Raw genomic sequence first — 144179 nt, 5'->3', positions numbered from 1 at the left:
TGCACCAGCATCAACATTTCCCCTAAGCACATTTTCCCAAAGGAAAACACGCCCAGACACTGGTCTGGATGTAACACCCTTGTGTTTTCCAGCTTATGATCCCATTTCTCACTTTCTTGCTTCAGTGTTTCTTCACACAAATAACTCAAACTTAGAGCCTCAACAAATGCTAAGCAGTGAGAACATTCTATGGCTGTGGCTGAACAATATACTTTACACCAGTTTTTGACCCAAAAGCAAACTGAGAACTGTGGATTCAACAGTACAGCCGAATGCTATGATCACATTGAGAAACATAGCAAACAATAAGAATAAATGCTACACAAACAATGTTTGTAACAATACACTTTTGGAAATGTTGTTGAGGAATACATTTAGTGCTGGTAGCAGCATTTTTTTCTTCTGAAAAATGAACTTCACAATTCTACTTGCTGTTAATGAAAATAGACACTTTTCAACAGAATGTGCATTTTTAACATCGAATTAGTAGCTACCAGGACCTCCTTACCTACCTACTCACATGTCAAGGAAAGGAACAGTAATGCTATCCTTCTGCTTCTTCATTCTAAATGAAAATATTATGAACCTCTTGTCCTGCCTCTTCTAAATGTCATAATATCACTAATGCAATGTCAAATTGGTTATGTCTTTCTGAATTTAACTGATGATGCTGGTGTTGCATAGGTATTGTGACTAAACTTGGTGAGAGACCATAAAAGAAAGAAAGGGAACTTTACTTCATTCAAAACTAATTTCACTGAGTCACTGTCCTTCTCTCATAGATTTGACTCATTTACTCTTTTACAATCATTCTTTCATATCCATGTATTCACAAGCCCTAAGTAGTCTGGCCATGATGAAAAAGGACAGTAGTTGCCAAAACCTCATAATGTCTTCCAGGACCTTCTTACACTGGAGATTATGGTCTAATGTTTGGACGTGCCTTTTATACCCTTGGCTTAATGATTGTCAACCTTAAGACTGATAATCACTGTGAAGCACTATCTTCATATTGTCCTATACTGTCTGAATCACACTGATGATTTACTCACTGTGTTTTGTCTCCTTATCTGGGTGGCTTATAGTTTTAATTCTTTATCTTCCTGCCATATTTTCCTTAGGTGAGAAGTCCAGCAAGAATATACTTAAAGATCCTACGAAGAGGACAACAAAGACACAAGGGCTAACTGCACGTTACTACAGCTCAGGAGTAGCACATGACTTGGAGGAAGTCAGGACCAGAACGATCTTCCCACTGCACTTCCTGATTTGGCAGTAATTAGAAATAGCAATCTTTATGCTGATGTGGTTCCCAAGCACTAGGGCCAGATGTGCTGAACACTTGTAGTTCTGAGACCACCTACCACTGAAACAGTAGATGTATCATTGGCTGAACGTGGCAAAGGCACCTATTTGACAAGATGGACTTCCTGTATAACAAGTGGCTATACCACATTCCCTAAAGCCCTAAATAGCATAATGATCTAAAAAGCTACTATTAAGTTTTCTTGCAGATTGTCTCACTTGTGTGTGATTGTGCAAGTCTATGAATGCTTATGAGTGGGTGTGAAAAAACCCAGATCTGAATAGCAAGAACTGGAATGAACTGAGAAAAAAACCATCTAAGTGACAATACAAATACTTCTCTGGTCCCATATATGGTTAAAAATCAACCCTGAAGACACTAGACTCCATTTCCTCTCACAATCCACGCATTCTAGCAGATTTTGTGAAGAAGAGGAAGAACCCTGCTGCCCACAATCGGTCAAAGTCAACTATTTTACTTAGGTCTCTTCCTACTTGCACCACAAAGAAAAGAACTGCACATTTCAAAACAGGGGAGTCATCAAAAGTTTTACAGATACATAAGCAGGAGAGTAGCTAAGAAAAATACAGAAGGCAGAAAAGAAAAAATACACATTTCTGTAAGAATCATTGAACCCCACACAGTGTTGGTGCAGAAGGAAGCACTCAGATATCAGAAGCTGCAAAGCAAAGGTTTCACTTGCAGGAAGTTATTGTCCGTTCTATTATCACGCCAAAAGCAACAGAAAGCTACACCAAAGATCAGCTGAGGATGTCCTTTATAGACAGGAACTATAAAAAAAAATAAATGCCCAGAAATCATTGATTTGTAGGAAGGCAGTAATGGTTAGAGGTTTGATATAGACCTCCTTCTATAGAAAGACAAAAGGCTTTTAAACTGAAGAAGGGACAGGTGATATAAAAAACATGAGTAGTCCAGTTTTTAAGTTGTAAAAAATTCCAAGTGACCACATCAGAAGAATGAAAATGAAACAGTTTTCAAAAAAAAACATCTCCTCTGATCTCAAGGAAGTTAATCTGATTATCTCTGGGTCCTGCTTATCGCTCCTCTGAGCAGTCTCTGTCACAAAGAGCTGCACCCTCCCAGGCTGCACTGACTGTTTTCCTGCCAGACCTGGAACCTTCTCCCCAGAGCAGCACCCATGCCCTGCTGTCCTTTCCAAGAGCTCTCCTTTTCCACCTACTTCATGTAGGGACACAGCACGTAACTGAGAACACGCACACCAAACTAATACCATCTGTCACATTTGGGAATTTAATTTGTGTATGCATTGACCTGAGACAAGTTCTGTAGGCAAGAATTGAACTACATGCAATCTCTGGCTGAGCTGAGCGGAACAGACATAAATTTGCTTCCTCTAAGCCACTTTCTTCAGATCTCCTAGTAAATACAAGAACACATTTTCTCCAGACCTTATATTCTGCAATAGGGTGAATTATTTTTGGCTCAAGCAAGCCACATAGGCTTACATGGAAGCACTTGGGGCCAGATCTCCCCATCCATCCCCTTTTACATAGATGAAGTTATGCCATAATTACACTAAAAATATCAGTATTTTCTACATTGATCACATGCTGTACTGATCATGTAATGGGCACACATCCAATGCTGCACTAATGGTGTCCCTATATGATGGCTTGACAGCCAGTGTTGTCACATAGCCAAATCTGCACCCATCACTTGAACTGCAGGTTGTAAGATGGCTGTTATGTCACCCATCAGTTGTGTGATGGGGATGGGAGGAGTAGAGAGAGCAAGGTTACTGAGGAATGAGGTGACAAGCAATACACTACCAGCACAACATATTCTGCCTAGAGACTACTGCTTCTTGCCTTCTGAGGGGCTCCTGAGGAGACTGGTGGGAGTAAGATAGATTAATTGTTCTAGTATGACAAATTTGGTCTGCATGATGGAAGCTTCTTACATTGCCCTACGGTAAGAATGAATGTGCTCTAATTCAGTTTGAATTCCCTATACTGTATTCAGTCACAACTGCTCCCCATCAAGTAATGAATTCAGTAGAGGCAGAAAAGTGAGGAAAGAGCACAGTTGCACCAAATCACAGAAAATCCTGAAAAGAAAGTGAAAAAAAAACTCCTTCAGATTCAGAAGTCAAACTCATAGCCCTGGGCAAAAAAAACCCTGTTATTAATTTCCTGTGCCTAAGGAGTGAATGATGCTAACTTTTCTGGGGAGTTCAGATAAGGAAGCCAGTTCTTTTTTGGAAGTTGTAGCTGGGGGTACACCTAACTAGTTCTTAAATGAGAGGATCAAACCATTGGCATGTTCTATTCCAGCTTGTCTGCAGACAGAATTGTCCTCTCTTGTACAGGACCATACCAAGTTTTCATAGTGTAGAACTGAAATACAAAGGGATCACAACCATTATGTCTGATTTCTGCATTGAGATGTCTTTAGCAAACAATCTGGGTGTTTTCACCTCAATCAAAGCTTTGTCAACAACTGTAGGCATTGGGAACTTCTTCCACTCTTAAAAAAAAAAGTTAGGAGTAGTAAAATAAAAAAGGTGGATGACAAGAATCATGCAGGAAAACTCCACAGAGAGGATCACATCAAAATAGAACTTCAGTAGAGAAGCAAGGCCCTTCAAAAACGTTGGTGAAGTAATGGTTCCATCAAATGGTCTGCAAGTCCAGAGTACTGAGGAAATTGCTGACAGTGTTGATTTCGTGCTTTAAAATAGAGATATGGAAATATGCCAATAATGTAGAGGCAAACAGGAACTGCAGCTTGAAATGAGAAAGAATCTTAGTCTTTGTTTCCTCCTAGAGACTCTACAGAGACAACTGTCCATGACACCACTTCATTCCAATAACAATTTTTATTTTGCCTATTGATGACTTGCGCAGGAGAACACAGGTTATAGGCCTCCTCAGATCATTCTATATAGAAGGTCAGCAAGCCATCACATCTGTAAGTCAGAGGAAAAAATGAGGTCTGGACCTATAACCGGTGGATTTAGAAGTACATTTTTCATATTTGTCATTCTCAGTATTTTAAAATGCCGTAAGACACTTTGAGGAGTCTCATTAACTATGTAACAGAGAGGTTTTATCAGCTCTCCTCAAATATTTCTATTTAAAAGTCTTTTAATCTCTATGACCTGATAATCACCACAAAAATTAGACTGAGACCTGGATATCTAAAGCCATTCCTGTTCCAATAACAACCCTATAAACACTCAGAAGGCGGAGACAGACACGAGTTGCTAGTTTGCCAAAACATTTCCAGTACCAGCTACCAGAGAGAAAGCTTCTTCCTCAAACAAAGCTTTTAACATGACAGCCAGATGGTGATACAGAGGCACCCGGCACCTTGCAGCAGGACTAAAGATGGCTGATATTGATAGCTGGAAAAACAGTACAAGAGGTATTTCTTTACTATGGATTGCAACCATTTATGATTAGTCAATAACTAGGAGAGAAGTAAAAAGACTCTTCCATTAACAACAGAACTAGGGAGAGCTGAGAAATTCAAGAAAGGAGCACAGTGCCTCTCTGGGAGGGAAATCAACATTTTCATAGCATTCTACCAGAGACATCTCTGAAAAGTCGATAAATAAGCATCACTGGAACATGCAAGACTTTTAGTCTTTTCTTCTTTCTTTGAATAGGAATAAAAACAAACACAGGAGAGGAAGTGTTTTGCTAGTGTACCTGTTCAAATGGGCATAACTTTATTAATTATTTAAGAACTCAGAAAATTAGTAAGAGATATATCAGTTTTCATCCTGAAATGTTATGTGTCGATTATTTAAGTAACTGCAATTTTGTGTAATAATCTTTCTGACTACTAACGAGCTGTGAATATGGAGCCACAACACTGTACAGCAAACCAAGTGCCTCTTCTTCGAGATACACATAATTCTATTGTATTATTGTCAGGCGACAAATGTGACAGCTATATCGATATTATGGCCAGAAGTGGTATGAATGTCCCAACATCCAAGACTGCTTTTCTATTGTTACACTTTATATTGATCAAGAACCCAAGGAAAGTCCAAGACACTGTACTTCTGGCAATGAAAAAAACTACAGACTCATTCAGCAATTTCTTAAAATTCCAGCAAATTGTCAGTACAGAAATCAGGAAGGTGGCTTGGCTACCCAGTTCTCATTAATCTGCCCTCTGGCACGTGTCAGTGCTCTGAGAGAATTTTGCATTATGCTTTAATAAAATCATTCAAGAAATATTGAATGTGTAAGTAATTTTTCACTGAAGGACATTCATGTGGCAGTCCTTAGACATGGATTAATTTTTTACTTGAATATTTAATAAATAATATCTGGCTTCAACAATGCAAGAGTAATATTTTGTCATCACTCAGACTCATGTTATTAGATCTGTTTGATCTTTAGAGGACAGTAAACAACACATACGGTCTCATTTATTAATTTAAATGAACCAACTCTTCTAAGTTACTATGCCTATGTTCATTCATCTACATTTTCCAAAGTATTAATGAACAAGAAAGAGAGTTAAATTATATACAAAAAGAAGCTAGCTCCCTCGATTGAAACTCCAAAGAATATATTCAAGATAATGTTATTTTTTTTATTTCCACAGGTATTTCTTTATCAAATAGTTTTATCACCATCCCAAAACAGTAAAATGACACTAAGATAGAGGAGATAGGAAGAGGACTATGTCCCCAGCAGCTCCATGTGTGTGTGTTTGCTGCTTTTAGCCCAGCTTTGCACTTTTCCAAGTCTAATATAACATCTATTTTTGTCTTTTTTCCATATCATTAACTGGGAATTCTAATGTTATTGTTTAGCAATGTTCCACTCCCATGATTTTCCTTATTAGAACCATTGCCTTCTGCAGTATTATTGGTGTGATTCTAATTATCTTGCAATGCACTCAAATTAGAGAACATCTAGTTTCTTTTCTAAAAAAAAAGAAAAAAAATGAAAGAAAGAAAGAAAGTAAAATTAGATCTTATAACTTTAAGGATTGATAAAGTCTCAGTATAAAATCTCACTCTCTGTTCATTTTCAAAATAAATTATATTTGATGTGGAGAAAGGAGAAATGTGAAGTCACAGAAATCCAAGTGACTACAGCACACACAAATGATGAAATGCCAGTTAAAAAGCTCTGAAAAATTCCAATGTTTCAGAAAGGTCATCTATTTTGTTTCTGCTAGTGCATGGGCAGTTTGCCTGACTTCTGTAGTAGAGAAAAAGCAGGTCATATTTTACACTGTGAGAACCATCTGACGAAAGAAATAACCATTTAGCACATCTGCCAAGAAGAAACACCATAAGGAAATATTTCCATGAGCTATTTCATATACGTTTCTGCAATTATATTTTCTTTAACAGGTGCACTGCAGGACAGAAGTGTTCTGTCAATTCACTGTAGATTAAAAACAATAAATCAAGCACACGCAAAAATCTCCTCTGTTTGCTTTGTAGATTGTAAAGAAATATGTAGCTACATCTGAGTCTTTGCTGCCTCTCAACCATGTTTTGTTATTCTTCATAAATGAAACTGTGAATATATTTTGTGCTTACTCAACAGAGGCATGAGAGGTTAGACCAAGACTGTCAGAAAGTTTATTGTGCAAAACTGTGTAATTTTAACTTCAAAACAGCTAAATGAAACACTACATACCTGACTCATCCTGATGGCCCTGCAGGCCCTTGGGTAGAGGTATCCTAGAATTTATGACAGTGGAAACTCCTGTCTTCTCCATATACTTTATGATGAAATCTTTGAAGAATTAGTTTAGAGACAAATTTCTAGATCTTTCTTCTTTTTCCTTTTTAAGGGGGGGGAGGAAATAATAATAATAATAATAATTATTATTGTTATTGTTGTTGTTATTGTTGTTGTATTTTATTTCTATTATTTTATTTTATTTTTAATATATGATCTGAAAACTGAAGCAGCTTCCATTCCTCTATACAGTAAAAAGAAGTTTCATTAGATGTTCACTTCCCAATTTCTTTTTTCCCTTTACTGGTAGTAATCACTCTGTCCTATCCAGTTCTGACAGCTCTGAGCAAGCAGCACTTGAAAAAAAAATAAAAAATTGAAGGATTCAAAAACCTGGAAGGATTTGTTTGACAATGAGAAATTTGAACTAAGTAACATTTAATCAACCACTCAGGACAACTTTGTTTCAGAAATAAGGGGAATTTAAAAACAAGAGTTAATCAGACAGTGGTCACACTTGTAGCTTCACAAAGCACACACAGTTTATGTAGATGGACCTCCTTGAAGTTCATCATATGCTGTCTTGCTTTCCATTGTACAAATTGCACTATCAGGCACAGGTTTCTCCCTATCCACACCTCCTATTATATCCAGCATGTCTGCCTCAGCTCCATCATACCAGCTTTTCTCCTTGATTCAGGGAATACTTACCTTACCTGAACTTTCTTGAGAACCATGGCCAAATGTTCTTTTATATACAACCTGATGAGGTGCCCTGAAAACTCTGCAGAAAAGGAGCTCTGAAAAATTTACACATTCCCGTGCTTTTAGATGTCTTGAAAAATTTCCATCTATACATCTTGTAATTGTTGATTTGGCATAAAATTTAACTTTAGGTGTATGTGTGACTTTTAAATATTAATGCTCTCCTGCTCTCACACAGAGAGTACTAAAAGCCCCAGAGAGTAACTCCTTTCAGTATGACTCTAGTTAACAGTAGCCAGAAGATGCACTTCATCTTTCTTTGGTCAACTGATGTCCTATTGAACATGTATTCATTGTGCAGCCCTGTGAACCACACAGAGGTCTGAAAATTACAGCTTAATGGGGGTGATACAGGCATTGTTTGCAAATAAGATGTGCTGCTGGACCTTGTAAGGGGATGTGAAGGCTGAACACACAAGGGCGTGTGAAGGACGAAGGCTGCCTTGCCTGTAGTTACCATGAGATGGTGGAGTTCAGGATCCTGAAAGGAGAGAATGTAAAAGAAGTAAGATCTCTGGACTAACAGGTAGTATGCAGAAGGTAAAATCTCTGGACTAACAGGTAGTATGCAGAAGGTGGAAACAGGGATAGGTGACCTGCGAGGAATATAGAGACACCGGCCTGAGCATGCAGAGATAGTTAGAAAAGCCAAGTCCATCAGATGCTGAACCTGGAGAAGTCTTTTAAAAGTGTATAAGTAGCAATAAATGCAGCAAATAAGTCGTAGTAAATAAGTTTTTGGTCCAAAACTGTCCAATGTCTTCATTAATGATCTGGATGATGGGGTAGAGTGCACCCTCAGTCCGTTTGCTGATGACACAAAACTGGGAGAAGTGGCTGATAAGCCAGAGGATCGTGCAGCTATTTAGAGAGACCTCAGGAGGTCAGAGAAATGGGCCAACAGGAATCTGATGGAGTTCAGCAGAGGAATTTTTCAAGTCCTACACTTGGAGACGAAAAACCCCATGCACCAGTACAGGTCACCCAGCTGGAAAACAGCTTTGTAGAAAATTATCTGATGTTCCTGTTGTACAGCCAGTTAACCATGAGACAGCAATGTGCCCTTGAAACAAAGAATGACAGTATGCCCCGATCTGCATTAAATCTAGTTTTCCACAGTCTCCTACATTTTAAGATATATCTGTTATTGCTTAACAAAACTTTTACCAGGTAGAACAGTTCACTACATACATTTTCAAGAAGAGAGGTAATACAAAAAAAATCAGAAAACAGATCAGTCAGAAGAAAAGAAAGGTAACCAGACATTACCTAATCCTTCCTTTGTTTCATATCAAGGTCCTTTCTATATTATTACATTGTGCAATTTCTAATTTTTTGAACTACATTACTGTTTAAAAAAAAGTTTACATTATTAACACTGGAAATGGAAAACTTTAGTAATAAAAAGAGAATGTCAATGACTTTGAGGACAATTAGCTTGAAAAGGTCAGAAATATTCCGGCATTACTACACTATTGTATGTACTTAAGAGAGCCTTTGTTTACAATCCAGACTGCTTGAATCAATATTGCTACTTTCTGACTTTTCTTCAACTCACTCACTAAACATTTCTAGTCTACTTCACAAGAAAACTGAACACTTTTGTAAAACAAACAGAGAAGATGCATCAGTATATGTAAGTAATGACATTTATAGTACTGCTTGTCTTTCTACACTTCATTAAATTTTCACATTTATATTTTCTCAGATAGAAGAGGATCAATTCAGGTATGGACAAAACAAACTGGCCTCTCTTTTGCAGCTACTACAGATGCTTTACAAAGTCTGAAAACAAAGCTGTTGCAGTCTAAATAACAGATGAAAGTGACATTTGCTGAGAGGACAGCTATTTATTATGTTATGGATGCAAAAATCAGGGGGATTAAAAGACAAAAGGGTAATATGATAAGGCTCAATCTCAAAAATGGCACATTAACAGACATCCAAGAAAAACTAAAATCAGAAAACTGAAAAGCTTTTTTATCACATCAGTCCGACGCATGAAGCATTCCCACCCTCAAGCTTAGGGTTGAAAAAGGGTCTGTCCACAAAACTGAAAAACGCTGCTGGGATTGTTCGATATACACAGGCTGCAGAACTGTATTGAATCACCGTTTTATCTCCCATCCAGTCATAAGGTAGCTAATCTTATGTATTATCTTTGATTACAAGATTCTTTACATAGAAAAAGAAAATTATATTTATTTTTACTGAAAGGTACTTATCTGTAAAGGTTTATCTTCATTTCACATCAGAAACAACCTTGCAAGCATCTTTGCTTCATTTTTGCATGTATCTTAATTGGAATATGCAACCAAAAAATCCCTACTATTATCCTAAACAATGCAGTTGAAAAGACACCCAGAAAAAGAACTTAAATGAAAACCTGGCTTCACTCATCATATTTCTGTTGATACTAATAAAGCCACAATTTCACCCATTCATACATGAGAAGATATAATACCTGCATATAGCAGTGCCCAGGAATATCTTGTCTGTTATATGAGATAATATGAGATCTCGTGGACGAAATATGGGATTTTCAGGTATAAATTAAAAGTTCTTCAGAATGTAACTAGACTGCTTTCATTCAACATTTATAGGTGTCTCTGATATCATCAAGTGAAAGATACCAAGAAACATAGAGCATAATAATGTTTACACAGTGTATATGCTTGTTGATTATTTATGTATTGTGTGTGATACTGTTGTGATATATGCTAATAAAAAAAATTATTACATTTTAAACCAGTGAGGATGACCAAGGGACAGAAAATTCAGTAGATTCTATTTAAAAAGTTCTTTCTTCAAAATCTGTGGATTATTTTAGAATTTCAGGGAGTTTTTCTATTTATAATTTATTTCTTCCAGAGAAAGTAAGTCTGGGCATTCTTACCATATCACTAGTACTCTGCTGTTACCATTACACTGACTTGATGTATTTGAACTGTGAAAAAAGGAATTATGCTAAACTGAGTTTAAACTGAAATATACAAATAATTGCTGTATCAGCAGCAGTTTACAAAATTAACATCAGGGACCCTACCTTACAGTTGTTTATTTTTAAATATATTCATTTATTATACTCTCTAAGGCCAGTGCTCATGCCAAGCATTTTTACATAGAAATATAATCTATACCTTTGATTTAGTTTAGAAAGTAAATATAATCTGTTTAAAATTAGTAGGGTGGCATGGGGTTTTTTTTGGTTTTTGGTTGGGTTTTGACATGAACAATGCAAATGGATTACTTTTCTGAAAAGAACAGTCTCAGAAACCATAATTATGTAACAGTGCTAGCTAGAATCAAGCACAGGCAGAACCTATGGAATTTTTATAACACATAAATACATGTTGAGCTACGGAGCTACTATAGTCCATGTTTTTATTCCTCTCAAACTTCAAATCACAGATCTGTGCATCCCTAGTAATGCTGCATAGGGCCCTAGTAATGCTGAAATTGTGTTCTGACCTAGATTTACAGATCATTTTCACAGAGACTCTGAAAATAGACCTACAGAATGACACACATATCCTCCTCTCTTTCATCTGAAAGCTATACACACAGATTTACTCCATGGCACTCTAATATCCAAGACCTAGGATTATTACAGAATGTGTAAGTCAGTTGTAACAAATTACATTATGGTTCTCAGAGGCAGACAAGTTAATCATCAACAGCTTTGTATTAATATCAGGGTATTAATAAACAAGAAAGAATAAAACTCCAAAACAATAGGCCCCTGCTATTGCTGAGGATAAAGCAAATTCCAGTATAATTTGTATGACTAAAATCACACTTAGGGATCTGTGCAAATTCTTAGGTCACTAGTGCAGAATGCTTTCTTTGCTTCTGCAGCCTCTCTCTTCCAGTATCTTTCCTATATAGGTGGTTCAGTCACGTCTGACCAAGCTGCAGAGACAGCAGAACAGACCCAGATAAAATAAGCATCGCTGTGTTTCAGCATGTGCAAGGGCTAGTTGTACATCTCCCTGACTAGCCATACACATTTCTTGCTTTACATCACTAAATGTATCAGGAAGTGGGTTTATTTAATTCACCTACTTGCAAATGTAATCATGGCATACCTTCTATATATTTCAGAATAAATGCAAAAAACATACAGTCTCCAGAAAGGGAGAAAAGTGAGCATTCATCACTGGCATCAATGCAGTTCATGATTTTGTTTCTCACCAAATGACTGCCCAGTCAGAGGCAGCACAGCACGTATTTTTTCATAACTTGCTGTTGTTTACATTCTGCATTATTAAAAAAATTTAAAAGAAAAAAAGTATCCTGTCAAACATTGTCCACTTTTAGGGCCATATTTCCTCTGAAATTCACAATAGAGACTGGAGGCTGAACAAGACAATGTGGTAATATAGTTTCAAGTCATTTTCATAAATGCTTTATCATTCACGTTCTGAGTTGCATAACAGAAAGAAAATAAATTTATGCATTAAGTATTTAACCTTCACAGCATCTGTGTCAAAATTAGAGGTAAATGTAAATTTGCCTTACTTAGTGCAATGTGTTACACCAAGCCTCTCCACATGTATGTTTTCTCTGCTTAGATTCCATCAGATGTTTCACCAGTATCTTTCATGACTAATGTGTCCAATATGATCAAGTAAGTAAATATGGGAATCCTGAATGGTTTTGTCCACTGCTTTGCTTGCATTCTCTGTTTCATAAACACTAATACCAACAACCCAACCTGAAGTGTCAGACACCATCACACACTAGTCCCGCCCAGTGACTACACTCACCTTCTGAGGATTCTCCAGCCTTAGCAGTCATGGTTTCAGTCTTCTATGTTTTGTAGCTGTGGGTTAATAGAAAAAAAATACTATTCTTCTGCAAGTATTGAACACATTTTAAAATAAAAAGCACAAAAGTATTACCATATATACAGCTGTGTTTATTTTTTCCATAAATTTCCACATACATGTACTTATTAAGTATACTCACTAAATTTAAGATCTTGATATTTATTTTGTCTAACTTGCAAAACTTTATAATAATAACTTACTCTATTATCACATCCCATTTTCTTTAAATGCTTACTGACCGCTGTTTCTTTGATCTTTCCAGTACTTCCTTTTCTTGCATCCAACCTTTTCTATAAAATAAACAGGTTTCCCTTAGTCCACCTACCTCTTCCTACATTTTCACACTACTTTGTGAAAATATTCTGCACTGTTCCAAAACTGAAAAAGTTGCAAATAAGTTATACAGAATGATATCTCTGCCAGCTCAGGTCACCACATCTCAAGACTATTTTCCTTTAGGATAAGAGTAAGCTTTCCAGATGAACAGAGGCTATTTTTCCTAGAAAAACATACTACACTTGTTTTCCCTCATGCTGCCTCTTCCTTTACAATGGGAATTTTAAACAAGGAGTCACATTTCATTAACGTTATTGCTCCTTCTTTACTTTACATTGAATGCTGTACTAAAAATACAGTCATACAGAAAAAGCTCCAAATCAGGCTCTAATCTTTTTCTGTATGTAAAAATCTCATGTATTTTACATACATATTCTGTATGTAAAAATCCCATGATGCACAACTCTTAGAAAGCAATAATGTGAACATGTAATTAGCAACTGTATGACAATACAGAGATTCAAAGGAGAAGAAACATTCATGAAGGTATCCATGTCTGAGAACATGATTTCAGAATCAGAACAATGTTTGCTTTTGAACAAATGTTTTCATAGTAGAGTGGGAGATGGCATAATGTGGCACACAGTGTGACTAGTAGAATAGAAGCAAGTACATAGATCTTTTTTTCCTCTCCTCCTTTACATCAATCAATAACACTTTGCTTTCAGCATCATTCCCATCTGCTGTAGGTGTTCCTGCAGGACCTGAATGTTTCAAATACACATTGTTCCTTTACAGCAGCAGCACGGACTTGTAGCCTTTATATTCAGTCATTTTGACAGCCTACAAAAATCTCTTTCTGAAATGCAAATGAAGTCAGGGAAGTGGTAATTTGTAAAATTTTATAATTCAATGAGAATTTAGAAATATTTACAAAAGACCTATCTCCCGCTGCAGGTCTTTGACCCTGGCAAACTTCAAAGGTTGGTGAAAACAGTAAGGCATTAAAGTTTTGAGGAAAAATACCCAACATACTACAAAAATCTAACAATGGAAAATGCTAGGCAATTTAAAGAGAGGGTTCACTATCAGCACTCCTAATAATTATTCCACATTTCTTATTTTGTTTCTTTCATAACTAAAAAGTTCAATGTTCATTTTTACTTTCTGCCTAATGAGGTCTATTCTTCCCTTGCAGACAAAAAAAAATTGAAAGTCCTTTAGAAATCTTATCTAAATATGTACATTTTCAACTTCTTGCATACATACTAGTTTACAGTACAGGTAAAAAGAACTCAGGCTTTTCAATGTAATGTAGTAAACAAGTAAGTAAATAAGGTCATTGTCACTGTCCAACAAAATTATCTCTATTCTGAAACTGTTAATTTATACTTAGCAATAAAGTTTGACATTTCTTTGAATGAGCTAAAATCCTTTCAAGGCATTGATCTATTTTTGCTGCATGTGTATACAGTTTCCCAAATCCTGAAGGCAAGCTTCTAGGTGTTCTTACAATGGTAAAAAAAAACTTTAAAGACCCTATACTCAATTAACTCTATGAACAAACATGGGTATCACACAAAACATTTCCTTTTCCCTTCAGGAATCATCACCAATGTCATTATCACCATTTATTAATAGTTGATCCTCTAGTTATCCATTGAAAATAGCAATTACCCTGATTCCTATTACAGGAAAAAAACAAGTATATTTGAAGTTTTTCAAATTAAATCCCACGTGGCATGTTTAAATGAAAATTACTTAAACACTAAAATGCATGCTAAAGAGCTCTCTATTTCATTTTACATGATCTGTTTAAGTTTTAGCTGAAAGCATACAGGAAGAAGATAGTTAGTGCTGGAACATTTACTCTGACTAAAAAAGCAAGATGAGTGCATATGTTAATACCATTGAAGACGAAAAATTTGTGAAGTGGAAGGAAAGCAACAGCTCCATGAGTCTATGTAGGCACTCTAGCTTTAGATAATGATTCAAGAACTTAGGATTTCTGGCTCAGGGAAGCAAAAAAAATATGCAACAAAGAATGTCAGAACTGCTTAAATCTCTTCTCTCAGATACATTATGTTCAGTACACAAGGAAATTTAGGGCAATACCCTTGTGGTCAGGAGTATCAGTAAGCATTAAAAACACTGCACAACCAAAGCAAGCTCATCAGCTGCATCATTCAGCTAAACTCAGAAACAACCTAATGTAGAACTATCTACAGTTACTGTGTGATCAAGCTACACAAATTATAAAACCAATCTGGCTATATACAATTTCTTTGTTTGGCTGATGCCTTTCTATGACCAAGGATACAGACTATAATCCTTACTACCTGACTAGTTTTCAGGACTATACTGGGGACGGTATTATGCAAATCTTCATCAATGACAATTTCTTCTAGGCTGGCTGCCACCAAAAGGAGCTTTAAAAGAAAGATAAATCTCCTAAGTTACTTTTTTTGAAACACAAAGGCTTATAAGGTGCTGCTATGCTTACAGAGCAGCAAGAAGCCACCACTAACATTTGTTCTTAACAAATGTCCTACAATGATTCAGCAACTTTTCCAGCCTACTTTTGAAAGATCTTTTAGATTGTTAAAGTCTTTCTTATACCTGTACAGGCAGACCTCTTTGTGTGTCTCCTGGTTAAAGAGGATACTCTTTTTACTTTAAAATATCTGATAAGATTCCTTCCCCGCAAGTATTCTCCAGGATGAAAAATCCCAGTTCATTCAGCATGGCAGATTTTTCACTCCTTTAATCTTCTTCTCGGCCCTTCTCTGGACTCACTTCACATCCACATTTTTCTTGCACTGGTAAGGCCAGAACTGAACACAGCACTCCAGATGTGTCCTCAACAGTGTTGAGTAGAGGGGAATAACCACTTTTCTTGACCTGCTGGGATGCTTTTCCTGATGCAGCCTAGGACAAGGCTGACATTTGTTGCTGACTTATTCAGCTCATTGTCCACCAGGAACCCCGACTCTTTTTCTGCCAAGCTCTTTTTCAGCTGGTTGGTCCCCAGTCCCGCTCCAGTGCATGGGGTTGTTCCTCCCCAGGTGCAGAACTTGGTACCTCCCTCCATTGAACTCCATCAGATTCCTCTCAGCCCATTTCTCTGGCCTGCGGAAGTCCCTTTGAACAGCAGGGTGTGTCAGCTCCCCCTTTCAATTTTGTGTCACTTGTAAAATTGAGCTGCACTCTGCCCCCATCAGCCAAGTCATCAATGAAGATGCTGAACTGTCCTAGGCTCTTGGATACACCACCAGTGACTGGACTCTAGATGGACTTCATGCTGCTGACAAAAACCCTTTGAATTCAGCATATCAGCTAATTTTCACTCCACCCCACTATCTACTTCTCTAGTCATAGCTTACTTCATAAATTTGTCTCAAGGATGCATTTCAGAGTCTGTCAAAAGCCTTACTAAGATCAAGACAAAAAAAGTTCACAGCTTTCCTCTCATTTGCTGAGCCAGTCAACTTCCCAGGATGTCTGGTTGGTTGAGCAAGACTTACCTATCATAAATGCATGCCAACTACTCCAAATCATCTTCTACCTTTAACATGTTTAGAAATTGTTTCCCCGATTAGCAGCTCTATGACTTCCCAGAGACTGATGCAAGGTTGGTCAGTTTGTAGCTCCCAAAATCCTCGTTCTTGCCTTTCTTGAAAATAAGGGTGACATTTGATTTCTTCTAGCTGTTAGGAATCTCCTCCAAACACAATGACTGTTCAAAAACAATTAAGAGTGACCTTACAGTGACATCAGCCAATTCTATCAGCACTTCCTGAGTCAGGTGTGATCATGGACTTGCATACTCCCAGTTTATTTAAATCTTCCCTAAACTAACCCTCCTCCATGAAGGGTAAGTCTTCCTTGTCCCTGCCGTTTTCCACTGGTCTCAGAGACAGGTGAGAGATACAAGTCTCACAAGTCTCTCATTTCCATTTTAAATTCAAGAAGGTATGACTGAGTTCATCCTGTCAAAGATGACTGAATACATCAGTACTCACAGCAGCTCTCTGAATTAACCTTGAATGGGGACTTTGCTAATCCTGTTTTATGTCAGATTAATCTGAATGATGAATACAATGATCAAAAACTGCAACACAGTCTCTGTGAAACTTCTGGAACACGTTCACTGCAATAGCATTTGAGTGGATGAGAATAAAGTTGGAAAATTGATTAGCACCTTCATGGCTTCTGGACTGAGGTTATGATCAGGAATTAAACTCTCCATGTTTAATAGTGCAGAGAGCATTATCATGCTCAAATTATGTTACCTCAGTGGGCTCCTCACTTATGCTATGGAGAGTAGTATCTTTTAAGAAGAATCTTGTCCTTGTCAGGAAAGTAATATTGCAGTGCTTTGCAGGAGAGCTGTATGGATTAAATAGAAATTAAATAAGTATTTAAAAACTTGGGAAAAAATAAAGGGTGTGACAGAAATTAAACCCTTCTGTGGCAAAGTGGAAAATAGACTTTGTCCAGGGGAAAAAAATCACGGAAATATCCCTTCTATGGGATTTTCTGTTTGGTAGCAAAAATTTTTTTTTCTGATAATTGATTATTCTCAGAATAATCACAACATAATTCAAATAGTGAGCATCCAAACAATTAGAAACAGGGATAATGGAGCATGCTGAAAAGAGTTATCTTACAAGGGACCTACCATCAAGGCATAACAGGTCAAAAATGACAAGTAGCAAACAAAAAGAAAATATTTTATCTATCACACCTTATCCTTGAAAGAGTCACAGGAGAATTAAGTATAAACATAAAGATTCTACTCAATTCAAAATAGAACATTCATTAAATATCCTTAAGTTCTCCCTTAGAATTTCATTTTTACAGAGATAGTTGTCACGAGTAAACAGACTTGAGAAACTTTCCATTTTTGAAAGAGCACATTGACTTAGGATCTTTTCACAGGACACAATGCTGCTTGTTAAGTTTATCTGCAAAGATCTCGTTTTTCTTTCAAGGACAAACAAAGCAAACAGTACCTCCCCCATGGCTATGGTATGTTAATTAACCTATCATTTCTAGAATATAATAGCTTGTCAGCAGAAAAAGCTAAAATTGTGAACTGACTTCAATAAAGTTCCCCATTCCAGATGATAAGTTTCTTTAATTAGCATTTAAGCACTACTAGGTAGCCTTATTTGAATGGTCCAAACAGCTTTTATTAGGCTTGGTAGCCATTAGGGTATAAAAAGAAAAAATATCTTATATTAATCTTTGTCTTCAAGACATATTCTCAAAAGAGCAACTAGCAAGCTCTTAAATGCAGTCAACAGTAATTTTTTTTCAAGTGCATCTACAATTAGGACTTCAGTGTTGTGTAGGTGCGTTTAATGTAGGGTTACACTGAATGAAAGTGTAATCAGGCTATGACAACTTTCACTTTACTATGGTTAAACTGCTGCTGTTACCCTACCTGGTATATAAAAACTGTCTGAAGTATGTCTGACTGAATAATCCACCAGAATACAGGCAGCAGACCATTGAGAAATGGACATACATGATGATCAGGACTCTCCTACAGTTTTACCATCCTCCAGCACTTATGGATTAAAGCACTATTAAAGCAAAACTGAATTAATTTATAATTACCCAGCAATAATGATTATGTTTTCTTTTTGGCTGAGCATCTGTCAAGAAATGTTTTCATCCTCACTGAACATTAGTCAAACACCTGTTTCTCTGAGCTATGATACTGTGGGGAATCATTCTCCAACAGGGGTTTAATATGTGCTGAAATGGGAATGCATATCTGTGCCTTTAATTAACAAGGAAAAATGTAATAATACAAAAATCAGCTAACACCTCTTGGAAGTTGAAACATAAACATAAGTTCTCTTTCAAACTAAAATGAGTTGAACCACTTAAAGCCATTAAAAAATAAGGATCAAGACCAGTTACAAGGACTTTTTAGCTGCAAGAGAGTGCACTATCTTCAGGGTTCAGAATTCTTCCTCCTCTTTGACATGTTTCGTTTCTATAAAATCAGGATCCAAACATGCAAGAGTAGTTTAAATGCTTTTTGTTTTTACCTGGCACATGCAATTCGGTCTAGATTTCAAATTCTCATTCCTAATATATGAATGTTACCTTGAAAAAATAAACTATCACAGTTAATAAATGATGACACAGTATGAACTCAAACATGAGTTTCTTATGTTTCACTGATTTTAAGGTTGGTAGGTTGGAAGCTGAGAGTTAGTCCTGCCACTAACTAATCTAATCTAATCAGGGCAATTGTAAACAGAGATTACCACCAGATGACAGTTTTATTCATAACACTTAGGACAATTAGAGTTGTTCACAATATATGCTCAAATTAGGCATATTTCCCAGCCATTACAGCCTTATCAGTGTCAACTTCTAGAGACCAACATTGTTCCTGAAAACAAAAAAAATAAAGAGAGAATCATAGTATGCATAAATGATAATGCAGTTGAATAAATGATACTGGGAAAACAGTGAATCAGTCTGTATATAAGACAGACTGTTAGAACTCTAGTGAAGAAATTAGCAAGCTGCAATATACAGTTACAACCATACCTACAGGGACAGTTCAGCATACATAGAGGTTATACATACTTCACATCATAAATCACAATTTATTTTAGACATTTTATTCACTAAAATTGACAGCTTTCTTCATTCACAATTACTCTCAGTCACCCAAGTGCTATGCACTTTGTGCTTAAAGGTAAGGATGGTTAAGGGATTGATGCCTCTGTCTCCCTCTTGTTCTTGTATCCCCTTTCTTCACTTGAGTCTGCTTAACATTAGATTTTTATTGTAGACATCTTAAAAATACACGCAAAAGTCTAAGGCTCTCATTAAACATACTGCTAGATTTCAACCACCATTTCAGATACCATATTGTCTAAGTGCAGTCTCCACCAAGAGACTTTAATTCTACCATCATGTATGCACAAGCTATTGATATAATCACATGGAAAACAAATTTCTGGGATTTCTTCTGTAACCACAAGAATATATGGAACAGTGCTGGATGTGAGAGTTTTATTGTAGAACAAAGCAAACTGCTAGCTGAGTTGCATTTAGTACATCTTCCCTAAACCTGGGTAAAGATTAAATTAATTTTGACCTTCAAGCAATTAAAGAGATAACTCTTTGAGTTTCACTAATTTGCATAGTTTAATTCTGCTGAGCCAGAGAAGGACTTCTGTAACTTCTCTCAGTGATGTGACTACATTGCAGTAATAGCTATAGCAAGTGCGCAGCTGGTACTAACCCAGACAGGATTTTGCAGCACTGCAAGTACTCCGAGTTAAACTGTGTATCTAGTTCAATATCGTGAGACCTGCAGTTCAGGTCCCCCTACGACCTCATGATAACATTATTTTTAATTTCATTAAGAAGGAAAACCAACATTGCCTTTAAGAAAATAATTAAGCAGGCTCCAGTTCTGGTAAGATTAAAATATAAAGCTATAGGGATCTTGGAACCAAAAGGATTGGGGCTAAATAGTAACAAAGATCCATCATTTACACTGCTATCTGCACATTCGCCACTGTTTGTAAATACCTGTAATAAGGGAATAAACCTAAATTGAGTGACCTAAGTTTTCCCATAAAAGCACTCAGTCTCGAACAACGTTCTCTCAAAATACAGAGTATAAAAATAACATAGATAGAATGATATACATACCCATTCTAGAACACGGAGAAATAATCTTAAGTCAGTGATGGCTAAAAACGAAAAATGTCACTATGAATTTGGGAACTATGTGTTTGGGTAAAAGCATTGCTAGTTATTCCATCTCTTAAACATGACTGTGCAGGAAAGAACTGACAGAGGAGCGATCTGTTTTTCTTGCCTTAAACCCTCAAAAAGAGCTATAACAGCCCTAGAGTGTAGTGGTTGATAACTAAAACACCCATGACACTGCATACCAAGGAGTAGAATAAATATGTAAGACAACTACTGAGAGAAGTGCAACTCTCTTAATACTAAACCCTTAATAATGAGAAAATACATACCCCTAAAGTATCTTTTTTTCTTCCTGATGTGTTGCTGTAATGTGCATTCCACTAGGGATGGGCATGCATTTCTGCACCTAAAGTCAGAAAATCGAGACCCTTCAGTTCCTAAGTACACATCAGCCATTTATGCACAGTGTAAAGGAAACATTCTCCTCCTATTTCTTTTTCATTATGGACTTCATAAGGTGTACAGAAATATGAAGCAAAGAGGAAAGTTAGAAAAAAAGGAATACATTGGGGAACAGCATGTTACAAAGGTAAATCTGTTAGATAGAGGCAATTAACTTTTCTCTTTCTTGACCTATTTATTCAGTTGTCATTTTATTCCGAACAATAAATGAAGTAAGAAATCAGTCCTTTTTCAGTATTGATGGAAGGAATGACTAACTAGAAAACATACCCAGAACAATGCTTGTTCAAAATACTTCAGATAAGGACTTCAGAGAAGTCTATGCTATTTTCTTGTACTTGCCAGTGATTAAAGCTGGTGAAAATTTTTGGACATGCTGGAATTATACTGAGCATTCTTGTCTTTGACCATTCACAGCACTGCACTCCACTCGTATCTAGTTTGAAATTTTCTGGTGCAAACTAGAAGATTTGTCAGACTCTTAAAAGAGACAAAATTTGATCAACTTTATTCAAAATCAAGTCAAGATTACAGCCATTGTGACACCTGAGCACTGTATATTTATCAGTATTTTTAGGAGCTTTGGTTAGGGTTTAATTGAAACTCTGTAATGATGAAACACAGAGCATATGCACATATGTCTCAGGGGGTTCTGATACCAAAACTTCCAAAAATCTGTTCTAGCTACTGCAGTCTTAAAAAACATACATATCACAAAAAGATGAAGAAAGACAACACATGCATGAAGAGTACTAAAAAGAAAAAATTTTAGAAATTTTATTAGAATATAAGACAAAGGATACTGCTTTTTAAAGGACGGAAGACTCTAATTGCTTTCATGAAGTAAATCCTGGGAGTGCTCCAAAGCTTGCAAGGAAAACTACAGCCATTATCATCAGAAGATGCAATTAAACAAACAAACTCCTCCCCCCCCCTTTATTTCCATATCCTTTTTTTTTTTTTTAGATATTTTTCCTGGTGTTCAAATTAACCTTTTCTTGAATGCAGCCTGCATAGGTCAGGAATGCATACCAAAGTAACCTTACTAGACACTGTTGAAAAAGGTTACAGTGTGAAACTAATACTTTGTCATCAGTCAAAAAATCACCATTTTTTCCCAGAAAATGGGCAGATAATTTGAACTACCCTGTGAACTAAGTCTGTCTTATTTATGAAGAAATTGCCGGTATAAAGTCCTTTACCTAACTTCATCCTCAGGCGAACATGGATACCAATCTTTGAAAAAAAAGGCTTGTTTCCCTTCATTGCAGATAAGTAGCTAAATGATACTACTGCTGAAAATAAGGATCACTCATCTAGGGAACTTCCTCTTGTGAGTCCTGGAAAAATATTTTCTGCAATTGCAAGCATGCTAGAGATACTTAACTTCAATATTGACAAGATAGTCTGATGATGCACGCATGCACCCATTCCAGAGCACCAACATGTACACAGAAGGAAAAAGCATTTTGGAATTTAGAACAGTCTTGTCTGCTTGTGTAGCACACTGTTGTTATGTTGTCATAAACAAAGAGAATCTTGACATATGTTAGGAATTCTGAGATCATCAGCATAAAACTCCTCAAATAAATACTAATAATGAGAAAACATGGGCACTGTTCCAATGCACACTACTTTGAAAACTAAATGTTCTCCAGACAAAATTTGAAGACTCCAGATCAAATATTTTTCACTGAAATCAATATGAGCATTTTTGTCCAATAGCATGTTCTTTTCTTAATTTAAGTGATTTGGATGGGACCCAACTACCCTTTGAACCTGTCTCCAGTAGTAAAATGTAGTTCACATACTTTATTATTCAGTCACTGAGTGTGTGCCATAATAAACAAGTGAGAGACTTCAAACTAAAATAAGGAAACGTTGTTAGTCATAGCTACTGTTCTTTAATAAAAACACCTCAGTTAAATGGACAATGATGTCACAAATCATTTGCTAGCCATACGGCTACGCAGTAAACAGTGATCACTTTGCACATCCTGTGACATCAAAATGATTAATTAATATGATATATCAGTGTATTGCCTTATGCATGAACAGCTGTTCCTACACTTCCAGATGGATATAGTTAAAGTTCTATCATTCATGTTATATACCACCCACTAGTGGTTATCTGAAAACCTTCAAAATGCAAAAACATTAAATACTATAACAGAATATCAATGTAATTTCGTATTAAGATTAAAAATGTCTTGAGACAAATTTTTATATAGTTGTTCTGAGAGGCAGCATTGAAGAGTCTGTCCAGTTCCGCAGATGCTAATTAAGGCCAATTTGTCACAGATAAGCAGCAACTTACATGAGCTGTTAAACCAACAGGAGAAAACCAGGGGAAAAACAAATTATAATCCTGTGTATTTCTACTCTGGCATTCAGAGTAATCCTCTATGCAGTTCTACTTTTAGGAACTTAATGAGCTTTGTATTTTTTATCATGCTTGTGTTAGGCCTAAATGATCTAATGTTTTTGGAAAAGTTTTACCACTGGAAACCTTTTTGTCTATTGTTTCAGGACTAAAAGTCTGAACAAAAATGAAATTTACTTTTTTTTTGCCTCTGAGAACTTAAAATTCAAAAATGTGACATACAGAAGACAAAATTTAATGAAAAAATCAGATGGGATAACTTCTTTGCATTTCATTTTCTGTTTTCATTTTTTGTGCATATGCAGGGTTTTTTTGAGATCTACATCAACAGAGTAGAAGACCACGGTACATAAGCAGAGACAGGGAGGAAATCAGTTGGAAAATAAGAAATGAAGTTGGCACCAGTGGTAGAGAACTTGCTGGAGAAGATATTGCATAAATGAAGAGATTAATGGACATTGTTGTGCCTTGTTCTAGCAACACGCTTAGAAAACTCATTTACAACTCCTTTCAATCAGCCAAAACTATTGCCTTGTATGCCTGCACTGCACGATAATTTTCAAAACAAAGCAAAGCTGGATAAAAGAGACCTAGGCAAAAGAGTGGCAACGTTGGCAGAAGAAAATTGTATCACATGAAATTAGCCCTACCTAGTTCTTGTGGACTCCAGACACCTACTATCAGGAGGGGTCACCACTCTTTCTCAGCAATAAGAAATAGAAATATTTGCAGAGGCTTAAAGCTTACTTTCAGCATCAAATTGTCGTCTACAGACAACAGCAGTGAGCTACTTGCTACAGAAGAAAAGTTAAAACCTACCTTGTAGGATTTGTATGCCAGCAAAGCAAATTACAGGTATCCTAGAAATAAAATATCAGACTCAAATCAGTAAAGAATGGCATTATTTCCTTTTTTTCAACGTTTCAACCTTCAAGTGTATGACTTTACCAAAAGGAAGCCCCTCAAGCAAAACTTTGAAGAGGAAGTAACATCAGCACTGCACTGAGAAAATCCAAACTGTTATACTACAGAGGTAGAATAGCAGAGCACCTGTATTAACATGATGCATCTTATTAGAAAGAAAAAGAATGTTCTGGAACCAATGTCCATCCAGCATGAATTCATGACAAAATAATGTATGTCTGTTAAACGAACCCTGAAGGGGCAGCCCAAGAAGAGAACAACAACAAGACCTCCAGTAATCGCATTGGCAGATAAACTCCTTCATATCAAGCCAACCATTGCCTTGGTCGCATCCTCATCTTCTAGAGGTTTCTCCAGACTCTTCAACAGATTTTATACCTTCATATTACATACATAACTGTCTATGGCGCACGCATCTGACCTTGAGAGCATATTCCTACAATTTTCTTGAGAATGAAAATCAGCATGAGTAAGCTCTAGACAGTTCAGCAAAAGGTGAGAAAAGCCCATTATTCCAACGGTCCTTACATTTACTCTTTTACATTCAATTTTAGAAGCACAGAAATAAAGGATATACATTCATGCTTACTGCAAAAATTCTCATTGACTAATATATACCAAACCAATCAGCATGATTATGAATCTGTTTGAATCCACAATGGAATAGGTTTAGCATACATATGGTCAGTTATTAAATTCCAAGAGAAGGAATGAGAGCAAAAAAAGTACACAACATAATTTCTTAAATCATTGTGCTGTTTCAGAACCAAACATATAAATATGCTATCAATGGCAAAGGTCATCAGCATGTAGGAAGGAACTAAGATAACTTCCTGTATCTGTATTCCTGTATATTTGGATTTGCTGGGGTTTTTTTAAGAATTTCTTTTCATGTACACATGAAGGCAAATAAGCAATACATATAACAAAATATAAATGTAAAACAAATAAAAGCAAACTCAAAAAAATTCATATTGAATTTAACAGTTTAGAGTAAATGTTTAACACATTTTATGACTACAATGATTATTTATATTACTGTACTGTCTAGGGATGCTACTGAATGACAAGAATCCTAGTAGGACAAGAGTGTTCAAAACACAAAAAAGCATTAGAGAATCATAAATCTTACAGTCTAAACAGTGGACAAAAGGAATGAGCAATACACTCAGAAACATACAAACATCAGCTAATATGAATCAGTGTAATAAAGAGTAGCTCATAACACATTAGTAGCTCTAAAGAAATACATTTTGAGCAGGTAGATGCATTGTAACTATAATTTTGTAACGTTAATAAAACATTTTTCTCTTTTGTATATAAACAGAAGAAACAAGTAAGCAAACAAATCCATCAATCCTAAATCTATTACATGAAGGTTCACTAGTGCTAGCCTCTGTATAACCTCTACTGACATAGAGGTTAAAAAAATGGTAAAATCAGCCCAACAAGATTTTTCTATCTTTGCTGAATAACTGAATATTAGTCATAAGCAACAATCATTTTAAGAAATACTCATGCAAAACGAACTCCATCCCACAAGTCTGAACTTATTGTGTATAACAACTTTATTCTCAAGTGAAAACAAAATTGTATAGATGTTACAAACTGACCATATATTTAGAATTATAAACTTGTCACAGTTCATTCTCCAGCAATAAGCTGAAGCAGTGAAGCAAACTACTCTCACCAACTAGTTAATTGCTTTCCAGCATCTCAGTTAGACATAACACAGGCCCAGTTCCTTCCCATTCACAAAGAACAAAGTAGGATGTCCTGGTTATTGATTTCCTTCCATTCTTCCAGGTTGCTACTGTTTGGAAAGGTATCAACAAACATACTTGGGCTTCTTTAACAGACGGATCTTTTGTAGACAGCCGAATCGGGCAGAAATCTTTACATTCAGTGGCTTCTCACAGCTGAGCTGTAATATCCTTGTGGCACTGTTTGCAGTGCAGTAATTGAGAATAATGTAGCTGTATTATTAAAAAAAAAACCCAAAAAAAAAAAAAAAAAAAAAAAAAAAAAAAAAAAAAACAAAAAAAAAACAACAAAAAAAAACCAAACAAAAAAAACCCTACCAAACTTGCCAGAGAGCAAGAATACTAAAACTAAACTAAAATAAAGGATTCTAAGGTTGAAGAGAAGAAAATTATCTGTATAGTCCTGTAAAAAGACAGCATTCACATTGTGTCTCTTGCAAACTAAGCTGCAGGCATAAGTGTATAATAAGCAGTAGGCAAAAATGAACAGGGAATTCTATAGGAATACATCTTTCATCTAGTCAAGATACTTGTCATGCTATGAGCTGTAAACCTAAATACATAAGGAATTTCTATGCCTTGTAAGCCCCCCTAAACACTTCTCAGGCACATCAGATTACTCTTTTTTTTTTACTCTTTGAATCCTTGACTATACCAATTAGTGACAAAACAAAAAAATACAATTCATAAAAAAAATAATCAGCCAGTAATACAATTTCACATGTTATTATGAAAAACCAAATACAGACATTTGTCCCTTGGACTCTCAGTCAAGTAATGACCACTAGGCAAGGAAATCAAAATATGCAAAGCAGAAAGGTTTGACAAAGGTTCCTACAACCATGGTAGGACAGGATCAGATGCAAGTAGGCAGTAAGGCTATTGGAAGAGTAAAAAAATTCCATAGTCTTCCAGAAGCATAGATCTATCTGATTCTATTAAAATGGTGCGACTGAAGGGTGTTTTTAAGGCAGTTAGAGGAAAAAGGGTAAGGTCTGTTATACTTCTTGAAGAAAATGCAGGACAGTTGAGACTTTATCTCACCATGCTCCAGGAAAACCTTCATAAATATATCAAAATGAAAGCAAAATCTCAAGTCTTTATGAAGTGAGAAAATAATGCAAAACTGAAAGTAAAACCAGTACATGTGTGTGCCAGCAGTTATAAAACATGTATAGTCCAGTGGAGACAGCTCCTTCCCTCAACAGCATCTCTTAAGGAGTCAGCCTAAGAGTGTTAATTTTGAGCAACAGTAAAGACATTTTTGTGCAAAAGTTGTCATGACTTTGCATTAATCCAAACTTGCTTGATTTGCAGTGGCAATAGGATTCTGCTGACAAGATAAGTCAAAGGAAACAAGCACACAAAATAGAGGAACTCCACCAAACAGTAAACATGGTACCAAAAGGGGTTAAGACCACCAAACACATCAGTGGATGGGATTCTTGAGTAATGTTGAAGATTTCTGTCTTACATACTTAGATTCAGGAATAATCTTGTACACAGTGATGCATTCAAACAGACTAGCAACTTTCTTTTGCAGATCTCGGAATTTTTTACTATCCTCTTATTTGTATCATGCAGTGCCACATTTCATGCTTTTTAGAAATGAACAGGATACTATGAAGTCTAACCTGTATACAGTTGATATTCATACGTAACTTACTTTGCTTCAGTCTTGCTCCAGATATGCTTGCAGGTGCATATAGAGGACCTTAAAAAAAGTCTGTAGCCTACAATAATAATTCTAGTGGCACCTTAGGTAAATGGAATTTTTGTGAGTTTAAAATGCAATTTTAGTTCAATACAATAAGAAAGCCAAGCAGCCTTTTGTGCCCTTTGACAACCTGCTTCCAAGCCACCAAAATAAGAATAAAACTGTAATATACGTAGTAACAACCAACTATCAGAATATGACCAGCATGACTTTTATATATGTGACTGGGACTGGTATTAGGCAAAATCAAAATGAAGGTTGCAAATTCTAAGTATTTCTGGCAAAGAGCAGAATGATTTCGCTGGCAGAGGTCCTTAACCCAGTACTGAAATGTTTATTTGTGTCTTCTTATTAGATTATTTCCTCCCCATCTCCCAGACTAAGCAAATTATTTTTACCTGCATTCCTCAGACACATTAGAGATTGCATTGTGAAGAAACTAATGACGAGAAAAAAACAAGCTCAATTCACTGTTTGGAAAAAATTTCAAATAGTGCTACTCCACTTGCATGAAAGAAAATCTCCATCCCCCTATCAACAATTTTTCATGAAAATGTTCTATTTATTTTCTATTGTGTTCCTAGCTCAGAAGACAAGATTCTTATTTTATAATTGCATACCAAAGAAACATAAAACCCGTTATGGAGGAAACTTTTACATTGTGAGTATCTCTCTGTAAGAAAGTTATCACCAGTTCTCCTTTCTGAAAAATTGGTATAGGAGAGAAGTCTTTATGGTTTCCTTAAAACTCAATGGTTTCCTTAAAACTTCCTTAAAATTCAGTGATAGAAGGGATAAACAAAAGACTTATCTGAAGATAAACATTTAAAAATATTTTAAAGTTTTGAAATAAAACATAATCCTTCATAAACAAATCCATAATACTCAACAGTTCACATGGGCAGGATGTTGGTAGAGAAGGCTTGTAAATCCCACGCATTTGACCACAGGCCAAATCAAGGACAGAGCTCAGGTTGGTGGTAGCAGCAAACTGCAGATGATGACCCCAGGTGACCACTGTCACAGAAGACTAGTTAACTGAACTACCCAGAATAAATTTCTTGACTGGTAAGCAGCATGAGAGCTTCCAGAGACTACATTTACCTGGCAAGTAAGTTTTTACAGAGAATGTGACAGCGATAATGTAAAATAGCAAAGAACAAAACAGTGCTGTTCATATCGTTTTTATGTACACAACATGCACACACACATACAAATGTTTCTTAAAGAGGAAAGTTTAATTAAACAGTAGTTAAGAGAGTATGAAAGCTCTTTGTTTTATGGATGTCTGAGAAGGTGGTTTGGTATGAGGCAAAAATTACATGACTGGACTGTTGCACAGCTACAAGGCGAACAGAAGAAACATGATGTACACTTGCTTCCTTGCAAGCATTCCAGCTAGTATCTCAATGAGTTCACAACCTTCAAAAGATTCAGCTTTCTTTCAGGAATTAAAGACAACATTTTTATTTCCTGTTATTTTACTTTTCTGTGAGCTACAATAAAAAATCTGGGGTTCTCTCTTCCACTTACCCATGGATGTTACCTGGACTCCATTGTAACCAAGAATAAAGTCTCAAATATTCATTTTGTTTACTATAAAAAAAATTCAGTTTTAGCGTACCAATGTCCCAGGATTCCAAGACATAATTAACTGGTAGTCTTAACTGAAAGAAATCTCTAGAAACAGATGCATCTAGCAAGTAGCGTATTGCTAGATTTCTTCCTCCAAGAAGTACTGAATTATACGCACTAGAGGATCATAAGACCCAGGGGAATAAGATCATAGCATCTACATTAGTACATTTCTGAATTATTAACAGTAACTCTATAATTTTGTATCATTTCATGATCATTTTCTCAAAGATGATGACCTAATTATTCATTAGGTACTCAGAATATGTAAGGAGGCACGTGTACCTTGCCAGTACTTTGTCAGATATAGTCTGCAGAGGAACTGCCACACTGTATAGGTACATATTTTATAACATCAGCGTTTTCAGTTCTCTCGTTGCCATCCATCTCAGAAGATCTGCTCTTGCCTTTGGGCTCATCCTAGATGTTCTGTTATTTATCTTCTCTAGTAGTATTTTCAACTGAGTTACCTGACTCTGGAGGAATTTTCATATGTTCATTTATTTATGAATCTTATTTGTGAATCACACTCTAAAAATGAGCAAGAAATTATGAGCTCTGAAGTCATAAGTAAAGAGCTTAAAAAATAAAACATTTTCAAAATCTATAAATATCAAACAGATAACGTAGTATTTGTGGAGAAACAATTAAATTAGTTTTCCCAAAGATAAAACGAATTGATTTAATTGTTGAGGAAGCAATATGCATCAGTTTGGATTATTTTTTTTCAAATTGAAAAAGAAAGCAGCAATAGCTTAATCTGTACAATTTAAAATAAAATTAAAAAAAAATTATAATTCACCCTACCTTTGTACCTCTGAAATATCATGTTTGCCTAAGTTAGTGGAAAATTTATCAGAATCACTTAGACAGGAAAATAACATCAAGCCGCTTCTAGTTCCAAGATACAGAAACACCAGTTAACCCTAGGCATCTTTCATCACAAAAATTCATCATCTTTAGCATTTCTTGGTCACTCCTACTCATTTGCCATTATGCTTCAATTAGTCTTTAAATCTTATGTGGTATCTATGCTCATTTTCACTGATATGTCTATTTAATACTACGATCAATGTATCTTTTTTCCAACAGAAGTTTTCAGCTTAGATTTTGTTACTCTTTTTCAAGACACAAACCAGTTTTCCAGTTAAGGAACACGTTACTGGAACGGATCTACAAGATCAGTCCTGCAAGTAATGTCAGAGTACCACTTTGTAATTCCTTCACATTCCAATACAGTTCCATTTCACCACTATTTCAATTGGAAGCCTGCTGCTGAATTTCACACTGCCAGAGATTTCCTTTTATTTTTCAGCCTAACATTTATTCATGGTCAAGTGCCTCCATTCATTATGTTTACACTATCCTTCATCTATTCATAAATATAATTAAATATACTTTTGCTTTGTTAAGGTCAACCAACTATGCTTTTTTAATCTTTACTCACGTGGCATTTTCTCAGTCCCTGAACAGTAAACATTTTCTGCACTTCCAGTAATCCAGACTGAATTGCACTAGAGCCTATATAAAACGTTATTAATGTTCTTCTTATTTGGAAACAATCTCTTGTTATCTTGCATATTTCATATATATATATATATATATTTGTTTATGTATATATATATATACAACCGCCAAATCTACAAATTTGTTTGTAAAATTATTTTGTGATTTCTCTTTTCTTAATAGACAGCTGACTAGCAAAAGATTTCAAAACACTAAGAATTACTAACAACCTCATGACATGCATAAAAATTCATCCTTGTGTATATTTTTCTCAAACCTACTATTTGGGGGTAAATTGTTAAATTTTTTTGAAGTAGTCCAGATTGACAGGTTCTATAAATGGGATAACCTGAAGTATTTTACTTCAAAGTAACTACACTCAATGCCAAAAAGATAAGAGGCCACCTATAATACTCTAAAACCTGAATTAATTTCAGACGAGAAACACAGAAGGTAAAAAAATAGTGCTAGAGAGTAAATGTAAGAAATTTAGTCACTGAAGTCATTCTGCTGTTACCTACTGTCCACAAAACTGAGCAGCACTGTGCCACTACACAACTGTTGTACTACACAGTGTTTTAAAATTCAATGAAACTCCAGCTACTTTTTCCCTTTTTTGTGGGTTTTGTGGGTTGTTGTTTTTGGTTTTTTTTCTCAATCCAAAGCAATGTCCAGAAACATTGTCACTATTAAAGAATCTGTTCATGGCATTGTTTACAAAAGTTCCTAACAGACAGTGACTACTTTATTGTCGAATTTATCCTTTATTTTATTAATGATGAGAAGTAATCAACGGAATGCTAAAAAAAAAAAAACCCAAACTTGTAAAGAAATCTAGTCTGAAATCTGAATCTTGTTTGAAGCAAGTTCAGTGGTCACGGTAACATCAGATGAAAGTTGACTCTTGCCCATTGTGAAATAGGCATGGCTCTTCTAAAAAGGTCACAAACTTTTCAAATATAGGCACCATGTTTTAAATTTTGCACATACAAAATATGTTCATGTCACTCATATTACACAATGTGGCAGTGTTATAAGTCTGAACATTATTGTAAATTAATGGCAGAGAGAAGAGCCTAAAGCTCACGTAAGACTAATGACTGGGATAAATCCTGAAAAGAGACAAAAAGTATAAAACAACAGTTTTCCTGTTATATGTGGGTTTGTGTGTGCATGTGTGAGAGTGCATATAACAAAAACGTTTAAGAGTAAGTTCAGATAATAGCCCATCCATTTGTTCTCAGCTTCTTATCCAGTTTCATTGCAAAGGCTTTGATTTTAACTCCATGTTAAAATGCAAATTCAAATCCCATATAAACCATTAGTTATGTGTTGTTGGCTGGTTCGAACCAATCAAAATTGAGAATTACTGCTGAATGTCTTCCTTTTAATCTACTTGTCAGCCTCTGGATATGTAGGATACTTGACTGTCTCAATTTTCTCCTTAACTTTATAGGATGGGTACAGGCCTGTTCTTCCTAATTTCCTATTGATGCCTTTTGAATAACCATCCCAGTGATTTCCAGCTACTCCAATTATATCTCCAGGTTCCATGGGAATTTCATCAGCAGTTCGTGGATGATGAGCATAAATAGCAATCTGGTTATGAGCATTCTGTCCCCCAAAGTAGTAGATATCATCCAAAGAATGGAAATATGCTGAAGCATCTGGATGCAACGTCTGCATAATTTCATAGGCAACTCGACAAACCTTAGAAATAAAAATAGAAGAGAAGCCATTAACATTGCGTGTGCCTGCAATATACCACAGAAGTCAGCAATCAATGTATGGTAAGTTTCCCAGGAGATCAAGTTTCGGAATGCCCAAGTTAAAAAAAAAAAAACAAACAAAAACTTATCAACCAACCAAAAAAACCCAACAAACAAACAAACAAACCTCAAACCACCGACCCCCAAACTGGATATTTACTGACAAGATGCATGAAATTGCTTTTTAATTAATCCTCTGGTGATCAGATTTGGTAAAGAAATAAACAAATTGATAAATAATTAGAACAGTCAACTCTTCAGTAAAAATTGAAAACATCTATATGAACACTAGCAATCCTGTTTTTAAAAATAAATGTTCTCTAGCCAATCAAATGTAAGCACAAATTAAGTTTTTTTTCTACTACTACTAAAAACTGTATTTACTTCCCTTTGAACCTTTAGAACTTACATTTTCTAAGTTTATCCTGCAATAATGAGGCTTTATGTTTACTTTTCTAAAGGAAGTTCCAATTTTCATAATCAAGCAATTCCAGAAGTCCAAGGCTTTAAAATGCTGTTATAATATTAGAACAGTGATAGAATTATGACTATTGGCAACTTAGACGACACGTAAACGAAACTGAATTTCAGCAAGACGATGTTGGTGAGAAGAGAGATGTATTTTTACTTGTCATTATATTCCATTTTATGAAGGGAATTTTCTCCAAACTGAACACAGGTTCCCATATCAGAATTGTGTTGTACTTCTCAGAGTTGCCAGGAACACAAAAGGCTGCTGCTATATTAAACGAAGCTCTTTTCAACAATTGGCTAGAAAGCTCTTCTCTGTCAAGTGTCTGACTTGGCCACTGCAAGCTTTCAGATTTCTGATCTGCACTATTGTAACTTTCCCCGATTTTGCATAAGTTTGATAAAGGTTAATGAACTAACAATACAGCGGATTTCTTCAATATGAAAAAGCATTTGAGCTTTTTCATAATTTTTAGTCTATGTTAATATAGTAAAGCTTGATTTTACTTTTCTACCTTTGAAAATACAGTGAATAGAACTTTGATCAGTCAAACCAGACATATTTGTACATTCCTAGCTTCTTTGAGAGAGGTATTTACTCTAAAAATGTGATAGATTTCCTTTTAACCCTCTCTATCTGAACTTTAACTTTTGAGAAGTAGCTTTCAGAAGATCAGGTTGAAGTTATTTATTTGAAGTACCTGCTACACACCATAACGTAGAAACCAATTTGATTATCCATACATTTGTAAAAGTTTATTTTTTTATAGCTTCTCTGACTGCTTTTGATGCTTTGTTCTCTGCATGTGTGCCTACTCCAGGAAGAGGATACACACACATATTACTAAAGATTTTACATCTTTTCAATAGAAAATGCTTTTTAGCAAGTGAATCCTGCATGAGTTTATTCATGTCTTGGTCTGAAATAGCCTATATTAATAACCTTCTAAATATGCTATAAAAGGTCTTCTTACAGGGTGTGGCAAACTAAATAAAGTGTATCTATAAGGATGATTGAAGGATAAGAGGCTTTTCTATACTTTTTTTTGGTTTTGCTGTCTTCTTGCTATGGCAATGTTATTACGAATTCTGCTTGTCAAGATCAACATATCACTGTATTGACCATAAATTAGTATTAATATTATGCTTGTTACTTATTTGTAATTACAGTGCAGCAGACAATTTACATTTGAGGCTGTGGAAAAATGATTTCTTTTTAAGTGAATTTTAGCTTTTGAGCTTTGTGTCCACTTCCATCTAACAGTACAATCACATGTGATTGTGTCACCTAAGAGAATATATGAGAACAGCACGTCAAAAACATTCAGTCTGATTTCAATCATATGTTGCCATATTTGAATCAGGTGGATCAGCATACCACTCACAAAATACTGCTTGGTGACTTTTTGCTGTGCTTTTAATCTTAAAACAGCTTTTTATAAAAGCTTTTCATGATATATGAAATTCATGTACAATATAATGCAATAAAGAACCAAATACCAACAATGACAATTATATGATTCAGTTTCCTACTGGACTCCAATTTCCTTCATCACATCACTCAAGAAAGGAAGCTTGTAGCATATAATTATGTGCAAAAAGAAGTCTCTACAGATTACAGAGGTCAGAATTCACACTTATTATGCTACCACTGGATTGCTAGAAATGGAATAGACTGAAGAGAAACTAAATGTCAGTGCTCTTCATCTTTTCCACTCCCACCATCAACTAAGGCAACAGCAGATATGTTTGAACTGTAGTAGAATGCAAGGATGTGTAGAAATGGATGGAAACAAGCTCTATATGTCCTTCATGAAAAATTAAGGTGTTAAACATGTTTACAATTATTTTTATCTATTTCAAATGCCTTACCAAGCGGCATAGAAATGGATGGATACAAGTTATACATTAACTTTATGCAAAACAAGAAACTCAAACATGTTTAGTATTTTTTCTTGCTTATTTCAAATGTCTTAATTAAGGCAGTAACTTCAATTAAAGAGAAGTAACCAATGCTTACAGTCCTCTAAATGTTCACATAAAATACCAAGCCTTTGATTCTTGCCTAAAATTTTCATGAGAGATCACTGAGAACAAGATAACAGGAGCATGAAGAAGACTAAGATTTAGAACTGGTACATATAATCTACATTGTATTTGCATTGCAGTTTACCTGGGACGAAAACGTACAGACCAGGAAGTCTGCCTGAGACAAAAAGTGAATATCCAAAATAACACCTCTAAGGGAGTTTTCAGTGTATCGGTTATGAAGTCCTGCTGACCAGGATATGGAGTTATCACTGATAAATTCATAATTTGGATACCTGTGAAAATACAACACACTGTTAACAGCAAAGTCTTGTTCTATTTATTTTAATTTTTTTAAGAAGCACTATTTCTGCTGCAAGTTAAGGTTGATAGTTTGTGTTAAGTGAGTCTCTGCCTTATAGGAAGTGAGTTAAAATTTTGCTGAACCCTGTAGAATGTTACTGCTGCCTCCAATCATGCCCTCTATCTACAAAAGAAAAGAAATTAAAAGATGCTGTAAGTCTGTCTGATATATAACACTGTAGAGGAAGTGAAAAAATATCAGGAATTATATGTCACATTCTGGTAATGATGCTGATATGCTGATTTTAGATTAAATATAGTCAGATCACTTAGTTTTCTCTACTGCTAAATAGGATATGGGATTCTGACTTTACTATACTACATTTACTACCACACTGTTTGTTAGATACTGATTATGACACTGCGCAAAAAACCTCAGTCATCTGTAAAAGGGACATAAAGCAGTACTACTTTAAGTCAAAATATTTTATTTGAAATATAAAGTCTTGTTTTATATTATTTTAAAAATAAAAGATTTTATCATGTAACAATAACTACTTAAAAATATTAAAAAGTAATGGTCTTTCTCAAAATATTTATGCCCCTGTACTGGGGAACTGAATCTGAAAGAAACTGTGAAAACGAGAATGAATTAATTAAATTTTCAATCAGCCCCTATCACATTTTTAGAGACATAACAAAGGTGGTAATTACATTGATGTCACACATTAATTATATTTAAATCATGAAGTGCAACTCAAATGGCTAACCAGCCAACTGCAAAATTTCAGCTGCAGGGCTAATTATAAAACAAATACATATATATATATAATTATATATATAAATATAACAACTTTTTTTCAAATTTACAACTTCACAGCAAATATAAATCAATACATTACATAAGAGAGTAAGGCAGCTAATATTACATTTGTAAGAATTAAACATTCTGATACTGTTTAATAAAGAAAAATAAAAATATAGAGCTGCCTGTAATGCTGGAGCAACAATAAACTAAACCCATAACTAGATGTTTCAAAGTTTGACAGCTCTGTGATAAACATTGCTCAAAACAAGGTTTAAACTCATAAGGTCTTGTAAAGTTAATGAAGTTAACGTACTTGTATACAACAATGCAGCATATGCATACACTCTGGACACACATCAGACATGATTATGACAATCTCTTGTTAGAATATGCCCAATTTATTCCATTGTAATGTTTAAAATATGGACAAACTGTTTTCAGAAGTGAAATGGACAAGTAGAGGTTGGCTTTTGTGATTACCAAATCAGAAAATAATTTGATTTGCTCAAGAGCAAATCAAAAAACTGTATGCAAATCTCCCACATTTGATGTGGAATGTATGGTAAACTTCACATTAATAGCAGGACAACTTTAAAGGCTGTGTCTGATCACGTATGTCAGGGAAAGTTCCTATTACATTAAAAACAAGACAAAACAAAACAAAAAAGGAAGAGAAGCTGGAAATAGTATTCATTTACAATAAGACCTCTTCTAAGAAAATACAGGAGCATATGAAACAATATGAACTCTTCCACAATTTTAATTTTCCTTCTCATCCTTTCATGCCTAACATTTTTTGTTAATATTTAACCATCTCCCAAAATACAATAGATGGTACCATAATATTTCCAATATGTTCTATTCCAGTTTCCATTGTGTTGATCATACTCATATTTTTTAAAAACGAAAAAGTACAGACCAAATGGAAATATGTCCTACTCTACTCTGAAAACCAGCTGAGAAACAGAGATAAGCATCAATCCTATTTCAGTGAAAGAACTCTGAACAGAGCAACATGAAGAACATTTAACAGAAGGTGGCATTTCTAGGGACAGTGAACATGGTAAAGATATTTGCACTACTCCTTGCAAGTTCTTGGAATCAAGAATACCACTAAAATTAATCACTTTCTTCAGACTTCAAAAACCAGAATCCACATTCTGAGTAGAGACGAAAGATCTTTTCTTGAAGAATCTGATTCCTTACTAGCAAAAGATCAGTCAACTTTAAGGAATGAAGCACAAGAAAAAAAAAGTATCATATTGGATCTGGTTAAAAAAGTAGCCAGAATTATTTACACATCTTTTTATGCATAAATTTAAATTTTTTTCCTTCTTTCCTTTATTCTGGAAACAGTCTTTGAGATGCTTTTAAATCTAGTTTTCAATCCAGTTTGCAAAGTTGATCCAAATTCATCTAACCAATAGTTTCAGAGCCCATTTCTTCAAAACAGTGATCAAAACTTATAATTTATCCACTCACACTTTTAAGTTTTCAAACAAGCACTTTTATGTTTTCCCACACACACAGTGCTCATGCTTGGAAAAAGAGGTTTCTTTTAAAATGTTAGTAAAATAGCAGCCATATTCAGTGTGACCAAAGAATCTTCTGATCCACTATCCTGTCTCCAACATAGGCTGAAAGCAGAACATAAAGAAAAATACCAAGAAAAAGGCCAAGCGTATACTTCTCTCAAGCCGTATGTAGCCCACTGACTTTCTGCATCAAGTGAAGTTTAATTCTCCTTCCCATTCACTATAGTGCTTTAGATTCTATTTAGATCCCATTCCTGCAACAATGGCTGCAAAGAAAGTGAAAATTCTAAAGTTCTATAGTTAGCTCATGCTTCCTTCTATTCCCTATTCCTTCTGTATTTATATTATGACGAATGTAACACAGTGTAATTTCTGTGTAAAAAACACAGAAATGTTTTTTCTATTGAAGTAGAACTTAGGCACAATCCTATTACTAGGATTCCTGAATGTGTGGCAAATGATTAATAATATGTCATATTCTTACTGACAAAATCACCTAAACACAACATTTGGTAAGATGCCTTCTAGCTTTACTCACACATTCTCTTCTCTAAAACAGGAAAGGACCAGACTGTGAATCACAGAATCATTTAAATTGGAAAAGACCTTTAAACCCAGCCAAGTCCTCCAGTAATGGATGTCCCCAAGTCCCACATCTCCAATACTTTTAAATACCTTGAGGGATAGAGGTATTCGGCTTCCTTGGGCAACCTGTTCCAAGAAAAATCCAAAGAATGGAAACCAGCATAACTCTGTTTTCTTTGTATCGGACTACATACATGCAGTATATCTCCTCCACATGTCAAAAAATAATACCCAATTCTTTGAAAGCTATCTAACAGATTCTTGAAACCTATGTACAGGCCAGGAAGGATTTTTTTTTCTTATAGGAGAAGGGGAAAACACGAAATCAGAAGGAGGTAGGGAAGAGATAGTTAAAACCCTTTTCTTCCTGCACCTACCAGCCTCAGATAAGGATACAAATCAAGCACTATGGGACTATTTCAAGCTTCAATTGGTTTTAAAAGCTGATCAACTAATTGTGTAACTACAGCTTATCACTGCAGATGCAAACCAAGGCAAGTCCCAAGCTCCTGTTCTCAGTTTGCTAGGCCTGTGGAAGTGTCCAGAAAAGGCACTGCAAATTTTCTTTCCTCTGAAAGAAGATTGTGAGCATATGTGTAAACAGATAGAGTAACAAATAATGTGTTTTCTCAGGTCTGAAGGACTTCTGAATTCTATATATCAGACATACTATGACTGGGGGCAGGGGGGGATAGCTCAACTACAGATAGTGCACAGACATTAACCTGCTATTGTGGAAGTAGATAAAAAGTGAAAAAGAAAAAAAAATACAGATGACTTTACAGGTAAACATTCTGGAAGGAAGAATGTGATTTGTTGAATTTTTGTGCTCATATACACAAGAAAGAGACCTAAATAGATTCATATACAAACTAGAAATATATTAAATATAGTTTCTTAAGAATTTATGTGCATATTCAGCTGTATTATTTTGAATACCTTAAAGAGTATTCTGTAGATACTGTAAAGTAGTATTATAGACTAGAAATATAAATACTAGACAATCAAAAATCTGCACTTGAAAACTATTAAATCAGCCAAAGAAAAAGCAATTTACACCATTCCTAAAACATCACCTATATAGGACAAATACCATGACCTCTATTTACCAGAACCCATCAGACGCTTTAACCCATAATCACTACAGCTGTTGAACTCTCAACCACACTTCTCTACTCAAGGTGTTCTACATCATCCTAATTCTGAAAATATACCACTTCTTTCGTTCTTTTGGAAATAAAACAAACAAAAACACTCTACAAACTGACAGTAGTGACTCCACTATTTTTACTACTGTAGTTGCAGTTAGCAGACATCTGACTGCAAGGGAAGTTCCTGAAAACATTTCTGTTTTCATGACTACAAACAGTTTAAAATACTTCTCTTAACAGAAACAAGATGCCTATTCATGTGAATGTTGGCTCTAATTTTTCATTATTTAAATGACAACACTGACAGCCAATCACTCTCATGTAGACAGATATAATATCTAGTACTTTACTAATATTATTGCAGTAAATAAAGAATGCAACATAAGCTACTGCAATGTGACAGCTGTTTCTATCAAAGCTTGGTAGTTCAATGTGACTTTTCTGTCAGAAGCGTAAACTAACTTGTAGTTGATTTCACAAGAAGAAGAAAAGCTTCTTTACTGCCAAAAAATGACCTTAACCTGCCTTCAGATGCCCTTAAATGCCAAAACATCAAATCCTGCCTTCTGTAAAATCACTGTAAGTTTTGAATGCCTTCTGCTCAATTGCAAGCAACAGTAGGGTGCGAACAACTTAGGAAATTATGTTTCAGTGTAAGCTTTGACCTGAAAACTCAGCAGTAACGCATAAAATATTCTCCACTACTTAGAGATTCTATGCCTTTCATTAAGAAAACAAACAAAATCAATGCTGTACTATTGAGCTGTAGCTTACCATAGTGCAGTAAGACTGTGATAAGGAATGGACCTGAGCTGCAATGCTTAACATAATTCAGTACTGTTTTACTGAACCCGTTACACTTCTACAATTAGTTTTTGTTGCTATCGAAAATTTGGGATGATATGTTTACATAGGTAGAGCATCTCATTATTATTCACAAAGAGTGCTATGAACTGAAAGGCAAACAAAAGTAAAGAAAAAATGCACAACTACGATTGTTACAGAAACAGTGAATTCTGTTATGTTACAAACTAATTAAAGTTACGTAGGACAGTACAAAGAATTAAATATTATAACCTCAATTTTGTATTACCTGTCTTTTCATTGTTTAGATTTGCACTTTAAGTGTTATTTTATAATTGTTTCTGATACTGTTCTTGCTTCTACACATACAAAAATGGAAGGATTAGGTTGCCATCATCTGGAGTTGTGTATGTTCATTTAGTTTTTATAAAACACCATAACTTTAAACAGCAGCCCTTTATAGATATGAAAGAAAAATAGAAATAGCACAGTTGAAATACAGAGACTTTCAATGCTGTAGAAAATTCCTCTAATAGAAAATAACATTTTCTGCTTACCTTGTATATTCCAAAGAAAATTTGTTACACAGTATGTTATCTTATATATTTTTCCAAGAATGTCTACCAAGGATAAAACAGTTCAAAAACTTGCCACTATTGAGTAACCTTGATTTTAAGAAGTATTCATTAATTAAAAGTACTAATTTACATGTAAATACAGGCCATATTAGGAGTAAATGAATGCAAACTGCACATCTACGTTCTAGAGAGCTAGAAGGGGACAAAGGGGATAAAAAGGGACAGAGACACTGTCAAGAATCCCAGATATAGTTAAGGACAAACTTTAAAACTATTCAACATGTAGGGTGAAAGTCTTCTAAGTTGTCAATATAGAAGTCTATCTGAAAGTCATCAGACGCTTTTCAACCTACTTACAAAAATTCCTCTGGCAGCTATTCACAGAAAGGTATTTTTTGGACAGGTGAAACTTCTTAATATATTAACCAGGTTTTACAATATTCCTAAATAGTTTATTTTTAATATGTATGTTTTTTAAAAAGTTTGGTGTGTTTAATATTTATATTTCTACCTCCCTTTTACAGCATTGCTTTGTTTTTAAATAGTCACAGGTATCTTGCTCAACCCTTCTAGATTTTTAACACTAATCTCTGAAAAGCATACTTGGGGGAAAAAAATCAAAAAGCAGCATATCTTAGAGGAAAATCAAAATCACTGGAAAATGAAATGCAATCTGAACTGAAAAAAGGATGAAAAAAATTATACTAAAACTTGGGTGTGCACAATACTCAGAAATTGTAAAGCTAACCAGAAGGAACAAACTGTAATATAAACATAATTCATCTTACTTAGACTTTGCCTCTTGCAACAAGGAAGGGTCATCTGTAGCCAAATACACTCTCTTTTTATCAACTTGCATTCTGCGAGCGAGAAGTTCAAACCGCTCTTCAACATGTACCATGTATTCTTCAATTGGATGAAATGCTGCCTCTGTTCCTACTTTGTCTGTCCTTCGAACGTGAACACTGGGAAGAGGTAGAATACAATACACACTTTAGCAAATGAAATTTTTACTCTAAGTTTCATGCCTGTGCTTTTAGAATGCATACTAATTGAATTCCTACATAAAATAAGGAAGGATTAAAAGTCATCCACGTTTATCAAGACAGTGACAGCATGAAGTTAGCTGTCAGTCTGTTCTTGAAAGCAATAAAGTAATCTTGAAAAGAAGACACAAGGTAACTGAAGGAAAAGAACGAAGGACATTGAATTACAGCATACGAGGTGTTTCTTCTGTGCAGAAGGTTATCTGTTGTAGCTAGATAATGCTTGATCAATACAGCTCAAAAGGAAACCAGAAATATTTCCATCATGGATATATCGGGACACCAACTACAATGCATGGTTTGAATGACGGTTGTTATAAATGTTTCTTTTAAACCTTCTTGAAACCTAACAAGTCTTCATATACACCTGTGGTGAAGGGGTCTACCAACTCGATGGTCAAAAGCTGACTAACATTTGGACAAGTCTACTGTGTACTCCTCAAAAAAAAAGTTTAAGGCTTGAAGGAAAATTCTGGCAAAGGAAGCAGTAGTTGCAGACTCTAGTACAGCAGCAGCAACATTTTTCATGTTACATGACAGCAAAACCTTTCTTCCACAAGCTGCTCTTTATTGCCCACAGGTGCTTTCCTTCCTTCTCCCCATATCTCCCCATACAGACCATTCCATTCCAATTACCACTGAGAAACAACACCTGTGAAAAAATCAGCAAGGAAGCAAAAGGCACATACCATGTCCATATGTGATAAAATTAGTTGTGGATTGTGGCATGCAAAATGTAGGCCTAGCCTCTTTTCCTCAAATGAAAAAGCTATAGGCACTTAAAAAGAAGACCCAGACAGTAAAGTGTCTGGGTCTTTACTTGCTGTAAGGCAATTAAATCAACAAAATTCTGTATTACCAGATGTGAAAGGACATGTTAAAAAATCTTCTATTGAGATGCCTTTTATATATCAGTCCAACTGCAGGTAGACAAGTATGCTGAAGGAGTACTTGTAATCAATTTGTATTATGCACAGTTAAAAAATAATAGCTTCATCTAGAAATCTCTACATCTCTCCCTACAAAATACTTGAGGCTCTTAGATAATCATCATAAAATAGTTTTTCCTGAACAGAAATCACTACATACACATATTAAAGCACAGAGAGTTAAAAAGAAAACTAAATACCCACCCGATCACTGGATGTTTGAAACCAAGTTTCCTTGTGGCTTCCTCTATTTCTTTTTCTAGCCAAGGCTGTGGACGAATCAAGTATTTCACAAACTGTGAAACCCACCACACTGCAGGATCCCCATGTACACGAATTAGTCTATCAGCCAAGTCTTCAGGGACAGCCAAGGGTAAATAAGGTGGCCGTGGGTGTAAGCTGTCAACAATGGGAAGTTCCACCACCTGAACATCCTTATCATTAGCCTCACCTGTTTTAAAATACATACTAGGATGAGTCAAGTAGTTTACTTTATTAATAAACTTTACCATTGGCAAACAATATCCCAAACATATCAGCTAATCTGTATCTTCAACTTCAAAAAGACTACCTAACCCTTGTTCTACTTTTTCAAAACAGCATTAAAAAAATCTAATAAGAATCATAGCTCTAGATTGGACTTATATATGAACTGTATCTAACAATGCACTTAAGTAGAACAAAATTGAAGGTCCTTGAATTAGCAGTTGGTAATTAATAAAATACAAAATGTGTTCTGCTTTACATATTCATACCTTTTAATATACAACTACACCATTACTGTGTGGTAAGGCTTACTTGGACAGACTTATTATCTAAAATGTCTAAAATTCAATTAATTGTTAAAAATTAAACAAAGAAATATTTTGAGGCATAAGAAATTGTTAAAAAAATAACTACAGCTCTGCTGTTCTCTTGAATACATTTTATTGGAGTAAATCTCGGCATTTCAGACATCATTACAACCACTGAATTAGCTATTCTGTTGATAGAAGAAAAGAAAGACAATTCCTGGCTTCAAGAATTTAAACTATGAAGATAAGCAGCAAATTAAATAGATCAAGAAAAACACAAGCACAAGCAATGTATAAGCATGTGAGGTACATCCAGGTAAGAATTTGTTATCTTTTAAATACTAACTATAGTATGGGATGGATGCTTTAGAAGGGCTTAAGAGTTACTAAACATTATTTAAGAGTTTTTACAAATTACATGAACACAAACATCTACATAATTGATAATTCAAAGCTATGTTCATATACTGAAATAAATTATAATACATGACAACATAAAACAAAACATTACATTTTTGAAGCACTGAACATTTCAGGTAATATTTCCACTGTGCTCATTTGCTCCAAAATAATGTTTTTGTTGTTTGCAGTGTTTACTGGCAAAGATGGTTAGTTCTCCCTTTAGTGCTCACCAGCTAGGAAAGAAAACTGCTTTAAATATAAGCAAATCAAACTCATATAGCTGTTGATGATGAAGTAAATCTTATGGCCAAAAAAATCAATTCAGGGCAGGAATAATTAGTTTAAGAGCTTAAGAACAGTTAAAAATCCCAAAGGTTAGAACACGTTCACATTAACTCATTTCAGCATACTTGGGACAAAGTCTTAGTAGTATGATAATTGCATGATTAAGTCATACATTGCCAGAATGCTACATTAACACCCATGAGCCTACCAACACTAGTCAAAATTCAGCAGTAACTCTCTGAGATATGGCTATTTAAATAAGAAATGTTTGTTATTCTTAGGTATATTTTCAATTAATTTCTACTAGATTTGGAAAATCTAGATTCCTATTCAATATTTCATCACTGCACTGTATATCACTGTAAGGGGAATTTTTTAGAAGAATTTCCCATAGAATATGTACTACAGGTATGGATGATCCTTTTTAATTCAAGAAACCAATTCCTATTTTTATCATCTATTATATCACACATACAGGACAAGATTTAATAAAAGTTCATAAATTTAGTAAAAATACTGAGCTTTAAGTCTTCTTACAAGATGATGGATAATATTTTATTAGTATGACTTCAGAAAGCTGCAATAAAGAAAAGCATCATGAAGCCACGGAAGTGCAAGTGCAGATGTGAACTATCAGGCAGAAGTTTAAACAAGAAATACTTAGCTTGGGAATGGTATGAAAGAATGTTAGAGGTTCCATTATTTTACCCTTTCCCCCTCAACTGACAGTGTGGGAAGGAAGAGGGTGGTAAAAGAAGCAACATCAATCTTAGCCAAGAGAAGAAAGAAGATACTCCAATTTTAAGTAAGAGAAGGAAATTCACTGCAAACCTTACAGGGGGAAAAAGCACAGATGCAATATGCATATAAAAAGGTGGATTTTTGTTAAGTACAGTATCACTGACTAGCTTTTAAACTTCATTATGTCACTGAAAAAATACACTGATGTGTAAAGACAGTCATTTGGAAAATCTTGCTAGTGATAAAGCTGATTGAGCAATCTAATCTACTATTTGACATTCTGACCCTGAGAAGACCAATTCTGACCCAATTTCAAGCCAATACATTTTTTTCATCCTATTTAAAGGATAAGAGTGTGCTTCTAAAAATTTCCACAGGCTGTCTTAAGGTTTTGAAGAAAACAAGATTGGCCAGAAATAATTAGGAAAGCTCTGAGCATATATAGCAAACTATATTAAAATATAACAAAATCACAAGACTATCAAAGAAGATTGTTAAAAAAAAAAAATCAGATTTCAGCTTTCAACTGTATGTGATAGGCTGTTTGACAGTAATGAGACTTCAACACTTGTTGCAAACCAAAATCAGAAACAACCAAAATGTATTTCATTAAGGAAAAACAAACAATCTGATTGTTCAAAATAACTACTAGGTTGAGTGTTAGCAAGCGCTGTTTGAGGTAGGAATAACTCCTTTCTGAGAAGGAACTGAAAATGTAATATGGTTATTTCACAGAGATTAAGAGTTCCTTACTTTGTAAAACTATACAATATGGAACCAAATAACAGAACTATTACTGAAAGTATGGGTAACAAATGGAAAGTCATAAAATGAAATATTCTCAACTACAAATCAAGGGATGTGTTGATATTATAATCAGACATTTTGAAATGGTTACAGAAGCCCCTCATGCTTCAGGATTACGGTTAACAGTTACTGATGACAAAATATTCATGACACACAGTAGTGTGTTGAAACAATGCATATAACATGTCTTTTTTAAAAAAAATTAAAAATCAAATGGTAAATATGGTCATGGCTATTTGCAATGATGTTCTATTTTATTAATGCTTTACATAAAATTAACATCTCCATAATCAAACACACAGATATGTGTACAATTCAGGAAAACTTTATGATAACTCTCTAAATTTTATTACCTTTATCATCATTTTGAACAATGAAGGAAGAACTTCCTGGTAGTCTTCACTTACTTTTAAAAGTATGGGAGAGCAGATGCAGTAAAAGGAAACCTTACAGCAACTTTCTCTCGGACAAAACCTGTTAAGAGTAGCTCTTTAGTAACCCTAAGAAGTAAACAACTCTCTGCAACAGCCATATAGGCAAGTGACAGCTTTCTTATCCTACTGATTACTTTTTTTTTTTTGTGCAGTGTTTGTGGAAAGATTCCTAATATTGTCCTGTTTTCAACAGACGTAGTTTAAAAAACTGTTATCCGTTTTTGGATAGCAGGATATTGTTTTAGTTGACTCGAAAACAAGCTGCAATCAAAATCAATGATAGAGGAGATAACCAAAACTCAGTCAGATCAATAGGCAAGCAGATACATTAGAAAACAATTAAGTCACGTTCCTGATTCATTGGAACTGTATCCGTTCAACTGAAGATAGTGAAGCAGAGTTAAAAATACAGAATGAACTTCTTACGCACACATTTCTTCAGTTTTTAGCTAAATACTCTCTAATTTGTAAAATATTTGAGTTTTTCAACTTCTCAGCTGTATTTTGTTAATAGATAAGGCATAAAGGTAATAATCCTTACTAATGCTTGTATCTTTTTCTCATGTTGGTAGTTCAAATCACAGCATTATCATGTCAGTTAGGTCCAATTCCCTGCTCACTGTTGGTCCAACTTTGACGTTTGAACACAGAATCGTAGAATTATTTAAGTTGGGAGATAACTCTAGAGTAGTTACACGTCATTTACATGTCAGCAATATTTTAAATTACTTATTCTGCTGTGATTTATTTTGCTTTTACAGTTGCCAAAGTTTGTCACAATAATTCTATTTATAGCTTGTTTAACTTTCATGATTCCAGGTACTTTTTTTCAGTTTGGATTAACCTAAATAATTGTCCTCCAAAGTTCTGCAACTTAATTCATTTTTGCTTCACTGAGTAACCAAAAGATTGAATGTGTTTGCAATAGTCATAAAGTACTAAAATACTGAGAACACTCACTCTTACCCCAACAACGTGTTCTGGAGGAAGATCATGGACTGTATAGAAGTTGATTTTTATTCAAATGACCCATGCCAGTTGCACCATCTAGTTCTTATTTATTACAATTTTTTGGATATGTTCACCACTAATACATCAGAATTACAGTTTCAATTTCCAGGAGTCCCATCGATTACTTTTTAAATACTGAAATGAGTTCCATGTGTTATAAAAAGCATAACTTTGCTCCTCTGCAGTATTCCAATGTGCCTTAATCACTTTATAGCCCTCAGGACTTACAGGATTTTTCATGATTTGGCATAACCTTACTATCTGTCTGGTTTTCAAATTTAATTTTTGTCCTTCACGTTTAAAGCCCATTTAGAACTTTTTGCTATTTGTATCTTTCATATCAATTTCTTTGACACCTGAAAAATGTTGGTTTGTCACAAAAGCCTTTGGAATTTTGTCATTTTAGCTAACCTTACTTCCTGCTATCTGAACACTGGCTCATACTTGCACTTGGATGGGCATTTTCGTTGGGTGTTCACTACTTTCTTACTTGAAAGGAGGCTGACATTTTGCCATGCAATCACTACTGTTAGTTAATGTTAACTGAAAACCTGTTTGATCATTTATTCTCCTATTATTTAAAAATTCACCAGCTGATTTTGAAGTATTTTTTTAAGAAGTTGTCCTTAAATGTATGCCAAGGAATACCATGCTAAGGACAGTCCTGTCTTGTAAATGAGAACTGCAATTTAATTTCTATTTCTGTCGCTAGAAACACAACTGAATAAACTCATGTACAAATGGAATCGCTTCACTGCTTTTCTGTTTCTATAATATACTTATTTAAGCTGACATAAACTTGCATAGACTAATCACAGATCTACTTAACCAAGCTCTACAACTTGAAAGACAGACTGCCAATTTGAAACCTTACCCAAATGAACAATTCCTAATTCAACCACGAGATATGTCAGAGTGCTAAGAATGCTGTTTGATTAGCATTCAGACTATACTGAATTCTCACAAGGCTCCTTGTTGTCTTGCTGGCTACTGTTACTTAATGCAAAGACAGCAGGTCCAGGGTTCATCAATGATATCTTAATGCTTTTCTTCACAAATCAGATAAGGTAAAAAATGAAAACTATACAAAGTTATGGTGTGTTATGCTACTTATGAATTGTCAACTAGTTCAGAAGAAAGAAAAAGTAGGCTTTTATCTGTTCTGTGATGCTAACTACATCTACTACAACTATCTTTTGGGGATTTCCAAACCTTAATAAAGTTACCTCACAAGAACTTTACGCTATAGTTGAATTATAAAATGGAATTGACATGAGATAAAAATCCTATTTTTTCTTCTAAAGTACTCAGTGTAAAATATCACTCATATATCTAAATGTTTTTTCTCTAGGGTTTTGCTTTGTACAATTTTTAATACAAAATTTTTGAGCTTAGTCTCTGATTACTTTCTCACTAGTGTTCCACTTACTAATTTTTTAATCATCCTTTACGTAACCAAACCTTTTAAGGTAGGCAGGTGTTGAATAAATTTGGGGTAATTCTGATTTAAAGAAACTGAAAATACAGTCCTTTTTTCCCTAGGTTTCATATGCCATATGAAGAGTGTTGTTCCATTTATCATCCCAAGAGGTTGATTCTCAATAGCTTCAGGAACGAATACACAAAACTGTTTTCTAAGATGCCAACATGCCTTTCATTACTTTTTTCAATCCAGCACTCCCAAGGCTTTTTTCCTGAATCCTTTCCTCTTCTCTCTTGCACAACTCTTGCAACTATACTCACTCTTATGTCTCTTACCACTCTCTGTACTGTTTGCCTTTCGAAAAGTGACACCTGTGATCCGTCACTGCTTCTCATTTGCAGGCCCGAATATTGACTTCCGTACACAGTCTATCCAATTTGAGGACTTCTGAGTGACCTTAACAAGACCTATTTCTTTGGTCAAATTTGGCCAAAATTTATCCAACATTCAGAACTTGCACTAAGTTAGGATTAAAAAGAAAAAGAGCAGATAGAAAGATAAAGCATGACAACAAAACTTTCGCTCTCACAAGACACTTGCCTAAAATACTTCTCTGACAAAGATACTATTTTATCAGTTCCCTCCTAAAAAGTAAAAGTGTAACAACAGTCTTTCTGCTCCTGCAGAAACCCCTAACTTCCAGAGTTCCTGAACTACCAACATGTCTTTGTAACACATGTGGCTTTCAACAGTATTTATCTTCTCATGTCATTCTGGTTCTTTAAAAATCCTACCCATAATCAAAACCACAATGTAAAGATAGACAGTGCTCTTACTGTCTTAACACATGATGAGATTTCAGTAAATGCTTTCCCTTTTGGACTTAACGGAAGCCTGAACTGAGTGTAACGATTTCTGCATTTGAAATAGCTCTGTCTCTAACAAAACTAAGGCAGTAGCACCTACTGAAGCCTTTAGAGCCTCCATTCCCTTTTTAGCAAGCTCAGGAGAGGTGTATTATAAAGACCTATATTTCTGTTTCACTCTGTTGAAAACTTCTCATAACTTATTGGAAGTTTTTTGTGGCAATTGCCACATCACTTTGAGAGAACATCAAAAAGTAAAGATTTTTCCCTTCCTCAATTGTTTAGATACGCAGCATGACAGCTGGAAAGTTTACAGATGAACTGACTGCACAAATTGACTTCATATAACAGTCAGCAGACTATTAAACTAAGAAAAAATCAAGAAGCTTACTAGTAATTTATTTTTCCTTTTATCTTTATATATTTAAACTGCTTTTGAACAGTGCCTTATTTCATCTAAAAAGCCTATATCAAAAGGGGTACCTGCCTAAGAGGAGTTTCAATTCCCTAGCTACCAGAAAATATCATACAATGTATTTGTAGAGGGAAATACACTTTTGTAAATGAAAAGGGGTTTTGCCATGTTATCCAAGTTTAGTCACTCAAGTAAACAGTAACCACAGTTGATTTAAAAGTAAGATCTTACATAAGGATAGCTGAAATTACTTAGGAAAACATAAAAAAAAGACCTTTACAGCAATATTGAAGAAAGACTGATTTTGGATTTGATTTCAAATAATTCCACTGAAGCTTATTCTCTATTTCAGTCTATTGTTAACTACTGTATACTTGAAAATTCTTCCAAATACTTGCTTTGTATATTAGGTTATCTTTTCTGGAACACAAGATAGACTACTTTTATAATAATCCTTCAACATCTTCAGGGACTTATCTCTTGCATGCATATGCTCATTGGACATACATCTGAGCCTGTAACAAGCATGTATAAGCACATCAAAAACAAGACAACATGCAGACAATATTTTATATCTCATGACCTAGAAGTTTGCAACAGGTCATGAGAATGGAGTTAATATTTGCACTTGGTTGTCCACGTGTCTATTGGAGGAGTGCTCCCAGTTTAGATAAGACATTTACTGTGTTTTTGAGCTAGTGGTTTATAACTCCCAATTTTGTGTTGTCCTAATATGAACACTTGGAAGATTCATCTTTCAATCAATTAGTAAAAGTACCTCCATATGCAAGTCTAAATGGAACAAAACTCTCAAGGTATGAGTACACAGAAAGACATTTTAGTTAGCCATAAATCAAACAGGAGACAATAAAACTGCTACGTTGTTTGAGATTCATAGCAGTGAGGCACACATCACCCTAACAATGCATCTGAAAGAAACAGGGATGCATTTTACATCATATGGTCTACCAACAAAAATCAAGAGTGTAACTTTGCAATAATGGAAAAGGAAGTTTTTCTAGTCTTCAGTCATAGGGGAAAATGTAATGGAAGTATTAATAAAAAACCCAGGATAAATCACATATAATGTTTCCTCCATAACTATTACAGTAATAAACTATTATTAATTTGCATACTACTGGAAATTTAAACCCACTACCATTTCTTACAGGAATTAAGAGTACTTGCAAACAAAATACCTATGGTGTTGAGGTTTGTCAAGTATTTATGTAATAGTAAATAGCAGAAAAAGGAACATTAACACAATGGCATTTATGAACATGCAATGCCAAAAATATGATATTATAGTAAATATTTTTCTTTGAATATTACATATTTATTGCTTCATATGAAATGTTAACAAAATAAATGTGTGTCTTCCCATATGGGTAGGAAACCAATGCAATAAAAATGCAGCTTTTCAAATTTTTTATCTTTTCACAACACTAGAAAAAAATCAGTGGGCTGATGGCCTAAAGATTGAGAAACAGAAATATAAAATGCAAGAAATACTTCTGCCTTAAAAGCCTTAGTATAGCTTTCAGCTATTTCACATGGTGGAAAAACTGTTTCAGAACCATTTGCCTACAAGCATCTTTTCTTTGTGACATTCTGAATCTATTCAAAAAATATATCTTGAGAATTAGCTGAAATTTTTAGGTAGTTTTTTTAATTCATTACTCAAATGCAAAAAGACAAAATCTTTTTAGGACTTGGTGAAGTTATACTGAAACAAATGAAATGTCCAGCCTTGCACTACAGCCTCTCTATACAGAATTAATAGTCCCTGCATTAATAGAAAGAACAACCCCCCGTAATAAACGACACATTATCAGGGTGATAACTCATAGTGCTGGAGGTGCTCTGGGATGTCTTCTACCTGGAAATGGTGCTAGCCATTTTCAAGACATAGGAAAGGTTTGGATGAAATATTTGCAAGACTGGAATTCAACTCCACAGCTGGCAGTTCAGAGTACCCCTGTTTAAAGATTACTTAAAAACAGGTAATATTACTTAACCAGTATGCTGTAATGACCAGTGTAATACATGAGAAAGTAATTTGAAACTTGAATGCAGGTTATAAGTCCCCAAAAATCTAAGAATGCTTCAGTTTGGATTGAAACTTATGCAGCCAAACAAAGAACTCAGATTAACATGTGAAACTTTGTAAAGATTGCTTGAGACCTAATATACTTCTAAGGTAATTTTACTCTCAATTTACCTCATGCTGTCTTTTTATATTCAAAAAAAAGGATTTTTTTTCATTTAAACACAAAGCACACTAATATTCTTCCCTACTGTGCATGCTGCAGTACAACTTTTCGAGTTTGTTTTTTAAATCAAATAAACTCTAAAATTAGTCCAATTTGTAGCTATTTTGCTTACAAGAAGGTTGACAGTTAAGCGAAAAACCTTTTTTACAGTTTATAATGGAAACTTTGTTTACCAATCTGTAATTTAGCATCTATGATTTAATGCTCATGAGAAAAGTTTGCCCTTAATCACTAACCTACTAGCATCAGTTTTGCTGCTACACTGGGGGCAACATCAGTCTTCTAGGAAAATAGCAAAGTCATGCTTCAAAGGTAATATTTCATATGAACAGCATAAAATCTGTGATCAAATATGTGAACAATTATTAGTACCACCGCATAGAACAAAGCCAAGAATCCTTTTCTCCCACTCCATGCTCTCCATAGATTTCTAAGTCTACAAAGAACCAGCAGTGTTTCAGCTTCTCCTTATCAAGAAATGTAGGGAAGTAAGTCCCTGCTACTTGGAAAATAATTATTTCAGTGGTCACATTTAGATTACCTTCATTCACTTCAACACACTTAAACAATTCTCACTGAACAACGTGTTTGCTAGTCTCCTTATGGTCCTGCCCATGCACTGAACTATTATCAGTCAATTGCCTTCTATACAGACATCAAATCTTAATCTAAATTAACAATGACATAAGGAGAACTCATTGTATAAAATCCCCACATATTTGCTTCTTGAACATGATTGGATAGATAGCACAATTATATACACCAAACATTAAAGAAATACATACATTCGCACTTCTGCCACCAGAAAATTTACTTAACAATAGCTGTATTTAAAGGAAAGTATTCCCCATTTTTCTCCCATCCTGCTAAAAATGCTGCTGACATGTAAAACAACCTCCAAGAACACCATTCCTTCATCAAGAATAGACTTGCTATAATTCCTCATACAATTAAATGAGAACCAATAGTACACTTAGCCTATGTAAATGGTTTAATTACAATCACCATTCAATGGGTGGGATTGATTGATTAGAGCATGAAAGAGCACACAGATGTATTTTATGAAGAAGTTATTAAAATACAAATTAATTTAGTTTAATATGGCAGATTTGGGATTGCACAAAGGAACTTCATGTCACAAATTGTAAGACAATATTAAAAGTATTGCTACAAAACAAACACACAAAAAAACCCCCAGATCCACTGAAAAAAACAAAGGCAAACATTCATCTATGTAAAAAAAACCCCAAAATAAATAAAACTAGTTTCAAGAAATGACTGCATCTCCTGTAATTCTAATTTCAGATCATGCAAGCTTTTCTGCTTCTGGACAGGTTTTCAACAGGGGTCAACAGCAGGAGCAAGTTGTTGTTAAAAAACAGACCTCATTTCCAACTGTCCAGCTACATCTTTGTCTAAAAGTAGAAATATTTCCCATATAGAAGTGGCAGGACCAGCTTTTAAAACTTGCTTCATTTTAGAATGGAATTATATTCTTTAATCTCCTATTGTGAAGCAGATTTTTGTGGCCTTGAATCAGAGCAGGTCTTCCTCAGAATCCTTTCATATTTATCAATATCCCTTATGAAGGCCAGATAACAGAACTAGACAGTTCCTGCAGCCTGTCATTGCTCTGCAAGGCAAAACCAACTTCTTGCTATTATTCAATAACCTCCACTTAGACATGAATAAGGATCACATTTTGCTCCCTTAGGCTACTGCATTGCTCTGAAAACTTAGACCTATCTCATTAAAATTCCAAGGTTCTTCTAAGAGTTACCACTTCCTAAACATATTCATATCTTTACACATACAAATGTCTTTCTACAGAGTATCCTACAAGGCACCTTGAGGACAAAAACATCTACACAGTATCAGTAGCTTGATTTCAAGATTAACACAACTGAAAAAAAGGGAAAATACAGACATTGCTGTTACAACTCTGTTCTCTCAAATCACCGTTCTCCAGTATGCTTCACAGAAATGGAATTTGCTTGAATTAAAATATAAATAATGAAAGTCCGTGTATAAAAATTATATTAAGAAATAGAAATAGAAATTGATCCATTTTTTTCTGCAGGATTTTATAAAGAAGATTGAAACGTGGGAGCAAAACATAACTCATACAATTGTATGCAAGTTAAAGGATTTTTTTAGGTCAATACTAAATATTCATCTGATTTGCATAAAAGAAAAACTACTCTCAAGGAATATCTAGTTCATGGAATGAAAGTTTTATTTATTGCAATTAATTCTGCACGACTTTTTATGCTTTGATTTTGCAATTTTTATTTAGTCCTTTTGATACTGTTGCCTGATAGGCTTTAATAAATTAAAAATTCATTTTGTGTACCCACAGCATCCTCTTTCTTGAATTATACATATAAACATATTAGTTAATTCATATTTTAAGATTATAGTTCAATTAATACTTAAAAGCTGGCACTACCAACAAATGAAGAGTTCTGCCATTTTTTTCCCCTCTGGGTATCCCTTCCTTAAAAGCATTAATTCATCAAACCATAGCTAGAGGCAGCAAAATCAATATTCAAGGGTAACTGCAGGAAACTTTGTTTCAGGTTTCCTTTTTCAAGTTATCTTTCATCTTAGTGGCTTGTAGGCCTAATGGGAAGGAGTACATACTGTTATTTAAAGCATGTAGATGGCTTCTTTATTTGCACATCCCAAGAAATGCAGATATAAGTTCTAACTGTACATTAATCTGTCCTTTCTCTTAATCTGTTTTCTTTTTCCATTTATTGTACAATTCCATTTTTTTATCTAGTTATTTTATAGTCCTCTTTCAATGTATTATCAGGGAATGCCACTGTAACATCATAAATCAGCAACTAAAAAATTAAAAGAAGAGGCCTCCTCTGTTTTAGCATGTTGCAATGACAACAGAACGTTATGACCTGACTAAATAATTATTTTAAAGACCATTAATCAAAAATTTCATTATAAATATGTCTTCACAAGTTCCCTATATTTTGGCTCTTATTACTAAGAAATCATTCATGCTTCTTATAAAAATTCCTACCTAAATTATTAATGAACAGTTTGACCATTGATATCAAAGGAAAAATTAACTACAAGATGCAATTACAGGCAAGACAGAATTTTAAAATTAAAAAGAGCATGCATACCATCATCTCTTATTAAGATTTTTTTTTTTCTCTAGAATGACTGTATGACTGAAACAAAGGAAAATGAGAAATTATGCCATGGTGTGAAATAACTCCTCTATTTACAAAAACCTGTGATAGAATTCTCAATCTTTCAATATGCTTAAACTAGAAACGCTGAACTTGATTATAGAAATGCCATGTCAAACACAAAGAACAATTCCTGCCAGACATGACACGAGCTGAGATGATCTCTAATTCTCCGCACAGATGAGAATATGCTTTACTAATCTTCTGATATCAGATTAATATCAGCTTGCTTATTTAAATTCACCCTACTTTCCAAATTCCAAAACCAAGCTTAGCTTTTATGCCTAGTTAGGAGAGGACTGAACAAACAAAATTTCAGAAATATATGTATTCTCAGCTTATATAAGCTTCTTAATTCTTTGTAGAAGATAGTAATATCTAAATTGTTTCTCTGAAGATAAATTTCAGAAACTTCCAAATTTTGTGCTGCTAATAAAACTAAAATAAAAGTGTCAAGTAGAGGCAATTTAATTAAAAAGAAGAAAGATAAATGTACAGATTTAAACAATTTTGTCATGAACCACACTTTACTGAACTATTATCTATTCAGGTCTGCAAATTACATGAAAGCAACTCTTTTAGATTATATACTTTTCTGACTTTTTGCCTGTTTCTATAATTTAGATTGAAATCTTCTTAAATTATTCACTTGTATGAATACTTTCGAAACATAATTAAAAAACAATTTTTATTAAAAATCCCTATACACAGCATAGTAAGTACACTACATAGGAGAAACACTGAAATGGAAATTTATACATGTCAATGCATTTTTATACATTTATTTTGAAAATCTAAAAAATACACCACTGACTTGAGAATTTGTGGAGGAAAAGAAAAATTAAAGGTGTGGTTTTGCAGAAAAGCTGCTGCTAACTAAAGTCAAGAATTTCAGACTTATTTTGTCCCTGTAAAGATACAGGGAATAAAATAAATAAATATATAAGTAAATAAAAATCTATATAAATTTAGGGAGACATAAAAAACATAGAGAAACCTTCAGCAAGATAGAATGTCTTTCAAATTTTCCAGCAATTAAGTATCCAGTGTAGATTCCTACTGAAGCCACATGGAAACTAGTAAAAGAGATTGATCGTCAGTATCATTCTTCCTCAATGATCATGCCATTACAGAAGATTAGAATTTAACACAGTTTATAGTGTGTGTGGTTAGTCAGTAGGCTAACTCTAGAAAGATCTTCTTTCATAGCTGAATGTCTTCTAGCTCTAGAACATCAAAACTCAGATTAGTGGCATTCGTTATTAGAAAAAAAAATGATCACATAAACATATTTCATGCATTCAGCCTTCAAACTATTCATCCTGATAGAAAAACTCATTGGAAAAAAAAAAAAACAAAACAACAAAACAAAACTGTAGGGAGCTAAAGTGAAACATTATTTGTACTTTTACCAGCAAGAGTCCATATTGCAGCAAATCATGATCTATTTTAACAGATTTTCATAAAAATATCTAGTCTTTTAAAGCCACGTGTGCATCAGTGCTCCAGAACACTGTTTTCCAGCTTATTATGCTAAAGAGTTGCTCACAAAACTGCCTGCATCTAAATTCTGGAGTCACATAGTCTGCTGAGAACCATGCCCAGATGGTAGTTTCACTTGCTAACTTTGCCAAACAAGAATAAAACTTCATCTGGAAATCTCAGTATCAGTCTTCCATCTCTAGTTGCTTTTATAAAACATTCAACCATTTCTAAGAAATATCTTTTGGAAAAAAATCTCATTCACAAAATCCACTAGAACTCTCAAAGCGAAGTTTGGTAGCATCTTGAAGCTTTGAAGAACAGATGTTATTTCAATGGGCAAATATCGTTTCAATGTGTAAACACACAAGTAAGTTTACACACAATCTGTAAATTGGATTTTCTAAATCTGAGTAACCTAATTTCAGATCTGTAAAACCTTAATAGTTACATTCTTTAAGATTCCATATGCACTGGGTATGCAGTGTACTACTGAAAAGACTGATGTTGATATGTTTTGACTATCAAGCACATGGAAAAAGATGTAATTTAAAATGAATGCTGCTTACTTTGAAAGAAACAAAGATATCTGATCCTCCAAACATCAATGCTCATCTACTTATTCTAGGCAAATTGTTCAACCTGGTATGAAAATGGATCAATTTCCTGACCTACAAATAAAATGCATTTTTAACATTGCCGCTGTTTTTACAACCCGTATTCTGCATCTGTTCAGCTTATTAAGAATTATTTCAACTATTTCATTACTTTGTTGGTGTGTGAATGACTACTAGATACTATTTTCTTTATATCTATTTTGCTTGATATTTGAAACATGCTTTATTTTGTTAAAAGTTTATCAACAACAGCCTCTATTTAATACTCTCTTCCCATAAAATTGGATTAATATCTGGCACACAACACAGTGGCAGACTGCTGAAGGATTATAATTTAAATCTGAAATACAAAACTTTTGAATTAAAAATACTCTGCCAAAGCAGAGATATCTTAATAAAGAAAATTTTTTTTCAATAAAATGCAGAAATAAGATGCTTACATATACAACTGCACTCATAGTTATTATGCTCCACGTAACACTAAAGAAATAACAAAACAATTCTGCGTGACTGAACCTGCAAAAAACAAGGAGAAATTATTTGAGTTATTAAGTCTTACCTGACCAGTGTCCAGTGGTGGAACCTGATCTGTCAGTACATGTCTCGCTCACGGGCCTAAATACAGTCTCCCAGCCACCGGTAGCATAGCGCCAATTCTGGGACTCCAAAATAAGGGTTCGCTGAGTGCCGTAAGCGATCATGAAGCAGTAAACTACATGATGAAGTTGACAACCATAGCCACAGCCTTTGTTGATATTACACACAAGTTTCTTAGCTTTGCTGCAATCCTTCGGGTTCTGTAAGGATGGATGAAAAAGTGAAGCTGAAGACAAGATACGCACAAAGGCGCACTTTTTTTCCTGAAAAACTGACAAATGTCATAAATCACACGAGCCATTCTGCTATAATACATCTCATATTAAAATGGATGAGTAAGCTGCAGCTCCATGAAAATTTTATGTGAATTTTTCACTGTGAACGTGAACAGTTATTGAACATATTTCACTATCCTAATGTAAAATAGAATACCTTCAAGATTTTAAATTACTTTCTCATTTGTGAATCTGTCAGAATAAGCCAACATTTGGACTCAGAGTTTACATTTCATCAACATGATTTTCAGTGTTGGAATGTATTTTCCTTTGGCATTTTTCCAAGTTTGTTAGTTCTGTTACAATAAGCATGGATGTCATCCAACAAAAGAAAATTTCCACCTGCCTACATGGTATAGAATAAAATAAATGCTTATTAATGGACTACTTCCCAGACTAGCTGACCACATAAACAAAGGAGCAGATAAACAAAGGAGAGAATTTTAATCTGCATGTACTCTCTATAAAATAATATACTTCACTTCCACAAACCAAGAAACCATAACACAGGAGGCAAATGCCTACATTATATGAATGTTATGTTTAAAAGTACAAACTAATAAATATTTTTATATATGTGGACAACACAACAACATAATCAACAAAAGCTTTTCTTGCTGTAAAATACAGTGCTTCGCTGTACACATTCATGCTTGCATGCCTCCAGACATACTTCTAAATTCCAAAAAGGTTTTCCATAGAATCTCTAGAATGAAAGTTAGTTTCGGATAAGATGCAAGAATACTGATATTTGAGCATCAATATAAATTCTGTTCCTCTCACATCTAACTTTAAATAAAATTTTCAGTAAATTTGCAACAAATCAAATCAAGTCTTTACAAAAAAAAAAAAAAGATCTCTGTCTGGAGAACTGAGATCCCTCCTTCAAGTGATCTTAAAGATAGTCTGAATATTCTGAGTACTAAAATATTTTAAAAAAAAATTTAAAAATTGTGAATTCAGTTGTGTAAAGGAGGGGAGAATAATTCAGATCTGGGAAATAAATTTTAAAAAAAAAACAAACCAAAACCAAACCAAACTCCAAACCCTACAACATGTGCTATAAATTCAGCATTTTATTTTTTTCTTTTTAAGGAAAATACGTCTGATTCAAAGCCTAACTAGGTATGAAAACAATAAATTAAACAAAATTTCCATTCCTTATTTTTGTTCCTCAGACCAGTACTTCTGCTATCACAGATTTAAGGGATAACTTGAGACTAAATCTATCCTTGAAACTCTAACAAATGTACTTCTCATAGTTTTTCCAGAGAGAAAGTGGGGCTTTCTAGTATTCTGTGCAGGTCCTCATAGAAAGAATTCCATGAAACAATACCTGGTCATACCATTAGCAGTAGTAGTAGTAGTATATTTTTATTATTATAATTATCATCAGTATTATCATATTTTACTTGGTTTCAGTTATTAAATTGTTCTTATCTCAACCCACGATGAGGTTTCTTTGTGGGATTTTTGTGTATGGTTTGTTGGGGTTTCCCCACCCCCACCCCCAATTCTCATCCCTGTCCCACCAGGGAAGAGGCAGAGTGAGGGAGCCTCTGCATGGTACTTCGTTGCCAGCTGGAGTAAAGCCACAACACTAATTCGAAAGGGATAATCTCTGAGAATTTTTAGAAAATATCAATAGGTAACATTTTCTACACTTGCAATTACCTTCAAATGCCTGTGTCCTCTTGAAAATTAAAGCATTTAATTGATGGCATATTTAAGTTTTGTCTTTTATAAGGAGTGCCCTTCTAACTTTATTTCAGGAAAATGTAAGAGTTATATAATAGTTATGAACAATATTACAGAAATCAAGTAGGAATCACATAATGAAACATAATTTAATAGTGTGACTGCTTATCAATGTTAATATAATGCACTTACTTGGGTTTATTATTATTATTCGAAGACTTAACTAAAAACTATATATAAATATTAGTTTGTGACAAACATGAAGCTAGTTAAGCTAATTTCTTTATGCCTGTGGGTTTTTTCAAATTGCTACACTCAAATAGCAAAAAGACAAGGCAGTATTTGGGCTTCAATTACCTATTGAGAATTTAAAAAGAAAGGGAAGCAGAGATACTTATATATATTGCAGTTTCAACTGGTATTTCCTGGAAAAGGTGGAATTATTAACCATCGATGAGGAAGAAAAATTACACTGCATCAGAACAGCTTGTGTTTTCATTAGCCAAAACTGCCATAAGCAACCCATAAAGGTACTGAGCTGATAAAGGGTAACAGCGAATTTCAAAACCAGCAAAGACTGACAGAAGATTTTTCCTCCTGGCCCAAAGTCACAGAAAAGGATTATGTTATTTTTGACTTGAATGAGCAGTGCACTCTGTTCTCAACTGTAACAACACTGCTCATGACAGACTCCAACATCCAATTAAACGGTCTACATAATCAAGAGAGGGGTGGAAGGGACCCCTAGGAATGTCAAGCCCTGTAATGTTAAAGCCATACAACTGCGTTAAAAACAAACACACACATACAAAAAAAACCAAACCCACGCAAAATCCTAAACAAACAAAAACCCCGCAACTGACCAATCACACAGAACCTACTGCAATATGTAGACGATTGGATTATCAAGCCATGCCAGAGTTTACACCTTTTATTTTTCTCAGAATTACTTCCATGAACAGTGCAACTGAAAATGGTAACATTTTCAGAATAGTAAAATGGTTAAAATTATAAATTTCTATGCAAGAGAATGTCACCTAAAATTAAAATGGATTTGTATAACTGGCAAAATGGATTTGATGGTCTTTCATCACAAATAACATGGGCATACACTGTTGCTCTTACAAAATTCAGGGTTTCCACTGTATTCTTCTCCAGGGCTTTTGGTTGGCCTACTCACAGAACGTAGGATCAGATGGGAACGATGTCAGAAGTGCCTCAATGTCTCACCACCTTCCAGTGTTTTCAAGTGTGCAGTTAGCCAGCAAAACACATGACAAACTGGCAAAAGTAAACTGTTCTCCTTAATATACATTTTACTATACAAAAAATGACTGTGGTTTTTGTAAATTTAAAACCGTTCAGAGAAGTGTACTTGATCCAACAAATCACAGCAGGATAGAGTGGAGCAGGCAAGCAGTCTGCTACAAATTACTAACTAACCTCATAAACACAGTATGATGTTCATTAAGAAAGCTGTTCTTTTTTATATTTTCAATAAGTATTTTATTCCTTGATGCTACCCAGTCTGCTGGAAGAGACAGTCCCACCCAAAATCTGTGAAAAAAAATTTTTTTTTGAGAGAATGATGTCAAGGAAGGGTGTTTCTTATCCTAGTTATCACAAATGTAGTTCACACCATCTTCTATTGCCCTTTCTTTATGATGCCACTTGTAATGGTTCTTTTTCATATCAGCTCCCCTTAAGACTTTGGTGATGAAAAAAATCCAAACAAACAGAAAACTAAACAAATGACCAGAAGTTTGCCTGAGCTGCTGGAAGAAAATGTTCTTCTTTCCCTAGTCAGAAATATTACATATTTGATTTGAGAGACAGAGATTCTTATCTGTCTCTAATGTTAATTCCTCTAGTTTGCACCTACTCTCCTACAACACACAAGCTTCAGCTGGAGTAAAACATTCCAGTATGCAGATGGACTAACCACACTACACTCCTCAATCCACTAAGTAGAAATTCTAGAGAAAACCTCATATAAATATTAGCAGTGATCACACTTCAAGTGGTTATTATCCTAATGCCATAATATCAGATACTGAATTTACTAAGTAACCTTATGAGGAAAACTCAAGACATGTTTCAAGACATTCAAAAATCAAATAATTTTTCATTTTCATGTGATAGAAACAATTCAGTCCCTTTCTAAACACGCATAAAAAGTCAGAAAGATTGGCTCTTTCTAACTCTTTTGTTTTCCTTTCATATCTATTTTGTCCAAAATGTTAACTTTAAAAATGCTTAGATTCATTCATATGCCTAAATTATCTTTTCTAATGTTACAGGGAAGGAACTCTTCCAGTGCTGCGTAATAAATTCAACAATCTAGCAAAAATGGGAAAAGATCTGCAAGATACAAATGAGCTTACAATATCAAAGTGAATTATCAGGATTCTCTATATTTGGAGTACACAGCATAAAACTTTTAAGGATGCTGAGTCTATCACAGGGAAACTGAACCACTATATGGTCTGCCTATTAAAGAAATCATCTCTTCTCCCAGAACAGTGCCCATACTGACAGATGGCTGAAATCCTTCGGCTACTGTCCTCCTTCACCATAAAAGTTGTAAAAGCCGATGGAGAATTTTCTATGACAATTTTTCTACTTTGTGTTTCAAATTAGTTTGAATATATCAACATCAACAAAACAGTATAACTATACTACAAGTTGTTTCTCATGAGTGAAGTGGAATAACTGGGAAAATATATACATATACATATACTGGGAAATATATACATATACATATACTGGGAAAATACATTTGATTTGCTTGATCAAAGGATACACGTTTACACATCTCAAGACTTACAGTTGTGAGAGATACCTTTTGCATGTATGCAAAGTGCCCAGAGCCTTTTTTTATTGTTATTGTCATCTTAGCATGAGCACTTTTATTAAGAATATGTATCAGTAATTTTAATGTAAGGGAGAAAGGATTTAATATACTTTAAGACAGAAAAATCTAAGTGACACATTAAATCACCAAAAATACAGGGAAACCTACAAACCTCAGAATAAAATCTTGTAAGCAACTTGCTTTTCTTTGCATACATACAAACCTCCAAATAAATAGCACAAATATGGCAAACTGTGACTAATATAACTGATGTGTTGTTGAGTACTTAGTAACCTTTCTCACCTGCTTATATTTTTAACCTTCAAAGCTGAACAGAAAGCTCTGATTTTTTTTTAAACAAAGGCAAAAATATTCTGCTACTGGGAGACTGCACGCTGAATCAGAAACTTCCTAAAATAAATAGAACAAAAATAAGCACAAAAGGGAAGAGACAGAAAACTGCTGCTCTCCTAATCATTTACTCACTTGATTACAGTACTACAGGTGCCCTTGTCTCTTGCACCTTCTCTTCAACTGTTTGATAATAAACATCTCTGAAAATAAGTTCTTTTGCTTAAATGTAAGTTCCTAGCTTTTTAAATGTTGCTCTAACTACAGGGAACTAGTTACATGTAGCCTCATTAAATCAAATTTATGGTAATGTTATCCAAATGAAGTAGCAGTCATTGCTATTCACAATCATTCAGCTAAATGACTTCCCAGGGAGATGTCCCAAAATAATGCAGCTGTCACTGTTCAACATGTACCAGAAAAAAGCTATACAGTCCTTTCCTACTTAACTAAAATAAAAAATTACAAATATGTTCCATATAATTCTTTTGGGCATTGAGTTGAGGGGCAAGGGTTTTTGAATTTTTAATTCGATTTTATTTTTAATACAGGTATATTATTAATAAAGGGGTATATATGTGTAATTTCAAACCATGGACTGCTTTACACTGCTGCTTATTTGCTAAACCCAAGAACTTAGTACTCTTTTGATGACTTGCACAGTCACTATAATAAAAATATCAACATTTATCAAAGCTAAAATTACATTTTTTGGAAAATATGTACTGCCCTTCCTCAACTTAAACCACAAAGACAATTACAAGGAAACACATGTCCCTTCTTTATGGTTTCTAGACCCTTTCATACGAAATAGTCACACGGAATTTCATGTGCAGCAGTAATACCTCTGCATGTTTCCAACTTCACCAGTGATGATTTATTAAAAATACAAAACAATGTAATTTCCTCTGTAATAGTAAAAAGAGGGAAATACTAATTTTTGTGTTTCTCAGTGTCAAGATGGACCCATAATGATTAAATTCATATTTTAAATGTATAAATATGAAAAAGCATGCTTTTTCCATGACCAAAATTTTATAATTGACTGCTTTTTAACAAATTTATAAATAAAACAGAAACAAAATGGCCTGTATGAAGTAAATTGATCCAAGTATGTCAGACCTATTTCCAATTCCGAATCTAATACCACAGCTTTCTGTAAACCACCTGCTCATGCTCATCAACATGTTTTCTTCTGAAGATAATGAGGATAAAGATAGCTACCTCTCTTGGAAGTGCCTGAGGATATAATAAATTTCCTGAAAGACTTAACTACTTGTTCTACTTGAAATGTTAGGATTCTCTATGTGTTGTGACTTGGCATTGGTTTCACTCTTAATATTGCTTCTACTTTTTTTTTTTAAGTGAGAAAAAATTAGCTCAATAAAGAGGAAAGTCCATTATCATAGATTATATGCATCTAAATAAATTTTAGGAGCACCTAGCTGGTCTTCCAGCTCTTCAGGCAGTAAGTAAATTTATTTCAGCTTCACTAGAAAACAATGTACACATTTACCTAATGCTTCAATTTTGAGCTTCTGCTCTCCTAAGCAACTTTTATTCTTGTTATTCATTATACATACTTGAAGGTCCTAATCTTGAACTCTATCCTGACCATTGTAAAACATACAGTAGGAAGACAATCACCCTTCAGAAATATAAATATGTCTAAATAAGACAACAAATGGATACCATGCAAGAAGAGGAAAAGGTAGAGAAAGACTATACTTATCACCATGAAAAGTAGTTACAGTATACCACTGCCAAACAGTGACATCAAAAATGAAAGAATGAGGAACAGTTCTCAGGAAAGAGTTGAAGGAATACAATAAAGTGATGACTCCTGCATAATTAACAGGGATGTTTTTTTCTCAGAAGGGTGCCTTTTTTTATTTAACAAGCAACAAATACATAGTTTGGTCACAGAAGATTCCAACAGGTGAACTGTGAAATAATGAACATCTCAGAAACAATTTCAGCTATTTACACAAGAGAAAAGATCAGGCATTAGGAGTGACCATACAATACAGGTGCACACATGCCACAAAAATAAACCAAGTACAAATAAAACAGATTACATTAAATATCTTTTTGATCACTACATAAATAGCTGCATGCATTCAGACATGAAAAAAAGTCCCAAAACCTTCAGAACAAGCTTTATTTAAATTTATACACACACACAAGCACATGTATTAAAAAGGCCTTATGCACTCAAAATATGAGCATCTATGAGAAGTCTCACACATCCGGTGAAACAGCCTAGATGATATACTATACAAGCACTTCAAATTTGCATACTCATGTTTTTAAAAATGGTTTTGTTCAGAAGTTTGATACAAGGACTTTTATATTTCTGTTTTAAACAGCGTGCAAACATATTTTTGAATTCTGACACTCTAAGGATTAAAAAAATAAACGAGACTTATCTTTTATAATAAAACAAGGAATTCAAACAGCTAAATACAGCCCATTGAAAACCACAGATCCAAAAAAATAACCACACACACAAGGAAACAAATAACCAACAACAAAAGTCCAAACCCTAAAGATTTCCTTGAAATACTATCTTCCATAAACATATAAAATATATGTTTGAAACAAATGTTATAATTTCTTTTCTATGTAATTCATTCATATAACAACATTTATTTTAAAACATTGTGTAATTACTCTATTACAAGGGCACAGCTAAGTGCTATATACATAATAATAAAAAACGTTTACAGAATCCCAGAATATGCTGAGTTGGAAGGGACCCACAAGGATCATCGAGTCCAATTCCTGGTCCTGCACAGGACCATCCCCAAGAGTCACACCATGTGCCTGAGAGTATCATCCAAACACTTCTAGAACTCTGTAATCCTTAGTGCTGTGACCACTTCCCTGGGAAGCCTGTTTCAGTGCTCAACCACCCTCTGGGTGAAGAACCTTTTTCTAATATTCAGCCTAAACATCCCCTGATGCAACTTCAGGTCATTCCCTCAGCTCCTGTCACTGGGCACCACAGAGAAGAGATCAGTGCCTGCCCCTCCTCTCCATATCATGAGAAAGTTGTAACTGCAACGAGGTCTCCCTTCAGTCTCCTCTTCTCCAGGCTCAACAGACCAAGTGACCTCAGCTGCTCCTTATACACCTTCCCCTCGAGGCCCTTCACCATCTTCATTGCCCTCCTTTGGTCACTCTCTCATAGCTTGACTGAATTACCTTGATTCAAAAGCGCTATTCTCTTACCTGTAAATAAGTTATTCTCCTCTGTACCAAATCTGTTAGATCTTTGGCCTCTTTTTCTCGCCAATCTCCTGCTCCATCTGTTTGACTGAGGTAGTACAAGTCGGTCATTATTGACCTATAAACAACAACACAAAACAATCTTAAAAAAAATGGGAAACAATCTTGGCATTACTAAATCGGAGGATTAAATTAAAGATAAACTAAAGTGATATTTCAATTGTAGCCTCAAAAACAGTTTCTTCATGCCACCTCCTACTCCACAATTCAAACAGCAGCCAAGAAAGATTGAGTGTGTCCTTCATCTAATGTATGTTCCATACCCATGTATTAAACAGGAGATGGGTTGGAAAAAAATCTTAGGCATAAGATTTGCTTGATACAAAGCATTTGGGTTTGGTATGTGCCAAAGGAAACTAAAAGGAAAGCACAGTTCCATGCTAGATACATTATCCAGTGGTGTCACATGGAAATGCAATAGTGATTGCTACGATACCTTCTATTATAATGCATTGTTACTTTTCCTCTTGCAATCATCTTACTATGCTTGTATAGAATATATTATTACAAGTGTCTTTAGCACAGGTACAACATTTCTTCTATTTCTGTTAATGAAAAGTAACTATAGGATATTATTACAAGGTTTAGTAAGCAGTATGTTCTGTAACATGGAGCTCCTTCCGATTCTGGAAGGAGACAGCAGTGTTCCACCTGCTTACAATGACTTCATGCCACTAATACTCAAATAGAAAAGAAATAAAAAAATTAAAAATTCTAAACAGACTCATGGCCATACAAGTCCATATTACAAAAATTGAATTTTGATGAACTATCAAATACTAAATCGAGGTTATGTAATACACTAGAGATTCTCTTCTTGGGGTTATAAAATTTCATTTGCCAAATAACAGAATAAAGAATATCTTGTTATGAGAAGATAAATAATATATGGCATTTTTTTGTTAAAATTAGCCAGATTATTTAAAATTACTGATTTTGTGAAAAAGAGTTCAAACAGTACCATCTAGGAAAAGATTTTTTTTTTTTCATCTCTGTGGCTTTTGGGAGGAAATACTAAACTAGAGGCATATTATTTAAAGTGTTTGTTAAAATGTTAATGGTTATTCTAAAAGTAAAAGGTAGCCCAATTCAGAACTAATAATTTCAGAGTTGGTTTCACATACTGAGAATATTTAAAATTGCTAAACACTTCTCCATAACAATGCTAAAGTTTTAACTTTGCACCACATTTCTTAATATTTTCATCTGAACTTTAGATGTTGCAATTTATTGCCTGAAATTCTTGATAAACCACAAGTTTAATCACTTGTGAGAAAGAGATGCAACAGAACAAAGGCAGAGAAATTTGGGAAGTGACAAAAAAAGAGTATGAGGATAAGAGAAGTGTATTTCATAACAATGTGTGAAGGTCCCCTTGTTGGCAGCACCTGTTAGTACTGGCAGCACAGAGGTAGTTAGCTAAGGCAAACAAGCTTAGCAAGTGAGAGAGGAGCAGACTGTGTACCCCTGTTAAGGTAACTATTTCCAGTGACACAGTATATAAGCAATAAACACTGAAATAAATCAAATTGGAACAGGCCTATCTTTATCAGCAGAGTTATCATACAGAGTTCTCCTGCTAATAACCATATTCATGGATCTGTAGCTTTTCACTCTCATACATTCTCATACACACATTCTGTCTTTACACCCACGCTTCTACACAGGGTAGCAGTGCCACTGACCTATATAGCATCTAATGTTGTTGTATTACATATTATACCCAAATTGTTCAGCAGCAGTAACCTTCAGCTTCTGCCAATCAACTGGAAGAACTTTATCTACATTCTAATCTCAAACAATATAAACTGGATTTTCTTTTGCATGGTAATTGAGCTTGAAACACCCTATTGCAGTTTTGCAAACAAATAAATCATTTAAAGTATCATCAGGTAACTAGTATTAAACCAGTAACTATTAAAGACACATAATACTCAAAGTAATGTGCAAACACAGTTTAGGGAAAATTAGAACAGAATTAATGATGGAGTAAACCTAATATAATAGATTATACACAAATAACAGATAAAGAGTCTGCTGCTCTTAAGACAGTGTTTTCCAATTTACAGAAAGCATTTAGGCTAGTAGACATATTAGAAAGGGAAACCCATGTACCTTCTTGGGAGTTTAAATATATTTTTCTTCCCAAATGGGATGCAACAATTTTGGGTGTTTAAAGACAAAATATAAATTTAAGGTCTAAACACTTAAAAAAAAAATCTTCTATCATTAAAAGCAGCTGTGCAAGCACACAGCCATATTTTAAACAATTTTCAAATGCTCTTTCACAAGTCTTAAAAAGGGTCTTTTGTGTACTTCTGATATAAGTAACCAGTATAGCCTCCTTTTACTTTATAGAAATATACTTCTATTAAATATAGACCTAAAATAACTGAAAATATAAAGCTTACCAATTAAAAAACATTCTCTCTCAGATCTTAAGTAATTTTTACTATCTCTACAGAAAAAAATATCCAAATTTTATATTATTAGCCATGGTGTCCATAGCAAAGGAAAGGCAGTAATTAAGTTTTAATAATCAGCCTTACAGATGAAATATAATTATCTTCCATCACTACTGAGCTAAAATAAATGATGAGAGAGCCGTTATACAGCCTCAGTGGCTTGAGACTTTAGGTAAAGGCAGCTTTGCTCACTACAAACCATAAAGAATATCAAATAATTTGCAGGAAATTTTTATGAATTCATGAAAGAGTTTTCAGATAGTACCCACAGTCTTTAAAAAAAATTATAAAACTCTGAAGTAAACCAGGAACTGAAAAATTAATAGGTGCTATCACACAGAAATTATTATAAAGGTAGTTCTATTTTAGGACACAGTCATAGAGACCTTTTTTCTTTGATTGTTACTACTGAGAAATGTGCATTTTTAAGTTTACATCTGCTAGGGTTTTTTGAGTGTGACCACCATGAAAGCTTATTAATGCAGATTTAGAAAAGACACAAATAGCAAAGACCAGGGTCAGGGGCCATGTAGAGAGTTAAAAGTAGATGAACCAGTGATTCATGAGCCCAGGATAGGTAAGTGCAGACAAAAGATTAGCCTGCAAAGTATTATTAGAGGCTACTGCAGGCGGTAAAATGCAGAAAACTTCAGACAGTGGCATTGCAGATATTTAGTATCACACTTGGTCTTTCATTATGCTACTAACCAACAATATCAATTAATTGTTATTGTTGTTTCACATAAAATAAATCTTGGACCTGCTCTTAAAAGCATTTTTCTCCTGCGAAGTATAATGAAGGAAAAAATCTGGCTATATATTTCATATGCATTTGATTGCCAAAATAAAGGGAGGGAGAGTGGGCATTTTTAATAATCAGTCTAGACAATTATTCCAGTCATAAGGCAAAATTACACTTAAATCTCCTAGGAATTTTACATCAACAAATAAAAACTAAAAGAAAAATCTGTGATTCAATGGAAATAATGTAAAATTTGTCCAAACATTATGCATCAAATGTTGTCCAAATACCACAAAATCCCTGCTGACAGCTGTTCCCCAGGAGGAGAAGGAATGAAACTAACTCAGTAACAGCCACCTTGTCAACAAAGGAAACAACCATGACAACTAGAGCATTAATTTGGTCTTTTTTATTAACTCTGTATCAAGTAGTCTTTCCAATGTTAAGATGAAGTTACTCTCAACAGCTCTCTTCCCTATAGCAACAAGAACACAATTATGTAATTCCCAAAGCAGAAAACTCTGTGTTGGGCAACGTTGTTTTTCAAACAGAATCGGTAGTGAAACACTTCACAAAAACATATGCAAGACTGGCACTCTCTGAGGGAAAAATCTACACAGCCCCTAGGACATAGCCAACAAACAGTGATTAAGGCATCCAATAAGAAGCAGTACCTTACTTATCTCTTTCCTTATGAAACTATCTCATCATTTGATCACTACCCACCTCTTTTATTTGCTTTCCCACATAAGGACAGCATGACAGACTGCTTTAAGTACTTATAATTAACACTAATCTTTCTAATCCAAATATTAAAATACGTATTAAAATTTCTAAGATATCTATTCATGTATATTCATGTATAAATATATAAATATATAAATAAGTAATACCAGCTTCACTTCCAGTGTTCCATTCAAGTAAGACAGCACTTTTTAAGACAGCACTGTCAATGAAAGGGCATTTGGCAACTTGTTTAATGCCTTTAAAAAAATTCAAGTGCACATATACTTAAAAAAATTAAACCAAAAGAACAAAAAAAACCCCTGCAATAACAAAAAAACCCCAAACACTAAAAACCTGTTATTCTCAGAGTGAATGAGAGCATCTCATTTGCTCATTCCAAACTTATGCTGTGTTCCTTTCAGGAACAGAGACCAGATGGACTGTGTGGAGGGAAGACGAGACCGCTCCTTCCCTGGGGAGCTCCTGTGCATTGTGAGGGCAAAGAACACTCCAGAGACAGCAGTGCATCACATGCCAAAGGATGTGCACACAAAGAACTGGGAGTTTTCTGCAACTCACATGGCAAGACTGAAAGATTAAAGGAAAAGAAGCAAACAGCTTGACCTTAAAGGTGAAAGAAAAAAATTCCTTGGGACTAGAGGCAACCAAGAAGACAAGGTAATATTATTGCTTGAAGGCAATATTGTAAGTACACCAAGAACACAGGCTGAATATTGTAGAAACATTTTTGTATCTGTTTTCTCGTATGCAATTCCTTTGAATTTCCATACTGTAAATAGATGGTCTACATTTTAGTTTAATAAAACCTAGTTTCTGGCTGTTTGGCTTTAGCTTAAATAATTTAGTTTTCTTTGAGGACCTCACCATACAGTAAGGTCTACACAGATCTACTACTAAGACTCAGGAGACTCCAGGATATTCTGCTTTTGATAACCACTGTGACAGTCAAAAGAAAACATGTATTCAACACAAAAATTGTCAAATTAAAAAAAAAAAAAGTGGATGCGATTGCTTGTATCATATACAAACTTCTTCCAGTACCACAGTGGTTTCACACTTCCACACTGGGATTCATCTCATAACTTTTAAAATTCAATGCAAAGGAGCTATGCATTTCTAGAATGGGTTTCACCTCATCCTTAAGTACAGAGAGATGTGAACATAAGGTTATCAGAAATACAGATACTTGCAAATTGGGCTTATTGAATTAATAGTCATTGGTGTAGAAAGGAAAAGGACTCATCCTGGGAGGCAGGGACATAAAAACCTTCTGGCATCAAACACACATTATTCAAGGTTTCACTGTGATGACTGCCTCATCCTAGCTTTATAAACAGGGCAAAAATGTGTACACAAGTGATTTTATTACCATGATGAACATCAGAAAGTCTGGCATTAGACTACTTGCTCCAGTTTTTGGCAGAGATAGTTTAAAAAGTACGTAAGAATCAATGACCTGTAGTCCAAGAAACACAAACAGAAATAACTTCTATGAAGAACAAATATTTCTGAGGGGAGATAACTGTAGAAAAAACTGTCCAAGGAAGTGGCAGATTCTCTGTCAGTTCAGTGTTCACCTGAAGATCTCAAGTCTTTAAGAAAATTCTACTTCAGCCAAGCACTACTTTTATTTCAGTCAAACATACATAGCTGCACTTGAGTGAGAAATAATTGGATGAAATTTGATCACATCTTTTATATGAATAATAACTCTCAACAATTGAATAGTCCCTTCTCACTTTCAACTCAATCAAACTGTGACAAACTGGATTTTGGGATTGTGGAATATTAAATTACAAAACTTAATGGACTATATTATTTGCCCCCATTGATAATCATAAATAGAAATAAATACGTATTATCTTTAAACTATGTTTTAAATAGTATTTAAATTATTTCTAAAGAATTGAAAATTCTTACCATTTTTTCCCTTACGTACAGTTTTATTTTCAAAGGCTCATGCTTTATTACTGATGCTTACACATGCAGATCGCAGCTTTTTTTGGGAAACTGATACTTGTTTAAGATGGTATATCTAGTTAATTCAACTATTTTCTTATAACTGCTTACTGATAAGACACAAACTGTCACAGCAATCCTGTTGGGAACAGAGTTATAAACATAATACGCTTAAAGACAGATTTCATTGAATTTTTAACAGTTTCTGGATTAATTTTGTTCAGCATGAACAAAACTCCTACAGAATATTTTAATATGATACAAAAGGTTGGCCTCCAACAATTCGGAGGCCAAAAGATTGACAACAACTAAAAATATAAGTTCCAATGCCCCTTTGAACAACATAACGACAGTTTAATTAAAAGTCAAAATCAACTAACAGAAGTACCTTTCCTGATGACCCAAATCAGACAGAAATTCATCAATGCGTGTTTGCAGTTCACTTCCTTCTAGATTTTTCAATTTCTTCAGTTCACTCTGGAGGAAAAACCAAAGTTCCTTAGCCCCATTTTCAATCCTCCTCCTCAGTATTTCATGGTCTTTTCCAAGGCCTTCTATTTAAAAAAAAAAAAAAAAAATCAAAAAGGCATAAAAGCATCAGTAATTGTAGCTTTTTTTTTAAGGGTTTATTTGTTAAGAAGCCAATACATTTGCGATATGAAATACCAAAACACCAAAACTTGGTTCAGAAGTAAAAGAAAACTTATCTACACACCATCTCCTGTCCGCTTCTTATAGTTTTCTATTTGTTCTTTGGCCTTTAGAAGTTGCTCCTCTAAAGCATGTACCTTTCCTGCAGCTGGTCCCTGATCAATGGGACCATCTGGTATCCTAGGATATAGAAAATAAAAAAGTCATATCACTTATAATTATTTGATAAATTATTTGCATTAATAATTCAGCTCTCCTCTCATTTTTATGCCATACTGATTTACTGATAAACCTTGGTCATATTTTCTTAAAACCAAGAAGAAATTAAACATATTAAAGATTTTAAAACCTCGATCCCATAGAAGAAAAACAGTGCATAACACAGTTGCAGCATACAGATTCAACCTGATGCTAAACTGTGTTGTTTACAAGACTTCCACTCACTGACAAGAACAATTCTAGGCTCCACTTGTGAAAATAGTATTTGTGGCAGCTTAACAACCATTTGTTGAACTGACTGGCATGCAAACAAAGCCTAATCGACAGACCTACCTTCACAAGACTCAAGTTCTGACTACTTTTTATATTCACACATAAAGTACATTCTGCTCTTGAATGCTGGCCATATATTCTTAGAGAACCAGAGCTCCAGCCCTTCAACTGCACTCTTAAGTCTTCCTACACATTTCCACAACTGTTGGTCACCAAAAACAACACCAAACAACAGCAATTGTAACTTCCAGTTATGAAATCTCTGATATGTGAACACAGGAAAAGTATGGAAATACGTATCATGAAATCTATGAGCCATAAATCAGCCCTGAGGGTATTACTGAGGTTTGTTCATCATCCAAACTTGAATTCATATATTAATAAACTGAAATTATTAAATTTTGTTAATCAGATGCAAACTTCTATTTCCCTCACAAATTTAACGTAGGGAAAGTAAAAATCCTTTCCATTTCAAGAGCAATGACACTTCTGGTTAAAAATTTTTCCACCTTTTATTAGCTTTTGTAAGAGCTGACCCTGAAAAGGATTAGAGGAAGCAGATGTGCAATGAAAAGTCTTGAGAACTGCAAAGAATACAGAATTCTTGCAGAACATGAAGACGATTCTTCATTTGTAAGGGAATATGAGCATAAAAAGAAACAGATATTCTCTCTACCCACAAACACACAGTTTCAAGGCACCACATAGGAAGACGCCTTGACAGGCAAAAGATGCCTTTAGCATAGAGAAAACAGTGGTTTGAGGGAGCATCTTCACTGTAAAAAAGAAATGACAGCATTTTAAATATCCAACTGAGATGTCATTAACTTTAAGGTCTCTCAGATCTAGATAACTAAACATCAATAAAATTTCAGGAATTGATGAAAAGTTCCTTTCCACTGGAACAGTTGAAGGGAATAAAGAACTGATATGGGCATCAGAAAGTTGTATCACATAAAGCACAGCATTTAAGCCCTTTTTTCAGAAGGGGGTGGGAGAGGTGGAAGAGGAAGCTACGTAGCTTGAAAGAAATTTAGTAAAAATTCTATTAAAGCTGTTAAAGCTTCCTGTTGAAAGCAGATATGTGTTTTAAAGCTATATATTGTGTTTCTGTGGCTAGGTTTTGGTTGGGGGGGGGCTACAGGGGTTGCTTCTGTGAGAAGATGCCAGAAGCTTCCCTCATGTCCGGTAGAGTCAATGCCAGTCGGCTCCAGGACGGACCCACCACTGGCCAAGGCCAAGCCAACCAGGAAAGATAGTAATGCCTCTGTGATAACAAGAGAAAAAGGAAGGAGAAAAAAGTTATTGGGTAGATGAAAATTCCAGCTAGAGAAGAGCAGAAGGAGAACATATGAACAACAATGCAGACACCAAGATAAGTAGAAAAGGAGGAGGTGCTCCAGGACCAAAGCTGAGGTTCCCCCACAGTCCGTGGTGCAGACCATGGTGGAGCAGCTGTGCCCCTGCAGCCCATGGAGGGCCACAGGGATGCAGAGATCCACCTCCAGCCCATGGAGGAGACCCACACTGGTGCAGGTGGGTGCCCAAGACAGAGCAAGGCCCTGGTAGGGACCTGCTGACCCACGGAGAGAGGAGCCCATGCTGAAACGGGCTTTCCTGAAACGGGTCCTGGTAGGACCTGTGGCCCTCTGGGGGACTCATGCTGGAGCAGCCCGTGCCTGAAGGACTGCACCCTGTGAAAAAGTGACCCACACTGCAGCAGTTTGTGAAGAACTGTTGCCTGAGGGATGGACTCACACTGGAGAAGTTTGTGAAGGACTATCTCCCATGGGAGGGACCCCATGGGAGCAGGGGAAGGACTCCTCTCCCTGAACAGCAGCAGAAACAACTGACCACAACCTCCATTCCCCGTCCCCCTGCACTGCTGGGAGGGAGGAAGTAGAGCTTGGAAGGAGGGAGGGGTGGAGGGAAGGTGTTTTTAAGATTTTTTTTTACTTCTCATTCTCCTGCTCTGATTCTGTTAGTAATAAATTTAATTAATATTCCCACTTTGAGTCTGTTTTGCCCATGATGGTGATTGGTGAGTGATCTCTCACGGCCCTTATTTACTCATGAATCCCTCATTATATTTTCCCTCCTCTGTCCAGTTGCAGAGGGAGTGAGAAAGTGGCTTTAGTGAGTACCTGGCATCCAGCCAGGGTGAACCCACTAAAAGATACCATGATAAATAAAATGCAATTATCATTAACTGCTCATATATCTGCTTTTTTATGCACTGAGAGAACAAGCATGTAAAAACTGAGTAAAATATTCTAATCTTAAACATGTGCACTCTCTAAATATACTCTATCAACAATCCATTTGTGAATTTCTTTCTACAACAAATTTACAGTATACAAACAAACTTTTTAAAAGTATATTGAAAGACATTTAAGCTCTTACAATAGTTTAAAACCACCAGATTGAAATGTATCTGCTGACTTGGTTCCACAATTTGTATTGTGACAGAACAACTAACTACAAAATTACCAGAAAAAAATGGCTTATCTTGTACAAGTCACATACCCTAAAGGTAGAATCTGTGAAGAACAATAGGGTAAGAGGATACAAAATCATTACCATAAGAAGTCTTAAGACAGCGCACACATCCTCTTAACATAAGGAAAGTCTGTTAAAGTAGTAATTACAGAATCCCAGAGAAGGATGGTTGCAGATGATATGAAAGAAGCACAATAATTCTGCTCATTTGATATAATTAAGATCTTAGAAAAGTACATTCCTTTTAACAATCAACTTGCTTTGGCATACTTCAATAAAAATGTTTATCATACTTAGGCTGTTAGATAAAAGGAGTTAGGATGAGGGGCGACATTCTCCAAGCTAGTTGTTCGGACTTTCAAAAATTACATCATTTTAGGATAAAACTAAGATATCTTATGCTTTTTGCAGTTTTGTCTCTACATCTGTTACCTCATTAGACTCAGAATTACTGTCTTCCTCACTTTCATCCAGTCTCAAAATTAAGGAAAAGATTCTTCTCTGCAACCAGCACAGCTTGCCTGTTATTGCCCTCTACAAGTACTTCAACTGAGTTGGAGATAAGATAACATTTGAAGGAAAAGCATTTGAATTAAAATCCTTATCTATTCTCCTGGCATCATCAATGCAGATAACTTTTAGAGCACAATATCCTAGCAGTTATGTGTACTTATTAATAAAAATTCCTGTTGAAAAACAGGAATTCTTACTAAAACAATTATTACCAGAATAATTCCTGACAACTGATTTGCTCCTTAGTATATAAAAAGTCAGTTTAAAGTAAGTTCATCTAAACTATGACAATCCTAATCAGCAATAAAAAACATGTCAGTAAGCATCTAGCACAGAATATCCTTCACTTATTGCTATGACAACACTGTAAATTCAGTTATAAACAGAAAATAAACACAATTATAATTCACTTAAATGGGCAATCAAGTTAATACACCGAGTAGTGGGTTTATTTGAATTCTCAATACTTACTGGTGTGATGATGCACGCTGTTTCCTACCATTTTATAGTAAATACAAATTATCTTTTCCATAATCAACTCATCAAATGAAGATATTACCGTATAATTTTAAACATTAAAAAAATTATATCCTAGAGAAGCCCTGTTTCTTGCTTTGTCCCTTCTTTAGTAATCCAGCTACATTTTAAGACATGAAAAATAATCCATACCACTGAGGCCACTTCACCTTCAGGTAACAGAGGGGCAATGACAAAGTTGTGATATCTAGTCTGGATCTCTGAAGGCAAAAAGAACCCCTTAAAAATTAATCATAGTGACATTCAATTTAGCTAGAAGAACTGCCATACTATGTAAAAGAATTGTAAAAATAATTTAAAACAAAACATAAATTATAAAAACCATTTTAACCTCTTTCTGTTTCCAAGATATTTAAAAGGTTACCCTAATTTATCAGTAAAAGGAAAAATGTAAGATTTCACAAGTTCACACTCAACTATTTTCTCCTTTTGTTTATACCCAAGATCTTTGTATGAAGTTAGAAGGTTTATAACTCAGTAAAGCCATGTTATGATTGTCTTTTCTTCTTTCACTTTTTTTTCTTTCCCAAGATGAAAATCACATTCAATTATTAATGACCACTGACACAAGCAAAAAGAATACAGGTTGTCACTTCACCCTCCTAAGATAAAACCTCCTCAGTAACTAAAACTGAAAGAGAACACTCAATGTTATCTGCAAATAAAAAGTAAGCAGCATCCATTATCAATTTAAATCAGCACAGTCCTAATTAGTGCTGATTTATATCCATTGAAGATGTGTCCCTTCCCTTAATTCAGAATTGTACAAAAAACAGCAAAAAGAGCAGAGGTGCACATCATATAGTTCAGCTATCTTCATCCGTTGCAACAGCCTCAGTTTCAAACCTGAGATACTTTAAATACATGTAATAGGAAACCACACTTTAAAAGAATATTTAACTTTTTATCAATCCAGAGCTATTCATCTATCCAAAACCCTTTCAGTGTTTTCCACAGGCTTACCAGGCCCAGTAACTGCCCAGAATTATGTACTTTTAATAGAGTTGGTAAAGATCAATTGATCTGGAGTTTGGATTCTATACCAGCCCCAGCACTTGCTACTTTAAAGCAACTGTAGTGCTCTTTCAAAATTAAACTCTGATCTCTTCTTTCTCAAGCTACTCAGAACTATGAGAACAATGTCTAGAGATACCTGTGTTTGGTTTTATTTGTTTGATTACATTTTGCCCTTTTCCACTCTTGTTCTGCTTTATAACACATAGTCTTATTCAGATTAAGAAACAGGTTATCAGACTTATCAAAAGAATTGCAGGTTATACAAAAGGCAATATTTAATAGACTCTAGGAAGCAAATATAGTCTGAATGAGATTGGTAATATGTACACAATACGAATACATTTAACAAGATTCTCTATTTCCCTGAAGAGAACTCTGAAATTACTGGTTCCTATACTGCCAGGCTTATCTTCCACAAATGTACCATAAAATATAAAAATTTGACTACCACCCAGCAACACACAAAGGAAGCCCAGGACAGGGATGAAGGCATACACAGTTTCACAGTTTCCATCTAAGAAAACAGGACATTACAAAAGCTGACATTTTAAGCCCTCCTCCTCCTAAAAGCCTTATATCACCTATATGCAACAGAGACAGTCTTTAGCTTTCATAACGTAATCCTAACAGTAAATAAAAATTTTAAGTAAAACTACTTTACAAGCTGTGTTACAGGCAAATGATGAAAAAACTTAATGTAATACTTTGCTTTGATTCTTACTCTCTTATGGAATTTCTACAAAATTAAATAACTACAAAGTTAAATAACTACAAAAATTGTACTAAAGATTTCCCTTTTTGCTGCGAGACCTACTGTGTCTGTAGGTACACAGACACACCTTCAAGTGTTCTTGAAGGGGCTCATTCAGTTCTACTGGATATAGAATAGTAAAACAATCTCTAAAAGCCTCAGTTTTATTACTTTTTGCACTAATGAAATCTAGACTGCTTCTAAAATCAACCCAGCTGTACTCACACAATATTGTTTATGAACATACAAGGACTGTGGTAACCTCCAAATCTCATTATACCACAATATTCATGCACGTAATTTAAAAAACTCAGACAATACAAAACACTTTTCATTCCATTTATCTTCTGCATCACTAATATACATCTGTGCCTCTTTACAGCCCACAAGTAAGGTTTTTACAAAGCATCTTATCGGCAAAAGAAAAACTACAGTATCTTCTCATGTAAGGCTTTTTAAATGCACCATAAAAACTAAGTGGTGCCTGAAGTCATTACAAGTAATCAGGAGTGCACAACAAAAGTGTACTCAGTTCCTAAAGGATTTTTTTTTTATATTTCAGGCACTTTTCAAACAGATGTGAGTGTTCCAACTTGCACTATTGCAAAGGTACATATTAGAAAATAAGTATCTCAAAATACGCTCCCCAAAAATCCGTACAAAAATATGAACTATTCTTAACCAATACTGGTAATAAATTAGAAATAATTTTTAAAAAAATCATAAAATCAGAGAACATGATGTATTTTGTGAAATCAAACACAAAAATGCTTGGGGTGGGAGGGAAACACAAACCAAAATAACCCAAAAAAATATCTCTCCCTGTCCTAAAATTCTACTCCTCATGCATCCTGTGTGAAAAGAAGAAACCAGGGGAAAAATTAAAAAATCAGACATGATTTAAGTATCATAGAGCAAAAAAGGGCTAATATTTTTTAAATTTTCTTGCATATATGAAATTTTTTAACTTTTGAATGTTTAGTTTTGCATGCACATAAGGTGTGTTTCATAAGGCACATTTTTGGTTTTCTTTTTTTGCTGTTGTTGTCTTTGGGAAGCTGCTACATAAATTAGCAGTAAAAGAGGATTCAAATCTCAGGGTGGAAAGATCACTTCTTGTCGTTGTATGTTGGCATTCATAGATGGTTGAATGAAAATAAGCATAGCCCAGCTCCTGTTTTCAGCCATCCTAGAGGACTGACACTTATCAGAAGGATGTCAGAGAAGTCACAGGAACCCATAATAATGGGAAATTCCAAGCAATTGAAAGGTATTGTATTTACACACAGTTTACCATATAAATAACATCCCAATGTAATTAAAGATGAAATAGCAATTTCCTCTAACTTCAAAATGGAAATGAAAAAACAACTTATACTTTCATTAAACTACTAATTCTTGTAACCATACCTGCCTTCTATCCCTTCCTCCCTATCCTAACTAGCTATTATTATTGGCACAGCTAGATATTATAATAATTTTCTACCATTCATGAAACTTCTTTTCCCACTAAGATAAACTCTGTTAACTTGGAGCTTTTTATCATCCAAAAGTTTTATCTAATAGAGTCAAAACTAGTGTAGTTACTCAGATGTTTGTTTATTGTTACAATTTTACAGGTAGGCACTCTCATCTTGTTTAAACTCCTCCACAAGTAACATTAAGTTAGATTCTTAATTGAAATACACTTCATTTCATGCACCAGCATGTTGGATACCATAATATATTGTATATTTTAACCACAAAGGGTGTGCTGCTTTGTTCTCTAGATGTAAAATCTTAGTGGAGCAGGGCAGCAAAAGCAAGATTTTACCTCAGTATAACAAAATCCAACTTTGCAAGAGGGTTTACCTTTATGAGTTACCCTGGTGTAGAGACTCACCTTAACTACTCAGAGTTCACAGCTGGTATCAGTAAATAGAGTTTTCAGTACAAAACCAAAAATTCTGGCAATTAAATCATATTCAAGTAATAGTTCCAGCCTTTCTGTTTCTGATCAGTAAAGCCTAAACCAAACTATGTCTTCACTTTAAGATGTAAACCAGAGCAAAAGTAATCTTTGCTGTCTAATTCAATTTCTGAAGTTAATAAGTGTTTTGTTTCTATAATGTATGCTCAAAGGAGCAGTGACCTTTTCCAGGACACAGATACTGAATCCATGGACTGTTGGTTAATGCCCCATTTTAAATAGACATACTGCTATAAAACAGTAAGTCGGATAATTTTAAAGCTAATAGCTATTTTCAACACAACTTGTTCTATCTGGCAAACGAAGAAATGAGACAATGAAATTCTGTATCACATTTATGATTTAATACTTTAATAATGGAGGTTGACCAGAATATTTCTCAAACCTATTTGTGACATTTCTATGAAAACAATATCATGAATTTGGCACAATAAAAATAATGAATTTGGCTCTATATTGTCATAGATCACTTCCCTCAAAGTCTACTACTTCATCAATCTCAGATTACTTCCAGCAAAAAAATAGGCCTGATAATCTTCCAGTCTTAAACTGGCTCATTCCTGGAGATCCCTAACTACTGAAGCTGGAAATGTGTGGCTGTTCAAACTGGTATTTAAAATCATTTAGGCTTTCTCATGCAAGAATTTCAGATTCACCCGGGGTTACATACAATCACTTTGAGCAAAGGTCCCAAATATTTTTAAACAACATATTCACAAAAAGAAGCTGAACAAAATCCTGTTAACACAGTTTTGGATCACCTAATCTAATTCTAGAAACTTGAAGCAACTAACTGAAGCATAGAGAAGGAATGCTGAAATGTTTTATTCTAACATGGTTAGATCAGAAATAAACTAATGTTTCTATTTTTAGAAATCATTATCAACAGTATAACCTATTATATAAAACTTGCCCACCAAAAATATAACATTTATTTGAATATAGATAAAGTTAGGGAACTATAGAAAGAACTATAGAAAGGTATCTAGAAAAACCATCCCTGCCTAAAGTATACTTTAGCCTCTATTTAACATCTCCCGTCTCTACTGCGTCCGTCTTGAGAGGAAAAGAGCACCCTGTCATCCGTAAAATCATGTACTCTCTTCTAGTCACTGTGTAACTTGAACGGGTTATATTTCAATGACTGTGCAATACAACATATTATCATTTATTCAAGTCAGACAAACATGGGGGGCTGAAAGCCTAGAGGGTAGTAATCTTCACATTCAAAGCCAAATATTATCCCCTCTGAAGCAAGAAACCCTAAGGTTCGCTATTGCTGTCTAATGGTTAAGAAAGCTAAAGACTGCATTCATTCAAATACAGGATCTTTCTTAAATTTCATCATATCAGCATACTCTACATTACACCATTTTGTCAAAAAAACATATTACAGGCTTTGCCAATGCTGTTGGTATCATTTATTAATAAATTGATCATAGAAAACTACAGCCCACTCAGCCATCTATGGCCACATTACTCAAGGTGAAGATTATCTGTTCTTACTGTAGAAAGCTGTTGTTGTTGGGACGGACTACGACATAATATTCAGCAAGAAAGTTTATTGGAAAAGAAAAATGAAGCAGCAGCAGCCACGAGCTGCAATTTACAGCCTCTTAAATACAGCTCTTTTGGTACCCGTATACCACACAGATAGGTCAGCTTACATACACAAACTACAATTCTCACAGCTAATAAGCAGATTTTAGCTGGACTTTCTCTGGACTTTCTCAGTCCTACTTTCTCACAACATTTCTGTGCACCTGTCCCTGTTTTCCTTTGATGTTTATATTTTTCTCAGTCACTCTGTTCAAAACAAGTCCTTGTTCTCATGAGACAGTGTTCCCTGTTCCCACGGGACACCTCTTCTCCTGTTGCTCCTCTGCTCTCTCAGGATGCATCAGTATGTCGTCAGGACCAGGGCCTCCATTCTCAGCCAGTTTCTTGTTCCATACCAGGGGTCCCACCCCAGCCGAGATTCCCCACAGAGAGCACTTGGGTCAGCAGCATTTCTCCACCTCTGGGGAGCAGCACGTGAATGCTGAGGTATTTCTTCAGTGATGACATGTTCAAAACTAAGATATTTTCCTATGCTAAGAAGTCTCGTCAGCGTGCAGCCACATCTACAGTGCATTCCAGAAACCAGGAACAGAGTGCAATGAGAAAACATTTCCGCAAGGCAGGGAAGCCTACCCAGCCTACCAGATCAAATAGCCCTGGCTATTCATGAAAGAGAGAATGCACCAGAAGAAACATCAGGACAGGGTTAAGAGGAAAGGTATTCAATTCACTGCTACAGTCCGTACGTGTGATTTCATTAAATGAACGGCGGAAACAAACTGACTTAAAGATAAGGTAACAAAAACAGGATTGGAACCCTACAACACCCTAGTAAAGAAAACACATTTGTACAATTCTATAATTTTTCCTGTGAAATATGAAGCAAAATATCAAGGCAGAAGATCCAAAATGTCATCTGCTGCTAGAGAGTATTAAAAGGCAAGTCCAAAATCAGTCTCTGCCTGCCAAGCAAGAAGCAACCAAGGGACATGATGAAGACTCAACTTTCAGTGCCCCTTGCTCTCCATGTACAATGCAGGTGATCCTGGCCACACCAGTGCTACACGCATCTACTGGTGCTTGTGAGTACATAAGTGAATTCAGCTCATTTATAGATTTTTAAAATAAACATTACCCTCCCATTCTGAAAAATCTTGTACTGAGCTTTACTCTTCTCTACCTTCCTACCTTCTCTACCTGCTCTTGTCCCCATGATCCATCAGGATTTTTATGTTGCACATGGTGATGTCCACATACTTAGGTCCAATCTGCCTAAGCAGCTTTCCCTTTCAAGTTCTTAAGAAAGGAGATATCATAAGTCTATGTTAAAAGCTGTCTGTCTGAAAAGGTGAAAGAAAACACTATAAATTGTAAATGTACCCATCTACAATCTAATAAATAATTATAAAAAGTGAGATGATCCTACTACTTTACAAGTATTTCTACAAGTTTAGCAGCAAGGAACAAAAGATAAAAAAATTCATATAATGCACCAATCTATTGCAGCTCATCTTCAGCTTATCTTCAGCAAGTTGTACAAATGTTTTCAGCGTTTTTAAAATTAGCTCTTCCAGATACTGCATGCAGAGTGTAAAGAACTAGTTGTTCTAAGTTGTACAAATATCATAATAATTGCATTTGTTTGAAGTTGGCATTGAGGGGTGAATCACCTATAGAACCTGTTATTGTAACAGTAATACTTGCACAGCACTAAATAATGACTGTTAAATAATAACTACATTAGACCAGAACTAAATGTACATTATTTGTTTAAAGGCTCTGCAATATATTTTCAGCTACTATAGCGCAGATTAAAACACTCTAAATACTTCTAAATGTTAAATATGATTTTACAAAAAATCCCACATACAACCCTTACAATTTAATTTCTGACATGTCATTTTTAACCATTTTCTGAACAGTTTTAATTACTTTTAGATCCTACCTGAGAGATTCTGCCATCCGCCTTAAGTCTTCATTTTGCTGCTTTAACCGTTCAAGTTTAGCGAGGATCTTGGATAACTCACGACTAGAGTGATCTGGGTGCTCACTGTCTCGTACCAGGTGTCCACCAATATAAAAGAGTAAAGTTCCCCAAGCAAAGAGGATAAGCATAATCCAACGCCAGGAACCAGTCCATGGCCGCATTTTCAGAAGTTCAATTCACTCCAGAACTGCTTCTGCTCACAAAATAACAAACATTTTAAGTCCTTAGCTTGTACAAAGGTGGACAATTTCAATTCCTCTGCTTCACCACATTGTACCAGAGAAAAATTATTTTCAGTGTTTATCTTACTGCAACTCCTTAAAGAAGACTCTTATAAGGCTGTACATAGAAATCATTAATATTGCATCATTCTTCATTTATATTCTGTGGGAAAAAAATAAAAAAATCTGAAATTATAATTCTGATATGTAAAAATATATTGGATTGCAATTAAGCTAAATGTACTGTCATTAACATTCAGGAATGATAATAGACAATGTTATTACTTTCTGTCACAGAGACAAAGAAATAAGCTTTTAACTTTCCACAGAACAGCTGAGTTCACGAATGAATGACAAAGAATATGCAATTAATCCCGGATTTGAAATGCCCAGAAGAAACGCTGCTTTTTATAAGAGAAATATTTACTAATTTATGTGTCTTTTTATACATTAAAATAGTTCAAAAATCATTCTGTGGTAAAGTTGACAGTCTCCTTTACTATCAACAAATGGCTTTTATTTAATTACAAATACATATTCACTTTTTTTACTTTTATTTACTTTCTTCTCCATTTTTACCATGACTTCCACTTTGTAACAAAGGAGTTATAGCCATTGTAACAACATATTCTGCTATTTGCAAGTATTTGAAAACCAGGCATGGCTTTAGAAACCTAAGTTTTAGAAACACTTCTCTACTGTTTTAAAACTATCAAACCCATTTTGATAAGTTATTATTAAACTATAAAAATGCAAAAAAATTATCAAAAGGTAATATCATCTCTCATATAAAAACACTGCAGCATTTTAAAAAATGAAAAATCACCTCAACTCGTTTTCTACTTGGCAAATCATTTAATGAGTGCAAGAATCTCCTCATTCTATCTAGAACAGATTTTAACTGACAGCATGTCTAAAATCTTAAGTACTTCTCCCTTCACTTCCTTTCTCAGCAATATAAAATTCCTACCTTTTTTAAAAGGCATATATATATATCATTCATATTCAATTTCCAAAATAACCCATATTTTGAAGTCTCAGATCTATAAATCCACAGTATTTCCTTTGAGATGCTATCCACATCTACCTTCTCTCAAATTACTCTTTTCTGTTTAATCCTTCTTTAACCTTGGCTTCTTTTTAATTTCATTTAGTTATCCTGTTCCAACTCATTTCAAGTTTAGAGAAAAGTCTTCCCAAACTGCAGTAACTTCCAAACTGACCCACTTATGGAGATATGCCTGGAGTATGCATTTCTAGGAGTATGCATTTCCAGATACAATAACATTAACATAGTATTGAAAATGCTCACAAATTTCTCTAGTTATCTTTTAGAAGGGGGGTTGTTTGTATACGTTTGAAAGAGGTAAAAAAAATTCACTTATGACTTATAAGATGGTACACAAGACCAACTATTTGAATTGAAAGTTGAAAATGAAATGGAAAACATTTGTAGTACCTCTCAGGTTTTTCCACCTAATGTATCTGTGACAAGGGGAGTTATAAGCAGATCAGTTTTCTTTGAAAGTAATGTCAGAAGCCCACTTTAAGGGCACGTCATTTTCTAAAGATCTCTAAGAAAGCTGTATATAGCTTTTGCTTTAGCTTGGCAAAAGCATGGGACTGCCTTCAGGAAAACAGTGGGTTTCCCAATAATCTTCACAGATCATTGCATAAGCAAATGGAACCCACATTGCATGTAACAGAATAAGCCATTCCCAACCCACAGCGGATTGTGGGTATAAGCAAAGCAAGCCTAGTTACTTGCCAGAATGATAAATATAAAACTCTGATGGATTGACATTTCAGGTTTAAGTGAGAAAGTGCATTCTGATATCTATATTAACAATCACCCAGAAAATGTTTGACTGTGGTTGCAACATGGTAAGTGAAATCACAAAGCCTATGACAGCAGTGGAAATTAAAAAATAATAGGAGATTTTAAATATTCCTCTACTGATTGGGTAAATATTATACTGGGAATTGTGATAGAGACTAAACAGATGCTACAGACACCATAAAGTTACTGCTTAAGAGAAAAACTACTGTTAAAAATTCTTGACTTAATCATAAGCAGTTTGCGGAACTTTGATCAGAAAGTTTCTGCTGGAGGACCGCTTTATAACATTCTGCATAATATACTCAGATACGACTGCCTCCTAGGAGAAACAAAGTAAAAACACTGCACTACAGCTGTGACTAAATTCAAGAAAGGGAACTGTTTTAAAAGAGAAATGGACTTCACACCACGGGAAAAGATACCATGTTTCTAATTAAAACAAGAAGTAAAGGTGACTGTTATAATTAGTAAAGAAAGTATCCTAATAAAAAGTTATAAGCATGGTCAAGTGACTAGGTAGATAAGACTAAATTCTGGTATATAAACCACATAAAAATTAATACTAAACCTTTTATCCAAAGTAGATAGCTTACTAGAGACTCCAGGGTCCACAAATGATGAGAGTATATAAGAACTGTTTATAGAGTACTTTGCAAGGAAAATATTGACTTTCTTTTTTTTTAATCTGTTTTTTATAAAACATGAGTTTAAGTAGGCTCACAAATCAGGTACCTTCTTTACCAGAGGAAGTGTTGGTCTGTCTCAAACAGCAGTGCTAGCAGATCAGACTATCAAACAAATCCACAAAATTAATGTAACAAGTCATCAGGAAGAGATGGTACTCTTCCAGCAGTTCTAAAGAAGTTAAAGAATGCAGTAGTTTAATTATTAACAGTAGTGTGTAACATCTTACTTATAATCACCATGCAGCAAAGCAGTGGAAAATTAAAAGACTAAACTGAATAATTTGTAAGGGCTACAGGAGGAATTCCTGCAGCTACAGGGCAGAAAAAAATTATATTCATGTCAGGCAAACTGGCAGAAATTATTGTAAGGTGAAATAAATCTGCAGACATTAGGATGCATGTAATCAAAATAAAAAAGTACTAAATGGCTTTTAAAAAGAAATTGCGCCTCGTAACTTTATTGAAGGTCTTTTGAAGGCATAAACAAACACATCGGCAAGAGAGAACCAATCCTAATTGTTGATCTAGTCAACATGGATTTTCAAATGACATTCAACAAGGTCCCCAAAATGTTTCAAAAAACCTAAGCCGCATGGAAGAAGAAAGTTCATCATGAGTTAAAAGAGATGAAACGTACAGTAAGACTATGTTTAAGTTGAAAGAATGATCGGGACCTCTCTCGACCCATGGTAGAGTTCATACAGTTTGATATATTCATAAATCATTTGGAAAGCAAGGCAAAATAAGAGGTAAAAAATCTGATAGCAATGATCATAAGGTCATGAAGATGTTGTTTAATGAAGAAAAAAATTAATCAGTGTGTAGAGTTGTGTATAGATGAACTTTGAAGGCTATCGGCAATGGACTCAGCTGTGATTGGTAGTTCTATAAAACACCAATTCATCATTGGGCTAAATGCAACCAAGTCCTCACAGGTTTTATCTGATTTCTATCAATCTCTGCTGATGTCATTGATCTTTTTATAAGTTAGGTCATGGTTAAATATAAAATAAAGATGCCAAACTAGCTGAATAAATAGGAAGAACATTCTGAACTAACATTAAACAGTCAGCCTGTACATCAAATGTGGTGTATCTAATTATACATGAGTTCTAATAAATCTCAACAACTGACTTTGTACTGTAATGTGGCTTTCACATTATTTCTTCTATTTCATACTGTTCTGGGAATGCAAAATGTCAAAGTATTTGACATTCCAGGGATGAGGCATCCAGTAACCCTGGATGCCCCATCCCTCGAAGAGTTCAAAGCCGGGTTGGATGCAACTTTGAGCAGCCTGATCTAGTCAGTGGCAACCCTGCCTGTGGTAAGAGGGTTGGAACAACATGTTCTTTAAGGTCCCTTCCAGCCCAAACCATTCTATGATTCTGCCATTCATTATTTCAGTCCATAAATCAAATTATAATACACAAAAGACTAGCAGAAATAAAAGTTGAAATAGGGAAACAAAAAGGAAAAATTATCACATTTTTATAACTCTTCAATTTATAGCTTGTGTCAGATTTCTGAAAGATCCCCACATGCAGACATATACCACAGATATCTGCCTGACAGAAAGTCAAGATGTTATGTCAATATTTACACTTCCCTAATTTTCTACAGCTGCTTATGAGTTTTCATACTATAAACTAAGCTCAGGACTGCCAAGACCGAACACATGAGCCTCAAGTTAGAAAAAATTGTAGCAGCAGCCAACAAATGCAGTAATTCAAACCTGACATGAATCATACCAAACATGGTCATGAACATCATCTGACACTAAGCATCTAAATAAGAACCCACCAAACCTAAAAGATGTAGGAGAGCAGTACCAATCAATATATTTTATTAAGTGGAAGACAGAATAATATTTAAATAGCAATGATTAGTGTTATTATAAATTTATGTTATTATATAGTGATGAATCCTTATTCTAAGAACACTATGTTACTTTTATTTTACCAGAGGAAGCCATGTATTTTAATTTACTAGTTATCCCCTGAGATTTACCATAAGTTCTTGTCTTACATTTGATTGGATTTACCCATACCCTTGCATTTTCCAGTGCATAAGCATGTCAAAACATAGTATATTGACAATTAGCTAATTTACATTTTCTTCCCCACAATTTCAGATTATTTTCCCTTCTAGGGGCTCTTGAGAATAGCTGACTACATTTGTAATAATATCACTTTCTAAAATAATGTAATAAAGTATCTCCTTTATCTCTTTCAAAAGGCTTACACTGGATATACAGAGTGAAAAAGAATGTATTCCTCTATTCCCCCCAACAGCTCCAGAGCAATCTTTCATGTTAATTTTCTTTTAAAATTTATCACTATACCCAGTTAAGAGTGTTTCAATCTGATCTCTCAGGGAAATCATCTCCCATTTATAAGAGCCCAGCTACCATCCGAATTTATTGCCAAATACATAGCCCAGAAAATGTGGTTAGTGTCACAAATTTATTTAGACTCCATTAAGAGAAGACAGAATATTTACATAAAAATAAGGATCTGCTTCAAGTCTTAATTGGTAAATCAAATTGTGCATACTATACACATAAGCCAGAATTGATTGTAAGAACATGAAAATGTTTTGTTACCAAATTATCAGGGAAAATTTGGTTAAAAACATTGCTTCAATGCAAGTGTTTACAAAATGACTAAAGGAAACCGTAAAGAGAACATTAACTTCATTAAAATTATAACTAAAAAGAGACTGAAGTGTAGCACCAATACCTTAATGAGAAATGTCAAAGCTATTTTGCCATAGAATAAATGATTTATCAATAAAACATAAATACATACTACCTTTCCACATCTTTCTTCCATAAAGCCTTCTAGTTATTTTAAAGCTTTAAAAGGTACTTACGAATTAGAAACTTGAATAGCCCCATACTTAATTTCAAACAGAAGGACATATCCCATGACTTAAATAAGGTCCTTATTAACTTACTATTCCAAACATGCTTTCAGTAACAAATTCAGTGATGCAGTTGAGATCTTCTCCTTTTGTATGCTCTTTCTGTTTGCTTGCTCTTCAGAATTATGGCCCCAGAATAGCAGTACAATTTTTCTCAGTAATGTACAGTTTCAAGTTATTTTAGATTAAATTGAAAACGAACTAAGCAAGTCTCCTTCTGGCTCAAATACCTACTGACCTAAATTCAATCAAAAAAGCATACCTTATGTAAGTTGAAAAGAAAAAAAATTACTCATTAAGTAATACTCACACCTCACTAGAGCTAACATATACAGCTCTATATTTAATGGCATGTTCATCACCTACAATTTGATATATGAAACATGAAATTCACTCCACTTTAGAGCTATCACAATGACTTATCACTAAATTTGAAACACTCAAAAAGCATGTTACACTGTACATACAACTTAGATTGAACCTTCCCAACCTTGTTAGTTTCACTTAAAAGTAAATTTAAGTAAGTAAAGTTAGTATTTATAAGATTCCACTCATAAAAATTATCTTCTTAGGAGAGCATGCTACTGTACTTAGAGCCTGTTGTGCTCTAACAAAAATGAAAACTAAAACAACTTTCCAATTCCATATAATGATGATGTGATGGCACAATCTCTGACAAAGGATTAGAACCTAACGAAATAATCCTTTTATGATATTAAAATAAAACTAAGGATCAAAGGACAAAAGTAACAGGTAACAAGCCTCTGTAACATTTGATAAAAATAAGCAAACATTACAAATATTATTCATAGTGTATGCAATGCATCCTTTTTGAAGACTTAAGAGAGTATTTGAAGCAGAATTCTATATGTTACACAAGGTGTTGCTGGTGTCTCATATGAAACAAATACTTGCTTTTCTCTCTTGGACCTGCCTCCTGTAATATATCCTAGAACAGGATTTGTCTTCCCTGGCCACATTACTCTGGCAGTCAGCAACCATTTTACAAGGACATAATACCACCAAATCTTTTTGCATCTGTCTCTCTCCAAATTTATAAGGTCCTGTCTTATACACAGAAATTCTTCATCCTTTTGTGTTATCACATTTTATCCCATTCTACCACTCCAGTATCCCAAATAAAAAATTATTGTACATTTTTCTGACCCCCACTAGAACACTCTTCTACTTTGTGACCTAAATTTCATTATAATCTATTATATTTTTGTGACATTGTCACTACTGAAAACACTCAAAATGAATAACACAAGCAATCCATCGCACTAATAGGGTGTCTCCTCCAGGCTAATACTCTTCCTTTTAGCACAAGTCCCTGTCACTTCATCCCTTTAGCTACTTCTTTTTCCAATGAATGATTTCACTTTTCATCTACCTTTTCTCTCACTCAATACTCAAAACTTTTTATGTGCCAAGAAATGCTGAAAGGGAGTTTACATACACAGTTTCTCCCAAACTACCTTTCATTAGGAAATTTACCTCATTGAAACAGTAGGTAAACCCAGAATAACACAGAGAAAAAAAATCTTTGACAACAGATCTGTGTTGCATTTATCTAATTTTCCATTTCTATCTACCTTTACTTTGTTAATTCTCATTTCTTCAAAATTTGTCTTCATGCTTTGCAGACTACTGTGATCAAGTCAGGACTGGTAATTATTTCTAATTCTAGCATTCATATACATCAATCCCAAGAGACTTTATCCTACTTAGTTCCAAACATTTTTAGACTATTGACTGGAAACAAGTTGGAAAGTATTTCATTCATCTGTAACTTTTTAATTACCTTTATTAACATACAAATTGTATCTATTATTTTCTTCAACTGGAGAACAGAAACCCATTCACAGAGCATGTATTAATGTTCTGTGTTCTAAAAATACCCAAAATGAAGTTCCTTTAGTTTCCTATTCAAACTCACTGTTGCAGGTATATTTTTTCTACCCATAAAAACTATCCATTTCCCCCTTTTTTCTGGAACAAGCACATAAAATTTGTAGTATTACATATGTATAACTGGTGTATAAAATGACTTCTTTTTTATTTCTTAACTTTTATTCACATGTACAGGACATAAGTAAATATAATCATGAAACTTGCTTAGTATTTACTCCTACATCCACAACTTCCTCTTTACTACTGTTTCTTTCTGTAAAGCCTAATTTGATATCTATATGGATTGCTCTGAGCAATTTGAGTGATTTTCTCTTCATATGCTCCCTTATAATTTTACATAAATAAATATGGCCTGCTCATCTGACACAATTTGCAGATTATTATCAAATTAACATTTTGTTAATGGAATTCACCACCCTTTTCAATTTCATTGCAAGTGGAGATTTATTCAATACTGAAGTCTTCAAAGACTACAATTTTGGATCTTCATCACAGAAAACTCCCTGGCAGGAAGAGATGGTACTGAGGGACTTCCTTAACTATGTGAAAGCTACAGGCCCACTAATTTAATTCGGTTAGAAAATAAATCATAACCAACAAGAACAACCTTTGAAGAAAGACGCAGTGTGATTTATCCTTCTTGAAATTTGGCTGGAGAGGTTCTGTCACTGAGTGTGGAAGCTTGATGACTTTTCCGACTTACAGAGATTATGAAGGAAGTAAATTACTGCAAGTTGAGCAATTAAAAAGCTAGAGTATAAAAGCAAGATTAACAGCCTGAGAAGAGTCATCTTAAGATTCATTTAGAAGCATTAGCAGAATACATATTATAATACAGAAAAAACATTCAAAGTAGAAGAATGTAGGGGAAGATTCTGGTATTACTTTGGATTAATTGCCAAATTTCTTCTTCTTTTAGGAAGCCAGTATTTACTGATGCAACCAAAATAAAGTCAACAGGATGAACACATGTAGAATATAAACAGAGATCTTATTAACAGTTTCAGAGTTGCTGTATTTGTAACCCAAGTAGCAGCAACAAATTCCCTAAAATGACTGACGACTAGTGAAGACATGACAGAAATCACCAAACCAAGGTTGCTACTGCTTTTTTCAAGTTTTTAAGAAGGTGTGTAGCAGACAAACTGAAGAGAGAATAGTAAATGTAATTTCCCTTACAAGTCTAAGTTCAATCAGAACCATGTAGGAAAGTAATTAAGGAACGTACGCACTTATTTTCTGTAGGTCTCCTCCTCTATCAGTGATCCCTAACTACCACAAATAGCTGAGTTTTTATCCAGAATAATAATCTTGGTACCATTAATGAACAAGGTCTTAACTCTTTCATCTCAAAAGAATTTCTAATATTATTTTGTATTTTATTATATTCCTTTACATTATCTTGTTATGTTCAAATTGGTAAATATTACCCAGGTCTTCTCTTCATCCAACTGCATCTAGTTACATTTATTTTTCCCTTTGGTACTGAATCTCCTCGTGCTTCTCTCATTTACACTCAACAGACACCAATAAATATATACTCCTGGCTTTATATCATATCTTTATAACCTTAGTTCTTTGCACACTTCTGTAGGCTCCCTACAAGGTTCTAGCTGACAATGCCACAAACAAAATCATTTTGGGATATTTAAGGTTCTTCACTAAATTACTCATTATCTGGCTTCTTTAAGAATTTAATAACATTGACAAGGACATATTCTTAAATATTTCTACTGTCCTGCACTGACCACAAGTACTAAATTCTTCATATTTAGTACATCACATGGTCTTACTGGTGCAAGTCCAGTAAACAGAGTTAGTGAAGTCTCCATCCCTGGAGGTTGGGCAAAGACCTGAGCAACCCACTCAAATTGATCCTACTTGATCAGTGGCGTTGGACCAGAAGATCTCCAGAGATACTTTCCAAAGTCAGCTATAAAGTGATTCCATGAAATAAAGGCACTTCTATAGATTTTGATGTGAAAAAAAATATTCTAAAATGCACAGCATGCAAATGGTACAACATACTTTATCTTTCACATAAATAGCAGTAATTTTTTTAAAATCATAACCTTGTAACATATGAAGAACAGCTTACCCTCTCCACAACAGCAGGAAATAAACACAACTGCATCATGGAGGTTGGAGGTTAACATGCAATTCCACTATTCCAGCAGTCAGTGAAATTAGTAACTGAAGGAAAAAAAGAAAGTCCTTTTAATTTCACATTCAAACAAAAGTATTTCACATTCTAAAAAAAATCTTCCTTTTGATTTACTCTTATGATACTCTCTTGTATCATAACAGCGAGAAAGAATCTAATGTTTAATTTTAAAGTATCATATTTTCTGCTTGTTATTTAACTAATCATGGATTATCCACAAAGATAAATCATTCAATCAGAATATTTTTAACTACCATCTTGCATTGTATCTAGCTTAGATACAATGTGATCTAGCAATCAAAGAATTAAATCAAAGAATATTTTAGGGTCTGTACTGAATTAATGAGTGACTTGTACAAGTCAGTCTCACCAGGCCCCAATTTCCCTTGTTAATATTTGCCAACTTCAAACCTGTGTTTGAAGTTGATTCATTAATATTTACAGATGCTATCAAATTTGCAGCTGAAAGATGTTATACATTTTGAACGCAAGACATAAATCTGCATAATCAATTAAAGCAATTCAGTCATTTAGCAGTTTTGTCAAATAATTGTTTCCCCATCTCCAAGCATTACTCCCTGTTCAAAATACCAATCTAACTTTCACATTGAAAAAAAAATAAAAAACAAAAATTCAGGACAGAATGTTTATTTTTAACCTTAATTTTTATAAAATGAATACAAGTGTATTCATGTATATTCTTTCATATATGTTATCATTTATAAAAAATATAAATATGTTAAGGAAACCTTGTAAAGAAAATTAATTTTCTTGCAATCAAAATATTAAAAGTCACTAGAATAATCATCTAATGTAACTGGAGAAAGTACAAATCTGGAGACTTGGAGAAAACAAAATACAGATAAATTGAAGAGTTCTTTAAAAGTATCCCATAGGAGAAGAATACAACTCCCAAAGTTTCAAGAAAGTTCCTGCTATATTGCAAAAAAACATAAGCTCTCTTCATAACTTCTTAACCCAAACCCACAAATTCTCTCTCAAAACAAAATTCTTCTTTACTCATTTTAGCATTTATTAGAGACAACAAACATATTGCTCCAAGGCCTGCCTTTTGTGAAGTGTAGTAAGACCTTCAGAATTATAGAATGTTAAGTGGTTGGAATGGACCTTACAGATCATCTAGTCCCAACTCTCCTGCCAAGTGCAGGAACACCTCCCACTGCACCAGGTTGCTCAAGGCCTTATCCAACCTGTCTTTGAACACTGCCAGTGTTGGGGCATCCAAAACCCCCCTGAGCAATCTGTTCCAGTGTCTAACTTCACTCACAGCAAAAAATTTCTTCCTATCACCTAACCTAAATTTCCCCTCTTTCAATTTGTATCCATTACTCCTTTCCCTATCACTACAGTTCCTGGTGAAGAGTCCCTCTCTGGCTTCCCAGTAGGCCCCCTTCAGGTACTGGAAGACTGCGACACGGTTTCCACGCAACCTTCTCTTCTCCAGGATGGACAGTCCCAACTTTCTCAGCCTGTCCTCATAAGGGAGGTGCTCCAGTCCTCTTATCAACTTTGTGGTCCTCCTCTGGACTTGCTCCAACAGTTCATGTCCTTCTTATGTTGGGGACACCACAACTGTACACAGTACTCCAAGTGGAGCATCACAAGGGCAGAGTAGAGGGGGAGAATCACTTCCCTCAACCTGCTGGCCACTCTTCTTTGATGTGTCCCAGGGTTCAGTTGGCTGTCTGGGCTGTGCGTACACACTGCCACCTCATGTTGAGTTTTTCATCAAATGTGCCCTCCATTCTTTCTGAGAGACAGCATTAGGGGGGCAGAAGGCATTCTGCTTGCTTGTTCCCAATCAATTTAATGCTTCTCTAAGATGATCACATCAGGTACAGCCTCCTAGAGAAAGAGAGACAACTCGCACTCCTTGGAGATACCATGACTATGCTGAGATCCAGAATTCAAGAAACTGTGCAGTATGACAGTCAAGAAAATTCCACTACAGGAGCTTGCAACCCAATAAAGAAATTGCAGCAAGGAGCAGGGAACAGGCTGTTTGACCTTTGACATGATAGGAAAATCTTCCAGCAGATCAGAGGGCACTGCACAGTTCACAGCTGAAAGTCACTGAATTAACTGCAACCAAGTAGAAGCAACAGCAGACTCACAATGACAGTGTAGGCAGGGAAAAATTTGGTAAAATAAAAAAATTTCCTTTTCTTCTTTCTTCCTTATTCACTGAGTTTGCAATACTTAAAATGTTAATTATCCTAACTGTTATTCTAATAAAACTTGGCATTTTTTCAAATAAAAAACATTTTGTTTCCTTTGAGGAGATAATTATAAGGAGAAAGCCTAAGCTGAATCACATCAAAATTATTGCCAACTCAGGGTCCCGTGCCCCTGTAGTTACTACATTTATTTCTACTGAAAAAAAACAAAATCAACAACAACAAAACAAACAAACAAAATCAACAAAACCACAATGGACTTAAGTATTATTACTAATCCTACTTCAACTATATAGCTCCTGCTCAGAGGTAAAAAACAATCAAACCCACCAATTTAGGTAATTTTAGTATCACAGACCAAACATTCTCAAAATTATGCTATATGAACACCTAGAGGTTCAATTATCACAACAGTAGCGGTTCAGAGAAGTCTATACCCACAGCAATTGGGGGTTTTTAAGCTAAAGATATACACGGAACACTGACCTCAAAAGATTTTAACAGGAGTTAAGAACTAATTGGAAGTAATAACTTTTCTAAACTAGATAAAATAATTACATCGACAATTACAACAAATACAGTTTGAAAATACTCAGCACTCCTTTGTTTTAGATACAGTAATAAATACAAATGTTCACGATTTTTGTAACATATTACATTTGAAAGCTTGAAAAAAGATACAGTAATTTCTAAGTTTTTTTACAATTGATGCAATTTTGAACAAAAGAGAGAATTGTACCTTGAAAGAAAAAGAACAGCTTATCTGTCAAATACATGCAAGATTGTCTGTCAAACAGATAAAAAGTAATTGGTGATTTTTCTTTCAGAAAGATAAAAGAGTCAATTGCAAAAACAATACACTCTTCCAAGGAAATTATACATATATATATATATGGACTCATTTTAATAAGCACTGGATAAAGCAGTCTTCAGTTTTAACTACAAAGGTAATACATTAACCAGAAACACAGCAAAGTGAGAAGTTATCTTTTGTCTTATCCAAACGAACAAAATGTCTTTGTAAGATAAAAATTGTCTTGGAAAATGAATAGGACAATTACATTATAGTAAAAGTTTTTTTTCCTGTTTACTTACTGTATTGACTTCATACAACTCTAATCTAATACAGCCACAGTCAATGATGAATAATAAAAATTCAAACATCAAGCATGATCTTCCTCCAGAGTAATAAGTTAATAAACTACTGATAGGCCTTGCAGAAACCTCATTCCAAAAGAAAATACAGAGTGAGAATCTTTGGAAGCAATGAAATAAAAGAACAGGCTATGGAAGTTACAAGGACATCATTTGTGTTAAAAAAGAAAGAATTTGTGACATCAAATTGCTTCTTACACTTGCAAACAAAGGCATAACAAAATCTGGGGATTAGAAATTCAACCTGGATAAATTCTGCTCATGAGAAAGGGAAAAGTAGTTCCTAAACACACAAGTGTAAAACAGATAAAGGCATCAGCCACTGAAACAGATGCTTTCACTAAGTAACAGATTCTTAGTTACTCATCCCTTTTAATTGAAGAACCAAAAATGCTTTCAAAAGCCTATAGTAGTTCAATCAAGAGGCTGAAAAGAATTGGGTTTTCTGCCCTGCATTAGTCATATGAGAGCTGATGAAAAGGTGCATCCCTTTTTTAGCAGAACTTAGAGCTTAATATGTTCAATAGAGCACCAAACTTAATACTCCTGATTCTGTGAAATACTTCTGGAGATCAGTAAACCTCTACCATAAAGAAGGACAATCTTTTTAGCCTATCCAGCTGCATGTCAAAATGTTGACAATAACCACATAGTACACAGCACATATCCTGGAAAGATAAAGTGTTCAGAAGCTTCCCTGAACAAGACTTGATGGAACATCCTGCTGAATGTCACTGCTGCTTCAGTAGCTGGGGATGTCTATTAACCAAGAGCTCCTGTGTCAGCATGTCCCCACTACTTGTCACATGATGTGATTCTAAAATGTGAGCTGCATTTACACTGCATGTAAGCTACAGATGTGCCAACACTTCTCTAGAAAAACAAACCCCAAGGCCTCTTAGCATGATCCTGTCAAAATGTAAGCAAACACACTTAGTCATTAATCTTTCAGACTACTTTTCTGCCACAACAGCCAGACTTTTGATTTTTTCCCCAAAAGCCACAAAAAGCCCAATTAAAAAAAAAAAAAGCTATTGCTTTCCAAATTCCTCTTGAATTAAGCTGAACTTACCATTAGAAGCTAAAAGAAGAACATTGTTGCTTTTCTACCATTTAGAATATAGAGCAGTAAGGTAAGGTCTTTCATCCTGCATGTGACGTGGTTCCATAATTAAGAAATTCACAAAGTAACGAGATGCTCCTTTACACCCAAGATGTTATTTTGTTCCACAATTTTGCATTAGAACCCAAATTTATCAATATCAGACATACAATGTTTGCTTTCCATTTCAGTGCTCTTCTGAGACCAAAGTACAGCTGCCTCTTCTGCTTGGGGAAAATGCAGCTTATCGTCAGCAGAATAATCTAGATGCCTTGGGAAAGGAACAGAGTGGGACAAAAAGCAATGGAAAACCTTAAGCTAATATTTGATATTTCCATTCTCATTGGCATTGAAGTTCTCCACTAAATCTTTTCCACTAGCTTCCCCATGTCATTCCTTAATGGCTGCAAACATCAGAAGCAAGATCAGAGGTAATATCTTTCTTCTTTTGGCTGGCATCAAAGCAACATGCAAAAATTTAATAACCAAGAAACTTAACATCAGTCTGTTCACAACTCAGCTGGATGTTTATAAATCAAGATGAAAAACAGGCAGATGAGAGAGCTGCTGAGTTTGTAATAGTTATGCAAAAATGTATGACACTTGGCAGCCATAAGAAAACTGAAGTGCTATTTGCAACTAGGAGGTTTTGCAAAATCAAAGCATAGTCAAGACTATATGGTATTCAGATGCTGAAAAAAAGAGTCACAGAACTGAGCTAAAAGCCTTTCTTCTTACACATGGCAGGCTTGGAGACTGGGTGATTTGACAACCCAGTAACAAAAATGTCAGAATACAGTTTTGAGTGGGCCACATCAGGGAAAGAATGTCAAATGTGATCATTATCTAAATAATCAGACTTGCTTTGTATCACCATTTTCTAGTTTAAATTGACTGTGGTTTATGCAGTGCTTCTTTAGAACAAGACAAATTTTACCAAGGATTATAAATACTAATATTGCCATATGATGAAGTATTTGCCTTAACTTTAATTCCACTGTGCCACAATATATGGATCTTAACCTGTAAAAATTCCCCTTGGGAATCCAGTTTTCTTCTTCATAGATAGAAAAGTTTTACTTTGGGACACGGAACTTTACATGCTACAAAGCACAAAAAAACCCAAACACATCTAATAAGCTAATTCAAGTATGGGAAGCAGTTTATTTGCATTAGCATATAGGTTCATGCTGTCTAATTTACACTGGTTTACAGCTGTCATAGAGCTCCATGCCAGCAAAACTTGATTGCTTTCTGCATGTGATTCTCACTGTGACCATGGCCCACGAGTACCACTGATCTAAGATCTATTCATTTATTTAAAAGTGAAGGAACTGAAAAACTCAAAGTATTTTGTACAATAATAAGGCTATGAATAAAACAGGACTGTGTAAGTTGCAAGTCAAAACCTCACATAATGCTGTCAAAGCCTTTTCCTCTCAAAATTGGTGTGACATATCATTAAGGGGAAATGACAGATGAGTTTAAAACTTACTGAGTTTAAAACATCTTTGAAGGTACTAGGTTCTTATTTAACTCCTTTTATGTCAAATATTAAGTTTACACTATTTCATTTGGAAGTAGGTAGCAAGAGTTGAATTCTGCAGATGCACAACATCTGAATTCTCTGCTGGAGAATTTAGGGACAACCTTTGTAAAACTAAGTCTTACCATATCAACGCTAATATAGATTAAATATTTAGTAGAGCAAATACATTTTACTTAAGACTCTCACACTCTTCTTTTTCTGAAGAGCAGCAGCAAACCACAGAAAGACAGAAGTCGCAATGTGTGCCCAATCATGTGAAACCACAGAAAGATGAGGGGCTATCACACAACACAGACATTTCTACAGAAGAAATGTTATAAAAGATATTTGGATGGTAAACTAAAACATGAAGCATAACTTTTTACCTATAGTTTATAAAATGATCAGTATCAAAGCTTAGAGGAAACAAAGTTGTTACAGGACACATTTTGTCTGTAACTGCTCTAATCAGAGAGCTAGCCACTTCTCATAACAAATTGACTAAAAAATCCCAATAATAATTTTAGTAAAAACAGTGATTACTATGCTCTTCAATGAAATAATAAGGCATTCCTAGCACAAACATAGTTAAAGGCTCCAAAAAGCAGCCTATTCAGAAAACAAGATCAAAGAAATTTTGTAATTGTCTGTGATTTTTATATCCTAATGCAATCTGAGCATACCAACACTTGGTGTTCATGTTTTAATTTACAAATATACACCATTTCATGTGCACATGTACTATTTAAAGCACAAGCAGACTGCACTTTTCAAAACAGTGTAATAAACTAAAGGGCTCACAGGGTGTCACGTGCTGCTGCTAGTATAATTCAGTCCTTCTGTATTCAAAGGACTTACTGATCCTGCTTTGCACCCCTAACTTAGATCCTGATCCTGCAACTGGCATTCCCACTAGCACCCATACATATCCAAAGTGTCAGCTGCAACCAGTACAGGAGAATTCTCAGAAACAAAACAGAACCCCATACTACCTATGGGATTTCACATATTTTAATTTTTAAAAAACTGGTCTGAATTATTTTTAATCTTTTCAAAATTATATTCAGTCATCAATTTGGAGAACTATCCATGTTTCCTATTTTTTTTATTTACATGCATTTGTGTAAGTGATGTCAAATAAAAAACTATTTACTAAATACAATTATTCAAGGGAAAAAAACCACAGAGTACCAACACTGCATTCTCAGTGCAGTAGTGCCTGACCTATTTTCTAATCACATTATATAGAGTAGAAGATTGAGACTGCCAAAACACCAGAGGCTTCATTTAAAATATAAATAATCATAAGGAATTACATTTCAAGTCTGTCAGAGATTAAAAAAAAGCACATTAATGTACTAAAACTTGTTTTCAAAGGTCAGGGAACACTACCTGTCTTAAATTATAAAAATTCTTAATGTCTGCTATTCAAATATCCCAGAAGTGTAGTGCATGGAAAAACATAATCTGAAAATTAGACAAATAACACTGATAAAGTGGTAACTGATTTTCTCCCCATGCTCTGTCCATCACCACACAATACTACCAACATAACAAGCATTCTGGAATTCTTTCTTTAGAAAAAATTTCTTATGCTCAATTGAACTTTTCAGATATACCAGTTCTTCAACAGCTTTTGCCTGCTGCATATACATATGCTTTTATAAAGACTGAATCAAACAGCCACCAAAACTCTGACTGCATTTTACAATCTGTACACAATTGTAAATTGTAAATCTGTGAAATACAACTTGTATTTTGTAATCTTCTTTTTCTCAACCTGCACAACTTGCAAACATTGACTTGTAAAGACATCAAAATATCTAATCATATCACTACAGTAACTCAGATGCAATTCTAACTCTCTTCTGCTCATAGTTAATCCAAACTTGATATAAATCTAAATAATCTTGGACCACATACAAATGCTGTTTTCAGATTTTTCATAAGGCACCAACTTGAAATGAAATGTAATACTAATATGAACACATTTGTAGACTGGATCCAGCAATAATAATAATAATAATATCACCTGATTGAAAATCCTATGATAATTGGTTCCTCTGAAAAATAGTTTTATGGTCTGTTAAGCCACCTTTTCAGGTGTTGATTAATTCCACATAAATGACTTCAAGACTGTCAGTAGGTGCCACTACATTTATTTGGAGTAAAGTCTTAGCCTTCTTTACGCACTTAAACAGCTTGTATGACAGAAGGAATGTTCACACTGAATTTCTTTCAGAAAATGTGTAAAAATTTTGCGATAACATTTCTTCTTTATAAATTCAGAATAAAATACAGAAGTGTTAAATTCCTTCATTAAATTATAACACAGAGGTTAAATGAGAATGCTGTACTTTTTTACTTTTATCTAGAGCACCACTACTAATTACTTCTGTAATTGCTATCTTACCTGTCACTACCACAGTGTTTATTCAATACAAGTGAATGTTAAGGCTTTTGCTATGGTCAGTGTAATGCTTTAGCAGTTTAAAATATTTACAGGTCTGGTCGCAAGATATTCTACTTCACATTGTGGTCATCAGTCTTCAGAAGCATAGTGATCAGTTTTCACACATTAGGAGGTCAAAACTCACATAAGCTTTCTTAAATAAAAGAAATTAAAAAAAAAAAAAAGAAGAAGCTACCAGAATACAACAGGCAGATGAATTTTGCTATCTATTTACTAAATACATTTCAAATCGATATTAAAGATAGATAGCAATATAAGGGAAAGACAGTAAAGAGAAATGTAAACATGCAATATCACAACATCCCACTACTGTAGTAAACCCGGGTGTTTTTATTAGGTAATGATTTTCAGAAACTTATTTTCAAATACCAGATATTTAGCAAAATATTTTTGTTTTCTTTCAGAGAAAAATGGAGGGATGGGCATGTAATTTATGATTACAGACTGTTACTTCTTATTTCATAGAAATATATATAACACTAAAAAAAGGTTCCTTAATTACATATAACAAGAACCAGTACTTCCTACTTTTATACAGTATCAGTCTAAGTACTTATTAATATATTGCATAAGATTCCTCTAGGAATAACTCTCTATGAAATAATTGATGGAAGGGAAATTACATACACTGAGTTTATCTCACTGTGATTTACACAATTGGTTCCAGAGAAAAATAAATTATTTCAGATCCAAACTTGAGACTGGGAATCTTTATGCATTTCAGTCACACACAAGTAGTTAAACTTCTTAAAAACATGCATGCAGTGGAACACATATTTTATGTATATCAATATACCCTTGCATTTTATAGCAATCACGATAGATGGAAGTCTAAGATAGCATTGGGTGATCAAAAATTCAACACTGGTGTTTTTTTTAAAATAATTGATCTATTAACGTTTTCCAAACTGCAAAAGAGATTCCTGATGCTAGCAAAAATAATGGTGTATTGACAGCCATATCTACAAGAAAACAGAATGTTTTCATTTGTCTCACATTACGGAATAATAATAAGTTTTTAAAGAAACTTGGTTATGCATAAGTATAAAAACATTTATGTGTTGTCAAAAGCCAGGCAAGTTTTAAAAATATTATTAGAATATTTGTATTGCAACACACAAAAAGAAATTATCTGCGATAAACAGCAACAACTGTCAGACAATACTGTTCTTTCCTATTCTTTTTCTTTAGCAATGCATATTAAGATCATAACCAAGAAAATGGCAACACTCAAGGCCACTGTTTTGAATGATAACTTTAACACAGTGAGTTTATTAAACACCATCTACAAACTCACACAAAATCTTAGTTTTCCTTGAACTAGAAATGAACCTAAAGCTGTACTTTGACACTTGTTAAACCTAAACCACAACAAATTGAACCAAACTGAAAAATGTGCTGGTTGCTCTTTAAGTATACATACAACAGCACCTGTCAAATACAGAACAAGACAGAGGGTAGGAGTGGGGTGAAGATGGCAGGTGTTGTGCAAAAACTTCATTATTATCAATTTCAGCTTTATGTTCATGGAACGTAAAATAATTTTTTTAATCTTTTCACATAGTATTCCAAAAATGCTGCCACATAACTGTACTGAGTAACACAATGCTACATGCACAGCTTCATTTAGTACCATTCAGATTTTTTTATTATTCATTACCCAACCACAGGACGACCTCTTCCCAAATCGCAATATGTACTCATTTCTAACTTCCTTCACTCCCTATTTATGTTAGAGAAATGCACAAAAAATGTGCAATTAAAACGTAAATATTATGTCAAGACTATGTTGAACCAAATATAATATTACAGTTTCCTCTACAGATTCTACTCAGAAAAACTCAAGAGACCCTTTTTTCCAGATAATTTATTCTTATGATGAAATACACATGACCTAGCACAGCAGGATAAGATGAAACCTTGCATTACACTGTTTTTATTATGAAAATTAACCATATATTCTGTTTTTTCTATTCCCTTATGGGGTTACAAATTCACAAAAAGACTGTTTCTCTTTTCCCAGAAGAATTTTGTTTTTCTAAAAGTGATTGTTGAAAAGCCTTGCCAAAACCAGGCAACTTAATTATAGTTTATTGATCAGCTCACCTCTACATTGGCTCTTCTTCAATGTACCATACTTAAATACATATCAAATAACTTTTTTTCACAGTTGCTCCAGATTTATTTGGCACAGGAGTTAAACTTACATATCTTTTACTTCAAAGACCAGCTTCAAAATTCTTTTAAAATAAGGTTCTATTAAATATGACAGCTTCTGGTTTTCTGGTACAGAGCCTAATACAAGCAATAGTTACACAAGAAAGTCAGTTCTATGTAAACAAATGAATAGGATTTGGTCCTAGTACCAAAGTATAGTCAATTGAGATGAAGGTATAACCTATGAAAGAATTCTGTTTTCAGGGAGGGGTGGGGGCCAACATTTCACAGTGCTGTTGAGAAAGGTTTCCCACATAGAATACATACCTCTGGAACAGTTTGACATAAGGTTTTTTTTGTTGTTGGGCATTTGGTTTGGTTTGAGTTTGGGGTTTTTCTGTTAGCTTGATTGTTAGATGGTTTGGGACATTTTAATGTTTTAAGTGTTAAACTTACTCTTCTCTCCTGCCCAATTCTCTCAGATTTTCTTTGCTTGATGAAAAAAAAGGTGTATTATAGACCAAACTTAATGTTAGGATATAAATAAAAAGGCATGAAACAAAATAAATCATTACAATCATGCACCATCAAAACATTCTTTACATATAGTTCTGATGATTCTAGAAATGAGGATCATTAATTCAAAACACTGAAGAGATTTATCAAGAAGACAATGGGGAAGGGAAATCAACTTATTCTGACAATGAATAAAGAAAAACATTACGTTCCTGCAAACATTTTTTAATCAGCTCTACCAAAATGATCCCAAAATAATTGTTGCATTCGATATTAAAAAATAAAATTTTAGTGATTATATGGTTCTTAAAGTGTTATAAAATAACTTGTCTTCCCTGTTTGCTTAGGAAAAGGTATTTTTATCTTTTGTTCCTTAATCTTGTCTAATTAAATGACATGTGGAGAAAGATAAAAATACTCCCACACAGCAGAAAAACCTAGAACCCTCTCCACAATTTGACTGCATGAACTGGTCCAGAGGAATAGAGGGAAACAAATGGTAAAATTGTTCTTGCCTTGAAGAACACTAAACAGACACACTGAGAAATCCAGCAGCTGAACAAAGATAATCAATTCATAAACACAACAATCTTACTAGCTGAAAGTAACATTTGATTAGTCATCATAACAGGCCAGGAATTAGAAACATAAAAATACTTGCAGCATTAAGCTGAGTACCAGAATAAATCACATTTCAGAAAAAATAATGTAGCTGTGAACAAAAGAGAAAACCAGAAAAAACATTTGTTCATACTATGACTGCTAAAAAGAAAATAACCCAAAAATTAAAAAAAAATCCTTTTCTGTGTGCGTATGGATACATAACATGCTCCTAACATCTCTAAAGAAATGGCACAGATTAAGATACTTGGAATACAAGATACTAACAGAAGTACATGGCAATGACTTAGAGAGTGTCTATGTGGAAAGGGCACATACATGTATGGACGTACTAAATTGCATCAAAGTCCTGATTATTTTTTGCATCAAGCTACAAGTTATTTCTTCTGATGCTTCTTTACAGCCTGTTTTGAGTCTCATTATATACAGACCTGGAGAAAATTCATAGATTTTAGGAAATCACACAAAACCTATTCATTATATTTGATGTGCACTTGGAAAAGATCTCATCCCCTCTGCCACGAACTCCATCTCTAGATGATATGTTTACAACAGTTACAGTTACTAAATTACGAAAAAGCTGATGCAAAGGAATAAATGAAAAGCAGGCGATAGGCAATCCTTTGACACAAGGCGAAACAGGAAAACCCCCAAGTACTGCCAAATTTGAGGGATTTGCAGAGTTCAAGACTGAAAGATCAGTGTTCCAAAAAGGCATGTGTAAGAAAAAAACACAGAATGACAGGTGGAGAGCTTATTCTATTAAAATACTCTCTGAAGCCATTAGAATTCAGGAACTATATTCCACTAATTTTTTGAGCAGAGATGGAGTTTTCCTTTTTCTTGACCTTGCTTCATGCTATGATCCCTGCTCTAGTGAGGCATCAAAATATTAATCCACTTAAATATATGTTGCTGTAAAATGCTCCCAAATTCAGAGATTATTTTACAATGGTCACATCCTAACAACACTCTCTGGAATAGTGCTGTTGTACTCAACAGTCAAAACTAAATATAAGCTGGTAGCTGAAAAATCTAAGTTTGGTGGAATAGTTCTCAGTGATTTTGTAGCATGTTCAGAGTACATGTACATGCCACTACTTTTGACCTAAAGTCAGAAATATACCATTTTCAGAAATATACCATTTCAAATATATTATGAAGCACTGACGTAGAATGAATGTTCAATTTTCAGTTTTTGCAAAATAATTTCCAAAGTATCAGCATTAATTTTTCCCATCCAACAGAGCTTAGTTATTCAGATTCATCATACAAATCATTTTATATCAGAATACATTTTAAGAATATATTAGTTAACAGCAACAATTATTAACTGAAAAACAGAGATTCCAGCTATATGTAAACTAGTTTTCTGGAATATCCCAGGAAAAACAGGATACAACATTATAAAACAGTAAGAAAACATGGAGATTTGCAAACTGAAAACAATTAGATGAATTGTTTTAATGGAACTAGTGGGACAAAATTAGCGTAAGCATCTTTAATCTGAATGTGAATTTAACATAGAAATGGTTTAGTAACAGAGAAATACAAAGATCATAAAATACGTTTAGCAAAATAACTTAAGAACCTATTTTAATAGTACTGCTACACTGGAATTTTTTTTTTTCCGGAAAGGACTAATTATCATACTACTGCTAACAGTGGCACATCACTTGTTTTTGTAAACATTCTGGCTCCTGTTCACGAAATCCTGTAACCACAGAAAGGTGTACAATACAGTTGACTTTCCAGAGCCTTTTTTATCACCAAGCTATGATTTATACGAACTGTTTTACAATGCTCTGTGAGATGCTAACCACAGCATTCTGAAAATTAGGAAAACTCAAGAGTCCACTTCCCACAACTTCATTAGTGGCTTTTTAGTGTCCCTTTTATAAAATACCTGTGGCTTATCACACCAGTTTTCATTCTGCCACCCTCCAGAAGAAACATTAATTCTTCTCAGATGAGTGTTATGTACATATAACAATAGCATACATAATTTTTCCATATTTGTTTGACTTCAGCAACTACCAAACCACACCGAAATGAAGACAAAATAATCAAGAAGAAAGGATGCATGGCACAGATGATGCACAAAAACCACAAACTGCTGCAAGTATTCACTGACCACCTGCACAGTGCTGAGTAGTGCTTTTGGGTCTGTGAAAAAAAACAAGTTATAAGTTCATTCACTCTTCCAGTTATAGGATGATCAGTAATCTTTCAGATTATGTTCATGCCAAACATGACTGCACATTACACTGACAACAAAATCAAAGTAATTTGACAATGGCTCAAAATAGAAGGATTGCCCTCCAGAAATTTGCAATCCCAGACTACTATCAGCCACCAGATCATCTGCTTCAAGGAAAACATAAATAGCTATTATGACATATTAAGAGCCACTGAAAACACGACCTTCTGCCCAGCACTGCAACTGTAACATGCAGGAAAAAATATTTTAAGACAATGGAATTTCTAAACTGTGATGAATCAAGACAAGAGAGACCTATGGCAGTTTTACCTTCCTAAGCCAATCTTAAGCATAGAGGTGAAAGAAGTACTTTTCTACAGTTAAAAAAAGAATACCATGAATACTAATATGGCTAGAAAGGAAGGTGCAAAAAGCGGTCTTTTAAAAACAGAACTTTGTGAAAACATTAGCATATTTCCTGGACAGGCACATATTCAGCGGCAGAATTGCAATGCCAACATTCATTCAGAAGGATTCTACCATTAGCCCTACAGGTGAAATTCTACATACTGTCTAGAGAGTAGAAAGGAGTAATACAACTTCTGCATAAGAAGATGCAACTTGATGCTTGAATATGCATTTGGCTGGTTGAAAAGGAGATAGTAATGCCTTGAGACAAGAACGGATTTCGCAGACTCAATGTTACTGTGCACGTTGTATTTTACATGGTATTTGTGACAAAAATGTTACCAGTAATACACTGACTTTGGTAAGGGTATATTAATAGTCTGTTGGCAGACGGGACTATGGTACCAAGAACTGAACTGGGATTCCTCTATAATAGCCTGTAACATGCTTGTTCCCTGAGCCATAAAACAAGGTCTCAGTTCCATCTGCAAGACCAATGGCAATCCTTCCTTTCTTTCCATCTTATTTGAATGTTCTACTATATTGTCTTGTTGCCCTGACTCTAATATGTCATGACTACCATCTTTGCTTGCCAAGTAGCCTTTTTATCAACAGAGAAGCTCAGAAAATTATTATCTAAGCTATGTCTTCCCTTCTTCTAATCAAAATGAGATTTTCAGGTGTCTGATATCTCAACCAAAGGCTACTGATGGAAAGCATGGATTTATTTTGTTCACGTTAAACAAGGAGGAGTGGGGGGGGAGAACACAAATACATTTTTCCTAGGAGAAGCCAAATTAGATCAGTTTGTTTCAGGAGTGGTTTGTCACCATCTTCCAGAGAACTGTAAACCATCATAGCTTGCTTACAGATACTAAAAGGCTGTTGGTTGAACTGTTGAGTAGCTGAAGATAAAAAAGTAGACACAGTGCATTAAAATAGCCAAAATTTTAGAGGCAGTGGCAATTATGGCTGCTATATGATACTGAAGTTAATCGTGGCAAGATCGCACCTGGAATACTGTGTTCAGTTTTGGGCCCACTACAAGACAGACATTGAAGTGCTGGAGTGTGTCCACAGAAGGGCAACAAAGCTGGTGAACAGTCCAGGGAACAAACCCTATGAGGAAAGGCGGAAGGAGCTGGGGCTGTTTAGCCTGGAGAAAAGGAGGTTCAGGGGAGACTTTATCAGGCTCCCTGAAAGGAGCAAGGTGGAGGTCAGCCTCTTCTCCTAAGTAACAGTTGAAAGAACAAGAGGAAACAGCTTCAAGTTGTGTGTGGGGAGGCTTAGATTGGATATTAAGAAAAATTTCTTCAATGAAAGGGCTGTCATGCATTGGAACATGTTCAAGTAAGTGGCTGAGTCTCTATCCCTAAAGGTATTTAAAAGACATGTTAGGGACAGGTTTAGTGGCAGACCTGGTAGTCTTAGGTAAACAGTTGGGCTCTACAATCTTAAGGGTCTTTTCCAACCTAAATAATTCTATGATTTGACAGCAAGGAAAAGGCATCTGCTCAAAACTTTACCAAAACAACACATAAAGGGAAAAAAAAAGAATTTAAGAAATGCCTTATTGTACCATTCATATTTCCAGTTTACCACCCAAATCTGGCTTAAAAATCAGTTAGTTTGGTCAGTTAATTACTACCTTACTTTCAAAGACTATTTCAGATCTCCAACATATTTTATTTTTATGGCCTTGGTTGTGACACGTTTTTGATTGCAATTAATTGCTTTTATAGTACATAACCAGAATTTCTACCTGGTTGCCAGAACACAATAGCTTATCCAATTTCATGGATTTTTTATCACTTACTAGGTATTTAAGATGCTTTGAGAGCTAGTTCTTTCCTTTCTTTTCCTTACCACATACTCAGAGTTACAACGAGAAAATTTTCTTGTGGCAGCTTGACAAAAATAATAAATACAAGCTATGCCCCTGAACTCAACCCATTCGTCAATCCTCATACAGGTATCCAAAGGATTCTTGCTTTCTCTAAGAGTCTGTATCTGCTGGTACACCACCTTTTCGTGAATTAATTTTCATGGATGTAACTATCATACCCTCTTTTGAGTCTTGAAAGAAATCCACCCTCACGTAATAATGATCCTAATGTATCCCACACAGGGATGGCATGAAACTGCATCAGAAAGTCAAAACCATGGACAGCAGCATCCACGTTTCAACTAATATATTTTCCTCTTCTGGGAAAAGTCACCTATCACCCAACTTTTCATTCTTTTCCTGGTTCTCTTCTTGTATAACTATTATATATGCCAGAGGTATTTCTGGCAGGTGGGGGTGCACTTTCTTCTGCCCAATGGAAGGACAAGATGTGGAACACAGCAAATTCCAGCTCAATAACAAAAAAAAAAATAAAATTGAATTATGATGATTGTCAAACACTGGAGTAGGTCTCAGATGATATGGAATCTCCATTCCTGGAAGATACACAAAAGGAGAGTTGAGCAAGGTGCTCTGACCCGAGCTGTTACTGAGGGGCTGAACTAAATGGAAATCCTCTCCAGTAAGATCCTGCAATTCACACATGCTGAAAATAAACCTGTGTCGTTTACATTACACAGACTGCAGCATGAAAAAAGTTTTCCAAAACACACTGGTTAATTTTAAAGACAGTAGCTTGATTCCTATCATAGCAACCATTAGGCAACTGAAATTGTGAGGAACATCAGTGAAAGATTATTTCACAAGACAAGGAATATGGCATCTACAGAGTGAACCAACATTAGAAAGAGACTTTTATTCATTTACAAAATAATTTTGTTTAACTACTAGATCCAGCTTTATCAGCAAAAGCGCATTTTGAAACTAAGACATGCAAAGCTAACATAAGTAAGTGCTATTCCTACAAGCAAAATGTTGAATTGTGCGCTTCACCACAAATCTACGTTCTTCCTATTTCAATAAACTAGGTTTGAATTATAGGCAAATCACAAGGAGTTTTTTAATAAAAAGATCATATAAGTTCAGCCGCTTACAAGCCTACATTTATGTAGTATGAATGAAGGTTAACTGCAGTAGTTACAATGTTTTCTGAAATTTTTATTGAATTGATCACTGAAATCCAAAGATCACTGAAACTTTTTCCTACTTTTTTTGCATCAGAATCACACATATTCTTCCAAGTAATGCACATCTTTTACTAAAATCATCCATGAGATTCAATCACATTAAATGAGAGAATTAGAGAGAATGAATAATTCCCAAATAAATTGCTCAACTAGTTAGTTACCAAACAAGTCTGAAAACACATCTGTTTTCAGCTCTCACCAATTCCCTTTCATATGGATTAAAGCACAAATCTTCATTACTTCTCAAGTAACACTTCAATAGAACAAGGTTCTTAAATCTCTAAAATGAGATACACTCTCACAGACTCCAAATTCTTATAGCTTTTCTAAACTTATTCTTAAGACTAATTCTGAATAGTCTTAGGAACTTCAACCTAGCCATAATGTACATATCACAGTCCAATAATATACTGTATACAGCAGTTATACCTCCCCTACATCCCTCCTACTGGTTGCATTATTCAAAAATACTGTCTGCAACTTGTAAGTGTAATCTACAATATTAGTCTCCAGACCTGGGATCAAACATTTGGCTCATTTAATTGCAAAGCAATTTAACAGTCAGTGATCTCTTTCTATCAAATTCAGAGATTTATTAGGAGCCAAGAGCTAGCAAAGGCAATGACCAAGAACCTACTGCCATTTAGCCATACAGGAACCTTCCTTAGGGTTTGAAAGTTCCCTGCTTACTGACAGTTTTTGCATTCATTAACGAATTTTAATACAGTTAACATGAGTTACAATAAATATGCTTAGGAAAAATCAATCTCATTAAAAGACTGTACCATTAGGATCAATTTCAAGTGAATCATCCTACAATTAACCTCTGTCTTGATTGGGTTTTTATACATAATGGCAAGCATCTAATTTTTCTTATTCCCTTTAGATTTGGTTTATTTCAACAGTTGTTTAAGAATAAAAGTAACAAAAAAAATTCCACCAAGACTGAAGTGCAAAAAGAATTAAATGAAGATTTTTGTATGCCAACAGGTTCTTCCAATTTCAGAAGTGTTTATTAGCCACTATTTAACATAATCAAAACAATAAAGTACAGAATTATTAGTATAGTATAATTACATCATTAAAAAAGAGCAAAGCCAAAACAACCGCAGAATACTTCTATATTCTAGGTGTTGCCTTGATATTTATCCTCATATTGTTCTTGTCACCATGACAAGTACAATTTCTTTCTTCATATTAAACACAAAATGAAAAAAAAAATTCTGTGACATAGATCCTCACATATTTAACTGCAGGAACTTGTGAAGTAAGAAACATTGCAGACAAAATAGACTTCTTGCCTGGCTATTTGCTCTGATCTCGTCCCCTTAAACAATTTGTCAACACATAGGTTTTGATTAATTTAACAGTCTAATCATAGATATTTTTTAAAAGGTGTAAGTTATCAGTGATATTTGAAATTTGATTTTTCAGGCACTATAAAAATAATACTAACTTGGAACTAAATAATATCCACCAGGTTACCATGTCTAGTTTTTTCAAATTTTCAGTCAGTGTTTTAGATTTGGACTATTCAAGTTTAAAATTATATCCATTCAAGATAAAAAGTTACCTGTTACCTGGTCCATTGGAAGAAAATATTTAGGTTAAAAAAATTTTAAAATAAAAAGACTGCTTTCTGTATAAAGAATTCTATGCTGCTTCTTGGCATCTTTTGCAAAAAGCTGCTCTCCCTATGCTCCACTCACAAAAGAGATAGACAATTAAGAGGGGAAAAAAAAAACCAACACCAGAAAACCCCCAAAACCAAAACATCTAGAAACTAGACATTAAACCATGAAATGTAGTAAGATTATCAGAAAGTTATTAGATCGCTCCTCTCCTCCAACAGGGTATCACACAAGCTCTTGCGTCTGACTACATTTTATGAACTTCCAAAGACAGACATATGCATGTGCTTCATAAGCCACAATGCATTAATCTCCACTGGTAAAAATGTAAGCTCATTAGGTTTTATGGTCTTCCAAAAGACCTAGAATAGCAACACTTACCCTCTGCATTAATTCAGCCTCATATTATTTCAACTTCTCTTGGTCTTGGATCCAATGTTATGATCTTGGATACTATTTTCTTCTGGACTCTCCAATTTGGCAATATAATTTTGATTTGTTTGCATGTACTAAGTGCCTGGTTCCAAACTGGACACAATGACCTTGGTGGTTCCACTCCTAAGCTATGCAGAGAGATTTACATGGTGTTTTATGACAGCACTTCCATTTATTTATCCTGATGTGATGTTACATTTTCAGAACTATTTTTTGTGCACAATACTGTTGATTTAAGGTCAGTGCTTAACCCTCAATCTTTTTCTTCAGAACTCTCAGCCATTTCTTATCCTGTACTTGCCTATTTTCTTTTTCCTTAATTTAAAAACAGTATTTTAAGTTTGCCCTTAATGGCTTTTATCCCATTTCCCCCCGACCATTCTAATGTGTTGCTTCGTGTAAAATCCTACTCTAGTTTTCCAACCTCTCTGCAGTGTCTCAATTTGGTATCATTTTTCACTGCAGTAAATGTGCAAGTCAATGGATACATTAGCAACCTCTTTTCTTGAAAAGAAAAATGTGAAAGACTGTTGTTTGTGCTGCTGCATCAGAACTGACTTATATAGAAAGCCCTTTTAATAGAGAATATATTTTAGAGAGTCAGAGAAGCAATAAGCCATCTTTCAAGTAGGAATCCAAGCTAAATTACTACCAGAATAGAAGAGTGAACTGAAACAAAATGTTTCAGAACAAGAAACAGACTTTGCTGATCCTCAGGCAAGGGGGAAATCTGTAGCAAGCGAGAAAGGTAGTAGATACTCCAGAACCACAGATAAACGGTCTTGATAAAAGGGCAGGGCTAATTCAGCAATACACCCTTCTGAAAACATATTTTCTTTTTCCATCAGGAATCATACACTGATCTATTTAGATATGTAGAAACAGTGAATATCTATCCGAGATTTTAGGTGCCCTTACAATAAATAAAATTCAAGATATACGGGCCTTTTGTGGAGATTAGTTTATCTTCAAAAGCCTATCACAGATTAATCTAACTTACATAATGCCCAAGAAAGGATAAGAAAGTATTTTAGAATGTAATAAAAAATGTGCAGTTGATCTTTCTTTTTTTAATAAACTACAAAATTGCAGTTCACAACTGAACTAAGTGTGAAATATGATTTGGAAAAAAAAAGGGAAAGACTACCATGGAAATGTTTGTACATGTGTAAAGAATCAGGAAAAAAATATTAAATTAGTAGATAGATTAAATATAGTTTTTCCAAGCCAGACTGTGATAGCAAAAAGTAATTCCAAATGCAGCTTGCTATGCAATCTGACAGGAAGCAGGAATCCAACACAATCCATAGATTGCATAATCAAGTAATATGGGGAAGGTATCACCTTCACTCTAGTACTCAGTTACTTGTCTCAACCTACCAGCACTACCTACATCTTACCTAGACACTAAGCTTAAATCAGCTTTGCTCCACTGCTCAATCTCCCTTTAGTAGTTGAGCAATGCGTACGAAACCACTGGCTTAACTAGTGCTCCAGGCACTGCAATTTATAGACCTGAACAAATCCTTTTAATTAACTTCCCATACAGATGGAACAGAAAAGGCAAGAAGAGGTTTCATGCAGTTTTCAACCACTGTTCCTTGTTCTTGCCAAAGGAAGGAATGCATCTCTACAGAAAGTACAACCATCATCACAGCTTACAGACAAATCAAGGTAGTGTGAACACAACATGAAGTATAAAACTATAAGTTAAGTACATATGCATTCATGCAGGCTCTAACAAACAAACAAATTTTAGTTTACAAAACTGCAAACCAAGATACAGACAAATTACTGTACTATGTAACATCATATACAAGGGACCAACCAATTCTGATTAGAGGTGAGGTTTTGACAAGTCATGCAATTCTTCACGTGTACCTTCCCCATTCATTTTCAAGACTTGGAGATAATACACATGATACTACACAGATACTACACATGGGGCTGAAGAGCTGGAGGGCAGCAGGTAAATGGGGGAAGATTCCTACAGATTTTCTAGTTATCCGCTAAGATTTTTTCCCTCTGAATCATTGTTTCTATTCTGTATCAACAGGTCATTCCCACTAACAGCAATGAGGGATCTACCAAAATTAGCCAATTCTAGTCTAAAGTTTTCATAGAAGCCATGTCTGCTCCTCTCCAAGGTCAAATTATCAATTCCCAGTCTAACAACTTTAAGACACCATTACTGCAACCTGCTGGACAGATTCACTGACTACTGGCTGCTGCCTGGAGGGACAGGTTATGCTCCCATACTATTTGCTCCTGCCTGCTTGTTTCTTCCTTTGCACCACTGGAACACTTCTGGAACTTCTGTACTTATCTGAGCTGATCCAATCCACAAACCCAGAAACAAAATTAGCCACCTCTTTTCTGCATTTGTAAGATAATTCAGTTAACCAGTTTCATCAGAATAGGGAAGAAAGCTGGGTTCAGAAATGGAAACAACTCCTTTCAGCAACAGGAAGCAGTTATAACAGCTAACTCAGTTTCAAGGCACCTAACCAGACACTAGATGCTTGGAAAACTACCACCATATTCTTTGTTCTGTTCTGACCCCAAGGTCCTTAGAACATCATTTGAAATCCCATATTTTCTTTTTTTTTTTAAAACTATTCGTTAAACTCTTACACTAACATAGTACTTCTAGAATTATAACTGTATAAATAAATCATAATAATTGGGAGTACTTTAGATGTCATCAACCTGACAATCAGTACTGAAGTTGGGTGAACTGTAAAAGTATCTCATCTGCAACAAATTTGCTTGAACTTCTTGTTCAGTTGTGAAAGTTCAAGACATTTTCACAACTTTTTTATCCTTATCATAATTAAGAACACTGATCATAACAGTCTTTTTTGTTTCTTTGCATCAAAAAAAGAATAATGTCATAACGTTCTTGGTTTCCAAGTTCACACCTGAATCCATGTTTCCAAGTTCATTTCATCAAGCAACTTCTCAAAACGAAGAGCATTTTATTTAAATAAAAAATTGTATCCTAAAAGATGAGTATTATCATATGTGCACAGACCTTCAAAACTGTAAGAATATAAAGTATTAACTTTTTAATAGTTGTCACCATATGAGAAAAATCTAGCACTGGATCTAGGATATCCAAGAGCACACAATACTTTCCAGCCACAAAAGCTTAGTTACTTATAACTCTCATAGACACTTCATGGAACAGGGCCTGTGCCCAGTTTCTACAGAAGTATCTTTGAAAAACACATGTAATATCTGCAATACAGGTGAAAGGGCCCAAAAATATTGTCAAAGAAATAAGGGCTTTGTACCTAAGATGAAGAATACATTAAAAATGTTTTGATAGATTCATTTTTTTTTTAGAGATGAGACGCAAGGAGGAGAAGGGAGAAAAACAGGTGTAAGGAAAAACAAAAGGTGAAAAAGGTGACTGACCCAATTTAGTCAGTAATCTGACAAAAAGTGAAGGAGCTGACCTCTCTTTTGCAAAGTTTGCTTTTTTCAGCTGACAAGGATTTATCAACAGAAAAGCAGTTTTCAGTTGTGGACGTAACATCACAAAGAACAAGAAGTACTTACTTAAGAACAATAATTTTTATTCAAATTAATACTTTTGGGGACTCTTCTTCCTCACTTCCATTTTGAAGCATAGGTAGTTCTCTGAAAGTAGAAAAGGAAAAGAACATCATTAGTTTTTATCACAGAATCATTTTGTTTGGAAAAGACCTTTAAGATCAGCCAGTCCAGCCATAAACCTATCACTGCCAAGTCCACCACTAAATCATGTCCTTAAGAGCTACATCTACACAACTATTAAATATTCCCAGGGATGGAGGCTCAACAACTTCCCTGGGCAGTCTGTTACAGTGCTTGACAACCCTTTTATTGAAGAAACAATTGTTTTAAACAAAACCTTACTTTTAGCTTATCAAGGCAGAGAGTTATTACATAATTTCATGACAGTTGTCTAATTCAGAATGGTAGCACACTACTGAACCAAATGTTGATTCCCAGCCATTTAACAGAAAAGCAATCAAAAGCTGCACATATCAGACTGTGAAACAGCAATAAATTGGCTGTTGAAAAAAGCTTACTTGTGAACCTGATTTTAAGGGAAGGAATAAAAGCAGGAAAGAAAAATAAATAGGAAACCAATTCAAGCAACAATATTACCAGGAACAGGAGAGAAGAAGATACAATGATAAATGCTTCAGATAACTGACTTTTACTGCAATGAGAATTCTGCCAAATAAGTCTTATTTTTGAATGATAATTAAGTGATCTAATATTTCAAAAATAAGCTTCAACAGCTGTAGCATTAAATGAAGAAGGTGAACTGGCAACTCTAAATCTCTCAAAAGCAGCAACAGTGATTGAAAAAAACAAAACAAACAAACAAAAAAAACCTGAATTTTGTGTTTTCTTTTTCATGTAATAAATTATTTAAAATAATCAGCACCTACAAAGTCAGAGCCCATGAACTTCCAAAAATGGAATGCCTGTGGAAAAGAGGGAGATAGTCTATTTTCATTTCCATTTGAGATTGACAGTTTTGGTATACTTCAGCTAAGGCAGCACTCAATGAAGATTATAGCTTTTCCTGTGATACAATATCTCAGGCATTCAAATAAAAAAAAAAATACAACATTGTTATTCCATGTATAAAAAGCAAAATCAGGGTTTTACCTTTCCAGAAAAAATAAACTATTTCTTTTATTGTACCTCTCATCAAATCAGTTACACTGCCTGCTTCACAAAAATGGAAAGGTGAAACTTTCAGCTGAAGGTAAGTCAAGAAGCCAGGCAGAATGAAATACAGAGCTCATCTGTTCCAAGAGCTACCCCTACAGTGAACCATTAGAGTATGGTCTAGAACGATAGTTACTTTTACTTTTGTATGAAACATTATGATGTATCTTCTTACAAGTTCATATTTACAACCTCATTAACAAGTAGAAGGTGGTACATTATGTGAGTATGTAAAAATAGATTTAGACAGATTGGCTCATGGTAAACATGAAGTGGAAACATTTACATTTCATATAATAATGAAAAGAACTATTATTAAATTTATAAGCTGATATATTTGTAAGTAATAAAATTGCAAGCAGTACCAAAAGACCTTCCAGTCCTACCAGGCTCAGAAAATCACCATGCTCTACAAAAACTTCCCAAAATTTTAAACTGTGATAACCTAAAATACATAAAAACACATAGAACAATAAAAAGAAAGCAAGAATATCTGGGTCGGTGTTTTCCACACTAATCTACCATCGGAGTGAAGTAGCTACTCAATAGCTGTTGACAAAGCAGAGGAGGAAAAAACCCGAAAAGTTCCAATGTAGTTTATACCTCTACTGCAGGAAAATTTGTCCACATACTGTCAATGATAAATTAAAAAAAAAGAAAAAATTACAAAACACTGAAATATGTGGAGTTGATTTGGCACAAAACAACCCAGCTTAGGCTGGACAAGACATTCGTAGCTCCACTTCATGCTCCCTGTATGACAGTTAAATTTTAATGTGAGTTACGAGCTTTGTTTTGCAACCAACTATGTACTTATTTTAGAGTATTTTCTTGTAGCCCGTAGTCTGCTCAGACTAACTCACAAAGAAGTAACAAATACTGTACTGTAATCAGGATGCATGAAAACAGCAAATTTTCCTGTCAATCCAAAAATCTATAACTAAGAGGAAAGAAATATAGTTTTTGGGGCTTTTTTCCACAGTTCCACAAAAAGAATAGACAGTAATTTTGCACAAGTTGTGATTATCTTAAAACGGTCTACTCTGAGACATTCAAAACTTCAAAACTATCAAAGAGTTTGCAAGTTTCCAGCTTAGTATTGCTAATAAATCCCTGAAAATGGAATTCTATTTATAATGTAAAAGATAAAACTATTTTAAAAAAATCTTTCCATTTGTTGTTCAAACAAATGGAAAGATTTTTTAAAATAGTTTTATCTTTATGGAAATAAAGGTCATGAAGTGACCTTGCAGATAGGAAATTTTGGTTATATGCCCAGTTCTGACTGAATTGTTCGGTGAACATGGACTAGTCACTACAATTATTTTTTAGAAAAATTAATCTATTTATAAAAAAAATATATAACCTTATAAAGGGTTCAATACCATCTGCAGTGTTTAATCCAGTCTCCTGCATTGCAAGAACCCATTCAAAACCAAGTCCAAAACATTTCCTCAGCATTTTTCATGTAATTTGAAATTGAATTTGAAAAAGACACAAAACTTGAATGCACAACAGCAAGATAATAGAGTTCCAGGATGCCACATTTTAAGTGCCTGCAACTGCATGTTAGATGAAAAGACCTACATCACCTCGGGAATACAGAAGGGTGCAGCAGTGGGAAGAAAATGGAAACACTTCTCCCTTCCCATTTGTCTGGGGTAAACTGATTTAACTTTGAACATAGACACTAGATCCTTATGCCAGACCAGGACTACTTGCCTAATACCACAGAAAGAATCAGACATCACTCAAAATCCCACCTTTAGTGAATGGCAAATTGTCTCTGCTTCAAAAAAGATAAACTATGCACCAAGAAGAGAAAAAATAAAAATAAAAAATATTCCCCTCTGATCTGAACAGGATACCAGCAGTAGCCCTAAGGAACAGAATTTGTAAACTTGGAAGCTTTATGACAAATAACAATCAAATATTTTCTTGTCTGCTCTATCCTCTTTCTCAGAGATTTCTGTTATTCTATGACTACAAAATCTCATATGTTTATTTTTATTTTCTGACTCGAGGATCAACCTCATAATCTTACACAGTCTTCTTATATAAATACATAAAACATCATCTTGAACCACTGAGTTTTTTTCTCCCCATTACTGAGACTAGACCTCATCCTCTGATTTTCAAACAAGATTTGTTATTAAGTTTATCCCTCAGATACATTTATTTTCAGATGTTTCTCTCCCATATATGCCCTCAAATCCAATTGAGACTTTTGCTATTCTTCCTGGGTCTTACTTGCCAAATTCTTTCATTCTCCTTTAAGAAGGCAACTTCAGCTTAATCGCACTAACAGTTCTTTCTTATCCCAAGGACTCAGACTTTTCTGGGTGTGACTGTGATCAGAGCTATATGCCATTCTAAATGTAAATCAACCTTTACTAGCTGGTCCTAGCAATCTTTTTTTAAAAGCTAGAAACCAGGAGGTGTGGTTTAGAATCAAGTTACACCCACGAAGTCACATGATCTGATAAAGAAACAGATCAGGATCTGGGTCATACAAGAACAATCCACCTTTCTGGTACCAGGAGTTCTCATCTGTACTCAAGTATGTGAATTTGCAATCTATTTGTTTTTTATTAAACTCAAATCATTTTCTATTACTCCGAACAGACAAAATCTACTACTAAGTGTGAAAATCCTACCTTCTCCAGTACAAGCAATTTCTAAAGCACACAGAGCAGCTTTTTAGTGAAGTCACTTGCATATTTTAGTGCTGGCTCTACAGTTTCAAGTAGCTGGCAGAGAACTCACTGAAGCTGTGTTAGGGAAAACATTATATGAAAAGAATCAAGTTTAAACAATAAAACCACTTAACAAAATCAGTAAATGAGTAAAGAAAAAAATTATTCCATCTGTAAGCCAAGTGAGGCTCAGAACATGATTCTTCCAGTTTTAAGATATACTGTTGTATTCTAATAGAGAAGTAGTTATTTAACTGAAAAACTGAACTTCGTTTCTCTTATACCCATCAATCCATCTGTCTGGTAGCATTATTAGTTGCTGATACTAAGCAAATTTATTTAAACAAATATGGAAAGAAAGAACATCCCAGGGAAACAGAGGGGCAGATCATCTTTTTAATGATTATATTAAAAAAAAAATGTTATCAATATATATTATATAATGGCTTAGGGCTTGGTTGGGTGGTTTTTTCCTTATGATTCCTTACTGCTAGAGCTAAAAAAGGTGGAATATATTCAATCCATAATATGCAAGGATCAAAGCCAAATCATCTAACTTCTACTGCACACAGAAGAAAGCTCTCGGGAATTAGCTGTTTTGCAGAGAAGTGCAAAGGATTCTTTCTGCAGTTCAACTCTGTAAAAGAGGTTCCCCTTCAAACAAGCTTTGATTACCACTGGTTTGAGAAAGACATACAGTTGTTCAATAAAATTCCACTTCAATCAAACAAGATCTGGGAGCATTATTCCTCACTATTCCTCAAAACAAACCTAAAAGACAAAGATCACCTCACACTTGTTTATCAGATATGACTTTGACACTTTGACCTTGTTCTAAGAGTACACCATTTTTAATAGCACAAATAACAGTTAGGAGCAAAATTCAGTATCATTTAGTCCTTATCCCTTACAGAAGAAAATATAAAATAGTTGCTATAAGGTATAAAGTCCCTTCATGATATTGAAATTTTCACACATAATCATTTCTCAAGGCATAAACTCAGCACTGTCTACAAAACTGATACAGTACACAGAACAGTACAAAATCCACTGATTTCTTTTATGGACGTATTAAAGAGAAAACAATTAAGTTATTAAATAACATCCCAAATATAAGCATATTTTTAATCAATGTGACACTATGCAAGTTCTTTCCTGCTCCCCTCCTTCAAGACACACTGACTGGTCCAACCACTTGACTTATCTTTCCATTTTATTTACATGTCCCTGGCTGACACATCCTATTATTCCTGGAAGACAGGTCACTGTTGTTCAGTGTCTGCAGCCCTACATTTTTCACTTTATAAAGGTTCATGTGTGCTAGAGTGACATTGCTCACACGTTACACTATTGCATGTGTAGCACAAATTTGGGGAAAATTTGGAAAAACACTTCAAGCACTGACCTCTCTTAGTTCTCTAAAATCCAGGAAAACATATGTTTCTTTTCCCCAGAGTTCCACTTTTTCTCAGCCATATGAAGTGCCATCTGTGCTTCCCAGCCTGGCAGGCTAAAAATTTGCTGTCATTCAAATCACCAGTGAGCAAATTAAAGGCAAAGAGTGTCCTCTTTAATAAAATAACAAGATTTACAAATGGCAACCTAGATCACAGCTCCAAAGTAATGAGTGGCAAGCGTGGGTAGTTAAAGGGTCACAGGGAGGAGAAGGTGGTAAACAGTAGACTATCTTCAGAGCTTCCTTGTGAACTTCTGATTCTCAGTAAACTAACACAAGAACTATGGGGAATAAAAATAAGGGTTGCTGGACATCTCAGAAAGTAAACAAAAATATAACTCAACTGACACAACACATTTAGTGGGATACTCCATAGCGTTAGAGAGCATACTTGGCTCAGGAAGGATGGATATATATGGTGGAGCAGGAATCTTGTCTTGAATATCTTAAGATTTGTATACTTGTTCTGAGATGTTCTGAGTGTTTGGCAACAGAAGCCAAACACTCCACATAACATTAGAATGAGAAAGTTACAGTGAGAAGGAAAGTGTAGACCCCCTACAAATTACCAAATCAGAAAATTTAAGTGGATGAGGAGTTGGAAGGACTGTTGATAGAGGTTGTTAGTTTTTTTTTTTTTTTTTTTTTTTTTTTTTGTTGTTGGGTTTTTTTTTTTTTTCATTCTAGACAGCTAGTAGAATCATTCAAAGCACAAAATTTAATAATAATGATTCACAGAGTAGGCCTTTTAGGAAGCAGATCACAGATAAAACTGAGTTAACCTAGCTGGTAACTGGCTTGACTACTGCCTTTATAAAAGTTAACCCTAAAGGCTACATCAATATATTAATGACTAAAACTTTCCCAGACACTAAAATGCAAATCATCATGTCAGAACAAGTCCTGAAATACTTTTGGTAAAGCCCAACTGCACTCTTCCAACCTCTGGGAACAATCTGAGGGTTATCACATGGCTGGGAAAACTTCCAAATGGTACTGCACATAGCTACCTGTTTTTGAAGGCTGAAAGATTAACAGAAAGGACAAATCTCAATCTGTGCCAGCTGTCCTCAATACCAGACAATGGTCCACTTTATTAGTGCTGATGCAGTCAAAAGGGATTTGAAATCAAACCAGCTTAAGGGAACTAAAATTAAGTGCAGATAAAGTCCGGAAAAGTACATAAAAGAAGAGGAAAAAGTAGTAACCATCTTTAGAAATTTAACTAAAAGAATCAGAAAATTTAGAGGCAAGAAAACCACACAGAAAGAACACTCTCTGTAGACACAGACTAATGAATGAAATGACTGAAAAAAAAGCTGTCAGGAAAACCCAATTAAGAATATTGTTAAGTGAGAATACAGTCAACATAAAAACGAAATAAAAGCTGAAATGCTGGCAAAACCTGTCTCTTGAAATAAGGTTAAGAAATAAAATAAGAAAAACAAACCTGGGTTTGAATTTGAGGAAGAAAATAGTTTGTGCAGTACAGCTCATGATTATTTGTTACAAATTGCAGTAATTAGTTCAAAAGAGAAAGTCTATCCCACCAAAAGACAAGGCCATGAGCAAGTAGGACAGTCACAGAAAAAAAAAAAGATCAGCAAGCTTCACAGAAGAAGGAAGACGGTGCCATACATGTCACTGAAAAACAATTATGATGTTGAAAACACAACACGAAGGAACGTGGCTGTAAGCTAATAAAAAATCTAACTTGCTTCTAGTTCATTTATATAAAAAAGCAAGGGGGCCTTGCTATTAATTAGGAAGGATCATTTTAAACTCTGGGGTTTAATTCAACTTATCAAACTTCTGACATAAAGGATGTAAAGTTTTTTAAAAATTAAAAAAGATACACTTTACTATCCACTACAAATACCACCTATGCCTACAAATAACATTACCCAAATCTTTTACAGTCAGAGAAATTTATATTGAAAAAGATGGGAACACACAAGAGAAATACCAACAGAACCATTAAAAATCCTTTATGTATTAATTGAAACAACTCATTTAGTAGATTAAAAGAAAGAAACCTCATTTTGTACTGTGCCTTAGATGGCCCCACCCTTTTTCTTCCTCTTTTTTCCTTCTTAAAAAGGTAAGTTCTTCAAACCTGCCCACAGTGAGCACACGGTTTGATTTTGCTATGGAAATTATAGTAGGAAGTCATATATTATTTCATCTTTCCTTTTAAGTTTTTCAAGCAAGAACCAAATAAAAATCATAGCACTTTATTCCAAAGTCTATCATTGATGAGCTGAGTGACTCTGCTTTTACTAACTGACTGCTCAAATAGCAGTGCATTAACAAGATTGTGGTCAACCTCACTGCTGTGACTCAGAGCCATACCAGCAGCTGTGCAGATTTAAAAGATAGTATCAGTTTCGTGCTGCTGCCACTGCTCCTCTGTGGGAAGGCTATGAACAGATGCAAGCAGCGTTCAGCATCCAGGAAGCTGAAAAAAAGGAAGACACAACACTGCTTCCCTTGAGAGAGCAATACAGCTTCATGTTCATATCAGACATGATAAATGTTCATATTTATCAGACAGACTAATAAAGGCAGATCTTCAAACAAATGTCACAAAAACTATCAAATCTGAGATCCTGGCAATTAAGATCAAAGAACTGGTCAGGGATTTTCAATAAGAAAAATCTAAAAGACCTTTCTGAAATTTGCCTGTTAGGAAGCTGATGGTGCCTGATAATGAAGGAAGCTGAAAATTTGTATTGAATTAATTCCATCAGCATGAATATTATACAAAAACCCATGCAATTTATATCATTCAATACACCAGAAAATGCCTTTGAATCTATTCCATGATACTACACACCAAGTTTAATAGAGCCTAAATGTTAGGGAAAAAAACATGCACTAAAATTAGAGTACATTTCATTTCAGAAAGGTTTCAGGTGTTTTAAGTTTCTCATATTTGCATAAATCCTGACACATCTTTTCCTTGAGCACGCTTCACCACAAACAGACTAAAATAGTGTGATATTAAGAGACTGTTGCTAAATGTATGCTTCAAGCTTCCCCCTGAAGTGATTGCTATTTTTCTATCTCCCACTTTTACTATCCATTAGGCAATCTTGTTTTGTATTTGCCTCTTACTCCTCTGACTCCTAATCCATGAAGGAAATTTTTTGAAAATTATACATGTGTTTTTCCTAATTGGTGATAAACAGCAAATAAAATTTTTAAAGTTACATGTTGAGTTTAATCAAGCTAAATTTCATTTTTTTATCTCTTTCATATAAATTCTATAATATATGAAAGAAAGCAAACAGACACTTCAATGACTTTACTGTGGGTTAAAGGGTCCACAAATGAGTGCTCCATTCGTTCCCAAAACAAGTAAATATTGGTAGTAAGCCATCTTTCCCTACACTGTACAATGACCACGATACAAGCTACCCTATCGTGTTGAGCTGACCTTGGCTAGACAACCAGTGCCCACCAAGATGATCTATTACTCCCCCTTCTCAGCTGGACAGAGGAGAGAAAATAAGATGGAAAACAACTCCTAGGTTAAAAGAAGGCAGTTTACCAAAGCCAAATCGAAAGTTTGTGCATGCACGAGCAAAGAGGAAAAAAAAATAATTTTTATTCTCTCCTTCCCATCAGCAAGTGCTGTCCAGCCACTTCCCAGGAAGCAGGGTTTCAGCATGTGTCGTGGTTGTTCCAGAGGGCAAACACTGTAAATAACAAATGGCCCACCTTCCTCCTCCTTTCCTTAGCTTTTTCATTTAAGCTGACATCACATGGTATGGAATATCCCTTTGGTTAATTGGCTCAGCTGTCCTAGTTGTGTCCCCGATCAGGATCTTTCCCACCACCAGCCAATTGTTGGGGGGCAGAATGTTGGAGAAACAGTGCTGATGCTGTGCCAGCACCACTTAACAGTAGCCAAACACCAGTGTGTTATCACCACCTTTCCAGCTACCAATGCAAAGCACAGCACTGTGAGGGCTGCTATGGGAAATATGAACTCCATCTCAGCCAGATCCAATACACCTACATGACCAGTATAAGGTATAAACCAGTATAACTACATAGTTTTGTATATACTTATGTCTATATGTGTATTATACGGATATGTATAGTCTACACGTATAATCTAGTTTTCTAGCAGGAAAGAACTTTATAAATTGCACCAAGCATCACTTCTGTTTTCCTTTATAACAGCAGCTTCAATTAACCACAGATCACCCCTTCCCACTGCAGTCAAGTTGCTGCCAGATACCAAGCAAAGAAAACAAAGCAGAACTCAAACACTCAGAGACACAGAATCATGAAAATGGGTTTTCTGCTAAATCTTGATTTCATTAAGAGGACAGTAGGAAAGTAAAAAGTAATATATGGAAGAACTGTGGGAAGCATGAAAGAAAAGACACTGAGACAATGCTAAAAAAAAAAACCAACATTGATATGTAATCTTAAGACTGATATAAAAGCAAATTTTGTAGCAGTTTTCACTATACACGTAGTTTTAATGAGATACAGTTTGACATCAGTGTTGACCATCATTGAACTTAGACTGTTTACTGGACAAAGAAGGAGAAACTTGTGACTACACTTCATACATTTCTGACAAGAAATAGTCTAAAGCTGATAAAGCACAAGATGAAAGATAAAAGATAAAAGACAGATGAGAGAGAAGATGTTGAGGTTCAAACTGCACCCTCAAGAATTGATGACTGCCTTCCAAAGATCTTTTCTCTACACACTGTACATGCTACCACCAATTACATATACCTAATAAGTGCAGGTTAGGGAAGGCAGACCCCTGTAATAGTATAAATACCATTAGAAATCACAGTTCAAAAGAAAATACTTCATTTTGGTTTACCACACTCCAGCAGAAACTTTTCACACTGATACATGTGCTACTAATACACCACAAAAAGTATTTACACTGATTCTGATTATTCTTAAAGACCATCATACGGTATTTGGGGTTTTTTATGTCAGTACATACTAACTGCACACCTGGACTATCCACCTTCAAAATAAAAGTCTTTACACAGCACATCCAAACACAGATGAAGAACTCTCAGATGAGAATACACAGTTTTTTCATCTATAATCACATCTGACCTAACATAAAAATTTTTAAAATGACACAACCTAAGGGCCATGAGCTCTAGATACACTTCAACACCAGATGATGACAGTCAAACACCATATTAAAAATATTTTCAAGCAACAACCAGGAAAAGAACTGTCCAAAGGAGCATTCCACATGCTTCCATTTCACAGCACTTATGATTTCAAAAAGAACAGTTAAAGCTAACACCTTTTTTGATAAGATATGGCTAAGCCAGATAAAGAAATAATCAATCTTATTGTGGTTGCTTCTGCCTTGGAAGGTAAGAAGTTTAAATTAAATACTGCACAATTGTAGGAGACTTCAGGAGAAAAGCCAGTACCAAAAGCTTATCAATCTAAAGATTCCCTGTTTGTTTATGACTTCGAGGAGCCCTTGAATAATAGTATGGCAGAGAAACATTAACTACACAAGCAGTTCTTTACTGTCCTAGAAGTCAGATCAGTGGAAACTCCTGTAAGAAACAAAAAACTGTACTGGATAAATGTTTGACTTGCAGGTGTCACTGAGTTATATTCACTATTTACAAATTTCGCAGCAGGAACCAATAATCTTCATGAACATCCAGGATGCACCTTTCCTGTCTAATACAGTGTAAGCACATTGCAACATTTCACATCGGTGTCATAAGGAAATATATTTAAATGAAAATTTAATGACTGTGGAAAAGCACTTACATGTTTATATTAGCCATATAAACATGAAGAAAGTCAAAAGGCCTGACTGCAATGAAAGTTGTTCAGTATCTGTACACACCTTTCAGGTAGCACTCTGAAATACACAAGATACAATTCTGCTTACTATTTTTCACACTTATTTTAAAACATAACCAAGTAATTGATACCTTGGTTAACATTTCTGATGGGACACTAAACCATATTTCCATTTACTAGCTCAGATTTTTGAAAACATAAAAAATTAGTCAAATAAATCTATAAAAACAAAAGACCATTAAAATTAATCATTTATTTTCCTAAACAATCTGTAGCAAAACACATTTTGTGTGGTTTAAAGGACAAGATGCCATCCAGAGGGACCTGGACAAGCTTGAGAAGTGGGCCTGTAGCAATCTGATGAGATTTAATAAGGTCAAGTGCAAGGTGTTACACCTGAATTAGGGCAACCAACACCCGTGTCCTGGTTCTGGCCAGGACAGGGTTAATGTTTTGCAGTAACCCGAAGGGAGCATGGCTAGGACACCAAGGTTATTCTGTATCACCTCCTGTCATTGCCTGGGCCAGGAAAAGGGGACTCTCACTTCTAAGGAGAAGGGATTCCTTCCAGTCAAGAAAACATGGTTGATGAAGCTGTTCGGTATTGTCTATTATTGGGAATGTTTGTTCATGTGAATCATTTCTTTTCTCATACCTTTTGTTATTAATATTGTTGCTGTTACTGTTCCTTTTCTTATCTCATTGTTGTTTCCATCAAATTGTTCTTATCTCAACCCATGATCTTTGCCTTTTGTGCCTCCAACTGGAGGGAGGAAGGGGAGCTCTGTGGTTTGGAGAGTCTTGGTGGGAGCACTGAACCAAGGAGTACCCTTCCTAAACCACAACACCCTGGTATCAGTACAGCCTGGGGATGAACAGATCAAGAGCAGCCCTGCTGAGGACTTGGAGATGCTGGTGAATGAGAAACTGGACGTGGGCTGGCAGTGTGCACTCGAAGCCCAGAAAGCCAAACGTATCCTGGGCTGCAGCAAATGCAGCGTGGCCAGCAGGATAAGGGAGGGGATTCTGCCCCTCTGCTCTGCTCTAGTGAGATCTCACTTGGAATACTGTGTCCAGCTCTTGGGTCCCCAGCACAGGAAGGACATTGACCTGTTGGAGTCAGTCCAGAGGAGGCCATAAAATGATTAGAGAGATGGAGCACCTCTCTTCTGAGAAAGGCAGAGAGATTTGGGATTGTTCAGTCTGGAAAAGAGAAGGTTTTGGGGTGATCTAACGGTGGTTTTCCCATACCCGAAAGAAGCCTACAAGAAAGATGGAGAGGGACTTTTCACAAGAGCATTTAGCGATAGGACAAGGGGGAATGCCTTCAAACTGAAAGTGAGTAGGTTTAGATTAGATATTAGGAAGAAATTCTTTACTGTGAGGGTGGTGAGGCACTGGAACAGGTTGCCCAGAGAAGGTGTGCATGCCCCAACCCTGGAAGTGTTCAAGGCCGGGTTGGATGGAGCTCTGAACAACCTGGTCTAGTGAAAAGTGTCCCTGTCCATGGCAGGGAGGTTGAAACTACATGATCTTTAAAGTCCCTTCCAACCTGAACCATTTTATAATTTCATGACATTCAGAATATCATACAGATGCCTTAACCAACATGACGTAAACTTGAATATACATGAAAATCTTTACTACATTGTATCACAGTGAATTTTATGTTTGTCTTCCAAAATACATAATTTTTTTTCATAAATCTCCACTTTAAGGAGAGGGCTCTCTTCCCGAGAAGGCAGGATATTATTTAATCAAGAGTAAACCCAGAATCAGACAGGCCAAAGTACTGCACAAGGGATCCCCAAAATTAACAAACTGGTAAAATTTACATTGTATTAAAGTTCCAATCAAAGACCAGTTGGAGGGGCAGGGAAGTGAATACATGTCATGTCAACAAAAACTGCAGATAAAAAAAGATTCATATTTAATCTTTCCCATAAAAAAATGAACAAAAGGATAGCTTAACCACAGGTGAAACCTGTAACTGTGATCAAACCAACACTGGAGACTGGCATGCAGCTAACTAATCCATTTACAAATACAAATGTGACAGTTCCCTTCAATACTTGTGAAGAAAGAGCAAGCTCAGCCCAAGCAGTCACTCCATTCAAATAGTGAAGCTGAGTAATACACTTGGACTAGTAGATATATTCACAATCTGCTTAAGAAAATGTGTCACAAAAAACACAGTCCTGAAAGGCCCAACTGAAAATATAGTTGCTCACAAAACTGTAACTGTCTCTGCAAAGCAAGGACAGCAGGATCTTATCTCCTTAGGACTTTAGAAAACAGTGGATTTGGAAGTAAACAAAAAATCAACATTCTGTAGAACAGTATTTCGAACTCATTCTGTGGAGACTCTAGGATCAAAACATCTCTGGCAAAGAGATACCAGTATATCCTGTTATATCTCAACACACAGTTTTATGACCTTTCTGTCAGATTTCAGTACTTGGGGTATTTCCTATTCTTGGCCCAATAGCTTTAAGCAACTAGGTGTGTTCAGTGTGTCTGAGGATAAACTGCCAGTGATTTTTTACACACTTATAGAGAGGTCTTAAGAGCAAGCAACTGAATAGAGACCATGTTCTCTCAGCTCTTCTGTAGACACAGAATTCTTAACATTACCTATGCATGACACTCCAGTATGTTGTACAGGAAAATTAAATAAGCATCTTAAATTATGCTGATCTCTCTGTATCTCATATGTATGCCTAACTCCTTGAGAGACCAACATTTCTGTGCTCTAGTTATACCGAATCCCTCATCCTGTAAGACCACTGTCCATTGTAATCAAGTGACGAAGGATAAAAGGGCTTTCTCATATGTATTAAAAGAATCCTGCTGCCACTGAAGGAAAAAAAATTACATCAGAAGAAATCATCAACAACCTGCTAAGGAACACCCCTTGCTCCCTAGAAAGTACACAAAGCACACATCTGCAGAGTTTGAAGATGTTGTTATAGGATGGAAGCTGCCATATTAGCCAAATTGCCACCCATCTTTACAGCCTGGCATGGCAAAGTTCTGAGTATTGATACCTAGTCCAGCACTACCTCATCGAAATTAAAAGACAAAACTGGTTGCAGAGAGAATGTCTAGCAGTTCAATCCAGAATCCAGACTGCTGAATAGGCATCTGCAATGAAGAATAACTCAAGGAGAACATCATTCAATGACAATGGATGCCTCCAGTGAGCCACATGAGGAAAAAGGTGTAATTCATACTGTCCTAACTACTATAAATTAAAAACACCCCAAGTAGTAGACAGATCAAAAAGTCAGATGCTGTACTGTTTAAAAAAAAATCCCAACAGAACCATGAAACAGATTTAGTTATTGAACAAGAATGTGAAGACATGCATCCAGAACATTGTAAACCCCAAGTCATTGTAAACCCCAGATTATAGAAAAAGGAAGGGCAGAGACTATCTAAGCATACCAAAGCAAATGGCTCAATACCATGAAGGTGTCTCAGTGAAACCCCAAAAGTAGGGGAAACAATTAATTTTTTTTGTTTGTTTCTTTTAGTTTTTCTCCTGTGAACTCAAACGTTGCCCTAAAATAAGGAATAAATGCTTGCCTAGGCAGACGAGAGGAATGAAAGATATAACATGCCCTGCCATGAATGGTCTTATACCACTGGGGTGGGAGAAAAACAGAAGAGAGAGAGAGAGATAAAAAGAGTCCATCAACACATCACATATATTCCATGACCGTACACTTGAAATGGAATAGTTTTTGCTGTTGCAGTATGAGTATCCATACTGATTGTCAAACACAGGAAGTTATTTAGCAAACACCCAAAAAGAGACCAGATGTCAGCTAAGTACAGCATATCAGAAACCTGTATACATATTTCAGGTATATTATGTATTTTATCATCATAAATAGAGGCACGGAGCTAAAAACAAAAATCACAGGCAATCTGAAAACTCATATTTTGACATTTGGTCAACAGAAATCTCCCTAGAGGCAAAGTGGTTAAGGAAGAAATGTTTGTAATTGAATAAACTAATAATTTAAAGAAATTAAAAATAAAAAGTTTTATGAACTGTTCAATAAACAGCATATTGGACAAACACTTAAATATTTATTACATACATGCACATAGACAACTCAAAAAAAAAATAAACTCCAAAAAGCTTAACAAGTTTATTGGTACCCATACAAATCAGACTTACCTTGAAAAGTTACTATGTCACTGTGCAAGTTCTAAACAAATTACAGTTAAGTTTAACATAAATAATATATTAAACTAAAGATGAACATTGGGAGGTTATTGGAACAGAATTCCTACTGTTCTTTTAGAAAATCTTTTGTAATAGCAATGCTTTGAAGAAAGAGCTTAACTCACAGCAACCCAAAATTAATGTCCAGAAGATATTCACAGCATTGTTCCACAAGCTTCTAAAAAGAGTCTTTAGCTTGCAGAATTAATAATGTCATGGTGATACTCATTGCTATTAACTGTCTCACAAAAGAAATTCCCTGACATTACAGAAAATTATTTCATCTTACTACTACAAAGTTATGAAGCAAACATATAATGAAAGCAGACTCCTAAAAAGCATTTACATTCAGAATTAATATTGCTACCACAAAGAAATTGTAGCAGCACAAACTTCATCAAATTCTAGAATTACCAACAGCTGAAGTGTTTCATTTTATTTTTTATGTATTATATATTCTGAAAATAAGTTATGTAAATTATGTTTTATTAATATCTAATATTTGAAGGAGCTAAGTTAAATGGTTGATTCACTGGAAACTATGCTTTGCTACAGAAATCGCCACTTTTTTTCGGGAGGATACCTAAAGACTACAGGTTAGCAAACACAAATAAAGAGGCAAAAACCTCAGGAAAAAATCATTCCTCATGTAACATCTCATCCTTGAATAACAAAACAGAAAAATAAATTTTAAAAACATATATGTGAGTATGTGTATATATATATATATCTATGTGTGTGTGCATATATATATATGCACCCAGCCTGTTATTTAACAGTAGTTCTTTGCTACACACAACTCTTCTGATTTGAAGACTTTTAGCCAAAAGCTTTCCAAAACAGTTACTGAGCTCCTTGCATCTGAGGACTGCTTCTCTTCCTTTATTTATTCCCCAACCTCACCCTGAAAATGTGATACGGGACAGAGGGAGAGAGAAGAGAAAAGAACAGGAAGAAACAATAATCATGTGAGTGTGTATAATGTTTGGGGGTGGGGGGAGAATCAGAATTGATTGCAACTGATTTAACATACTGTCAGAAAATCACCACGTTAAAATGATGCATTATAAGCTACATAATATGAATTTACATACTTATCATGACAAATGACCAAGAGAGATCACCTATTTTTAAGGCTGACAGATACTTCCTTGTAGAAGCTTCATTTTTGTTTCTTTTAACTTGCCAAAGGCTTTTCAAGATGACCCCTTCTGTGTCAGATGTCCATGTCAAAGCTGAGCTACTTCAAAGTTTCCATTGTATGCAAAACATATTTTTCCCCTTTCCAAGGAAAGCTACAGAAAACTACACTTTTGCCTCATTACAAAAGGCTATTTTTTCTTTAAAAATATTAATCACTTGCATGCTTTAAGTTCAAAATGCTTATCCTGACATACAAATGATGCTTTTGTCAAGCTCACTGTAATGTTAGTGTCACTGATTTTGTTTTGATATGTTGCAGCTGAACCACCTACATATTCTGTCTGTACTGATTCCATTCCAATGTAAGCTTCTAGAAGCTAAACATCCATAGTTGTATTATCACTGGATAATAGAGGTTAGAAGGGACCTCCACATGTTCCCTAGTCTAACCTCCTGCTCAAAGTCAGCTATGAGATCTGAACAGGTTGCTGAGCTTTACCCATTTGGGTCTTGAAAATCTCACAGCTTCTCAGGGCAACCTCTTATACAGCTTGACTACACTCATGAAGAGAAAGTTTTTCCTTATATCCAGTCTGAACCTTCTTTATTTCAATGTATCAACACTGCCTCATGTCCTCACACCACACATCTCAATAAAGAGCCCGACTCCATCTTCTTAGTGATGTCGTCAAAAACACCAGCAGGTTGCTGTTAGATCTCACTTTAGCCACCTCTTCTCCAGCTCGCTCTCTCAGCCTCTCCTCACAGGGCAAGTGTTCCAGCTCTCTGATTATCTTGGTAGCCCTCCACCATCTTCAATTCTTTTTATCAGTCTTTCCTGTATTGAGAGTCATAAAACTGGGCACAGTATTCTAGATGCGGTCTAATGAGCACCAAATAGAGAGGGATAACCACTTCCCTCCATCTAGTGGCTATATTCCTTCTAACAGAGTCCAGGATGTTGTTGCCCTTCTTTTCTTTAGGCTGTGAGTCAGGGTTGTTCAGCTTGAGGAAGACAAGAGAAGAGAAGACTCCTGTGAAATCTTACAGCACCCTCCAGGATCTAAAGGAGAGCTGGAGAGGGACTTATGACAAATGCATGTAGTGATAGGACAAGGAGGAATGACCTTCAGCTGAAAGAGGGAAGGTTTAGAAAAGATATTACGAAAACATTTTTTACTGTGAGAGTGGTGAGACACTGCAGCAGGTTGCCCAAAGAGGTTTTAGATGCCCCATGCCTGGAAGTCTTCAAGGCCAGGTTGGATGGGGCTTTGAGCAACCTGGTCTAGTGAAAGGTGTCCCTGCCCATGGCAGGGGGGTTGGAACTAAACGATCTTTAACATCCCTTCCAACTCAAACCATTCCACAATTCTGCAGCAGCATGCTGCTGCTGACCCATGCTCAGAGTGCTGTCTACCAGGACTCCAGGTTTCTCGAGCAGAGCTGCTTGCCAGCCTGTATCACTGCAAGGTGCTCTTCTTTCCCAGGCGTAGGACTCCGCATTTGTTCTTGAATAAAGCTCCAGACGGGCCTTGTGTTCACAGTGACAAAGTCCCTCTTAGTGCATCCTCATGCATATCAACTATTCCCCCCAATTTGATGTCGTCTGCAAGCACAAGAGTACACTGTATCACCTTCTCAGGACCCCACTTGCTACCAACCTCCCTATGTGGCATTTATTTATGAGTCCATCCATCCAACCAGTCTTTTACTCATCTAGTTCTCCATCCACTCAACCTGTAATGTCCAAATCTGGATTCCAGAATATTGTTGGAGACACAGTTGAAAGTCTTGCTAAAGTCAAGGTAAATGAAATCCACTGGTTTTCCCTCATACAAACATTCAAACATTTTACCGTAGAAGGCAATCAGCCTAGTCATTCATGATTTACATTTGATAAGCCCATGCCTATTGTTCCTATTCACTTCCTTCTTGTGCCCAGAAATGTATTCCAAAAACACCCATGCCCTTATTTTCCCAGAGACAAAAAGGAAGCTAGCTAGCTTTGTAGCTCTTTGGACTGCATTTTGGCCTTTTTTGAAGGGTGCAACACATGCCTTTGTTCAGCCATTAGGAGGTTCTTCTGGTATCCAAGACGTTTCAAAGATGATGGGGAAGGACCTCACTGTGACTCTGGCCAGCTCTATCAACATCCTCAGTCACAGTCCATCTGGCCACATGCGCTTGTATGATTTGAGTTCTCTCAGTAATTCCCGACTGAACCTTCAGCCACTGCTGGCAGACGGTCTCCTCAAACCCTGCTACTAAGCACAGAGGCCTGGGAGACCTTGCTGGTGAAGACTCACTAAGGAACAGAGGGCACTGAGTACCTCAGCCTTCTCTGTGTCCACTGTCACTAAATGACACATCACACTCTAAAAGAAGCTCATATTTCACTTGTCCTGCTTTTTACTACTGAAGTACTGGAAGAAACTCTTCTTGCTGCCCTTGACCTCCCTTGCAAGTGTCATCTCTAGGTGAGCATTGGCTCCCTTGATGTCATCCCTACATAATAGGACAATTTTTCTAAATTTCTCCTTTGTAGTCTGTCCCCGCTGCCACTGCTCGTATATCCCACTTTTGCACTGCAGCTCAGACATGGGTTCCCTGTTAAGCCAAGCTCGTCTCTTGATAGGCCCGCTTGTTTTCCTGACCATCAGGATGAATCAATGGCATCTAAATTTATTCTCGGTGAATCCCTGCTGGATAGAGCAAGTATGAAAAGGTAAGCCATCCATGTGAACAAAAGGGTGGAAAAGAGAGGAACCAATAGAATCTGACTGAAGAAAGAACTGCAATGTGGTAAAAAGCTGGTACAGTTGACACGGTGAACACAATCTTGAATTTAGGATACAGACCAAGTCTTAGACAGGTAAGAAAACAGGCAGGAAAGGAAAAAACAAATTCAAATGGAGCCAGTGGAAATGCAGAACATAGAGAGTATAGATCCTAGTTATGATGGAGAACTGAATGTGAAACTGAAGATAGTGGACAGAAACCTGAGACCAGAAGACAGGAGTGTGAATAGCTGGAAAGCAAAGAACACTGGGATAAACAATTTATTAGGCAAAATCTCCCCATACAGCAGTTCTGGATCTCAGACAAGAAGCCCTTTAGCAAGAAACAAACTGTTTACATTGGAAAAATAGGATTGTGACAAAAATTTCAGAATAGGACAAAAATGATTGGGACAGGAAGATATCACACAAGGAATAAGCAGAAAAATCAGCATCCAACAGAATATGCTCACTGGAATAGAACTGAAGATTCCAGAGTTTTATCATTACTATGAAACACTTAAAAATCTCAGAAAACCATTTGCAGATGACATCATTTGGACCACAGATGAAATATAAATTACTAGTACCACATTCTCTGCTACCTCAAGCAGTAAAAGTCTCATGGCAAAATATACAAATTTCAGCATTTCTAAAGACTTACACGCTATTAGACATATTAGTCTTATATATGCAATCCCACATGACAGAAGGTTTCCCCCTGTCCATCAGGGTTGCTGACCATTTTTTCTTTTTTCATCTAGTGTGTTGAACACTTTGTTTATGTACAAAGATTTTTTTTTAAAACAAGTATCAAAAACATAATCCTTCATTTAAAAAAATAGAGTCACACCACAAAAGTTAAAGATTATTGATTTTGTTCTCTGTGCCCTTGTGCCCAAGATACTCTTGCTATGATCCTGAACAAAATGTTAAAAAAAATTGAAATAACAACACTATATGATAGAAGTGCCATAGGCACTGCAAATGTTGGCATGTGCACTGTTAATAAGACAGGTACTGCAGGAAAACAGAGGAAATTACTATTGTCCTGGAGAATTGTATTTTCTTCTTGTTTCTTGCACACAAATGATCTTTAAAAGAAAAAGAGAAAAAATATATAAAAAAAATCAACAAACTTTTAATGACCAATCCATTCTTCATCAAAATTATGGACTTAGTAGCTTGTGGTTAACTTTGCAACAGATCTAAGTATTTATACTTGCAGTCTAAATCAACACACACCATACTACAAATGAAGTAGTGAGGTCTTTCCTAGATATGGACTCATGGATCCCTGTTGAAGGGTCCATTAAAAACAACAAAGAAAAGCCAGGTTATTGTTAGTAAATTAAACCTGTAAGGGAAAACATATTAGAACACACAAATCATTATAACACTGATAGATTATTTTGAAAAATCATATCATAAAGGCCCTAAATTGGACATTCAGTGTGATATTATATATCTCCAGGGATTTCTGTGAAAATATTACTAGTGAAACATGCAGGCACTAGAGACTAAAGGTAATGAAACAGCAGAAGAGGAAATTAAGAAGGTATAGCATGAACAGTGCATAACCAAATAGTAAGGCCACACTTCATTTGATACCAAGAAAAAGGATTCAAAATTGAATACTGAACACAATCTATGCCATTCTAAGCTATATACCAGAAGAAACATTGTAGGGAAAAGTAGCATTTAACCCTACATTTACAGGCCAAATTACAGCTCTTACAAGAATCTCTAATTTTGGCATGTCATGATTTATAAGAGCTTGACCTTGCAACTTCAAAGTTCTTTGAATACGGTTTATGTTGCACAATAGCAAAACACACACTATTTCCCTGAAAAACACACACATCACTTCACTTGCAGATTATATTCATCATACAAGAGATGCATATTAACACAATCATACATAGCATGCATGCATTTGTTTTCCTTATTGTATTAGTAGCATATTCTATGACCAAACAACAAGCTTTTGAATGAGTCCAGAAAAAACCTGTCATATTTTGCTTTGACACTAGCTCCCCCTCCAGACCAGCCTAAGATTATAGTAATGATTTCTTATTTTCATTCTGGCTCTGCAACAAGATATAAATACTCAAATTCAAACCTTCCTCATTTTTATCCACTTAAATGTCAATTAACAGACTGATCAGAGAAACTATATATAAAATTATCTTTTTTTTTTTTTCTTACTGTACATAGATTCCAAGCCTGGGAAAATCATTTGGTTTAGAAAAGATCTAACAGATAAAGCACCAATTCCATACAGCCACAGAACAACAGGAATGGACCAAAAATACAATTTTTACACTATGAATTGTGTGCACTATTTGTAATACTTAAACATTCAATTACACAATTGAGTCTCTATTTGCAGTCCCAATAAAGTGATCACAAACCACAAATGCCAAACCAAAAGGAAGCCCCTACATGGTTTAGAACTACCTTTACTAATCCACTTAAGCTGAATCAGTTCCATTTCTACTTCAGCAAGTAAAGCTAACATTTTTCTTGTTCTCGTGTTATCTAGAATTAATCTTTTTCAGTTGTTCAGCCGATAAGACTACCAAAATTTTAAACAAATGAAGACACAAGACTAAACGGTAAAGAAAGCTACAACTTCCAGCTGACCTTCTGTATTTCCCAGTTGTCAAATGTCCTGGCAGCTACATAACTAAAAGAGTGAATTTGACTGATTCAACACTCCAAGTTGATTGCTGTCTTTCCCTCATTGTTGAACTGCTCACTCAGAAAATATGAATAATTAATTATACTTTCTACTCTGAAAAAGTTTGTCTTATTGCATGTTGTTGGGCAAGTATGCAAACTTTGCAAAATGCTAGTCTGCCAGTATAAGGTACATATACATATGAAACCCTAACAAGTATCAATAAAAACTTGGCAGCAAGCATACCTTCAAGAACCGGAGAAACAGACACTACTGGAAATACATCAAAGCATAGTCACCAACTCCTAATAACTAGTTTTCTTTAATAATGGAAGGAATTGTAACAGTCACCTGTAAAACCACCCCAAGCACCAGCAGCACAGGCTATGCTGGCCATTTATTTGCTTTTGCAGTTCAGACTTTTCTAAAGTTTTTGACAATTTACAGTGGAGAATTACTTGGAAAATGAAACAAGATTAATGCTATAAAATCAAACCTTTTCATGCTTACACACTCTTCCAGAAGTATTTACTCCGTTAGCTTTTAGGCCTAGACATTAAGATACTGCATTTCAGGGTAGAAAGAGTATGTGTGCGTATATGTAACATGTATACCAAAACATACACTTTTCAGCAGCTGTGTGTGTTTCAGTGTGCAAACACGGGCAAAAAAATAAAAAGGCACTAAGCGCTAATGCAACATCACAGGTGAAGAATGCTGTGAACACATGGTTGCTTTCCACATCCATGTGGATCACGGTGTACCATGTGTGCATTGAGGACACAAGGACAGCAGGTACTGCCCCGAGGAAGTTAGTCTTTCAAAAAGCAATTTTGCAGCTGATGTCTTTGCCCATAGGCTTCTTGGTACAACCTGCACCACGGCACTATAGTTCCTGTCTATTCCTCTATCCTCAACCATAAGCTTCTGAAAGCAGAGGGTCACAGCCTGGTCTTTGGAGAGCGTCAAGAAGAACACAGTGTGCGCACACTTGCACACGCGAGTGAAAGACCTGAGAATACATCAAGCACAAACCCGACTAGAGGTAAAATCGTCAGAGCCTTACAGGTAACAGAATCCATGACCAAAGCAGCTAATTGTGCCGAAATACGGTAAAGGTCGCCGTGGGAAAAGCCCCAAGCAACAACCGATGGCTCTGCATCCCTGTCACACAAGCACTTCCTCGAGCTACCAGGCGGCCCTAGAGCGTGAGGTCCGTCTACAAAGCCCACGTTTCCCGTTTATTTCTTTCTGCCAAAACCAGGCGTCCCCCCGGGGCGGCCGCAGTTCCCGGGACAAGGAAAGTTGGAGGCCGCCTCCCGCGCCCTGCGGCCGTGGCGCACGGGACGGCGGCGGCCGCGCTGCCCGACCCGCGCTGCCCACGCCCGCCCCGGGGCAACGCCGCCGCCCGGGGCTCGCACGCATCTCCCTCCTGGGCCCGGCCCGGCCCCGCTGCCCACGGTGATGCCCCGGCCGCCCGCCGAGCCCCGGCCTCCCCTTCCTCCGCCGCGCTCTCCGGTGGCCCCAGGCCCCACTGGCGACCCTCAGGTGAGGGAGCCCACGGGGACCCCGGTACACGGCAGGGACCGGCCCCCTCCCCGCCATCATCACCCCGGCGGCGGCGCCCGTTGCTGAGCAGCGCCGGAGTCGCAAAAGCGGCGGCGCCAGGCCCGGGGGAGGGATGGGGAGCGCTACCCGGAGCAGCTCCGTCTCGCCTCGGTACCTGCTTCGCCGCCGCAGCGGCTCACGCTCAGCCCCCGCATCCCCTTACCCGAGTGCCGGCGCCGCTGGCGAAGCCCGCTTTGCCGCTGCCGAGGGTGCCGGGCGTGGGGAGTCGGCGGGGCGGGCGGGGGGAGCGGCGTGGAGGGCGGGGGCGCTCGGCGGGGAGGAGACGGAAGCAGGAACCCGCCGGCGCGGAGCGGGCGGCGGGGACGGGGCGCGGGCAGGGCGCGCGCCGAGGGCGGGGAGCGGCGCGCGGGCACCGCGGTGACAGCGGCGCACGGCCGGGGCAGCGCGCGCCCCCGCGAGCGCGCCGGGGAGAGCCGCGCCGCGGGCGCGCGCCTGCCGAGGGAAGCAGCCTATGGGAGCGCGAGCCCGGCCCCGCTGCTGCGGGAGCGCCCCCGTCACGGAGCGCCGGAGCGCGCATGCGCGCCCTGGAGTGCCACGGCCGCTCCTCCGGCCCCCCCCGCCGCCTCCTCCCGCGAACCTCTTCCCGGGAGCGGCCGGGCGGGACGGCGGCGGCGTCCCTGCATCCCTGCACCGGGATTTCCCTGCCGGGCGCGGGGCCGCAGGGCGGCGGGAGCCCGCGGGAGGGGGGAGCGGGAGCGGCCGCGTTCAGCCCGGCGATGGGTGCGAGTGAGTGGGGAGCAGCGCCTGGCTGAACCGCAGCTGCGGTCCTTCCTCCTGCGGGGGAGCGCGGAGGGGATGGGGCGCTGGGAGAGCGTTGCGGGGCTCCCCTGATCTGCCGTTTGGGCCCTCCGGGGAGACGTCCCCTCCCCGGGGCCGCGTTATTCCCGGCGGCGGTGCCGTGCCGGCGGGCAGGGCCGGCCGCAGCCCCCTGAGCTCGGCGGCGCCGCCCGGAGCCCCCGCCAGCGCTGCTGCCGCAACAGGCTGGTCCCCGCCCGCAGCGCCGGTGCATCGTGCCCGGGGAACGGGCTCAGTATGGCTCGGTGTTCTTAATGTGAAGATCCCTACAAAGGACAGAAATCTCACAAAAAAAGTATTGTTAGAGTAAAAGGAGCGCTCTCTGTCTGCTGGGTGACAGCACGACTTGGGAGAGGTCCGCTCTAAGCACCTCGGACTGACTGCTACTTGAGCACATACAACTTGTTCTGCTTCTGTGGCTTACCAAAACCCTTCCTGAAAGAGCACATAAAGAGGTAAATTCGGGTAGATGCAGAATTTCAGGGCATTTAATGTAACTATTATTTCCTAAACATTCACAAGGGAAAGCTATATACATTTCCAAAGTTTGTAATGGGAATGTTTTGGCGTACTTGGGAGATAAAATGGCAGAGATGGAAAGGCAGCATGTGCAGTGGGAATTGCAGTAGGAGTATGTTTTAGGATACTGTGGTTTCTGTGAAAGCCAGAGATAGTAAGGATGGATGTTTTGTAACTAGCACATCCTTCTTGCACCCCCTCCTAGGCTCAGAAGAGCTGTCCTGCATATTGGTGCTCTGTCATGTATTTGTTCACACTTGTCATCTCTAGTTTGTTCCACAATCCCTCTTCTTGTTTTTTGTTTTGTTTTGTTTTGTTTTCCCCAGACCTAGTAAACATTCACAAACATGCTTGTAGGGTCTCTGCAAGTGTCTTGGTTTTTCTTTTTTTGACTTCATATGTTAGGGGTCAGCTGTGTGCTAACGTGGAGCTTGGGGCACAACTGCTGCCAGCATTGTCTGGGGGACAGAAAGAAGAATTATAATATTCTATGCCAATAGCAACCTTCCAGAGAGATCTGAAAATTCAAAAATAATTAATACATCTTTTTTCCCTAAGGTTTCGATTCCTAACTGACAATACTACAGATTAGTTTAGAAATTGAGATCATAAGCAGATTGCCAATCATTGTCAAGAATTGAGTCGCAGTTGCTAGCTCCTATTACTGTGACAGTTGTTGTATCTATTAGCAATTATATTGCCTACAAATTTAGCCAAGGATTTGGATTTCATAAACCCAGTTCCAAAAGTCAAAAGCATTTTAAAAGTCTAGGCATATGCAAAAGAGCCAAAACTGCATGCAGGTAAGGGAAGGAAGCCCCCATCCTGGAAACATTCAACATCAGGTTGAACAGGTCTGGTTGAAGATGTCCAGGGAGTTTGGATTAGATGACCTTTAAAGGCCACTTCCAACACAAATCCTTCTATGATTGTAAGCTGCATCAAGATGATCCAGAAGCTAAGGCACAGCTTTCCAAACTATACGTTTAACTGCATGTTGCCTTTGCTTGGAGGATCTCACGTAAAGAAAGATGCTAAAAGAAAAAAAAAGTCATTGAGGGAGACGTCTGAAAACTGGAGATCTTTTTCTGATGGGTCTTTCCTGTTTAGTAGAAAAATACTGTTTTATAGACACGTCTGACTACTTACTCACAAAATATTAAGGTACATTCAATGCAAACAATTCTGAGATACAATGTTTGCAAACTGAAAAAAATCAGGCCAAAAAAAATAGGCTATTTCATTAGTACACTTGTGATGATTTCAGTTGTAATTACTATGGTGTGAAATTAAATGCATTTTAAGTGATTGCTTAATGCAATGAGGAAACTACCACTGGTTTACTTGCTTTCAAGCCCATGATATTCTACAAGCCCATGTGCTATAGGCATATTATCTTAAATCAAAGAAAACGACACAGTACTAGACCTAGTATCCACTGGAGATACCAGTGGGTGAAATGTGATCAATCTGCACATAACTTGTACGGTTATGTGTTATTTTTATTTGTATTTTAGTTCTAACCATGCTATAGCAGCTACTGCTATCAGCCTCATTTTTGTTTTGAGGAATTGTTGACCTGAGCAGTGCTAAGCCATGACATAATAGGAGAAAGAAAATTAAATTACTAGGGAGAAAGATGAAAAGCTACCGAGGGAAGTGCTGTTATAGAGCGCTAACTTGTTACAAATGCTAAATGCAGCAGGTATATACATTTA

General features: G+C 35.6%; 1 protein-coding gene and 1 long non-coding RNA gene across 10 annotated transcripts; both read right to left on the bottom strand.

The window, feature by feature from the left end:
* Positions 1–7926: 7926 nt before the first annotated feature.
* LOC108493586 lies at positions 7927–22494 on the bottom strand. 3 transcript variants are annotated; one of them, XR_001873531.1, is made up of 8 exons: positions 22247–22494; positions 20912–20988; positions 20580–20620; positions 18334–18475; positions 17177–17273; positions 12848–12898; positions 12546–12601; positions 11582–11688 (listed from the first exon to the last, which is right to left on the bottom strand). It is a non-coding gene; the product is annotated as an uncharacterized LOC108493586 (long non-coding RNA). The 3 variants fall into 3 exon arrangements; XR_001873530.1 differs by lacking the exons at positions 11582–11688; positions 18334–18475 and adding an exon at positions 7927–8257; XR_001873527.1 differs by lacking the exon at positions 18334–18475.
* Positions 22495–29050: 6556 nt separating this feature from the next.
* Positions 29051–141362, bottom strand: FUT8 (fucosyltransferase 8). 7 transcript variants are annotated; one of them, XM_017812893.1, is made up of 13 exons: positions 141290–141362; positions 117531–117611; positions 94384–94478; positions 87493–87615; positions 84658–85083; positions 73439–73554; positions 73112–73277; positions 66754–66868; positions 58304–58541; positions 43184–43430; positions 41793–41969; positions 35386–35536; positions 29051–32682 (listed from the first exon to the last, which is right to left on the bottom strand). In XM_017812893.1, the coding sequence occupies exons 5-13, from the start codon at positions 84858–84860 to the stop codon at positions 32365–32367; spliced, it is 1731 nt and encodes a 576-aa protein (XP_017668382.1). In that variant the 5' UTR covers positions 84861–85083; positions 87493–87615; positions 94384–94478; positions 117531–117611; positions 141290–141362; the 3' UTR covers positions 29051–32364. The 7 variants fall into 7 exon arrangements, with proteins under 7 accessions (XP_017668382.1, XP_017668366.1, XP_017668372.1 ...); XM_017812877.1 differs by lacking the exon at positions 87493–87615; XM_017812883.1 differs by lacking the exons at positions 87493–87615; positions 141290–141362 and adding an exon at positions 121358–121431.
* Between the last annotated feature and the right edge of the window lie 2817 nt (positions 141363–144179).

This window comes from Lepidothrix coronata, unplaced genomic scaffold, assembly GCF_001604755.1.
Source record: "Lepidothrix coronata isolate B3197 unplaced genomic scaffold, Lepidothrix_coronata-1.0 Scaffold1, whole genome shotgun sequence".
Taxonomy (NCBI): domain Eukaryota; kingdom Metazoa; phylum Chordata; class Aves; order Passeriformes; family Pipridae; genus Lepidothrix; species Lepidothrix coronata.
This window is presented reverse-complemented; position numbering and strand designations above follow the sequence as displayed.

What these genes read in the sequence shown, in the direction of transcription:
- FUT8 (XM_017812893.1), bottom strand. Translation starts at nt 84,860, where the DNA reads ATGCGGCCATGGACTGGTTCCTGGCGTTGGATTATGCTTATCCTCTTT. An exon ending in TTGCAAGAGGCAAAGTCTAA is followed by an intron (nt 35,537 to 41,792) that starts GTAAGATGAATT and finishes GTATTTTCACAG; the next exon opens with GTATCCAAATTATGAATTTA. An exon ending in TCTGTACGTTTTCGTCCCAG is followed by an intron (nt 32,683 to 35,385) that starts GTAAACTGCAAT and finishes TTTATTTCTAAG; the next exon opens with GTTTGTCGAGTTGCCTATGA.